At 40.1% G+C, this 138104-nt stretch overlaps 15 protein-coding genes across 24 annotated transcripts; 6 read left to right on the top strand and 9 right to left on the bottom strand.

Moving 5' to 3' along the window:
- Positions 1-509: 509 nt before the first annotated feature.
- LOC120796054 (inhibitor of nuclear factor kappa-B kinase subunit alpha-like) lies at positions 510-8582 on the top strand. 5 transcript variants are annotated; one of them, XM_040138377.1, is made up of 22 exons: positions 510-812; positions 1326-1470; positions 1569-1663; positions 1775-1892; positions 1981-2050; positions 2145-2233; positions 2343-2432; positions 2514-2638; positions 2821-2928; positions 3097-3232; positions 3373-3573; positions 4073-4175; positions 4402-4525; positions 4599-4750; positions 4850-4911; positions 5004-5113; positions 5207-5256; positions 5604-5712; positions 5881-6028; positions 6169-6218; positions 6536-6635; positions 7109-8582. In XM_040138377.1, the coding sequence occupies exons 2-22, from the start codon at positions 1366-1368 to the stop codon at positions 7166-7168; spliced, it is 2205 nt and encodes a 734-aa protein (XP_039994311.1). In that variant the 5' UTR covers positions 510-812; positions 1326-1365; the 3' UTR covers positions 7169-8582. The 5 variants fall into 5 exon arrangements, with proteins under 5 accessions (XP_039994311.1, XP_039994312.1, XP_039994314.1 ...); XM_040138378.1 differs by having other exon boundaries at positions 1315-1470; XM_040138380.1 differs by lacking the exon at positions 510-812 and adding an exon at positions 822-955.
- Positions 8583-11011: 2429 nt separating this feature from the next.
- erlin1 (ER lipid raft associated 1) lies at positions 11012-18663 on the top strand. 3 transcript variants are annotated; one of them, XM_040138429.1, is made up of 12 exons: positions 11012-11105; positions 12291-12419; positions 13026-13107; positions 14109-14155; positions 14243-14304; positions 14418-14543; positions 14669-14742; positions 15696-15754; positions 15886-15977; positions 16089-16178; positions 16284-16363; positions 16460-18663. In XM_040138429.1, the coding sequence occupies exons 2-12, from the start codon at positions 12307-12309 to the stop codon at positions 16631-16633; spliced, it is 999 nt and encodes a 332-aa protein (XP_039994363.1). In that variant the 5' UTR covers positions 11012-11105; positions 12291-12306; the 3' UTR covers positions 16634-18663. The 3 variants fall into 3 exon arrangements, with proteins under 3 accessions (XP_039994363.1, XP_039994362.1, XP_039994365.1); XM_040138428.1 differs by having other exon boundaries at positions 11086-11182; XM_040138431.1 differs by lacking the exon at positions 11012-11105 and adding an exon at positions 11115-11525.
- A 3082-nt stretch (positions 18664-21745) lies between these two features.
- Positions 21746-27677, bottom strand: spef1 (sperm flagellar 1). Of its 2 annotated transcripts, none has more exons than XM_040138443.1 (7): positions 27494-27677; positions 27198-27309; positions 26110-26257; positions 25889-25934; positions 24736-24820; positions 24531-24639; positions 21746-23194 (listed from the first exon to the last, which is right to left on the bottom strand). In XM_040138443.1, the coding sequence occupies exons 1-7, from the start codon at positions 27600-27602 to the stop codon at positions 23090-23092; spliced, it is 714 nt and encodes a 237-aa protein (XP_039994377.1). In that variant the 5' UTR covers positions 27603-27677; the 3' UTR covers positions 21746-23089. The 2 variants fall into 2 exon arrangements, with proteins under 2 accessions (XP_039994377.1, XP_039994378.1); XM_040138444.1 differs by having other exon boundaries at positions 24531-24636.
- A 118-nt stretch (positions 27678-27795) lies between these two features.
- On the bottom strand, positions 27796-37323 carry adam8a (ADAM metallopeptidase domain 8a). 2 transcript variants are annotated; one of them, XM_040138373.1, is made up of 24 exons: positions 37033-37211; positions 36847-36956; positions 36678-36751; positions 36483-36561; positions 35385-35461; positions 34758-34989; positions 34017-34094; positions 33762-33830; positions 32909-33078; positions 32735-32816; positions 32451-32593; positions 32160-32337; positions 31963-32052; positions 31597-31792; positions 31431-31494; positions 31155-31335; positions 30960-31046; positions 30793-30877; positions 30276-30387; positions 29947-30145; positions 29563-29610; positions 29230-29280; positions 29037-29111; positions 27796-28707 (listed from the first exon to the last, which is right to left on the bottom strand). In XM_040138373.1, exons 1-24 carry the CDS (start codon positions 37103-37105, stop codon positions 28663-28665), a joined length of 2598 nt encoding a protein of 865 aa, XP_039994307.1. In that variant the 5' UTR covers positions 37106-37211; the 3' UTR covers positions 27796-28662. The 2 variants fall into 2 exon arrangements, with proteins under 2 accessions (XP_039994307.1, XP_039994306.1); XM_040138372.1 differs by having other exon boundaries at positions 27796-29111; positions 37033-37323.
- A 1227-nt stretch (positions 37324-38550) lies between these two features.
- Positions 38551-41757, top strand: znf511 (zinc finger protein 511). The gene is made up of 6 exons (XM_040138437.1): positions 38551-38913; positions 39009-39082; positions 40094-40295; positions 40466-40590; positions 40955-41224; positions 41565-41757. The coding sequence occupies exons 1-6, from the start codon at positions 38791-38793 to the stop codon at positions 41635-41637; spliced, it is 867 nt and encodes a 288-aa protein (XP_039994371.1). The 5' UTR covers positions 38551-38790; the 3' UTR covers positions 41638-41757.
- A 1546-nt stretch (positions 41758-43303) lies between these two features.
- On the bottom strand, positions 43304-44495 carry msx3 (muscle segment homeobox 3). The gene is made up of 2 exons (XM_040138441.1): positions 44135-44495; positions 43304-43773 (listed from the first exon to the last, which is right to left on the bottom strand). Exons 1-2 carry the CDS (start codon positions 44493-44495, stop codon positions 43367-43369), a joined length of 768 nt encoding a protein of 255 aa, XP_039994375.1. The 3' UTR covers positions 43304-43366.
- A 16606-nt stretch (positions 44496-61101) lies between these two features.
- si:ch211-217g15.3 (uncharacterized protein LOC368914 homolog) lies at positions 61102-66397 on the top strand. 2 transcript variants are annotated; one of them, XM_040138439.1, is made up of 5 exons: positions 61102-61150; positions 64857-64932; positions 65117-65180; positions 65352-65389; positions 65483-66397. In XM_040138439.1, exons 2-5 carry the CDS (start codon positions 64925-64927, stop codon positions 66195-66197), a joined length of 825 nt encoding a protein of 274 aa, XP_039994373.1. In that variant the 5' UTR covers positions 61102-61150; positions 64857-64924; the 3' UTR covers positions 66198-66397. The 2 variants fall into 2 exon arrangements, with proteins under 2 accessions (XP_039994373.1, XP_039994372.1); XM_040138438.1 differs by lacking the exon at positions 61102-61150 and having other exon boundaries at positions 64800-64932.
- fuom (fucose mutarotase) lies at positions 66369-68219 on the bottom strand. The gene is made up of 6 exons (XM_040138452.1): positions 68068-68219; positions 67752-67820; positions 67565-67635; positions 67324-67422; positions 67143-67216; positions 66369-66741 (listed from the first exon to the last, which is right to left on the bottom strand). Exons 1-6 carry the CDS (start codon positions 68150-68152, stop codon positions 66675-66677), a joined length of 465 nt encoding a protein of 154 aa, XP_039994386.1. The 5' UTR covers positions 68153-68219; the 3' UTR covers positions 66369-66674.
- A 3198-nt stretch (positions 68220-71417) lies between these two features.
- Positions 71418-75967, bottom strand: echs1 (enoyl CoA hydratase, short chain, 1, mitochondrial). The gene is made up of 8 exons (XM_040138436.1): positions 75803-75967; positions 74062-74259; positions 73810-73937; positions 72606-72705; positions 72387-72491; positions 71766-71885; positions 71592-71659; positions 71418-71492 (listed from the first exon to the last, which is right to left on the bottom strand). Exons 1-8 carry the CDS (start codon positions 75891-75893, stop codon positions 71427-71429), a joined length of 876 nt encoding a protein of 291 aa, XP_039994370.1. The 5' UTR covers positions 75894-75967; the 3' UTR covers positions 71418-71426.
- Positions 75968-77657: 1690 nt separating this feature from the next.
- Positions 77658-78125, top strand: sprn (shadow of prion protein). Its single transcript, XM_040138450.1, has one exon. The coding sequence runs from the start codon at positions 77658-77660 to the stop codon at positions 78123-78125; it is 468 nt and encodes a 155-aa protein (XP_039994384.1).
- Positions 78126-79456: 1331 nt separating this feature from the next.
- mtg1 (mitochondrial ribosome-associated GTPase 1) lies at positions 79457-83722 on the bottom strand. The gene is made up of 11 exons (XM_040138432.1): positions 83470-83722; positions 83315-83379; positions 82451-82555; positions 82271-82357; positions 82085-82141; positions 81533-81623; positions 81388-81449; positions 81190-81286; positions 80933-81014; positions 80710-80822; positions 79457-79786 (listed from the first exon to the last, which is right to left on the bottom strand). Exons 1-11 carry the CDS (start codon positions 83570-83572, stop codon positions 79689-79691), a joined length of 960 nt encoding a protein of 319 aa, XP_039994366.1. The 5' UTR covers positions 83573-83722; the 3' UTR covers positions 79457-79688.
- A 108-nt stretch (positions 83723-83830) lies between these two features.
- si:dkey-275b16.2 (peroxisomal N(1)-acetyl-spermine/spermidine oxidase) lies at positions 83831-90046 on the bottom strand. Its single transcript, XM_040138399.1, has 10 exons — positions 89832-90046; positions 88572-88748; positions 87671-87801; positions 87326-87507; positions 86611-86792; positions 85870-86039; positions 85610-85695; positions 85362-85474; positions 85074-85228; positions 83831-84970 (listed from the first exon to the last, which is right to left on the bottom strand). Exons 1-10 carry the CDS (start codon positions 89977-89979, stop codon positions 84818-84820), a joined length of 1497 nt encoding a protein of 498 aa, XP_039994333.1. The 5' UTR covers positions 89980-90046; the 3' UTR covers positions 83831-84817.
- A 4060-nt stretch (positions 90047-94106) lies between these two features.
- On the bottom strand, positions 94107-115960 carry rassf4a (Ras association domain family member 4a). Its single transcript, XM_040138427.1, has 11 exons — positions 115880-115960; positions 109031-109099; positions 108803-108878; positions 100396-100502; positions 99424-99485; positions 97866-98035; positions 97368-97469; positions 97242-97293; positions 97001-97122; positions 95756-95853; positions 94107-94658 (listed from the first exon to the last, which is right to left on the bottom strand). Exons 1-11 carry the CDS (start codon positions 115957-115959, stop codon positions 94595-94597), a joined length of 1002 nt encoding a protein of 333 aa, XP_039994361.1. The 5' UTR covers position 115960; the 3' UTR covers positions 94107-94594.
- On the top strand, positions 110507-112310 carry LOC120796092 (C-X-C motif chemokine 11-like). Its single transcript, XM_040138453.1, has 4 exons — positions 110507-110589; positions 110767-110896; positions 110991-111074; positions 111735-112310. Exons 1-4 carry the CDS (start codon positions 110523-110525, stop codon positions 111880-111882), a joined length of 429 nt encoding a protein of 142 aa, XP_039994387.1. The 5' UTR covers positions 110507-110522; the 3' UTR covers positions 111883-112310.
- Positions 115961-118251: 2291 nt separating the features above from the next.
- Positions 118252-122859, bottom strand: tmem72 (transmembrane protein 72). Its single transcript, XM_040138440.1, has 5 exons — positions 122694-122859; positions 120663-120729; positions 119675-119746; positions 119199-119338; positions 118252-118872 (listed from the first exon to the last, which is right to left on the bottom strand). Exons 1-5 carry the CDS (start codon positions 122767-122769, stop codon positions 118433-118435), a joined length of 795 nt encoding a protein of 264 aa, XP_039994374.1. The 5' UTR covers positions 122770-122859; the 3' UTR covers positions 118252-118432.
- Positions 122860-138104: the final 15245 nt, after the last annotated feature.

Raw genomic sequence — 138104 nt, 5'->3', positions numbered from 1 at the left:
ATATGTACTTTTATTTTTTCTGTTTATGAGTGGTTTGATTATGATTTTTGTCTGTTGATTTGTGAACTCCTCTGATTCCTCTGTGCGTTTTCGTCGTTCATTTTCTTTGTATTTTTGCCTTATCGCGTTTTTTTTTTTTTTTTTTTACGGTTTTCTTGCATGGGACCTCTCGATCTCTCCTGTCACGTCTGTTTCATTCTGTTTTACGGTTCGAGGCTGCTACACCACATGCGCAAAACGTCTGCACCGTCCAGTCTGTGCACGGGACTGTACTGGCTTCAGGACCATGACGGAGGCTGTGCGTGTGGCGCCATCTAGTGAACAAATTAAGTCATTGTCAAAGTTTGTCGTATTCCCTCTTAGCTACTAACGATGGGCCCGGTTGCTTTTATGTTGAAAAAAACGCGCATGCTTGTTTAACACTGCTGTTGATATTAAAGCCCTTAGCGTTGACCCTTCAGCTGGTTTGGATGTGGGCTGGTGGGAAACCCCCCAATAGAGGGAGTAGTCCTGTCGGCTGCTGTGAAGCCGGACACGCATGCGCAGAAACAACGGCCGCCTGTCACTGGATACTTTTACTTTGCGCAGTTTTACTTTGCAACCGAAACAACAACAACAACAAAAAAAAACACAAAATAAAACTTTATCTCGAAGGCCGTGTTTATGGGATTGTAAAGGGTGACGGCATCATTTCGCCGGTCCAACCTTCTCGCTTGAACGGTGAACAAGAAAGCGAGCCGTAAACAACACGTTTAGCTAACTGTGAAGCAACAATGTGCTGACATCTAAAGCTAATTGCCATCTGCCGACAGGTGAGTCGCTAATGTTTGTAGAGTGAGATGTGTTTAGCGGACCGTTTGCTCACGTAGTCAAGGTGTCTTTGAGGGGTCTGACTTCACTGAACCCAACCCAGTAATATCCAGTTGGGGTTTAGATCAACTGTAGCAGCAAGAAGGTGTACTCAGCAAGTAAACATGACAAAAATCTGTGTGCACCACTGGAATATTGAAAAAGCTATTTAAAAAAATCCAATACTAAAAGCAGATATACAACAGAGGAGTGAGAATATATATTGGGCTTTAATATGTGGCTGATATTTTAGCATGTTAAGTAGACTGGGAAGTGGGTTACTAACATCTGTGTTATTCTCCCATGAGGAAAAAAAACAATATATCTAGTACATACCACTTAACTGTTGATTGTGTAAATGAATAAATAAAATCGCTTGAGGACCTACAGTGAAGTCCAAAAGTGTCTGGATAGCGTAACATTTTTGTTTCCGTTTGTTAAGTTTTGGCTCTTCTTGTCACTGAGGTACTTTGCAGACTACCTCTGTTGCCCAGCAGCTCCAGCAGACCTCTCACTATGGAGCGAGCAGCACTCAAACAGAGCCAGCTCTGTGGCTCCTGGGAGATGAAGGAGAGACTTGGGATGGGAGGCTTTGGGCACGTCTACCTGTATCAGCACCTTGTAAGTTCTGACATCCATCTATACACTAAGCACAACATATACTCCAGACCCAGATCTGTTTTTGGCTTATTTTTAATCCCTGTCTGTGTTTGGAGCAGGAGCTGGGAGAGAAGATTGCTGTGAAACTTTGCCGCCTGGAGCTGAACTCCAAGAACAAAGACCGCTGGAGCAGAGAGATCCAGATCATGAAGAAGTGAGTGTAAATCATCAGCTTGTGTTCACAAAGTAGCCCATTAACAAACTTCACTGTGCATTTCCTTCTTGTCAAACCATTGCTAATTGTTTGGCTCTTTTTCTTTTATAGGCTTAACCATGTGAATGTTGTTCAGGCCAGAGACGTACCAGAGGAGTTGAGCTCAATTGCTTTAAATGACCTACCTCTGTTGGCCATGGAGTACTGCTCAAGAGGAGACCTACGCAAGGTATCAAACTGGCAAATTATAAAGACCCTAAAAAAATTCTTGTCTTTTTTAAACAGTGCACTATTAACCTCTGTACCTCTTCATTTAGGTGTTGAATAAACCAGAAAACTGTTGTGGGCTAAAGGAGAGTGAAGTCCTCTCGCTGCTTAGTGACATAGGTAATGATTTGCTCTGCTTTTAAATTGATAAAAATCCACTGTTATAACATTTTAAGGCATAATGTGCATGGAATAATTTTTTTTATTTACACAGGTTCTGGTATCCAGTATCTCCATGAAAACAAGATCATTCACAGAGACCTAAAGCCAGAGAACATAGTTCTGCAGGAGAATGGTGGGAAGGTGAATTAATTTCTTTTCATACCTGCATGCAGCCTGTGTAAACTGCAATGTTATATATTATAGGGTTTTCTGTGCCTTGCTCTCATCATGAAACTATGTTTTCCCCCAGCTTGTCCATAAAATCATAGATCTTGGCTATGCCAAAGACCTAGATCAGGGCAGTCTCTGCACATCCTTTGTTGGAACTCTCCAGTATCTGGTAAGTGTTGCATCGGTGATGCTTTTTTTTCAATACAAGTCAACAATCAAGTCCTTATAAATCTATCTATATGTGTGCCAGGCTCCAGAGCTGTTCGAAAGTAAACCTTACACTGTAACTGTGGACTACTGGAGCTTTGGGACAGTGATCTTTGAATGTACTTGTGGCTTTCGCCCCTTTTTACACCACATGCAGCCAGTACAGTGGTGAGTCATCACCAACATTTTTATTGATCCGCAAAATATCTGTGTGTAAAAGGTGGAGACAAAGTAATGTTACTGAATATAGTTTTATATTTTTAATGTTTGGAACATTTTGTGGATCTAGTTTTGAATTTGTTGACTTTATTTTCAGTTCTTTCTGGTTATACACTTGCCTCCTTTTATAGGACAAGTAAAGTCAAGAACAAAGGTCCCAAGGATATCATGGCAGTAGAGGACATGAATGGAGAAGTCAGATTCTCCACACATCTCCCATATCCCAACAATCTCAGCAGGTAGTGAAAAAACATTTCTTCATACCTACCATCATTCTAAATTCCCTTTAACCTTTGTGTGTGTGTGTGTGTGTGTGTGTGTGTGTGTGTGTGTGTGTGTGTGTGTGTGTGTGTGTGTGTGTGTGTGTGTGTGTGTGTGTGTGTTTTTTTTTTTTTTTTTTTTAAAAGACCGCTGCTGGAGCCAGTTGAGTCTCTACTACAGATGTTGTTACTGTGGGACCCTGCAACACGCGGTGGAGGGCTAGATACTGACAGAAACAAGCCGTATTGTTACACCACTCTGCAGAATATTCTCAGCACGAAGGTCAATAATATGAACTTTTCCTGTATTAAGACTCACTAAGACCACATTATATTGTTTGCTTTTACGGTTTTATACATGCCACTAAATTAGAGGACAGTAAGCAAAAGCAAACTTCTCATTCAGCACGTTTATTTCTCAAGGTGATTCATGTGTTGGACATGACGTCAGCCCAGCTGCACTCCTTGGTTTTGGGAGCTGAGGAGAGTTTGCACTCTCTGCAGCTTCGTCTGGAGACACACACTCAGACACACATCTCCCCGCTGAGTCAGGAGCTGCTACTGGAGACGGGAATCTCCCTTGACCCACGCAGACCACCTGCACACTGTCTGCCAGATGGATTGGTAGGAGACAAACACGTAAACAAAAATATCTATTGTCAGTCAGGCTCAGCAACAAGTACATACGCATCAGTGGACAATGGGACCAGCTGTTTCTTCATCTCCATATTTTAAAAATATTGTTTTTATTTTGAAATTTTGGATTGTTTTGCATTATACTGTACTTGTTATTTCTGGTAATAGGAATAGGTAATAGAATTTTTGCTATTTTTTTGCCTTCATATTTCAATAGTGCAGTTAGTTTAACATTTAGTTTGCAGTGGGTATTTTGCAGAGTAAAAATAGATCAGGAAAATGAATCAGTTTGTAATAATTGACATATTGCATTCATACAATGATTGCGTTAACATTGTTTGCTTCCAGCCTTTCTGGCTCCTCTGGAGGAAAATGTATCGGCAAATCCAAACCTCAATTTCTACCGGAGGTTTTGTTTTACCAGATGAGCAAACCTCCACCAGTACACACAACAGTATGCACAATGATATTTGCTCTCTGCTTCTAGCGAGGCTGGGATAGCTCCATAGTCTTCCTGTTCGATAAGAGCCTGACAAAGTACTCTGGACCACTGACTGCCAGACCTCTGCCAGACAGTGTCAACTTTATAGGTGAGATATGTAACTATTACTGTATCTTCAGTCTTGTCTGCTGTTGATCTCTGGAGGGTTTCCTTTGGCCTGGAGAGTTATTGATAGAATAGAATAGAAGATTGAGAAAAGTAACAAAAAAGAAGCACAGTCTGTTGATGTTTTTAAGTTATAGCAAATGCTATGAATTTGGAGTCCAAGTTAATGGGGGAGGCATTCGTCCTTTGTGAACAATGTGTTATCTCAGTCAGGGAGACCAAGACACAGCTCCCGCTGTCTGCACTGAGAAAGGTGTGGGGGGAGGCAGTCAGCTACATCTGCGGACTGAAAGAGGACTACATTCGCCTGTACCAGGGACAGAAGGCTGCAATGTAAGTGCATAAACACACACAGACATACACTCTCACTCTGAAACATCCTTATCTTGTGTTTGTGTCTGTGCAGGCTGAGTCTGCTGCGTTACAACACCAACCTTACGCGGTACAAGAACCTTCTGTTCTCCCAGTCACAGCAGCTGCGAGCGAAACTTGCTTTCTTTAAGACCAGCATCCAACACGACCTCGAGCAATATACCAGGCAGAGGCACACCGGCATCTGTGAGTTGATGTTAACCTGCTCCTGCGATATGTACTGTCACTTAAAATCATCACTGAAGCCTCAAGTGAACTATCTGCTGTTGTTGTATTCATCTGAAGCTTCAGAAAAAATGTTGAAGACCTGGCAGGAAAATGAAGAGAAGGCTGATGGATTTACAAAGGTAGGACAGTTATTAATTTTCATTGTAATTCTACTCAAACTTTAGCAGTTATTTAAAAAGTAGTACGAGCTAAGGGGTGTTTTCTGCTGTAGATTGCAGACGTGGGATATCTGGATGAAGAGATAGTGGCTCTACATTCTGAGATTGTGGAGTTGCAGAGGAGTCCATTTGCGAGGAGACAAGGGGATGTAATGGAACAGCTGTCAGTATCTCTGTTATATTTACAGTATAAGAATGTCCTTAAAAATAACTGTGATATGCACGAGTTAACTCTCCCTTTGTCTTTTTTTTTCAGTGAGGAAAAGGCTATTGAACTCTACAAGCAACTGAAAGCTAAATGCAAAAGTTAGCACAAATTATTACACGTATAAAATAGTAGACATGGGTTATAGTGGCCCCTACCTTTATGTTAATTGTTAGGCTTTTTTTTTTCCAATTACAGTGCTGGGGAATCTGATAATGCTTGTTGCTATGAATGCAGTTCAACACTACCAGAAATAATGTGAAGAAGGTTTCATTGAACAAATGTGTCTCTCAGGGATTCCAATGGTTTAATTAATTTCTCCCCAGTGTTTGACACAGAAGTAGAGCATTGCTTTGACTGGGAGTAGCAGGCTAGCATTTAGTATGTGTTTACATGGCTGTTCCAAATGATAGTACGTGGATGGTCATAGGAGTGTGTATTTGTACAGGTCCAGATCCTCCACATGGCTACAGTGACAGCTCAGACATGGTGAAGACCATACTCCAAACAGTTCAGAACCAGGACAGAGTGCTGAAAGACTTGTACACTCACCTGAGGTAATTTATACACCAGTGTAGCCCAAACAGATATACACACACAAACACACACACACTCACACACACACACACACGCACATCTCTGCAAAGTTCAGCAAAACTGAGGTATCGTTTTACAGTTCCATGTGTGTCATTTGTGGTTTTCCCCATCTCTCTTGTTGTCTGTAGTACAATTCTGGTGTGTAAGCAGCGCATCGTTGATTTATTCCCTAAGTTGGAGAGGGCGGTAGAGAACATTAAAACTGCAGAGGCAGCAGTGATGCAGATGCAAATGAAGCGACAAAAAGAGTTCTGGTATCTCCTCAAGATTGCCTGTGTGAGTATACATGAAGAGGCACTACAGAGATAATTCTTAGCTATCAGTCATGTCTTAGGAGGTCGAAGCTCTGCTATACAGTATTAAATGTATAATTCAAATAATACTGTAGCTAATACAGTGTGTGGTTGTGTATTTAGGCACAGAGCAATTCTCCATCACAGCCGGTTATGCAACTGCCCACTTACAGGTAAGGCATTACAAGTCACATTTCCCTGCCTCAGGTTTCACATAGTTCAGTATATATTACAGTTATATTTGAATGACACTGTTAAAGGGAACAGTCTCACTGAAACATCATGTGGCTGTTTCTCCGTGATTAGCTTAGCTGCAGTTGAAAAGAGGTTTAAATCTACACTGTGCAGAACGTGTTGTATGATCTCTTACAACCAGTAGTTGGGTTTTGTAAAAATCAAAAAACTGCCACAAGAGGTCACCCTATTCACTTGAAAGCCTAATAACTTGTTGGAAAAGGATAATCAATTCAGAGTCTCTTGTTTCTTCCAGTGAAACTGTTCATCAATTACTAGATGACAATCAGCGTTATTTGAGTCAGCTAACGTCTCTGCTGCAAGATGCCACCCAGGAGATGGGGGACAGTGTCATGGTATGGTATTCAGGCGTGAAGGAATGTGTTCATGCATATAAGCAGATCCCTGAAGCAACAACTTCTATATAAACTCACCCATTCCCTATTGATGCTTGACTTGCAAAAAGACAAATGTTAATATATATACGTTATATATATGTTAATATAATATAATAATATTTATTATAATCTGTCTGATTACTGTAAATGTTTATAGTCACCACCATGCATGCTGTATGGTGTGTGTGTGTGTGTGTGTGTGTGTGTGTGTGTGTGTGCTTGTGTGTGTGTTTGTGTGTGTGTAGTTTATTGTGTATTGAATTTTGCCTTCTTAGAAACATATATTTGCATTTACTAAATCATGCTGGTTCATCTGTTTGAGTTTAAGGTTCAACTTTTAAGATGGTACATGGAGAATGGTATGTATTTAGTATAATAGTATAATGATCTGGTAGTGGTGAAATGGTTTCATCTGTTTATTCTCTTTCCAGGATCAGGACTGGACGTGGACCCAGTACAGAGCAGTGAAAGCCCAACCTCAGAAGCTGTAGAAACCGAAGACTCAGTGTTATGAGTCAAAAACATGTACTGTAAACAAGTGCCTTATCAGGGTTAGGTTATCTGAAAGCTTTGTGATAATGCAATGCTATGAGACAATAATGTGTGAAGCAGCAGGATGTGGTAGGTTATTCATGTTTTAGCTTAAATGTATATAATTGAATTTTAAAAACTATATCGAGCTGTCACCAAAACGTATTTATTGTACTAGTAATATTGGTTAGAGTAAAACATTGCTGCTAACAAACTATGCATGAAGGAATGTGAGTAAATTTTATAAATGTATGGCACATATACAATGTTTTGTGTTTGTTCAAGCAGTTTAAATGGATTTTCTTAGAATTGGTTTGACTTTCCTATGCAAATGTTACACTGTTGAAGATAATAAGTGTCTGGATATTTGCATGCACACAGTGGACCAGACAACCGTCTGCACACACACAGGAAATTACTTGTTTATATGACCCTGGGTTCAAAATTCTCTTGGGAGCTGCTGAAATCCAAACAGCAAGGATGCAGCACAGAGTAACATACATAAATTAATCTGACTAAAAACAAGTAACAAGAAGCTCAAAAACATTGTCTTAGAAAGAATGAGGGAGACTTGAAGACAGTTAAATGACAGGACATCTCGCTCGCTGTGTGATTTCAATAGTATTTTAACTTTATTCGAATTATTCAGTAAATGAGACCACTTTCCCACTGTGGTGTCAGACCTTTTGGACTGCACTGTATGATGAAGATTTCTTTGTAACTATGCAAAGTTAACATATTATGCATCCCTGCCTATTGTTTTACCCATGCAGTATACAGTATACTGACCTCCATTAACTCCACATTATTGATGGTTAAGATGTCTTTTCAGACTTAAACCATTGTCTGAGCAAACTGGGCAAACATTTCATATTTCAATCAATTTAATTGTAAGGAATGTATCAACCGTTAAATATATGAGGTTAATGTGAGACACTGGAATAATAATACACTACAGTACTTTTATTTCTAAGTGTCAATCAGCCGGAAAGTAAAAATGTACAGTATATTTATTTAATAGCCTACTGTATGTACTTGTTGTAAGCTGGTACTACTTTCCTTCAACTTCCCTAACTTAACACTTAGTCATTTTGATCAGTAACATTTTAGTGGAAAATATTGTTGATTTTACTTCCATATATATTTATCTTGTGGTTCAATCTACAAAATTTTCCTTTTTACTTTGTCACATAAATACGTCAGAAGTGTATTTATTTTTTTAGCAGTAGTTGTATTTGTACTAGTAGCAGCATATTTCAGTAGAATATGTTTGATAATAGATAAGGATATGCTTACTTAACATGTTCAGCTCTTTGTCGGCAGCTTGATATGCAGCTCTGCCATACTGTCTGCTATACACCTAATTTCAACATGTCATAAAATATTTCTGTAACATTGTATTGTATGTAGTTTTTTTTATTTGATTTTTCAATTAAATACAGCAATGTAGAAAATATAACATATACACAGAGACATTCACATACCTATTGCAATTAATACCTACATGATACACTAAAATATACAGTACATGAAAACAGTGTGCAGCTGCATGAAGCTATGAGCAAGACCCCTTCTAAAACTAGAAGGCAAGACAAGCCGGCATATCTCGCCTGTCACCGTGTGTATAATTAAAAACATTAATTTCTTTTAAATAGTACATAAAAGGATGGATAAAAATGGCCGACAATGACAATTGGTGTAAATTACAACGGACAGTCAGTGAGGACACTACATGTACTTTTGAGACGTATTTGCTAGGTAAAATGTAGTATGTAATGTTAAATGTATTGCTTTTCTTTTTGAAATATAACTTCAAATAAGATAAAGACTTAAAAATAGAGAAACACCTCAAGAGCGTGTTCGGTTGGTCATAGCCAATAGAGACATGGCTAATTAACGTATAGTCGCTAAGAAAACACGGGAAACTACTGACTACTCGCTTCAACGAAGATAGTTCGCCTGGTAGACAAAATTATTAGTGTCTTTCACCCTGGTCTAGACAATTCGCCATTCGACACCCTGATAGTGAAAGTTTGGTCTCTCCGCCGCTATATATGTGCCCCGCCCGCCGAATAATTTTCGGATGTGAGGGCGATCTGGCTGCGACATCTGTCACCCCATTGATCGCCAGGGTTGATTCGGCTGATCTGGCTGGCTAGGCGGGTGTCCCCTTCCTCCCTCACCGCTCCATGTGCGTCCCTCCCGAAGCTGCGCGCTCGGTCGAAGAGGACGAGGTCCCCCCGGCGGACGACCACTCATCGGTATACGAGTAGCTGCGCTCCCCTGCTAGAACCTCCAAACAAGCTCTCAAGGTCCATTTGTAGGAGAACGTAGGGTAGTCAAGCTCCAAGCTTCAGGCACATCCAAATGCGGCGCTGCACGTGGCAGTCTGCCTTACCTTTTGGTAAAGTGATTTGGACCATTATTTATTTATTATCTATTTATAATTTATATTGTTTAAAAAAACATTGTTGAAAAAAATATTTAAAATTTAAAATTTTGTTTAAAATGTACCACAAATGAAAAACCCTTTACTATCAATTAATGCCTTACTTTCCACAAACACACATCCAATATTTATATTTTTATTTTATTATATGTATATATTTCATTTGTGGTACACATATATATATATATATATATATATATATATATATATATATATATATATATATATATATATATATATATATATATAATAAAATAAGTATACAAAAAACTCCTTATGTAAAGAATCTAACAGCAAATGTATATTATGTCACTAGAAATTAATAAAGGCTATTAAAGTTAAAGGCTATTATCCATTCGATTATGGTCAGTACTTAATTAAAAAATCACTTTGCTTTTTTATTTTTGTCTATGTTTTTAAAAAATATACATAAAATACCAATTAGGAGTCATAGTAACTTTCGTTCACTGAGGTAAGAAGCACATGGCAGTATTCAGGCTATCGGGATATCATTGCTATCGATCAATTGACTGATTTATTGACTTTTTTCTTTTCTTTCTTCTCTTCTTTTTTTTATACCTTCTACACAGTAAAGGATTTTAATTGTTTTTTTGGCTGGACCGCATCCTCGGGGCGAATGTCTATCACTGGCTGGGTGAGTCATTAAGTTGCACCATTTGCCGTTGTCCTTTCAAAATGAATTGGAACGGCATTTGTTCCTAGATTTACCGACTTTTCACACCCTTTAAGCGGCTTTTCCTCACAAAAACACAACCAGCGACAAATCTACAGACTTTCTGGACAAAGGTTTAGCGACTTTTCGTAGAAGAGAGTCGCTTGCATTGCCCCGCGAGCGCCTTCCCTCCTCAGACACACCTCTCTATGCATCTCATTCAATTGACCACAGGGACCACAGACCACAGACGTGAATGAGCTTCAAACTTTCTCTCTGAGTGATGACTTTACAAGTAAATATGGCCGAACACACAGCACAGCCGTTGTCTTTAGCTTATGTGTATGGTGTTTTTTGTCAGATGTCGCTGTGGTTATAAAAATCAGGATTTTAGCAGTGCAGAGCAGCAGCCTGGAAATGGCTTGGAAGTGACTGTTGGTTAACCTGTCGTCTTAACGGGCCGCGTTTCAGTCAACTATTTCGTACTTGTTCCGTTGTCTGATAACAGAACAGTATATGTTATTACTGTATATGTGAGCACAGAGAGTAGGAGAGAAGCAAACCGACGACGGACGGTCCAGCCACATGCTAGGGATCGACCTAGGCTTGTTTTACTGAACAATAATTTGACTGAATAGTAACTTTAATATTTCCGTCTGCCCGTGAAGGTCGCATCATAGAGCAACCAAAAGCGAGAGAGAAAGCTGTTGGAGGCGGGGTGAGGGGGGTTGGGCCGTTGAGCGAAGCGCAAAAAGAGAGACTGTTCGACACAGTGGTAATTTCATTTATCATAAAACCAGCCACTCATTCTAACGCTCACATATCGATCATTATATTTCAGCGTAGCGCAAGGTGAGTTAACTCGTTGGCTTTAAGCCAGCAGCCTAGCAGGCTAACGTTAGCGTGGAGCTACGAGAAACTGACCCACCCGATAACGAGAGCTAGCTGGCTTGCTAGGGTAACGTTACCAAGCGAATGGTGTGTCAGGCTATGCAGTTGCTGATTTAAATAAATTCGGACCTTTGGTGTGATGGTTATACTGTAGCTGTGGTACAAACACGTTTGGTCGTCTGCTGACAGATGAGTTAGTCGCTAGTTGTCTCCTTACAAGGCATTCTGCAAGCTAATAGTACATGTTAGCGTTAGCTGTGTAATGTTCACACGGCTTGTGGAGTGCACTTTCTAATCGAGGCAGGTAAATATAATATATTATATACTATACATACTAACTGTAAAATCAGTATCATTAGGGTTCAAACAGTACATACAAACTTGCGGTAGACGCTCTTAAATGTTTAGCTTTCTTCTCTGAATGACCATGAGTTGCGTTGACCTGGGTAGACCTTTGTTAAAGTATAATGTATGTTTTCTTTGTAATTTACTTTGCTGTTGATTTAAAAGGGAAAGCAGGAGGAAAGAATTTCAGGGCATTTAATGAACCTTGCTTAACTAACGAAAACACAGGAAAGAGCTAAAAATGTTATGTCTTCCTCTGTAAGACCAAGGTTTTTGTGAAAATGTTTACCAGCAGTTGCATTCCTTGCAAATTGTGCCAAACAGTGTTCAGTGTAAATTCTTTTAAAAGACTTATATGATATTTTATCCATTCAATAAGAGTGTAAACTAAATATAAAAACAACTGTCAGTATGCATTGCAGTTAAGCAGCATCACAAAGTACAGCCTCCAGAACCATAAAGTTTCAATCATGAAGTTGAATCAACACCTCGTTAAAACAGTTTCTCAGCTGAACTCTTAAACCTTCATGAATGCAGGATTTATTGCAGCGCTCTTGCAATAGACCATTAGTTTTTGCTATGTGTACCTGATAAACTGGTAACTGACTTCGTGTGATGCTGCTGACAGTTACAGTGAAGGTCTGACCATAGGTGTAATGGTGCCCTGAGTATATTCTGTTGGATAAATATTTCAATATGTTTATGTTTCTTTCTGCGCCTGTAGGTGAGTCCTAGCAAGGATGACGATGCCGCATGTAGGCGCAGTATTTGCAGCAGTAACAGGAGTGATGGCCATCATGTTGCACTCCTCCATTCACAAAATAGAGGAAGGACACCTTGCTGTGTACTACAGGTATCGCAACACTGACCCTGGGCCAGTGAGAGGAACAACACATACCTTTTATATACTATGTGAATGTAGATGGCACATTATGATTGATGACTGATAATGATTATAAATATAAACTCGACCTGGTTATGGAAACATTATCTGGGGCACTCAGGTGTGGATGCTTCAAACCTGTTTGACCAAGGAGAAGACAGAGGGGTTATTACCACATACTTGTCAGTTCAGGATTTTCCATTCCAGATCTGAGCATGGATTTACAAGTGTCCACGTTTTTTTTTTTTTTTACAAATTAGTCAAATGTTACACTGACTGATCCACAACAGTGATGAAGATTGAACTTTACTGGCCCCTGTAAGGAAACTTAGATCTTGGGGAAATTAGATTGAATATAAGTTCACAGCTAGAATCCAAAATATATTAATAGGTCAATATTAAACATTAATTGTTGATAATGTTCATTAGATGGACTCAATAACAGTAACACCCAATACTATACACCTGAATAAACAGCTTTGTGTCCTTTTCTTTTTTCCATCCTCTTTAAATACAAATAGTAGATAATCTAATGTTAAGAAATCAGACCAAATAATTTGTTTATATTTATTTCAGGGGTGGGGCGTTGCTGATTTCTCCCAATGGTCCTGGATATCACACTATGCTTCCTTTCATTACCACTTACAGATCAGTGCAGGTAAACTTACCTTTCAGCCCTGAAACTTGGCCTCTCTAGCAGAGGCATGTGTTGTGTTGTTGTCATTCAACCATGGCTGCAGTGGCTTTATTTTACACCAAGCCTGTGCACCATTTGTTGTGCTACTAAATAAGCTTGGTAAAGAATCTTGAATGTGTCTTAAAAATATACTGTGTTCTCTGTTACAATAAATAATTACTAAAATTCAGTTTGTCTTAATAAAGACATAACATTCAGGTAGTAGTAATAATAATAATAATAAGTAGAGTGTGTAAAACTAAATACACCCTTTGTTTTATCAGGGCTTGTGCCAGTGACTATGATAATAGATCATTCTTTCATATTATATGAGCTTGTATCTCATATTCAGGTTGTAGTCTTTGTTTGTTTATTCTTTTAATGTGGAGGTCCCTTTAGCTGAGACAAACACAAATGCAACTGTTCTGTAAATAAAAACAACTGCAGAAATTTCACCATTGCAGGTATTGATCTTTAATTATTTTTCAAAATTATAGAAACCCTACCTTTTTTGGTAAACTAAAGCTGATTAAAGACCTTGGTTGCAACACAGTGTATTTTACACCAATTTTCTGAAATCATCTTTTGTTTCCACAAAAGGCAAAATTTCATAAATATGAAGGACAAATTTTGAAGTAGCCACAACCCGTATATGAGATTGAACATAAACGGTAAAATCTAATAAAATAATCTTAATTCAAGGTCCTCTGACTAGCATTTTCCTGAGCTTTCAGTTGCATGTCATTGTCGGGGCTCAGTTGTCATGGAGAAGGTTCAGTGTTCATCACGTAACCTTTAACATTGAAGTTAACTAAATATTTTTTTTTTTATCAAACTACTTCCAAAGTCAAGACTGAACTTTAACAATCAACATTAAATGTGAAGTTTGTGTGTGTGTCTCATACGTCACATGTGAATTCCAGATACATGTTCATGAGTGGATCCTCATAGTAGGAGAATAATCTTTTGAATTTTTCTTTTAGACTACTCTCCAAACTGATGAGATCAAGAATGTGCCTTGTGGAACAAGGTAAGACTGAGCTTAATGATGTAGCTTTAAAAAACTCAGTCCATTCATGAAAATTATGCATTGAACAGATACTTTTTTTCTTCACAGCGGTGGTGTGATGATCTATTTTGACAGAATAGAAGTGGTTAACATGCTGGTCCCTTCAGCAGGTACAAAATGTTTTTGTTTCGTTCATTGCGAAAGTTCCTCATTTGGTTGACTCATGAACCTTGGCAGCTGTTTGGCATTACAATAAGTGTTACTTGTGTTCATTTATGTCCAGTGGTGGACATAGTGCGGAACTACACTGCTGATTATGATAAAACTCTGATTTTCAACAAGATTCACCACGAACTCAACCAGTTTTGCAGTGTACACACACTACAGGAGGTCTACATTGAGCTGTTTGGTGAGTGCACTTTTGTGGTAAAACAGATAGTACTGTTTCATTTTTATTCATTACATTGAAAGCAAAACACTCAGTGATACAAAGGATGTTGTGTATTCAAACAGCTGCTGTTTTTTGTCTTGCAGACATTATAGATGAGAACCTGAAGACTGCGTTGCAGAAAGATCTTAATGTTATGGCACCTGGACTTACAATACAGGTATTTAACCACATACACACATAACTTGAGCAGTAGAGGGGGCATAGTGAGTAGAAGGACTGGGATTCATGTCGCAGTGAGAGCTAGAAAAATCTGGCTTGCTCATGGCTACAATACATTGGTTGCAAAATAAAATTTGGAGTGTTTACAAAGGCTGTTGAAGTCTTCAGCTGGATTTGTAGTTGTGCGTGAAGGGGTTATGGAGTATCCATGACCGCGCTGTAGCCGAGGGGCACCTCCTCAAAAATGTAACTACACTTTGGGGCCACGTCGGCTACGAGGATACCTTGTGGAAACTACAAGAACTGTGACTGGGCTACTCGTGTTTTCTCCTTCAAGTTTCCTGGTGGTAACACAAATCTAGCAAAAGCCATTTACACTGCAAACCTTCAACTCACTGTGATCACCGCTCTGCGTCACAGTAAATGAAAGAACATACGAACAGGAATTACACATTTGATATTTGTATTAGTCTCCTAGTGAGGTAGCAATATATAATTTACTTGAATATAACTTCAGTTATACACATACTCGTGTATCCCACCGTTGCTCTTACATCACAAAGTAAATGAAAGAATGTAACTGAACCTTACTGTGGGGAATATAGCTGAAGCACAGTTCAACTTGTTCATTTACGACACATCTGTCTATAATGGAAACATGTGGCCCAGAGGGCACACGTGAAAGACACAACCTTAACATCATCACATGACATTAGTTGACCAGTTGTAGGTGACAGACATGAATGAGGCTAACATGATCAAAAACATCCCATCTGATCAACCTTCCAAATTTTGAATGGATCCCTTTAGACCAGTTCTAACTAGAAACCCCTCACTAGCCTGATAACCAGTCATCCACTCTCTGTGGAATTTTTTGGCAGATTGATTGTAAGCAAAGGCCCGTTTTGTGTTTCTATCTTTCCTCTGCATTGTTTCAACATCGTAATGAAGGCAGTCCGTGTTACCAAGCCAAAGATCCCCGAGGCTATCAGGAGGAACTTTGAACTCATGTGAGTTTGTAAATCTGTACTCACTAGCACAGTCTTAATGCACGTTTCAAATTCCACTCACTTAGTTCATGTAAGACCACAAAGAAAGGAAAGTATTTACAAGAATCCCTTTTGTGTGTGTGTTTATGCAGGGAAGCAGAAAAGACTCGTCTGTTAATAACGGCTCAGACACAGAAGGTGGTAGAAAAGGAAGCAGAGACTGAAAGGAAAAAGGCCATTATTGGTAAATATGTTTTACTTTAATTTAGCTTTCTATGACAGTCATGTGTAACCCCACTACCAAACTTCACCTTCTGTACAGTTGTAAAAGATCACATGCTTCTCTGTCCTACAGAGGCTCAGAAAGTGGCTCAGGTAGCAGAGATCCAGTTCCAGCAGAAGGTGATGGAGAAAGAGACAGAGAAGAGGATCTCTGAAATAGAGGGTTGGCCCAACTGATATCAGTTTTCTCGTCAAATGGTTGTGTGTGTTACTGTATGCGGTGGCTTCTGGTGAGCTGGTTTGTCATGCGTCTGTCTCTCTGTTTCAGATGCCGCCTTCCTGGCCAGGGAGAAGGCTAAGGCTGATGCCGAGTATTACACTGCTGCCAAGTTTGCTGAAGCAAACACGGTAAAAAAATGGTGTTGACACAATTTCAGACATAAACACACAACCACAGAACATTTAAGCCTCACATACTCTTGTCTTTCTCCTCAATCTTTACAGTTGAAGTTAACCCCAGAGTACCTGGAGCTGATGAAGTATCAGGCCATAGCAGCTAATAGTAAGATCTACTTTGGCCAGGACATCCCTAACATGTTTGTAGAGGGAACCAACAGTCCGCCTAAGTCTTTGCACACTGAACCAGACTTGCTTAAAGAAAAGCTAGATGGGCAGTGAGTCCAAAGCCCTGCCTCTGCACAGGACAGGAGAACCTGATGAGGACTTGTCTTGCCTGTAGGGTGGAGAGCACTGAACTGAAGGTGAGGGGTGGGATAGCTTTGCAGCTAGTTTTGTGAACAACGCACTTCAGTCTTAAATCTAAATGGCGAAGAAAGGGTGGGGAAAATGTTAGGTGAAAGACAAGCGAAAACGAGAGGTAAGAATGGCAAGATAAAAGGGAAAGTATTTTCTTCAACTTCCACTCATCGGGAAAAGACAAGTTTTAGGAATGAGAATGATGCCATAGTCAAAAATCAAAAGCATAATAAATGCCTATGCCTGGGAAGGCGGCAGCAAGTCGCCCTAATTTACACGTGCTTGCAAAAAGTGCAGTGTTGAACTTTGCTTTTGGATCTGCATTAATTTTGTTTGTTGTATGCAAGAGGGGTGATTTGTGATGAATATGAGTTTAGAGAATAATTTCTGGTTTAGCTGAACTGGAATTTGACAGGTGACACTAATTAAAAGCAGGATGGTTTGTGTAAGTTAGTCATGTGGGTAGGTCATCTCTTACACCAATTCACTAGTTGGCTCTTCTCTCTCAACGTGAGTCAGTGTGAGGGCTGTTTAATCGCACCCCATATCCAATGTTGCTATGACTTTTAAATAGGTTTGACAAGTTACTACAGAAGTTCGATTATTATACATGTGGATTATGCAGCAGAGTCGCTCACTTCATGGAGCCCACCTAAATTTCCAGTTGACTGGAATCGCACAGATAAGAAAATTGACCTGTGAAAGGTTTTTTTTTTTTTTTTTTTTTTTTTAAATAATTGATAGCATTCTACGAACAAGTGGCCTGACTTTGTGATATTTTCACCTGAGCCTGCATAAATTAGATAGTATTCTACAGATAGGGCTGCCATCATGTGTTCTTACATATACAGTGGTGTCAGATTGGTTATAACGTAGTTTATTTTCTGTTAGTTTGGTGATAGTTTGCTTTTGCGGTTGAGAGCGCAGCCACCACAGAAAAACTTGAGAAGCTGCACTAAGATCTGCTTTGGCATTTACTGTGAAGCCAACTGAGAAAAAAATGTTCTAGTGCTGCTAAAATAAAAATCTGATTTTCTCTGATTAAAAAGTAATTCAAGATGATTAGTAGTTAAAAGTTAGTTAATATGGGAGCACAACAATAAAGCAGCTGAATACCAGTGGGTTGTTACACTGGTTTCCTTTTTTCCTCCATCTGGTTTTGATTATCAAGGCAATGCATGTGGAAATTTGTACTGGCCTTATTCAAATGATTAGTAGTGCCTGCGTTTGTCCGCTAGCTCTGTTCTTATACAGCCTATTGAGACATGGCTAAATGTAAATTCTCAGGAAATTGACTTTAATGAAACATCTGCTCAGTGTTGGACAGAGCTTACACTGTTCAAAAGTCAAATATGATAACTGCAAGAAAATTACAGAAAATCGGCTTATATGCTGTGAAATTGTGAAATAAGAGGATAACCAAAGTTGTGATTTGATGTCAAATTAAAGTCTGTCGTCTTATAAAAGAAATGTGCTAAAATCAAAATTTGTCTCCTGCAAATATTTAAGGTGACATTTTTATTGCACCGTCGACATTTTATTGCATCTATTTACAGTAGGCATCTGTGACATTGAATATTGTGAGCATGTTGGTCTGTCAAAGTAGAAATAATACAAACAACTGTCAGTGTTTACATTTTTCTATAATTAAAGAGTTGTTGGACTTTTTTTTTCCAAGTTTTTCAATCTTTGCTGAACAAGATCATTTCAAAGATTTTAATGGCAACACAAGCAACACACAGCTCTTAATTATAATAGTAGTTTCTGATTTGAATTTGAGATCATTTTTTTGTGTGACGACATGAAATCCAGTACTAAACAAAAACAAGCTTTGTTCTATTGAAAGATGAATGTCGATGATGCTTGGGCTTAAACCAGATACAAGTTGGTGCTAGATTTTTGTGTGTGTGTGTGTGTGTGTGTGTGTGTGTGTGTGTGCGTGCGTGCGTGCGTGCGTGCGTGCGTGCGTGCGTGTAAGCTTTTGGATTGTGTTCAGCTCTGCGTTTCAGAAACAGGGAAATACTTCCAAAATTCAGAAATCAAGCCTTAAATAGTAATGGGTTACCCCAGACTGGAAGATTAAGTAATTCTTATAAACTAAAAGGCTCCATTTGAACTTGCACCAGAGACCTCTTAAGAACTTTGATGTACATACTGTACAGCCTCATCATAGACTCTAGCGGAGAAAGACCCAACTAGCAGTGGACACAGTAAGGGTTTGGAGGATGTGGAGATGTTTACTTGACCTTCGGATTGCAGCTAAAGGCTGCATGCTGCATTTGCTTTTGGTGGTGGGTTCAAATAAAGATGCAAAAGAAGGGTATGAATCACTCATGAAATTAATTATTTTGTCAACATTTTGTACAATTTGTGAAATTGTCTAATTGTTTTAAAAGGTTTATATGCAAAACCATGTTTTCAAGTTTTGACAATGTTCTAAAATAAAACCTATTTTGATACCTGTCTTCTCCCCTTGCTCGTGTGTGGATATTGTGTAGTACACTTGGTTGCCAACAGGAGGAGAGCTAACACATAGTTAAATACTGAATACCCTGATTCAGCTGCTCAAGTACAGATTTTTGCCAAGTGGGGATTGAAAGACAAACAAGACTGAGCAAAGCAAAGAAAAATGGAAGAGTAAAGATCAAATTATGGGTTCAATTAAGGGACAATAAGATATTGAGCATGCAAAACGATGTTTAGAGAAATGTAAAGCTGTAAAAAAAACTGCATGAGAAAGACATTTGCTCATGATTGTGACTTGTACAAAAAGTTTGAGAATGTCAAAATAAAAGTTTGTGTGAGGTTAAACAAAGAGATCAAAAACGAAGCATGTTATCTGGGTGCATTTTCAAGACTTAACTTTGTGAAACTTGGATCTCAGAATTCCCATACTGTGTGTGACACTTGAAGTTCACATACTGAGGTTTAAAGCTGGGATCTTGGCCCCTGATGTTGACTGTAAAAAAATCCAATTCCAAAATTTCTTGATATCATTTGTGACATTTTCTACACATTCACAAACTTGTATTTCTTATAAGTAGAAGGTTTTCACAGGTTCACAAGCAGTAATATATTTAAAATTATTTCTTAATGTCCCTTCCCAAGCTCAAAATCGTCACTATTGTTTTGATCACACCAAATACATTTGTCACAAAAGTGAGAAGTCATACGATGTGCACGTGTTGGCTAGTTATTTATTTCAATGGCTGGGTGGGTGGGGCAACACAAGGATGACTCAGTGAATGCTTACTGAATATATATACACAGACCATCACACAATCCCTGTTGTTGCAACCCACATGTGTTGTGAACATGAAAAAAAAACAAAAACGTGTTTTACAAACGATTTTACAAACTCAACAGAGATGAGTTTGTAAAATGGTCATCCCAAGAGACTGACTGTAAACCTCAAGTCCTGCCCTCAGAGAGGCAAGTCAGCTGTACACAAAGGCTTTCCAGGAAGCATTCAAAGAGAGTGTGAGGGCGTGTGACAACTGCCTGAATGATAGCTTCCTCTTATGAACTCTCGGTCATCATGGGGAGGTCTCTGGCATCCTTTCACAGTAAAACTTTGAGTCTTTGCTTTCTGTGGAAGGGTGTTTAGTTGTGGTCTGACCCCAGATCTGGTTTTTCCTTATGTCAGTATTTGTGAGAAATTTGATCATAAAGCATGTTTGTGAGTGTATCTTGTTTTCAAACTGATGAGGGTTTTTTTTTTTGTGGATGTCTAGTGGTGTGTGCTTTGTGCTCATTTAAATGGGTGGTCTGATTTGGTATCTGAGGAACAAATTCAGTGATTTTAACAACCCCCCCAGGAAGTGAGGTCAAGGTCACGTTTGCTACTTCCTGGATGAGCCAGCACATCTCTTTCCTTCCTTTTGTCCCTGACTTCAAATCATCAGAGCCTGACTTGTCCCTGGGTCTGTCCCACCCTACACATACAAGGGTGTGGCCCCTCATCTCCGAGTATATGATAGTAAATCTAGTCCCCAAACAGTCGCGTGATTCTGAATGTGATTCTGAATGTGATTCTGAATATGATTCATCAGCGGCAGACAGCGCCTGCATCAATGGCTGCTCTGTTTTGTAGTTTTCTCTTGCATTCCTATCCCGTGTGTGTGTGTGTGTTTGTTGATGAGATACACAGGCTCGTGCAAAGAGTATTAACTTTCTGTCTGACCCCCTCTACATTTCTCCGGTGATCCTCGGGATGGATTTTGTATTCATCGCTCGAGTCAGCTGCACATTTCTGGCTCTAAATCTTATTCTGTGCTGCATATGTGTCGTTTATGCGTGCTTTGCTCAACCTATTTGTGCTTCGTTTATTCTCATGTCATAAAGGTAAACTGCGTTCAAGGGGCACTCCATCAACTTTACACATAAAGGTCAGTTCACCCATCATGGGGAGTGCTGCTCAGCCTGGACAGGGCAGAGACCTGCATACACCAGGCCATGTTCTACAAAAACCTACATTAAAAGCTGGTGGCATGGAGTTTTAAAGATGAGGGCATTTAACAGGCAGAGAAGGTTTAACTGAGTTGCATTATGCTGCCAACATAATGTCCTGCTTATCCCATGTGATGTTGTTAGCTAAGTTTTGCTGCACTAAAGCATATGTTTGTTAGTTTTAGACTTAAAATAAATATGCTTAATTCCACAGTTTGACCTCTTTAAGAGTGGATTGCCAAAATGAATATTTGGGTTTGGTTTTGGACTGTGGATGTTCAGCAGAACAGGATGGGGATGTTTAAAGGGTGGGTTATATATAATTATGTTTCATGCTCATTCAGTAAGAATATCGTGGCATATATTTGAAATGGAACCATTTATTATGTTAAGTGGGTTAGCAGCAGCTGGACGCTCAGTGATTCACTACACATGTTCAGGGAGATGGGATATGTTGCTTTATATGAAAAAAATACCCCAAAAATATAGAATGAAATTACAACACGTGGAAACAAAATGACATTTTATTGCAGGCGTTACAGACTTGTGCAGACTATAGCACTTGAAAAGTGCTATATCAGTCTAACCCATATTTACACTGCATACTGCATATAATACATGCATCACAGTGTCCTTTATTCCAGAATGTACAGTAAAACTAATTTGTGATAATCTATAAGAGTGTGACAAGAGCGTAAACGCGGTCTACGTGGAGTGACAAAAGATTCTTAGCTATCGATACTAAAAAATGTTAGATTTGTATCTGTTCTATTGCTTCAAGCTTGATAATAGTGATTGATGAGGTGATATGGAGGTGATCAATACAACAGAGCTCAGTCACAGCAGCAGGCAGCTGGTGAAGATCAGCTGCTCCAGAAAAAGCTCAGCAGGACGCCGGTCTCCTGTGGCTCTACAACCAACAGGGGGGGCAGGATCAAAGACAACACAGGGGCAGACTTACACCGACTGACACGCACCCCCGGGTCTTAATGGTAAAGTGACAATACAGAGCAACCCGCCTAACCCCATCTGACCGGCATGAGCTGATACTTCAGAGAGTGACGCAAACTTTACATATTAACAGACACAACCCAGGCTGTGATCCCAATCTTTGACAGAGGAACAAGCGTTTCATAGAAAATTACTTGGAAGGAAGTGAGAGTCATAGTGCAAGAACCTCACACTGCAAATTGCGCTGCAATTTGGTTTGCAGCAAGCTGATTAATTCCAAAGTTTCAGATCTCTGCTCTAATTATAGGCCACACTCTGCTCATATTTAAAAAGACATTTTGGAACGTTAGAGTGGTCAGTTGAGTAATTGAGCACTTGGCAGTCAGAAGTCATTGGCTGTGTGAAGGCACAGAAAGCAAAGAAGACACTAGACACGTTATGAAACTCTATGGAAAACACATTCTACACACTCTTCTCACAGAAGCAACTATTTATAAGATGTTCCATAAACAGGCTACAAATATCACTTATAGTAGAATCTCATTGACCTGAACATCCAATTAGTGAAAACAAGGACTGTGCAATAACTGCTGGTTCAATTCAAAAATATTTCTATTATAGAGAAAACAGTTGTTCCACTGCCCTTGTTAAATCATGCTGTATTATTACTTGTATTACTTGTATTTCTCAATGGTGAATAGAGCAACGGATGTTAAATGGAAGGAAATTACCAAACCCCTGCTGTTTCATCACAAAAACAAACCTTACTTAGAAAAAGAGAGTCAAATGACGCATCTCAACAGGTGTGATGCATTTTAGCAGGTAGGACAATGATCTCAGAAGTTTATAGGAACTGACTAAAATTTTTAACAAAGTAAGAGTTTACTGGAGTTGATGTTACAGGGTTATATCTCCGAACTACTATAACAAATTCTCTGTCTGAATGTGTGCTACATATTGTTGTTGTTCGTGTTTGTATCAGCCTTTGGCTTTGTATGTCTCCAGATGCCGCGTCAGGTCCTCAATACGCATGTCCTTCAAGTGAACCAGATGCTCTAACCTGTTCACTTTCATCTGCAGGATCTACACACACACACACACACACACACAAACACACACGCATGCACACACAAGAGGATGCAAAAGGAAGTGTTGAAGCCAGAGGTGGAAAGTAACTAAGTATATTTATTCAAGTACTGTACTCAAGTACAATTTTGAGGTAGTTGGTACTTTACTTGTGTACTTGCACTTTATGCTCCTTTATACTTCCACTCCACTACATTTTCTGAGGGAAATATTGTACTCTCTACCCCACTACATTTATCTTAAAGGTTTAGTTACTAGTTACTTTTCAAATGAAGATTTTACACAATGGATAATGTAACAAGCTTTTAAGATAGACACATTGTTGAAGACAAAACTAGTGGCTTCCAACCATTTGGCTTCTGACGTCTTACAAAAATCAGTGTGTAGTCGGGGTCACATTTCAGATGTCTGTGAGTTGTTAACAGCTCCACCAAATAGAGATTTTTCCCCCTAAACTTCTCAAATGGTTTCCTTTCCATAAATGTTCATGGATCCAATGTCTCACCAAAAAACAAAGATTAGAGAAAAGGACCAACAACTGAAAACAGATTTATCAGGACTTTTTTCTTCTTTCCTCTTCCATGAATCATCTCCCGACCCGTCACATTTATCTACTGTCCCTGTATATAAAACTGTATATAAAGTAGTTCAAACCAGCTGCACCTACAGCAGCTACAACAGTAACATGTTGCTACACACTGATGCTTCAGTATTAATCATCTAATAATATATCAGTCAGAGGGACCAAACCTCTGACTGTATGAAAGTACTTTAAACTTTAAAACTTTGACTACACTTCGTTGCTAATACTTTTGTGCTTTGACTTAAGTAGGATTTTCATGCAGGACTTTTACTTGTAATGGAGTACTTTTACATAGCTTTATTGTTACTTTTACTAAGGACTTATTATGGATCTGAATACTTCTTCCACCACTGTGTGACTTATCTCATTGATGAAAACTTCCTAAACCTTGAGGTGTTGCAAATTTGTGTCATTATTTGCATCTGTCTTAACACGCAGATGTGTCCAAAGATGGAGAAGCAAAAAAAAAGTTACATCCGCTGAGCAGATACTGACTCATTGACCACTGCTGACACAGCTTATGACGCACACACACACACACACACACACACCTAAAATTCTCTCACTTCCTCTCTCTCTCTCACACACACATCTGCAACAACATTAAAGGTGCTATGACTGTATGACAAAGCTCTTCCCATACATAATATTAAAACAGAAGACAATTTTGTTTGCAGATGTTGTACCAGTCAGCAGAGCGTTTCCTGCATTCAAGTGAGTGAATGTGTGTGTGTGTGTATGTGAGTATACCTCCACAGTCTCCTTCAAAGCCATGACAGCTTGCTCTTTTTCCTGCAGGATCATTCGGAGAGATGGGTCCATGTCTGTGTAAAACTGCACCGTGTGCTGTGGTTTACTCCTCAAAAAACACACAAACCAACAAAAGATGTTATTACTGTAATAAATACCACTATTGATTCTTTAAATCAAATTAAAAGCAACATGTTGGTCATACCCATTTCTTAGTCTGCTCTTTTCATCTTTTTTCATCTTTTCCCCTTCCAGCTGAGCCAGAAGTTTTGCTTCGGTCTGATGAATATCTGAAAACAACAAAACAAAAGTGTACCATTTCTCCACCTATAGTGTGACTGAAAACTCTGCTGTCATTGGAAACCTGCAGGAATTCATCTAATTAACCTTATCTGACACAACTAGGGTAAAGGGAGGAGGATAAGAGGCAGATATTTGATGACCACAAGCGAAGGAGAGGCACAGGGACGTAAGATTATAAGATGGGGGAAGAGAGTCCAGCAGGCCATCTGGTGATGTTGGGAGCTGATATGAGGACCTGAGCTATGTGTCTGATAGTGGATGAGGTGTAGATGGAACAAGAAAGAGCAGAGGGAGGAGGTGGTAGTCTGAGGTCAGCTTTCCATGGTAGTTTCAGGTGTGGGAAACGGAGGAGGAGCACATCCATGATTCACTCCCTAAAGGCCATGGCATTCTCTAATCAGTCCTCTCTGATTTTGTTAAATGTAGGCATGATTGTGTGTGTGTGTGTGGTCACTGATATCTCTGGGACAGATTAGCATTAACTGAGAGTTGTTAGCAGGGCACAAGCGCCGACCATATCAGGAGAGGTTAGAGAAGGCAGGAAGCACAGATGATCATTTCACAAGTAGAATCAGCCTTCACAGCAGTCACCATAATGCCTCTCAGACACAAAAAACACCTCAGTGGGTGTTGAATATGCTGATTTTGTGTTTGTCAGCTCACCAGCAGATCCAGCACCGTTAAAAACTGTGTAAAATTATACCTTCTAATTTTGGACTGTACAGCTTCAGTCAGGGTTATAGACTGACTGTATCAGCTACAGTAATACACTCCATAAATGGATATATCATTCACAAGACATAAGGCCAAAACGTCCAACGTCATCATAATCTTGTTAATTCAGCAGTTTCGGTTTATGTAATCCACTTGATTTTACTGATATCATTGCAGTTTTGTAACTTCTAATAACTTTCATAACAGTTGTCTAATGTGAATTAAGGTCAAATATGCCACCAGACAGAGGATAATATTTTTAAGATTACAAATTTTTGGATTTTGTTTTCGGTTAAAAGAAAAAAAAAAAAATTTTAGGGTTTGTGTAAATGCCACTCTACCTGCAAGAGGTTTCTCATGGTTCCTGGTCTCAAAGTATTCCAAATCCTGAGTTTAAAAAAAAAAAAAAAAAAAAAAAAATTGTTCTAAATGTGGTGATTTTTCTTTGCTCAAATCTGCTGAGGGCAGCTTTATGATTCACATGGATGAAAGCGGACCACAGTAATTAATATTTTGCGATGTAAGTCTCTAAGCATACGCATGCATAATATACAGCACACACCAGTGTATTGTCTGTGGCGTGTTCCAGTTTCTTGTTTATCTTCTCCCTTAGGGCGCTCAGTACGGGCTCTATCACTCCCGAAGCGCTCAGTACAATCCTCTTCACTGTCTCCTCGGGTACATGAAAGTTCAGCTTGGAAAGCACCTTTCTGTCCACAGGAAAAAACAAACAAACAAACAAACAAACAAAAACAAAAAACACAGATGTTTCTCATTTACAAAACTAGTTACATTAGGAAGTCCTGGTTGAATGGGATTTAACTGATGATGCACCTTGATGATTAACACCATAGGGGCCAATATTTTTACAGTGAAGTCCCATAAATCTATTGCTGGCTATGTGGCCAGCAAGATGAAGAGTGGGTGTGTGTTGGACGGGTTCTGACTGCCAGATGCAGATGCCAATGGTAGCACTCAACAAAAAGTGTTTACGGCAGCATTTTATCGAAAAGCAAAACCTTACGCAGTGTCTGTCATTTCTATTACGAAATATCATTTGGGATTATAAACTCTCTTTGAGCGTGTGTCTGTATTAAAATGTTCTGGGAAAAATGTGGACATATTAACAAAGTCAGATAGTGAACATTTCTAATTTTTCGAGCTGAGGGGTAGTGCTTGTGTGACCTACACACAACACCTCCTATCCTGGCAACACTTTTCTTTAAGTCCCACTATTTAGCTTTTATATACAAACAGTTAATAGTTTACACACTATAATGGAGCTGTAGGCACATTTGTAAGGGTTTATAAATGTACAGTAATTGTCAGCATTTGTAAATTCTCCAACAATGACATATTTTATATTATTACAGCTGTGGTCTATTAAATTGTCATCCATTATCTGTCCTTACATCAGCCTCCACTTATAGGTCGCTACAGGAGGAGTTGTAGTCTTTAACAAATACATTAATGAACACTTAGATCTGCTCACAACTACATCATTGTCTGTTATGAAGCTTTTTTTTTTTTTTTTTTTTACATCTTTATATACTGATAACAAATGATACATAGGAGGTCCACATCCACCCTCACCAGATCCATACATGCAGTTTGAGTAAACAAATAAATAAAAACAACAGGTTTTCTTGCCTGTTGAGGAGGTTCCAGTTACTGAGCTTCTGCGGTGTGGAGTTTGCAGGAATATAGTTGTGCAGGTCAACAAGCTTTGGGAGGAAATATTTTACAACCTCAGCAGCCATCACTGCAGAGGGTTCAGCAGAGGGGCAGTCAGTCCACAAGTAAATGCGCGAACAAACAGACATTTGAGCTGATTAACCACCTAAACTAGATGATTGTAGCTGGAGATAGTACAGGACAAAAATGCTGACGTTCTAGCTACCACCTCCCTGTGAACTGCTAGCAAAGCCATAGGCTAATTCAACTACCTCCGTCGCTGAAGTCTCGTGTGATGTGTCTTTTTGGCCGGGACAGAGGTATTTTGTCTATCCATGCGTACAAATCCTGCAGTTCCTCTTCGTTCAGTTCTCGATCCATTATTCTTAAAGCGACATCTGTTTCGGGAGAGTTTGTAAAGATCAAAACTGTTTTACCGAGCTAGCTTGCTAGCTTCTCTGGAGACAGTTTGTTTAAGGCGTTGCTAGGTGACCGCTGATTTACCTAGGCAACACAGATTATGGCGACAGAAAGAAAAAGAAAAATGACAGAAACGCTGACTGACTGCGGTGGTTCACTTTTATTGTAAGCTTTATTTTAACAGACAAAAAGTAGATCTCAATAAATAGAAACGTTCAAATAAGTTCAGTTCAAAGTTTGAAGAAAAAGAATCAATGCAGTATCCTCAGTGTATAGAAAGGCCTCAGTCATTGGCATTATGAGTGAAGCGGTTTGATCATGTCTGCTGCATAGAATATGCAATAAAAAATCCCTTCAACGATAACAATTAATATATATCAAGTCAACACACCAAACAAAACAGCTGCATGTAACAATTCAGTCCCATAAAGTCAAGCATACCTGGCTTAGTACAAAAAAAGTTCAAGAGAAAGATAGGATTTTTGTGGTTCATCCTTAATTTAAAAAACTGTAAAGTGCCAATGTTGGTGCCACATTTTAAAAACCCTTAACAACATTATTTACTAGAAAATCAGTACCAAAACCATGTGAGGGACAAGTAACAGTAAAACAGTTAAATTAAAACAATTGCCTCAAAAAGAGTTCACATATCCTAGGATCAAGGCAGTGACATTTCCCTAAAAAAATTAGAAAAAAAAAAAGTTCATCATGGCAGCATAGCCATTTGTCGTTTGTAAAGCACAGACTTGACGTTGAGCTTGCTAATCACAGCTTCAGGTTTTCATCAGCGTACTGAAGGCCTACATAAGCAAGTGACAGATGGCGGGAATCCTCAGGAGGACCATAAGTGACAGGAAAGCTCTCACATTTAAGGTTGCTGATCCTTCAGTGGATCGTGTTTCCACTTTAAACCAGACAAGCGTCTCCTGTGAGGATCTTCTAGGTCCTACTAGGTGGGACAAACACATTGTCCTCTGTCAGAGGATCTCATTGTTGACACCATTCTGAATTATTCCCTCTGTTATCTGGGCCTGCTGGGGGGAATCAGGGCAGCTCTCTCTGCAAGCTAGAAAAACAAATACTGTTAGCGCACATACTTTTGATGAGCTTCTCTTAGCAAAACTGCAATTTTCTTTCTCCGAACTCCATCTTAAGTGTAGATTATTATTCCACTGTGTCTGACTCTTAGCTATTCAGTGGTGGCCAAGAGAGTTTATGTGCTTATGAACTCAGTAACAGTGAGCCACTGCTTGTTCATTGCACTGCTATGTTAGGACAATGCCTAAAACCACAGACGTCTTTATAAATGTGAATGCCCTGAATAACATTAAGCATGTTTGAATGCCAAGGATTTAGGAAAGTCCGGCTGACTCTTGCTGCTGTCTGAATACATACCAGCTGAGTGTGTGGCAGCGGGACTGCAGAGGGCTTTGGCTTCACTGGAGGCATTGGAGGCTTTGGCTTCAAGATCTTAGAGAGCAGATGTTCACATTTCAAATAAGAGGCAATGGCAAGACCAGTTAAATGTATGAATGCAAATATATGAAAGTTGTGGGTAAAGTCACTTGTAATGGCCTGTAACTTTTACCGATTTTGCTGCGAGTGGTGGCAGAGGTCTGGATGGAGGTAGTGGCTTAGCCTGATGAAAAAATTATAATAACAATTAATACATCATTTAACAAGAGCAAACAGATAGTGTTCTGAAAATGAAAATATGAAATATTGCCAAATTCTTTATGCAGTTTTGCCTCAGTATAGATTGGCTTCCTTGAAACAGTTGGTGGCTGCACGAATGGCCTTACAACGTTAAGATATAGATTTATTTACTGGTTGAAACACAGTAGACACCTGAACAATAAGGACAATTCTACATATAAATTATTCTGCATTTAAATACAGACAAAACAGTAGATCAGATTACCTGTTGAGTCTTTGATGGCTGAGGTACAGCTGGCACTTTCTTGGGCGGCTGTAAAGAGAGATGAGTCATAGCAAAAGCTTGATTAGTTTTTAGCCATAACCCTTACTGGTTTTTGCAGTTTCAATACAATAATGATCTGTTTTTAATTAAGAATCAGACCCCTGTAGCTCATTGGTCATCAATTTGTGGCTCAGGGACATTTTCTGTGGCTACTCAAAACTAATCATCACAGTGACATGGATTCACATACCAACTGTGGTTGTCACAAATGGAAATATCACATCTAACATAGACTAAAAGATAAAAAGCTAACACATACAGTGTTAGTGCCAGTGTATAACTACTCTCTGGTGTGGAAGCTGTTGGATCAAAATGGAAGCTCACCTCTGGGGCTGCTCTGCTGGGTTTTGGTGCTCCAGTATGTGGTCTGGCAATAGCAGAAGACAGAGGTTCACAAGCTTGAGTGGCCGAAGACTCCACAAATGTAGGCTGGCTGATGTGTGTGGTCCCAAGACGAGGGTTGCCTCGTGTACTGCTCGGATGAAACAATGGGTTGGATTGTCCTGAGGTAGACTGAAGGTATCTGTAAAGAAATACACACAGAAGCTAAAATTAAATATGGAAAAGATATAAAGTTTTGTCTTTATATTTTCATGTACATACAGTAGTGATCTAACAGAGAGTGAAAAAAAAGGAATAACTTCTTTCTGTACCTCTTTGCAGGTCGACCTTTTCTGATGCAGCACATCAAACTCCCAATAACCAGGACGAACAGCAGAAGTAGGCCAACTACCAGTGACACAATGAACACCACCAGACTTGACTCTGCACACAAACACACACACACACACACACACACACATTGATTGTGACAATATTCTTTTTTTGCTCAAGGATGAGAATGTAACAGTTTTCATGACATGCTCATGCAACAAAAAAACGTATGTAAACGCATTAATGCATTTATAGAGACTAACAGGAGAATTTCATTAAATTGCTGTCTGTTTGTGTTCATCAGCACAGAGCACAATTGCTTGAGAGTCTATGAGAAATCTATTCCAAATATTAAATCTTGGTGAAAAACAGAGCATTAGAGGAACAGACACAAACAGTCATGCGTAAAGCATGGTCATTAAAAAGGTCAAGAATATAAAGAGGCAGATACACGGACGCTGATGATCAGTGCTTGCATGTTCATGTGAGGACACACAAGCATACTATGAACAATACCTTTAGACAGCTCTGACTGCAGCACGTCACAGAAAGGTGGGGCCCAGCCAGGGTCGCAGTGACACTTATTCTCGTGGTCACAAACCTGTCAGAAATCACACTCACTCAGTTATACTGTCATGGCTCTACAGTGCTCCAAAGTGTTGTGAGGTAAACGTATTTTTTACCCCGTGGTTGTTGCATTTGGCGGAGCAGGTATTTGTTCCGTACACTTTTATGTTTTCGATGTTTTGACACCGTTGATTGTAGCATACCTGAAAGACACAAAAGACACTGTGAGGACACTGACACCATTCACAGATCTGCTGTCCATGGAGGTTTTTGTTCATGATGTCAACAGAAACACGGTCAGTTTTCTTTACCATGTTGTTGCCACACTTGGTGCCGGTAGGTACCTTCCCCAGATCTGCAGGGTAGTTATCTTCAGGCTTTATAGTTGCTTCATTGCATATTCCTCCATTTCCTACATTGTGAATGGATTTACTGGATGTAACTGGAAACTCCCAGCCTCCAGAACAGAAAAGTGTCCCACAAGAGTGATCTCTGTAACCAAAAACCACAAACCAATAATCCTAAAAACCAACAATACCACACTAATATGCACTATTACAGTTCATTTTTGGCTTGTGACTACATACCTTGAACATCTCTGGCTAAACAGTGTTTTTCTGCAGAAGCAAGCATCTGCACCTACTTTAGCATCTGAAAAGAATTATAATGAAAAAGATGGTTGCAGATGTAAGAGTCTTCATGTATCCAAATCAAAGCAGATCTAAACCAAACTGTAATTCACTTGTGTTTTACCTGGTCCCCAGAGTCTCTTGCAGTGTTCTTGCTGTGAAGGACACTGTCCATTGTAGCAGTAGCCTTTTCCACGGTTGCAAGGCTGGCCATTTTGGGTGTAGGTGTCATTCGGACATGAGCCAGAGAGGCCAGTGCAGTATTCTGCCAGGTCACAATCTCCTGTCTTTAGGCGGCAGATGCTGCCTGTCGGTTTTATCTGCAGAGTGGAGAGAAACACGGTGATGGTGATGCAGTGACTACTGAAATATGTAAACTTTTACATAACCAGCCAGACGGCATAGTCACACAGTGTCTAGCTATATGGTAACACATTTAGTATCAGTGTGACTTCACTCATCTAGAGAGGACATTATGAGTATGACTTACTTGGCAGTTGTGGCAGCACTCTCCCTCTGCACACTGGGCTCCTGCATTAAGCTTGCAGGTAGTGGCATTGCAGCAGGGATTCTTGCATTCCTATGAGGCGGACAGAAGGGTGCAGAATATTACGATTCAGTCTCCTTTGTGTGCTTTGTTTGCGTGACTGTATCTAGGCACCCTGTGTGAGTGTAGCATGCACAAACCTCTACAGTGCCACAGTCACAGTCCTCTCCAGGCTCCAGGAAGGCATTCCCACACACTGGCCCTCCATAGATGCGATCAGTGGAGGGAGTATCCAGCAGACAGGGAGGGTTCACCTTCTCCAATAGCCTGCTGAGCTGCTGCTGACTGCAGCTGCTGAACAGCTGCGGATACACAAGGCTAGAAGAAGAGGTAGCAGGAACAAGAAAAAAGAAAGTAAATATTAGCTTTATTTTGGGTTTAAGAATAGTAGATTTGAGAGAGTTTATGTGCAGGTGTGAACCTGAGCTTACCCAACACTCTCAGCCATGATGCACCCTTGCTTCGATTCGACGGATTCACAGACACAGTTTTCAGTATCATGGGACAAGCCCAGGTTGTGACCCATCTCATGTGCAATAGTAGACGCCACTCCCACTGGGTTACTGTTATGGTCCTATGTGTATAGTAGACAAAAGTGGAGTAGAACTCAAATTATTATCACATGATCCCTTTTCATTTCCTTCTAATTTTTGTATTTTTTTTTATACAGAAATTTTACATTTACACATTTATTAAACAAAAAAAGTATACTTACTTCATTGACAGCTCCAGAGTTAGCGGTGCACATTGCATTGGTGTTTGCTAAGCCGACGGTGGAGCCAATAAAATCCACACCTCTGAAAAAAATTTTTAGACACCAGTTCTAACCGATTGACAGATTTTGGAATTGTTTTTTATTAGTGGGAAGCTGAAGGCAGCTGCATCTTACGTGATGAACTGTGCGTTGTCGTGTTTGATCCTCGGCAACAAGCTCTGCTTACGCCACGCGAGGAAGCGATCGAGGGTGAGCTCAGGGGAATTGCTGACCTCCATCTGATCTCTGTATGACCAGATATCCAGACCGACCAGCATAACACGAACACCCACGGGGCGATATAGCTGAAAAAGAGCAGCATGTTATCACAAAGTGGAAAGTGGAAATTCCTATAAAGCTGAATGAGTTATCAGGTAAATAGTTCAAAACAGCATATTTGAATGTGAAGGGGTCAGACGGGCGATGTTACAAATTACAGAGCCAATGGTCTTATCGATAATCCTGTCACAGGAAGACACTGTTTGGTCTAGTGCTGTCCTTCATGTTGGCCCTACTCTTTCAAAGATTGTGTGAAAATTTTCAGCTTAGGTGAGAAATTCACAGTTAAAGTTTCACAGTGAGAGAACTTTTCATTCCTTTTATTGGTTTAATTCCAGGCCTCAAAGAACAAATAGTATCAGGACAGATTTCTTGAATTCAATCCACAGTGAAAGTGAAGTGTAGTGGAGTGCTTGACAGGTGGCTGTGCTGCATTGTGAGAAAAAATTTTTTTTCTTTTCTGCAGTCAGTGAAAATAAACTAAATTACTAAATTACTGGTAAAAATAGGTTGAATGCTTATTATATCCAGAGGAGAAATTACATGAAATTACACAAAATTAGGCTTTTACACTCATGAGAAGTTCAGAGTGCTCTTGTTTTATAGTCTCGGCTAATTTTCTCCCAAGATCATAGGATTTTTTTTGCTGTGCAAAAATATAACAGTGTTGAACCATTTAACTGAAAGACTAACAGAGAAACAAACATACCTTGTCCACATGGTTTGCTATTTCAAGCATCCTGGTCTGTATTTTCTTCTCACTTTTAAACTTCTTATACTAAAAAGAAATTATTTTTTAAATTAGTAATAAAATCTCAGACAGACATTTCAACAGTGCCTCAGATATAAAACATAATCATTCCACTTCTTGAGGGAAAAGTGTATTACTGATAAATATCATCGATAGGCTATATCTACAATAACAGACAGACTCAGTCAGAGACAGGAAAATAGGGAATCAAACCTCCGAGTGGTCAACCACCAGAACCAGCTCCACTGTCCTGGGTGTTACTGTATGGTCTTTGGTCTGGGCCCTGCTTTTCTGAATAACACAAAAGGTGGAAAATATTATAATTCAATAACAATACAACCCAATAATCGACTGTGTTTTTGTGTAGAGTTTTAGTGTTTGATAGTCAACTGTACTGTAGCAACAAATAGAGTATTACAATGATCCTACAGAATTTATTTGATGCCAAAGTATGACATTATCTATTGAAATATGCAAAATGATGTTTCCATGTTGAAGTGAACTGTCACTTTCCAAATATGTTAAAATCAATCTATTATGTCTCTCTTCCTTGTGTTCCCCAGTTTTCATTCCCTTTGTTTTACCTTAATTTGTTTATTGAAATTAATCCCAATGTGAAGTGCAACAACAACTTTGGAATTTTTAAATGATTTTAACTAATTTTTTAGCTCTCATGTTGTTTGACTTTGAAAATATCAAGGGGAGAGTGTTTGTTTTTTTGTCATAAATTACTGAAATTTCTGTGATACAGAACTGTTTATCGTGATGAGTTACAGAGGTGTTTCAAATAGAAGTATTTTACTGCATGTAACTTTTCTTGTTTTTTGCATAAAATCGTCAAATGTAAGAATGCAGCACAAAATATTGGTTATCAGAAGTCTCAGTACAAAAATATCAGCTATAGATTTCAAACCCTGGTGTATATGAGTATATGTCCACGCTGTGTCTCTTTACCAGACTGCCAAACTGGAACAGTCTAGACGCACGAGCTCCATGATCATAGAAAGTGGTCGTGTTTCCATGGGAACAGGAGCTCCTCTTCCTCCTCAGGTGTTTGTAGTTGTAAACAGCATGAAGTCTCTTGTCACTGTGAGCTTCAGAGCTCTGGCTGTCGTCCTGCTGTCCCACCTCGGCACCGGGCAGAGGTTCAATAAGGTACATCTGGTCCTGGAGAAGCACAAACCCCCTGCAGTGCAAAACAGGAGCTTCAGAGTGGTAGGAGGCAGTTTAACTAATCATAAGACAGACTTTGTTTATTGTACTTTTACTTTCCACACCTTTTGACACTAACATGTCTTTTACATCAAACAGAAGGCAGCTTTAATTAAAGAAGTCTGCCTGATTGAGTTACAGGTTTTCAGCACTACATGCAGTCTTAATGGTCTGCATGAGGGAGGAAATGGGTGCTGAGGGAGTGATCGTTTCTTTGGATTAGGCCTGCTAGTTATGAGTCACAGCAGGAGACTTACTGTCCCAAGTGATCATGTGTTTCATTTGATTTGACACTCTATTTAGGGAAACAATCGCTTTTTTGTAATAAGAGATAAAGGATGAAATAGATTTACATCCAGCATTACTAACTTTATTCCAGAGCACAGTCCCACACTGGCCGATGAGTCCTCCACTCCCACAATGTGTCCATGGTAGTAGCAGTGAACCTGAGCAGACATCCATCATTTGTCAGAGAATCAGTGGGGTGATTTCACACTCACACGATGGTTTTCTTTAATCTGCCAAATATCTTAAGACCAGTGTAGAAATGTGGTCTCATCTGAAGAAGATATATTGTTGTGTGTGCATGTATGTATGTGTGTCGTGCTCAGAGGGAATGACAGTCTAGACCCTATATGTCAATTCCTCCTCCATGTAATTCTCAGAAATTTAGAGTGTGTGGTAAGACTTCTTGTAATGATGAGCTTTGTAGTTGAGGAAATTATAAAAAGTTTAAAGTTTATCATGATATCTGATATTATGAAATAAGCAGCGTAAAATGTCCGTAACGTGAAGAAGATGACGATGACTGGAATCCGTAGGAATTAATTGCGAAATATGAATTGAATTACTTTTGTATGTTTTCTTATTTGTGTTGCAGAGCCCTGAAAAAAGTTCCTGGCAAGGCTACTACGCTTGTTGTATTTTGGAAATACTGTAACCATAAGTACAGGCAAAATTTCAAGATCAAATTTCTCAGTGGAAGATATGAGTTTTACAAATCCAGTTTCTTATATTTAACAGATCAAAGCCGGGGCTTTTTTTTAGGCTGACAACAATAAAATCAGACCAGAAGTTAAGAAAAGTACCCAGCACAGGAAGGCAAATGCAAAAAAACCGACTGAAACTGCATAATAAGGTGATACAGGATATCCTGCATTTAATTCACTCAATATACTAGTCTGATTTTAGACCTCTGAATCATCCACATCAATGATTTATTCAGTGATTCAAATAGGATTTATGATGTGAAAATAAATGGCAATTCAGTCTGATTATTAGGCTGAGGATACTATATATACACACACACAAAAAAGCATACAATCAAAATTTTAATAATAGAGGCAACTGTTTCTGATAGACTCAACTAATACAAAGATATAGCCCATTATAATGCAGGCTGATCATGAATACAGGGATTATGTTACTTTTTGTGAAACTGTAGTGAAAGAATGCAAAGCTACATACCCCATGATCTGGAGTAGTTGTGACTTGGGTGCCCTGATCAGAATAGTGTGTCACAGAAAAGTTTTTCCCGATAAGATCTCTGAAAAGAACAGTTTAAAAAAAAAAAAAAAAAAAGTCATTAATACTGATAGATCAAGAAAGAAAGTACGGTATGTGTAGACCTACAAAGTAACAAAAAAAAAAAAAAAATCTTACTTGTTCCTTTCCAGATGCAGTGTGTAGTTTTGCCCTGCAATTGTCAAAGAGTACTGGAGCACATCAAGGTATGTCTACACATACAGAGCAGACGAGACTTTAATGCATTCCTCAAAAGATTAAGCATGATTTTTACATATAAAATTAAAATTATACAGTAGTGTGTTACCTGATTTGTAGCACCATCATTAATGAGAGATGAATCCTTCAGCCTCTGAGGTATCACTGTTTGATACTTCACCACATGAGGTAGAGTCCTTACACTGCCCGCAATTATCCCTGCAAGGAGGAACACTTCATGAGACAAGAAAGAAAGAACGAAATAACGAAATAACGAAAGAAAGAAAACTCGTACCCCATGAGAAGAAGAAAATCCCTAAGAAATATCCAGTATATAGCATGTTGCTCTGTCGGAAGGACTCTGTCATTGTGCGCCTCGCAGTGAGAGGTAAAGAGCGAGAGTCATCAGCTCCCCGCCCCTCTCTGCTGTGCAATATCCTGAAAAAGGCTGAGTCTCAGGAGCCACATGAGTCACTGTAGAAAAGTTAAACGTTGTCGTTCTAAAATAAAAACCAACTTTGTGAGTTGCTGAGTGAGCAAATGACCAAGTGACAGACGCGATTTTCAAGAGAAAATGTGACAACGCTGAGACTTTTTTCTCTGATTACACATAGGTTCTAACCTATTTTTACCCATTTGCCACTCATAGGCCACGCAGACATTTCCGTACCAACTGGCAACTAGGTTAACACTGACGTTCAGCTGCACGTAGACATATTTTATTGGGAAGGTCAAAAGCGATCGACTACAGGACACTCTTTATTTATTAACTATTAAATACCCAGTACACATGATCCAATAACTCTCCACTGCTGCGAACGGCTGACCCAGTAGAGCCTCAGTGGCCTTTGTTGCCACCTACTGTTCGAATGGCCGTTTAGTCAGAGCGTTTGTGTTTTCGTATATTTCCCTGTAAAACCGCATAGAAAAATTAGATTGAGTTGCAAAATGCAGCATGTTTTTTCACGTTCTGCTTGTGATCGGAAAAGTGATAAGCACCAAAGGTGTATAAAAATCACAGAAAATAGTGAGATGCCCTCCCTTCAACCATTGTGATAATTTGATTGCACATTAATATTCAGAGTGTGGGCAAACTAACCACTATATAATTATGAAGATTTTGACGCGGGGGCTTGTATACAAGACTGGTAAAAATGCAGCAGCTACATTAACCCTTACTTATCAGTGTATGTTCGGTAGTCATGCACAATAATATAAAATACATTTAATCAAATGAGCACAAACCAGTCTCAGTTGCTGGGGACCTGGGGCCAGGTTTCGGCCAGTTGTAAATAAGGACAAACGGATAAAAACGGAAAGATAGCTAATTTAGTTTGTTAGGACATGTGAAGGCAGAGCCGAAAACACAAGAAGCCTACCCCTGACTCCAAAGGGTTCACAGTAGGCACCAGATTCTGTTTCTTTTTTTTTTTGTGGCTGCCTGGATACAACTTTTTTTCATGTTGAGTCTGACCAGTTGGTGGCGGCAACGCACCATTTTGTTTTTACACGCATTCACTTCTCACCCGTCAGAGTAGGAAAACACGGTCACGTCAGGCAGTCGGAGGTATCGGGGAACTTCTGACAGCGACAATATCTCCCACTTGGAGAAAAGAACTACAGATATTTGAACTTTCTGCTGGAATACAGGTCGCAAATGCATAACCGCTGACAGTTATATGAAAATAAAATTAAATATTAACACTAATACAATTTTTAAGCTAATTTTATTGGAACTATACACGGTTTGTAACAAATACTATACACCACAAAAGTAGCTAATTAAGGATATTTATCTTTTGTGATATCACAGGGTTAGCACTGTTGGAATAAGGCGTGAGCACTCCTAAATTGGTACAACGGGTGTTTCTCCTGTTCTTCCCATTCTGCTGATGTTACCTGAATGCAGCGTTTGACAACCGCCAACCGCCGAAAAAAAATTAGTAGACGTCGTCATTCCGCGACAACTACAACCCAAACAGAAAACTCCTTCGCGGCGGTTGGACTTCTTTTTTTTTTTTCAACCTGAAAAAGGGGTTACTGTGAAGAGAGTATGAAAAGATCCGGAAACTGTCCGACAGGAGGCACGGGGGAGCAGGAGCTGAGGCAGAGGGAGTCCCCGTTTAGCTTCACCCCGCAGCTCGTGCACCTGCACAAGGACCACGAGCTGTTCGAGGTAACGTAGCAACAGCGAACTGAACCGACCGACCGACCGACCGTTACCGGCTAACCCACCCACTGTAACATGCTGCATGTGGACGCTGTTTACAGGATGGAGACATTCACAGACACATGTATCTGCAAGACCTCTACACCTCAGAGGCAGACGACAAGCCAACGCTCAGGTATGAAAAACATGTTTATCCCTGCCGAGTTTTAGCTTCGGTCAGTAGCTTGTTTGCCTGCTGCATTCAGTTTATAAGCAGCAAACAAAAACTCCATTTACATTTGAGCTGAAACAATTGATCTATAGTCCATTCTGATTATTTTTAAAACTAAGTCTTCTTTGACAGTAAATGACATATATTTGGGTGTTGGATTGATGGTCGGACAAATTACCTTGACCTGTGCGAAGTTTTTTGCTATTTGGTGACTTTATAGACCAAACAATTAAATTAACCAATTAATCGAGAATTATTAATCGATAACGAAAATAACCTTTCGTTTATATATCGCAGGGAAGGTATTATCCTTCACAGAAAAGTAGGGAACATTAAAAGTATACCGTACATACACATCCATGAAAGGTTTACTAACAAACAGCTAAAACAGATGCGGTTAAAACACAAATACACAAAACAGCAATTAAGATGTCTTAACTCAGTGAAACATTTTCAAAACCGTACCACAAACTCCTAGCTTATTTGGCTTCTGCGTTGTAATGAATTCATCTTGACCAAGTTGTCATGACACTGCCGCTATTTAAGTAACGAGTTAAAGAAATGTTATATTTGACTTTGCCAGTATGTCACACCTGAATCATTTTGGATATAACTAATTAGTGTCAGGCGTTTTGTACTATTTCACAGACTAAACTCAGTATTTGTTTTTCTAGAAATGAAAATGTGATAATCCCACTGCTCAAAACACATATCTTTTGACTATCTAATACTTTTTTTCATTGGAGGTACTGTTTGTTGACAAATTGATATTGCTACGTAAAAAATATGTTTATAAATATGATTGTGTAATGTAGTGGAAAATGGTTAGTCTAAAGACCCTGTTAGATAGTCTATTAGTTATCTCCAGTGATAGGAAAAATAAAGTACCAAACAACAAACCGGCCCCAGAAATGATATTTCCTTAGCAACAGCTGTGGTTTCAGTCACCTTCCTCCACCATTTGTCTCTTCTCAGTGTGTCAGAGTTTGCCTGTCACATCTCTGGCTGCAGTGCAGTCTTCACTGTGCTGGAGGAATATGAGCACCACTACAACTCCCTGCACAGACATGTTTGCTGCTCCTGCCGTCGCTCCTTGCCAAGTGCCCGGCTCCTAGACATTCACATTCAGGAGTGGCATGACTCTCTCTTCACTATCCTCGCCCAGAGGCAAGACATGGTAAGCCAAAGCCAAAAAAAATAAGAAAACTATCTCTCTTGTTTGATACTCACCCTCTTAACCTATGAGGGAGAGCTGTACAGAAAGTGAAATATTTTGAACATTCTTCGAAGACGAATACTAAGGCTTCAAAGATAAGTTTTCTCTAACGCTTCCTTCACAATGTTCAGTACCAGTGTTTGGTGGAGGGCTGCGGCCAGAAGTTCAGGACTAGTAAACACAGGAAGGAGCATCTAATAAGAATTCACAAGTATCCTCCAGACTTCAGATTTGACAAAACCAAAAAGGACAGAGGGTAAGACTGCACCTCCCACATTTAATCCACTAGATGGCATTAAAACATCAGTAGAAATATTACTCTGCAAAGTTTCAGTTTAGGAGAGCCCACGTTTCAATTCAGAGGATGTATGCATCTGAATTGAATGTTTTTGACTTATTTCACACATCTTTTTGACATAGATTCTCTTTCCTGCTTTATTGAAACAACTGTGTTACTTTTTCTTTAAAATCTCAGCTATTGTGTGAATTGTTTTAAAATGCATTTTTCTATTATTTTTCTGATCCAACAAAGTAAATTGGCTTGAATGAATTGTTAAATCATTTTATATTCCTTAAATACTATTGTATGTGTATATTTAACATCATATATTTGTTAATAGAACCCAAGAGATGAAAACACAGCAGCAGAAAGACACAGCCATGGAGGTAGCAGACGATGCGTGTGAGTCTGAGGGTGTGTGTGAGGTAATGTGTGATGTGCTGTCTGACCAACCTGAGCAAGGGGAATCCATGGAGACACATGTGCCTGAGGAAGAAGCTGCTTGCTTGGCAAAGCCTGCCGCCGCAGGGGAGCATGCCGGTCTTTCTCCTGCAGTTCATGGCAAGGAGTGTACAAGCGCCGAGGCACTAAAACCACAATACTCCTACAGGTTAGTCTTAAAATTTAAACAAGTCTGCTGGAAAGCCCTGTGCTGAAACAGACTAAGTCGGACATTTTTTACATGTTTTTAGGTTATCTCTGTGAAATTAGGGTAAGTTAGCCATTAGGTAAGATATCAGTGTTCTTAACGTAGAAAAATTGTGCAATTGTGTAGTTATGTCTGGGTTTAGCCAACTGTAGCAAGTGTTCTATCATATATACGCAATATTATATGATTAAAATATATGTGAGTTGATATCTTCATAATATTTACTACTAAGTTTTTGTTTTGTTTTTTAAACGATGAATAGTCTGAGATACAAAACAACAGCTGTGTTCTTTTCTCTCAGGGTCCCTAGAACCGTGTGCTTCGGTCACGGCTCTGTCCGTGGCTTCAGAGGACGGCGGGGAAGGAGGAAATGAAACACCAGAATTGCGCTTCCTGTTTGACGTCCTTTTAAAGATGTACAGTATAACACAGTATAACTCATTTGTTTTGGTAAGAATACTTTTTGTTGTTGTGTGTAGTAGTTTTTTTTTTTTGTTTTTGTTTTGTTTTTCTGCTAAAAGGCTCCCATCTCGCTTCTCTTCCTTGTGGTGACATCCAGCCTGTCAGCAGACAGAACCAACTGCACTGAGCGTTTGAGTTAATGCGTCAATGTTGTCTGTCTTTATGATGTACTTTATTTTTTGTATCAGTTTCCAAAAGAATGTACACTGCATGGAATACTGTTGACCTGTGTTTCACTGGTGGAAAGTTTTTCTAAAATCAAAATGCACGTGTTGTTTAAAAGAATTATGCAGTTTAAGCATCTTGCAGTGCAGTGCAAGGTGCTAAAATTACAATTGATAAGGATTTTTTGGAAGATTTTGTGCAGAGAAAAATGAGAGGAATGACAGAATTTACATAAGAGATTTTAATAATTGTACAAAATGCATTTTCACCCATCAAATATAAAATACACTGTACATTAATGACTGATGTGAATCCAACAGTCTTGTTGAGCATTTTAGAGTTTTTGAAAAAAATAGTTGATGACTTTTATTTACATTTTGTAATGAAACTGACTGTGGTCTTGGTCTATTAAGAGCTCTTTGAACATCTGTGCAAGAAAAAGTTCTCCTCTTGAGGTAACATAAAAAAAGAAATGACAATAAAGTACTTATATGGATATAATATAGGCCTAATAATATATAATAATATGGATGTATGTTTGAGCGAATTGAAGTGTGTGTGCCTTTTTGTTGATGACTTGGAAGCGTGAGATTGCCTCTTTATAGTTTCTGGTTATAATTTTAGGTACAATCTACAAGTCAGACTAACTTTTTCCTTCCACCTTTAGCTTGTAAAAAGAAAGTCTGACTATAGTTTGACTATATTATCAAATCTGAGTCTATGATTAAACAGTTAAATTCCTCAGATTATATGGAAATATGGACTGAATGTGGACATTGAGATGTTGATACTCTTCAGTGTTTTCTCTACTGCACATTTTAAAACTGCGTCGTTTTAAGGTGAGGAATTTTGAAAGGCCTATGATTTGGAAATAAAACATTCACACGGTCACTTTAGTGAGTTATTGATTTAAACCCAAAGCTACAGGCCTTTAAATAATCACGTCACCTTCTCTTGCCACGTTCAAATTACTTTGCCTAAAGTATTTACGGAATACCTATGTTGGAACAGAAAAGCTCACGATTCATATGAAATTTGAAAAATGTCATCCGAAAAATGAGCTCAGTGAGAGTCTTGTCATTTAGAAAGAGGACTTTACTGATTAAACTGTTGACCATGTTGAGAAATAATTTACCGCAAAGTAAATCATAAATACTTCATAGAAAATGAATGAAAAATTACGATTGAGTGAGAATATCTCACTTGTTTCTGTTCCTTGACTGAATCGACTAGTTTAAAAGTAAGACCGTTTGTTCTGCTAACATTTTTGTTGCGAAAAATATTCTTCTCACGCCATCAGATTTTTCACTGTAACGAAAAACATTTTACATAAGATTATAATATGAGGTTTCAGACAGCTTGACTCAGAAGATGGACATTTTTGCAGTGTTTGTTATTTGCTGTATGACGGTGTTTTTTTTTTTTTTCTTTTTAAAGGCAGCTTTTCCCAACGATGCAGTTCGGGGTTAATGAGGGTTAAGACAAGTAGTACATCCCATATGGTCCACTGAATAGTCCTGGGACAGGTAAGGCAGGCCGCGGTCCGTTCAGCGCCGCGTAGAGGGACGGCGCGCCCATGGGTGCGCTGAGGGGGAAGGGAAACGCGAAGGCCGGCAGCAGCGGCTTCGCGGCCAGCTTGAGCTTCTCCAGCTCGGCCTCCTGCAGTCTCTTGGCCTTGGCCCTGCGGTTCTGAAACCAGATCTTGACCTGGGTCTCTGTGAGGCTGAGGGAGCTGGAGAACTCCGCTCTCTCCGCGATGGAGAGGTACTGTTTCTGACGGAACTTCCTCTCCAGAGAAAGCAGCTGAGAGGTTGTAAAGGGAGTTCTGGGTTTCCGGTTGTTCTTGTGTTTCCGTAGATTGCAGGGATTCGGGCTGGGAAGTCCTGGAAGTACATGTGGAAAGTCACATCACATCAGTGGAACAGAAATGATCTCTAATAGGAAACGTAGGCTATAGGAGCAGTTTGTCCACAGCGAGATTTTAAAATTCCCTCCACATCATCTCTAGATTTTCTAAGGGATGCGATCATTAAGGGACCGAGGCTTTCTACACAGAATTCCCTCATTATCGATTTCTTTAAAAAGAAACAAAAAAACTGGGGTGTGAGATATTTTGTACATTTACTGTACTTCGTTCGAGGGTTTTTAAGAGATTTTCAGAAGGGTTTTACACTGCTGGAAGTTGACAAATAGCATATGTTTCTCAGTATTAAGACAGAAAGAGAGTAGCTATCCTGCACTCACTTGGAGGGGATGAGTAAGGAGCCTGAAACCAGGGGCTCGTTTCCTTGTCACTGGGGTCCACCACCTCTGGTTTGGACCGGTAGGGTCCCCTCGGTGAGGCACACTCAGTCTCCTCCGCCCAGGCGCAGCCTGAACCAGGCTCGGGGGAGCGGAGGCTCCTGCCGGGCGTCCTGTCTGAAATGAGGGATTCCACACTGAAAGGCAGATCTAGACTTCCGCTTTTACATCTTCTGACGGGTGACAGGTCCAGCTCGTCCGGTCCCGTGCCACCGGCGGCTCGGTCCTCTGGTGAGGTCTCGCCCGGGGCAGTCGAGGGCGGTGATCCCTGCGCAGGATTCATCACGCACGACTGAGGTGCCATAAAACCCAATTTCTCGGCCGCTCGCTCCTCGTCGCCGTTGTGTGTTTTCGTGTTTTTCGCCTTGAGGAAACCGGTGACACCGCCGCGGTTTTGCACAGCCGCCCGGTAAACTTCAGATTTGACTCACGGACTTGCCTCTACCCCGGTGAAGTGCCGTAGGTTCGCCTCTCATCTTGCCGCCAGCCAATCAGCCTGTGGACGTGTCCACGTGACCCGACCAAGCCAGTTTCTGATTGGCCGGGCTTGTCGTGACAGTGCAGTGCTCCATGTCAACGCGCCGTGGTTCCTGACAGATGTGAAGCTCCGATCAGTGGCAGACCTCGGACTTCTGAGTCCCCAAAGTAGAGTAACTGGGTCAATCACACCCACTGTATTATTGTTCTATATCAATATACTGCCTGGCACATTTGATATATTATTTAATATTGATAATGTTTTAAAATTGACACCTGTTACCTTATTTTTCTCAGATTTCAGGGAATGGAAATTTAGCTAATGTGGTTAAATATGGACCATATCTCACCATAATCTTCTCAAAACCTCTTTACTTAAATACCTTAAAAAGTTTAAAGCTGCACTAATCAGTAATTTTATATTAATAGGGGATCAAATGACTAATTGTAAGGTGGAAGGTGCTGCTTGTAGTGAAGAACTATCATCCAGTGTTGCAGTTTTCCTTCAGCGCTACGGAGCATTTTAGCATCTTTCAACACGATGTTTCGGTATTACGGCCCACAGCGATATTGTTTTGACTCCCTTTCACTGCTCTCATCAGCCTTGTTCCCAGCAGCAACAGGCAGCTGAGCTGATGCTCTTAAAAGCTGCTGTACACTACCCGCCCAGAGAACAAAAACAGAGCTAAAGGAGACTAAATATTGGACTTAAATCCATCAGGTAGACACAAACATGACTCCAAAAGAATACGAATGTTGATCCGTGTCTTATAGATGCATAAATAGGCAACTGTTTGCTTGCATGTTTATCATGTTACCTTTATAATCTGATAATATGTCAATGTTGTGTTTACAGCTTGTTATGCTGCCCCCAAGTGGCCACAAAAATAATTAATGCAGGTTTTAAAAAAAATTGACCCAAAAAGTTATAGTTGTCAGAGAAAATTTAGTTTACAAAAGTTTACTGGTATAAAATGTTTTCGTTATGTTGCAAAAATTATAGTGCTGTTGTGCTTGGGAATCTGTTGACAATAGTTTATCGCTGTGTTTCATTAAAGGAGTAAGGCAATCCAAGCTTAAAGTACTTTTTATAATCAAGAGTTATTATCACTGTAAATTTCTATCTTGTGGCCTGTAATCAAATTATCTATGGCTGTTTATTGGCTATATTTCATCCTATTGTGTTCATTGTGAGTAATCCCTTTGAGAGACAGTAAAACCCCAACTAATGCTGCAGAAGCCCATTGAGGAGGCCCGTCCGCATTGGCCTTGTTTTGCAGCTCTTCACATCAAGTCAAATCATTTTCAGTGAAACCCAATATGTGAGAGTTTTTCTCTCTTATGGGAACTATTGCTGGGCTTGCAGAAGCACACTGTCTGACTGTCCGTCTGTAGGACAATTGGTTAAATGAAGTTAACTGTTTCTCTCCCCGAGGTACATTTCGGCTTTGATCCTGCTGCGCCTGGCGCCTGTCTGCTCTCTCTCCCTCTCTCCCTCTGTGTGCGACAGTGATAGATTGCTGGGTAACCATACAAGCTTTCAATGACTGTAATTTAGTGCCCAACAACATTACATTCTCCTCTACTTACTGTGAATATTACCACTCTCACTCTCCCCTTGTTTGAAAAGGGATGTAGGGCTGTCTGTCATGTTTTGTTTCTCTTCCATTGTTTCATAATGAATGAGTAAATGATATTTCCTGCCTCTCTCTGAGTAGCACACACATGCCAGAAAAGTCAACAGTGAGTACAGTATTTTGGTTTGAGAAATGAAGATCCATCTGTTGTGCAGTAGCTGCACTACAGTTTTTGTATAACAAAGTATCTTTGTAGTTTCTGTCCATGTATTACTTTTTTAATACATTTGGATAAACAGTGAAAATCGGATCTATTCTTGGTCATCTTTGGTTATTTTGAGAAGGATTTTTCGTACAGCCACCAACAAGCATAAATGTGGGGTATGGGTGCATCTAGCTGCGTTCATTTCTGAAACACAGAAAGGTGTCTTGGATTTTTGGGGGCCTTTCCTCACTCCTACTTCTCGGTAGTGATAAATTTATCTTTTATTTAAAAAGGGGACAGCCCAAACCCTATCTTTATTGTACTGTTTAATTGTTAACATGCTAATATTTGCTAATTAGCTCCAAAAACAAAGTAAAGCTGAGGCTTATGGGAATGTATTTTGCAAGTATTTGGTAATCTTTATGTCTGTCTTTCTCTGTTTCTTTCTTTCTTTTGTCTGTCTTTTATACACACACACACACACACACACACACACACACACACACACACACACACACACACACACACACACACACACACACACACACACACACACACACATAAATCTACACACACTTTCCCGATCCTGGTTGGCTTGCTAAAGTAGAGAATTGTTTAAGGAGGTAATTGTGGTTTCCAAAAGAGTTTTTCCTTCAAACAAACATGTTGAAGCAAGCTTTATTTATGCTTAATTTTTTAAATCATTCTCTTTCATGAGAGTTTACAGGGATTCCAGCTCTCCTAAGCAAACTTTGGGGAGGGGGCTGGAGTCATGTGGGATAAACATTTATGAAACACACAGTGGGGAACTTTGCGGTGAAAGTGTATCGTCTTTAAAAGAGACGAGAGGCCTGCCCGGTGAAGCATAACAGAATATCATCCTGTGTCTTAGTGGACCTGCCAACATTGGTATGTCAAAATCTGGATGGATGTGAGATCACAAACTTTCCTTTCCATGCTGACATTTACAATAGATCCCATTCTATATGAAATCTCCTTATCTATACGTGTTGTTTAAGTGTTGTGTGACTTTCAAACAAGTACCATATTTATGATTTGGTCAATTTCATGCAGCCCGCAGCCAGTTTTGCTGTTGTTCTTAAATTGGTCTTTTGTCTGGAAATGTCTTGTATCTAAATGTAAATAGTATCATTAGTGTCACAGCTCAAGTCTCAGTCGTAAATATTCCAGAGTTCACTACCGCTTTAATGTCTGAAATAAAACATATCCTGACATTTTAATGGCATATTACGTTTTGAAAAGAATCAAAGCTACTCTCTCATCCTTTTTTTTTTTTATACACAATCCAAGTAAAATCTCTGTACAACTGGGATTTCAGCCAGACTGGAGTTCAGGTCATGTGACTTGTGTCCACAACTCTAAATTTACAGCCCCAGAACCTCATCTTGTTTGTGCATCATTACACCAACACTGAAGAAATTTAACTCTGCAACTTTTACTATGACTAGTTCATTTCCTGCCATCGCATGATAGTTGTGTCACATGGCAGAGTCAAGGGGACACAGTGAGGACTTTAATATGAGCAAAGCTAAAGCTAATTCTACCTTAACAGCTTCCATGAGTTAAATTGGGATCATTGATTTTCAGGACTATTTATTTTGTTAAACCTGCTTATTAAGCACCGGTTATAATTGGGTGGATATGAGTGTTACATTAATTACCGAAATAATCAAGCATGCAGGCTCACTTGGCTCCAGCTCAGTTTCACGCCCAGTCATGCCAGTCATGCCGAAGAGGATGTGGAAGGCCTGAGGTCTTCTCAGTGATATTTCTCCTTATCTGATATGAGCTTGAAGGGAACTGCAACAACACGTTTGCTTTGATTAGATGTCTCATCTTTCCCACCACCAGCACATTGTGTCATTTGAGCTGCTACTTTCTCTGCGGCCACTCAAGCTCAGGTCTAACCTGTCGACCTAAACTGTGAAAAAGGTTACCGCTGATATTACCTGCCGACCGTTAGAAGATCCTAAAATCCTCTCCGCCTCAGATATCAGCTGACCACATCTATTAAGGTTTCAGAGAGTAAAACATTACAGGAGGTTTTATAAAGAGTGACTACAGGCTACTCAGGGCATCAGTATGCTATGGATGGTCGAACAGTGTGTCTGGCAATCACACCAACTTAACGTAGTGTTTGGCTAGGTGTGTGAAGGCAGTGTTTGAACTTCTCTCTCAAGCTCTGTGTTTTTTTTAATTCTTCACAACCCCAATTTTTTGTATGTACAAACAAGTGCGATAGTATGACTGTCCAAAAGTATGCGCTGTTATCCCTATTTGAATAATCATCGTGGTTATTCCCCCCAAAATCCAAAGATGCCCAAAAAGTAATCTTTAAACAAAAAAAAAAAAAAAAAAAGGTACCATATCTGAAGTCATAAATGTTGTAAAGTGTGATCCCAGAATTCAGGCAATTGAAACTCAAAATACAGAAGTGCTACAGCCATTAACTTGAACATACATTTTTACACATGCATAAGCTGAGGTTGTCTGTTTTAAGCATTGGCTGTGAGGATTGTATTTTAGTCATTTCCTTCTTGAGGAGGACATGCTGGTGACTCAAATGGCAGATGATGCTTGAAACCTTTGTAATTACCTGATGGGTTGTCGATTGGTTAAGTGCTCTTCATTTATCCTCTATATGTTGGCATGACTCGGCTGCCAGTGGGGAAGTGTTGACAGGCAAGCAGCGAGCGAGTTATTATGCCTCTGTGTGTTTTGTGTGTAGGATATTGGGTTTGGTGACAGGAAGGCGCGTTCCACATGGCGTCTGACAGAGATGTGCAGAGTGCTTGGCTGTCGGGGGCTCGGCAGTCAGTCTTACACGCAGTGCCAGGTGCTAACAGGTGAACACAGAGATATTGTTGCTCTGTTGTTGCGGTTTTGGAGGAACGGAGGGGGACAAAGGGAACCGGACACCCTCTCTGGACCTGGAGCGAGCCAGGGCTTAGGGTGAGCTCAGTGACGGCGCTGACAGCAGAGGGGCAACTCAGATGGTAGGGTGCACTCAGTGATGATGATGATGATGAGGATGAGGACGATGGTGTTAGAGAATGACCCACTAACAGAGCAAAGGGATGTCAAATCATCATAGGGCCTTTATTGCCTGGTCATGATAACAGATGAAGGCGTTGTTGGTATGAGGCTGATGGCAGAAAAGGAGCAGAAGACATCACAGGACTAATGGAAGCAGGAGAAACCTGACACACAATTACAAACACACACACACACACACACACACACACACACACACACACACACACACACACACACACACACACACACACAGAGAGGTACAGCTGTCCCCATGCAGTGTCTGAGTCTTGAAATATAGAAAAGCTAAACTATAAACTACTGAAAAAGTGTTGCGAAAACATGTAATACTGTATGTTCTTCTCTCTCTTTCTGTTTCTTATCTGCTTCAGTTCCCCTGTTTACCCCCACAGTTTATAGCTTTACAGGGAATTAATCCTCACAAATGTCTGTGTCCCAGCATCAATTTCCCATTTTCCCTTTGGCGAATTGCAGAGCGAGGTCAGACCACAACACACTGGGATCAAAGTTTGGTGTAGGCCCACTGGAAGCTGAAAACGGCGCACTGATTTGTGTCTTTTGCAAATGAGGGTAAGCATTTTCCAACACCTACATTTGAGCTCCCCGGAACCACTCAAGTGATGGCACCTGCACTGCAGCACCCATTGGGAGATGACTGGCCCACTGAGATACTCAGTGGAAAATACCGTCTTTTAATGTTTGATAAATTTTTTTCCCTGTTTTGTAAATCTCAATATGACCCTAACCTTAACAAAAAACCCTAGGGAATGAGTCATCCTCTAGTTTAAATAACTAAACGTTGCTATACAAGATACTATATGTATTTGACATTGGCCTATCTATTTTTTCCAGAGGAGCAAAACTGTGCACCAAAAACTGCACTTTATTTGACATTTAACAGAGCTTGTTGTATGTTTTAAGTCATATTTAAGGTATAAATACTCCTGTATAAGTAAATGGCTGTGCAGTGCCAATGGAAATGATTTCAGAAAATGATTTATTATTGACAGTGACTTGCTTTGACCTATCTATAGCAGTATTGCTCTCCGTTTCAGGGGGGATGTGTCCATACATATTTCCTCGTAGCTTGTGACTCACATTGACTTCAGAAAATGTTCTAGGCGAGTCGGCTATGTCAATAAATTATGGTGCCATAATCTACCCAAGGCTCTGATAATGTTTGCCACAGAGGAGCCGAAACTGGAACAAAGTGGAGTTACATGCCTTGCTTTCACACTAGCTCTTTATAGTGGGAATAGCACTTTGCATTCGCTTCCCCTCATGCAGACTTTTCAGGCCATCAGAAGAGTTGAGTCAGTGTGATGTTCTGGTCACACACCTATCTCTGTAACTTAAGGCCAATGCTGTTCTTCACCTTCCCTGTTCATCTCATATGTGAATGCAAATTCTGTATATAAAAAAAAGAGTAGTTTAATTAAAAGATATTTAGAGCGGTAACCTGTGTTTGTGTCAGAATGTGAGTGCATGCCTGTGATCTCAGCACAGTGACAACCTGAACAAATATGCTGAGTTGATTCTTCTGAGATTACAATAGATTCCACGTCGTCTCATGAGGCTCTGAAAGAGATGGGAGGGCACAGCAGAGGCCCCTGAATAAACAACCATTAAATTCTCCCTACGTCTGCATGAGGGGAGCCTTCAGACTTGGGGCTGCGCTTTAAACAAACCAAAACACAGAAATAGACAGAAACAGAATTTAATGTAGGGAGAAGAAAATTAGGATAAGGAAGCCCATTCTACCCAGTCTACTTTATCTTTTTAGACCAAATGCTTGGAAGACGCAGATTAGTGGACAGCGGGATAAAGCGGGGAAGATGGGTGGAGGGAGAGAAGAGGCGGATGAAGTGGATGAAGGAGAAGATGAAAGCTTTGTTGTGCTGATGTTTAATGAGCTGGAAAACACAATTGAACTTCTCTGACTGTGGAAATTGCTGTGAGGGCATCGTAAATTAGCGCCAGTGTGGGAGCTAGCCTGCTGACAAAAAAGGGGGCTTTGTGTGGTAAAGGCTTCTTCACAGGCCTGCAGTCACCGAGATCCTCACGGTGGTATCGTAGCTCGATCTGTCGCACGACAAGGAGTATGTCGGTTACTCTTAAACATTTTTGTTGTGACTGTGATTCTTGTTCTCCAATCCACTATCCCACCTGTTGATCTGTGTTTTCCGAAAAAAAACTTTTACCTTGTATACCTCTACCCTCCTGACCTAAGGCTCTTAATAGTTTGTGGTCCAATCCTTCTCTGTCTCCTGCTACCTGTGGATTATTACTCCATAAACAGGGAGGCCAGACAAAGAACAGACAGACAAAGATATGACATAGCGGATAAGGAAGAAAGGGAGCGAAGAGGAGATGGGTCTAACTCTTCTTTGATATTTAGTGAGCTCCAAAGGGTGACTCTTCATTTTGGCTTTGCAGGCTTGGCACATGCCTTCTGTTACTAAGTGGCTTCATATTGAAAGGCTCTGCGGACACTATTCTCTCTCCCACTGGGTGCCAGCCTCTCTGCCCTGGCAGCTGCTGGGCTTTAGAATAGACCCATAGTTTCCCCTCTGCAGGTGAGCTGCACAGCCAAAACAGGGCCCCTCAAAGGCCCTTTCAGAGCCTCAATAGGAAACTGACTTGGGGAGAGAGGAACGGGCACACAATGGCTGCCTTCTCTGGACACAGAGAAGATGGAGATGAGCTATTGGGGTGCTGCTTTAGTGTTGCTTATAGCCATGTCGAGGAGAGGTGATGAGAGAAGAGAGGAGAGGATGATTTTCCCCTGTTTAGTTTTTGAAGGCGTGGTTCTTTTCCCTCAGTGTTTTTTTTTTAGCTCTGCCACTGCCGTGCAGGGATGTCCTGTCATCCTGCGTCTCTGATGTAATTGGTGTGCCTTTGAAACCTGATGAAACAAAATGGTTTTTCCATGTCCTGGGGCAACAGGGGTGACACTCAGCTCCTATCCACACCTCCCCTCTTTTCCACCCCCTAACCTCCACTGGAACTCCCTTTCGCCCCAGCAAAACTCTTCCCATGCCGGGAGGAAAGAATGCACCTCCCTCGGCTCCCTCTCACCTCCTTTTCATAGTTTGCTTTTTAACTTTCATTAGCAACAGCTTTCACTGACACATGAAGAGTTGGCAATGGAGAGACAGGGTGAGGGAGGGGATGAGAGATGGAGAGAGAGTTTAAAAGTGTGGGGATAGAGAGGAGTGATGAAGGAAAGAGGGGTATCCTGTCTCTTTTTTGGTAATTGCAGCATGTCCAAATCCTGTCAAACCAGAACGAAAAACAGAAATACAACCAGAGAACCTGGATCTCTGAATCTCTGCCTTTTAATTATGACTGTTCCAGGATTTACTATTATGGTTTATTGTCTCACTAATCATATTGTTGGTAAATTATTCAATCAATATATCATGGGTTCTTATGGTTGTTTAGCCCATTTGAGACCTTGGAAGTCCATACATTACTAGGAAATTTGGTCACATGCTGCTTCCTACACAAAACTCAAGGGATAAATCAAAACATTACCTTTTTTACCTGTTATCCAGCACTGAATTGTGTCTTCAACGCTGTTTTCTTCCACCCAGTGGTGATGAGAAAATGTTTGCTTGGGGCAAAACCAATGTTAAAAGACATTTCCACAGACTGCTGTGCTCTACTTACTGTGAAATATTGAATTTAAATGAAGGTTTTGCCCCTGACAAACATGATTTTGAGACAGAAGGGAGACATTTTTCAGATTACAAAAATACCATCAAAGATTCATGTTGCTGCTATATAACAGGTGAAATACAAGATTTTGACTTTTCCCTCTAAGGTTTGCTTAGGAGATGCTATGTAACCAAATCACAGAGTAATGCATGGAGCGCTGACATCACGGATGCACAAAAAAAATTTGAGCTATTATCTTGTCGCTTTTTATTCAAATTTTGAATTTTGAATGTGCGGGGAAAAAAACTGAACGGATTTTGCCTGCCGAAATGCACTCGCATGCTGAGGTTAGAAGCAGCTAGCGTGGCTGTTGGGCTAGCATTCCAGCATTCCACAAGTTGAAAATTATACAGCTTCTCACCATACACTTTTTTTCATTAATCTCTTTCAATGTCCCTGCAGGGAATATGTCCCGACCCCGTTCCATACAGAAATGAATTATATTTTATTATATTATATCTATTGAATGATTTTTCAGGGCAGGCTACATGGGTTGCATTAATTAGAACAATTGTGTAATTGTTTGAATTTGTGCGAATTAGATTTTTTTTTTTAAATAAGTGACAGCCCTATCGCAGCATGAAATCTTAATACTCAAACATACATATTTCTTTTAAAACTTGTAAAACAGTAGAACCCCTGTGACTTCATTGCGTGAGGGTGAGGTTAAATTTTTACCACGTGGTTATAAATCCTTTCGTAAAAGTTGCATCAAAATGAGTGATGGTGATTATCAATTTAATTTTGCCCATATTACCGGCCGCTGCTCTGACATACAGAAATATTTCTGCTGTATATTCTTTTGGTATTGTTGACATTTCACATGGGATTTGAAACACACAGTCGTCTGAGAGATTACGGAGCCTTTAGCTGTCTAATATAATTAAGTTGGGTAAGGAGATGCTATCTGTCCCTGTCTCATTTTTCCCCTTTTTTCTCTCCCTCTCCCTCCTTTCCTCCTCTCCTCTAATCAATTCCACTCTGTTATTGCTGGCCCAGGGCTGTTTACCTCTTTTGCTAAACTGCTTTCACAAGCATGAGACCAAAGCCTGCTCAAATGTCTATTAGAGCCGGTAAATACCCGCTCAGACGCACAGTCACTGTGTGACTGACCACTACAGCGGTTGTTGCCATCATTATGGAATCAGTGCTCGCTGATCTGGCGTTCCTCACACCTTCTTAAGCCAGGAATTGTTTTTCCCTCTGAAGTTAGTTGACCACTTTTGAAAGGTTAAGTGGTGAATAGGGGCTCTCATGGCAGCGCAGAGGGCTGAGCAGACTGACAGAGACAGACTGTGACCGCAGCCCTGGAGGACATTAAACGCTATGAAATCTGGGACAGACAGTTCGACATAAATTCTGAGGACAGACATGCTCATGAATGCACCACACTTCATGTACTATTTGCTCTGAGGTTTTGAGAAGAAAGAAGCATTTCCTGCAGTCAGGCCATCTGGGAGTGATTCAGTGACATTAGTTAAATCCCATCCTGGCAAGCGTCTTTCCTCGGGGCATAAGTTTGTAAGGCTATGCAAACCCATACCGTAGAAGTTACCTTCCTAAGTGAGATTCATCTTGTGCTGGCTTATTTGGAGGACACAGTGGTTATCATTATTGTGTTAGTTTAATTTGCAAAGAGCTTTTTGACTTTTGAGTTTTCCTCTGCTGGTCTAATATTTAGCTCTCATTATTGACATGTGTGAATACTTGCGAAAACACATACAGTACATACTGTCGGCAGTACAGTGCCTTCCACAGCCGAGCCGCCTCTACTTCACAAACTGCTTAACTGAGGAGAATTAATGTTCTGTGTGATAAAAAATACTGTGACTGCATGGGCGTGCTGTTTATTACTGAACAGAATTTACAGTTGTAACTTTTGTTCACATGAACTGCGGCATTTCACCTTTCACCACCTTTTTTTGAGCACTTGATCAATTATTTCTATGCATCACCACATCTTATTACTCTCGATAAAGAGACCAAACAAAATTCTCTCCTACCAAACCTGCTGCCACATGAAATTTGGTCGATGATTTACTTTTTCATGTTGTGCTTTGTTGTCTCATTGTACTAAATTAGAGCTTGTAAATAGCTGCCTAAACAGTGATTACAGCACTGAGTCATTGTTTACGTCACCAAAAGGCAAAGTGAGCTCAGTGAGAAATTTCAAACCGTGCCATGACATGCAGAAATTACAGATATAATTTTCAACACGTGTGATTTTCATCTAGCAGTACCTCAATACTATGAGGAGCTTAAGAAATGGAAACCTGCCCCATTTTGAAAATGTACCAGTTAATTCTCAAGCTTAGTTTTACCTTCCACAATCTTATTCTCATATTGAGAAATATCTATATCACAACGAAGAACTGTATAAACATCACCGCATATTTCTCCTGAAACGGCATCTGCTTTTCCTCCTACTTCTGCCCCTTTTCCGTGTCTGACTCTGTTTGACTGCACACTATTTGTAGCTTTTTTTATCCACAGTATCTAGACGTGTCCACCACCAATAATCTTATCACTGGAGAGATACTGCATGTAACAGGGTGACACTGGTGCTTATTTTATATGCTGAGCTGGGGGGATTCAGAGGAACTGAGGAGCGAATCAACATTACTGTTGTTTTAGTTTAGTTTGGCAAAACGCCACTGAGCGGTGAATTTAAAAGACTTATTTACAACACTTCCCTTTAACGTAAATTAGATACAGCAGTATCTACGTGGCAACGTGTCATGACGTACCACTGATGGCGACCCTAGCCGTTTCTCTTTCATGCTGTGCCTCTTTTTACTCTGCTGTTGTCTGTGTTCTGCAGGTATGCAATTATGGTTTGAAAAGGTTGGAGCCAGACGTTCCACAGGGAGCAGCGTGGGAACAGAGCAGGGTCTGGGAGGCGAGGTCAGGGAGCACAGTGGCTGCATGGTGGCTACGAACTACAGAGATAGACATCTTAGGGACACTCATCGTCCTCAAATGAGAGCCTGCTAGTGGAGTTGATTCGGAGGTCTGACTCACATCCTCTGATTGTGCCGAGGATAGTTTATGTGGCATTGAATGGTTTGGAATGAGCAAATTTGCAACCTGGCATGAATGGAGGTTGTTATTGTAGCTATGGCTTATGAACAAAGAATTACATGTAACAGGATTCCTCGAATCCGATGCAATTTGTCATTGTGACGCACTGCAGTGACTGAACATGATAAACAAAAAAAAAATGTGTCTGAATTATACAGAGGGGGCAAATGGACACTGTGTGTAGTTATTAAATATCAGAAATAACACTGCTTGGTAAAAATAGCCATTTTATAAGACAAAACATTACTAAATTGCAAGTCTTTTTAGGTGTTTATTGTTTATGGAGATTTATGGATTACAATAGGAACAAAACATGGATCTTGGCCAGAAAATATAAAACAAATCTTTACAGAAAAACATTTACGACAACATTTAGAGTAAAATCTATAAGTATCTCACAGAGGCCACATCCTGTCCACATCCGGACATTAGGATGGCATCACGATAGTCTGTTTTGAGTTTTAAACTTAAAAGAGACCATTGTTTTTTTTTCATGATTGTCTTTACTTTATGTGTGGTGGTCTCTCACATAACATGAAGATTAGTAGGTTAAGAAAAGTTTGGGACGGTATGTTGATGCTGAGAAGTTTGTTTCTTGGATTATACTCCAGATTTTCGATTGTAAGATGCTGGAAAATGAATATTACATACTTTTTGGGGAAGTAACGATTTTTGTACCAACTGGTCTTTCTATGTTGGGAAACGGCATGGCTGTGATGCCAAGCCTGCGAATGAGAGCAGCCATATAAGCTTTGCTCCAATTATTTGTGGATAAATAATGAGGACCAAAGATTGAATAATCATCTTAATTGAATCGGCTGGGTTTGACATTCTTTGTCACCAGGGAGTCTGTAATCATTCTTTGACTGTGTAACAAAGAAACCACCGGTATTTGAAGACTGAGGATGCACAAAAAAGAGGCATAAATCACTTTCAATGAGATACAAATAACAGTCATTAATCTTTACATACTCTCACAAGATAAGCTTTTTATTTCTTATGATAAAGGAGTGTATGAACTTAAAAAAGGTGGAAGTTCTGTCAACCGATCATATCTGTGTAATATCCTTATCTGTACTGGGGAAAAAACTAAAAGCAGAGAGCATAAAAAGTTTCATCTGCTGACATAACTGCACAGAGCGGGCACATGTTTCTTTAATAAGGATGAAAGCGCGGCACTCTTGTAACCGGATCTCTCTGTAGCAGGCAGCTTTCCATCAAGGAACAGCAGGATCCTCTCTTTAACTGAGGACCATCAGTACAGATGGGACCCTGACACGCAAACTCAGACATACACAACACACAAGTTCAGAGCGTTACAGAATCTTTGACGATTTTTGTGATCTTATGGATGCAGTTGTGTTGTGAGTATCCAGGGTGGGGGCAGCAGTGCAGGCGGTGTAAAGAACATCTGCAACACCTGTCCTCACTATTAACACCTGTAGTCACTGTCGGTCCTCTCTGTTGTCAGAAGAGTGTTTCACAGGATGTGCTCCCCGCTGATTGCATTGAGCGGACGGCTCTGTAATGAATTCTGTGGTGCTGGGGGTCAGAGGTCAGAGGTTAGGGCTACTCCAGCTGGCAGCCAGGGCTGCAGTGGACTCCAGTGAGGAGGCATTCAGTGGCTGGAGCAGGAGGAGGGAGAGGGAGAGGCAGAGGGGGTTAGGAGGCCGAGCTTGTTTCTCCCTGTGTCGTGTTTGAAGCACTCCACCCTCAAGGCCTTTTTCTTTTCTGGCATCAATCATCACAGCTCTCAGATTTTAATAAAAGCTGAAAAAAGCAGATATCTTTATATGACACTATATACGCCTTTATCTCTAATAGTTAAAGCAACTATAATCAACATTTTTATATTAACAGTGGATGGAGTGAAGATTGTAAATACATTCATCAGGTGGATACTAGGGATAAATGCTAACATTGCTAGGGTTAACATTGTGTAAATAGGCTAATGTTTGCAAAGAAGTCAGTGTTGTGTTTACAATTTTTTTCTGCAATCACTTGTTGTGGGGTTAGAATTTTGGGAAGAAAAACTAACAACAGATAAAGTCATATATGTAAAACTTCTGTGCGTGCAGTAGTGTCAGTAGTCTGACACTGTAAGTTTTCTGCAGTTCCCTGGTTTATCCCGTAGAGGGCAGAACGCTCAATTAATGAGCCACGTGTGCCAAGCATTGGCATGATGTGTGATTCATTTAACAGAGTTTTCCAAAACATTAGTTCTCCTCGAGTGGAAAATGTGTTTAATGAGAAGCGTACAAAACACAGTAAATAGCCATTAAACTTACTTTAACAGCTCCCACATGTTTACTGAGTTTATGAGGAGTGTGATTTAGGGAGGATAAGGGTGTCTGTTTATGTGTGTGTGAGAGGGACCACCTGAGCTTTCCCTCTCATTATTGTGTCTATAATGTAATATTTCCATAGTTGATACACACTGTCAAAGCACGACTCTCTGTCAGCTCAAGCCGCCGGCGTCAATAATGGCCAACTTTCAGCATTTCAGAATGGATGCCCCGGACAAAAAGGTTCAACCATATTCCTCTGAAACAGACAAAGAGCTTCCCAGTCTTCTGTCATCAGTTACATAACAGTTGCACTTTCTGTCTGTCTCCTGTGTAGCTGCGCAGCTCCTGGTCCACCTCCCCTCATCTGCCTCAGCTGTCATCAACGCTATCATCGCTGGAAAAGCGTCTCAGACATTACCTGTGGAGCCAGGTAGTCAGGTGGCCCCGGGGCCCCAGACTCACTGGTTCATCACTCCCATCATTTTACCCCCTTAAAATCCCACCTGTTCATGGAGGAGCCATTTTATTGAGCGTTTAGCATTAAAACATGTTAAAGGCAGTGTCAACAGCTGAAGTGCCTGCATGAGACTGCTGAGCAGATGGCTCACTAATTCTTTCTGCGGCAGCTTCATGAGTCTGACAGCTCCCCCATTTACCAGACAACATTTCATGTTCGCCTCCTCTCTTCCATGGAGGTCCTTCTCCCAGCCCTGTAATTTTTGCGGTTAAACTCCAGCGTGAGATGTCTAATGTGTGTTTAATGGGTGTTGGTGAGGCATCAATTAAGTTAATTGTAGATCATTGAGTTAATTTTAGTTATTTAGAAAACCCCAGCTTTCCTAAATGTTGTGAGTGTGGGGGATATGACGGAAGAGTGCGAGCGAAGACAGAAGGGTGGTTAGCCTCAAATACAGCCCTACGCTCCAGGATGACCTTTAGGGGATTTACTGTTAGTAATGACGGTGATGATGAGGTTTTGGTGCTGATGATTGTTTTACTGTGGAGGAGTGACTTTTCTGTTTTCATACAATTAAGTAATATTCATTATCATATTTCAAACAGCGATACATTTTGTGTTGAGGTTTAGCGTGGAGTCTGATGTCTCCAACTGATTGTTGCCTGTTCAATGTTCTGTCTTCTATGTTTCTTTACCAGTTATTGAGAAATCTTGATAAAGATGCAACTTTAAGTCAAGTAGACACATGACGTCTGCATTCCTCACAGTTGTAGCAGTGATAATCTATTGTTGGTTTTGGGGCAGAGCCAGGACAAAAGATCCTGCACTTAAGTTACAATTTGAAGAAAGTGCTGTCAACAGTGGCAATGACATATTATTCTACTGTATCTGACTACACATTGTGCATGCGTGCAAGTAAGCGATACTACAAACTGTGCACACATGCATTCAAGCTAATACACACACTCATAAACCCCATGAAACAACTGTGTAACAGAAACACGGAAGCAAAATGAAGCCAAGATCATTAATTTTAAACTGGGAATTTGGTAAAATATTCATTTTGGTGGTTTCCCCCATAAATTGCTGCAAGCTGCAACATTTGGAGCATGTTTTTTAACCCAGAATTACAGGCATAAATCATGACTTAATGCTGCATTTAAATAGTTACAGACAGGCAATTTATTCTTGGCTCCTTTTTTACATTTTATGCAATAACATGGTATGATTTCGTGTGTGTTCTTGTGTGTGTGTTTCACAGGTTGTTGGGAGCGATCATTCCTTGCTGACAACTCCCAATTTTTTATTGTTGCTCTTACATTTTCTAAAAGGCTTGCCATTCACATGATATGTGCACATTCACGCATTGCACAAGCACACATAACTAACCAACAGCAGGATACCGGCGGGAGTATACAGTGTGACGGCAAGAGGAAAACATATTTGCACCTCATGAACCTGGCAGACCAAACCAAGCCTCTTCTAGAGATGTCAAGGCACAATCTGTACACACCAGATATATACATTCAATCGCCCTCTCATGACTTGCAGGCCATCTGAAAGAAGAGAGGCTCGCTGAGAAACATACCACCACCACCATCTCTCATGCTTGTTTTGCTTGATAATTAGGCTACATAAACTTCTTCACCACCAAAGATAAGTGAATACAAGCTCATAGTGACATATGGCCCACAATTCATCCTAACGAGATGCAGTTACATAAAAATGTATGTTTTTTTAATGTATGAGCATATCAGAGTGATAACTTTCATGGTGAAAATTGAAAAAAAAAATTGTATTTGTTTATTTGTTTTATTTATTGAAGATTATGTTTTTATATAAAGTATAATCATTGTTTTCTTTGACCCTAGAGAGAAATGTGTGTGGCAACAAAATAAAACAAAGGTTCGGTATTTTGGAAGTTGCACTGTCTCGCTTTCCTGCTGAGAGTTACATGAGAATATCAATACATCTCTCATATCTTTATGGGCAAAATTATGCTACACCAGCAGCCAGTTAGCTTAGCTAAGCATGAAGACTGGGAACCAGGGGAAAAGGCTAGCCTGACTCTGTCCAAAGGTAAAAAATACATTTACCAGCACCTCTTAAGGTCACTAATTAGCACGTTATGTCTTGTTTGTTTTAATGCCGAAGTGTAAAAACGACAATTCGCTGATTAACAGGGGTTACTGTACTTGTATGAGCTAATTACTGTTGGCTGTTACTCCTTTAAAACGTTTCAATATTAAAATATTGAAACGTTTCAATACATTCGTATTCATTTATACTGCTCCTTACCTGTGTTGCTCTGAAAAATAACCTCTCCTAACTTCTCCACTGCTTTTAAACTTTCTGACACCTGAGTGGGGTGACAGCCAGAGGCTAAACCACGGAGGAGCATGTTTTCCTGTAAGCCTGTGGGAGCATCAGTAGTTCACGGAGCAGAGAGTCGTGTGGTTAATCTGTGCTGGTAGATGCTGGGCCTCTGGGCTTCACATGAAAGCTGTTTCACTGATGTGTGTAGGACACAGAGGGTGGATTGGTAGAAGCTCCAGCGCACTTTATCCATCAAACCTCACTTTCACGGCCTGGAGCTTACTGCACTTACTGTGCATTTCTGTAACGGCTCACCAGCCAGTTTGTCACCAGAATGAACCTGGCAGCGATGTTTTTATGATCATCTTCAACTAGACAATCTTACTTAAAGGAACAGATTGACATTTTGGGAAATTTGATTATTAGCTTTCTTGCTGAAAGTTAGATGAGAAGAACAATACCACTCTCAAATCCGTATGCTTAATATGAAGCTACAGCCAGCATCTGGTTAGCTTAGCTTAGCATAAAGACTAGAAATGGGACAACATGTAGCCTTGCTCCCTCCAAAGGTGACGAAACCAGTATTTTATGGTTTTACAGGGGGAAACTTTGGATAGAGCCAGGCTTGCTGTTCCCTGCTGCTTTTAGTCTTTATGCTATGCTAAGCTTACCAGCTGCTGCCTCACTTTTAGCAAACAAACATGAGAATGGTATCGGTTTTCTCATCTAATTCTCAGCAAGTGTATTCCGCAACATGTCTAAATATTCCTTTAGATGTGTAGTCTGAATACAGCAGTAAAGCTGAACCAAATAGTTATCGTTTGCTTGTCAATATTTTAACAGACCTTAAAGTCTGTTTGGCATTTGTTTGCTTATGGAGGGCTTTTTCGGGGTGGAAGACAGTAGACAACTCAGTGAACTAGGAGTGGGGCTAGTCGAGGGGCAACATTGGGCTTGCACATATGGATCTGATAGAAAGGGCAGATAACCAGCAGACGCAGTGGAGCCATCCCTTGAACAGGGCAGGAAGTGTGTGGTGCGTCTGTCTGCTCCTGTTCTACTGTACAGTGTGTGTCTGTGTGTGCTGAATTCTGTCGTCGTGAGACATTATTAACCCATATGTCAACTTAATTACTCTCCCACTGTTGTATGAACAGTGAAAGAGGTGTCGTGAATAGTTCTCACAATGCCGCAACAGTATTTTGATGGAGAGACCGGCAGACGCTGAAACAGTGACCTGAAATGAAATTATATTCCTGAGGGGGGAATACGTTATGTTAGATTAGTTGACTTAGTTAATGGCAGTGTATTTCTAATAGCATGTGTTTAACATAGTCTCAGAGTTAAAGGTTTTCTGTCTTGGCTGCGTATCAGAAAAACTGATTCATAAAGTGAGCTGTAATTTAAACAACTTATGTATATCGAACATGAAGCTGTTTTATTCTGAAACAGTGAGATTTACAGAGTGATTGGATCTTGGCATGGACTTAGAATAGAGCTGACACACTGAACAGTTGCTTCACTTAGTGTGGTGCCTGGCACTAAGATCACAGATGGATCTGCCTCCAATCTGTCATCCTACAGTGGAGGAGTAATGTGAAGGGTAATTAGTTGTTTTAAATGGTTGGAGCCGTACGCAGGAGGAAGTCTATCCGTGTCTGAGAAAGTTCCTGTGAAAGTAAGCCAAGCATGAAAAACATGCATCGTTGCTTCATGGCAATATTATATTTTGATTATTTATACAACTCTAAATAATGTACATTTTTATGAACACCATTCCTTTTTTCTGAATATTTGAGCATTGACAGCATATGAATTAGTCAAAAATCATTCTATTTAACTAACAGTAAAGCAGACGCTGTATGATGCTGTTGAGTTTGTCTGCAAAAAATCATCCACACTGAACCAATAGTCAGTTCACATCTCCTGCAATAACAGAGAACAGGAAGTCAAAAGGTTATTGCTATATTATTGTAACCTTTATTTAATCAGGTAAGTCCCGTTGAGCTTGAGATCTCCTTTTCAAGGGGGACTAGGAGTCAACAACCATACTAGCAGCTCTTTGAGGCTGTACTTAGGCACAGTGATGGTTTGAGCTAAATGCTAACACCAATGCTTACAGTAACAATGTTAATATGCTAAGCAGGTATACAGTATTCTTTACCACCATTTTAGTTTAGCATGTTAGCATGATAAAATTTAGCAATACTAAATATTTTGACCTGGTGATGGCGCAACATGAAAAGTGGGGATCACCAAAGTTATTACAATTCATCCTGTGGGGGACATGAATGTCTTTACCAGGTTTCATGGCAATCCATCCAACAGCTGTCCAGACATCCCACTTAAAACCACAAATTGAAATCTCATGGTAGAGCTAAAGGAACTACCAGGGGATTCCCAAAGTCATTGGCCTTCATCATCTGGAGACCATAACTGTATGTACAAAATTTTACGACAATACATCCAATAGTTGTGATATTTAAGTGTGGACCAAAGTGGTGGAACGACAGACTGACACTGTCATCCCTTGAATGGCTAGAAAATGATAAAAGATTCTGAAGGACAATAATATACATTGAAATATAGTAAAACATGATATGGAGCACAACATTAAATAAACAAACTATAAAAATATGTACCAGTAGACATCACTCAGTTAAAGCAAGTACATTTAAAAAATCAAATTAAAAAACGGATTAAAAACAATGGTTCAATATTATGGATTGAATTGAATCTGAATAAAACTGAATCTGTTTCAGAGTGGTGTCAGCTGCATTTTGATGTCCAGTACACAAACAAAAGCTGATGGAATGGTGGAAAACAATTTTTATTTATTAAATATGTATGTAATACATAATAATATACTTTATTTTTATTGCACTGTAGTTACAGTGAGCCAAGGAAGTAGAGACAGCCCTCTTAAGGAGATTGGAGAAACTATTATTGCATAATAAAGTTTGTCTCATGATAACATATCTCAACCTCAGCTTTAAGGCCCTAGGGTGTTATAACCTTGTGATCAATGACTGCTGATAAAGAACATTTATCACACAAAATGTGGTTATAATACTGGTTATTGAACTAGAACAGTATAGAATTCTGTATTTTTAACTGTCTCTGCATGCAACGAAATCAGACACAAGAATTACCTTTTAATCACAACACAGTACAATAACAAACAATAACTAAATTCACTTTATATACAGTACATTCACTCTTATTAGACTTGATGAAAGAATGAGGAATTTAACTGTAATCAATCACTGGCACCTAGACGCCGTTATGCTGACAAAATGTTGCTAAAGGCGGTTTAATTTTTTTCAGATGATGAGCCACTTTGTTATGCACAGCAGAGACGAGATAAGGAAAGATGAATTACTAACAGCTGGCATTCCCGTATTCAGAGGTTACAAAGGTCAAGAAAATCTAACTGGTTTATAGGGTGAACTTTGGTCCTTTGCTTCAGGTGAACCGAAGTCAGTATTTCCTTTCGTTTGGATCTGAAACGTCTAGCTGACCGCAAAAAGAGACACCATGTTCAAGTAAGGAAACTATACACCTCTTCAAAGGGTGTCTGACTCTGATCGCAGTGACTGGTTTAAATGGTTAATTAGTGTATGGATTGTAGGGTTTGTTTATATGGCTGGACAAGGATCTGTTGTGCGATGTCTCTGACACGCAGTGATTTGAAATCTGGACATTAATCCTCTGTCTCTTCACTTGTAGGGTTTCTCTTATAGTCTGTGTTTCTCTGATATTTGGCATCACAGCAAAGCCATATAAACCCTGGGTATGTATAGATTGCTCCTGGCTGTTCACAATATTAAGACTGTAAACTCTACTTCTTCAGATCATACGATAAATGTGATTATTCCTGATGAGTTTAAAATGACGAACATGTTTGTGTGGTCGCTAACTTGAAGTTCGTCAGCAGCCCTGTAATATTGTGCTCTTTTCTCAGAATAAACTTAAAGATGAAGCATTCCACGATACTGTTATGTAAGTCGTAATTTCCTTTAAATAACGTGAAAGTGAATAATCTTCCCATGGACTGAGGAAATACAGACTGAGGTTGCACGATATTTATTTCAGGTCCCTAGATGACAAAGGAAAGATGTCCTGGGGAGTGGAAGTGAAGCCTCCAAAGGACGTGGGTGGGACTCACAATGACATCGACCCTAGGATGGTGATTTGGAAGAGTATGACAGGAAGGGAACAGGAAAAACAGCCCCCAAAGGCCGAAGAAGACTTGGATGACCTGTACCATCCTTCAGTGGCTGATCTCCTCAAAGTTCGAATCCAAAACCTGGACGTCCTCTCTGCCGCCGACATCCAGGCAGAGCCCGCGCAGGAATACGCCAACATGAAGTACGAGAAGGAACCAGATGACCACCCTGTTTTCAGTAAGTTGGCCTCAGAGGAACCTGAGCAGGACTGGGATGAAGTCTACCACAAAGCGAGGGAGGAGCTGTATGGATATCTAGTCCCACTAATGGCCGATTACAAAGCTGGTACAGAGGTCCGTGTCGCACACTCTGAACCAGAGAAGGACGAGGACGACCTGTATCATCGTGACGACCACGGCTCACCTGTGCAGATGGAGCTGCTGAGACGTGCGGTCTGGGGTGAAAGCGAGGGCAGAGTTCACCTTCAACCAGAGGAGGACATGGACGACCTGTACCACCAAGACCCCCTCCAGTCAATCCCTTATCAAGATAACGCTCAAGCAGCCGCTCCTGTTGATTTGCCGTCTCAGAGGAAGCACAGTGAACCAGAGGAAGATCTGGATGATCTCTACCACCAGTGAACCTTCAACAACCACACAACCTGTGTAGATCCTTATCATTTAAAATCAGCATAAATAAGTCGTAAGTTTCTTTCTACTCCATGAAACTGTCTCAATACCTAAATAAGAATAAACACATCTAAATATAATAATATGTATCTTGATGATAAAGACACTTCGACAAACTCATCAAAGACTTTCCGTGTTTCATTTATTGAAATGCATGTACAACACGGGAAAGTACAAAATTCATGAGTACAAATATAAAATCATTTCTTCTCCTTGTAAACTGGAAATTAATCAGATCATATTTAAAGTAATAGTTAAACATTAACAAGAATAAATGCTGTCTTGAATTCACAGCTTCTGCTGGAATCTTAACAAAACTGAAAATTAGTTTTGTGCAAAAATATTCACCCGCTCTTGATTTTCACTTGAAAGGATTACAGTTGTGACTTAAATGTCATTAGACCATCATTACTTTAAAATGCGTGTGCATCAGTCTAGCAGCTCCGCAGGAATGACCCCCTTCTTCAGTATCAAGTTACCATAAAGAGCTGTTTCCCTGTGTAGACAGAGCAGAGGAAAACAAGGAGGAGGAAATTGTTTAAATTTAACAGCCGCATATTTAAAGACATGTCTGAAAAATCTGCCCTGCTCCACACCTCTGAATGAGCACCCGGCTCTCAGAAATTCATTGAGCGAATCAAGTGCTTCAAAATGGCAGTTCAAGCTAATTATCAGGGTAGTTTCCTGGATAGCAGGTACCCATTTTGTGGCTTAGAGTTTGCCGATATCTGAAAAAGACAACGGACAAATTAAGTCTTGAGAAAGACTTCTGTAGTAGACAGTGTCAGCCGTTTTCCTGAACTTTTACAAAGTGACGCATGCTTTTGTACTCATTTTGCAGACACAGACTGAAACATTGGGCTACAATATTCAAACGAAGGCAGAGAAAATACACACCCTGTTGCTACAACAGCATAGGCTTTCTTGGCTCGTTCATAGAAGACAAACCTTTCCACCTTCTCAAGAGGAGCCTGTACATAAACAGGAATCAGGACACAAAGAGTCAAAAATCAAACGGACATACGGTTATGTTGTGTTACCTATTTTTTTTAATCATTGGATGGACAGGCTGCTTTACCTGAGACCCAGCATGACTCAGGAGCTGTGTGTAGGTGTGCCACACAGGTACAGCTAAACCTCTCTGTTTGTCACTGTCTACCAGGTCCATGACTGCAGCCTATGGAAACATATTTGCAAAGATTCAACAAATAAAATTTAAAAAGAGAGCTAAATTAGCCTGTAGAAAATACTGCCATATTTTGGCCATCAACAAGACATCACATCAGCTGGTTTTAGCTTTAGATTTATAGGTCCTGTACCGGAGAGGGGACATAGGTGTCCAGTGGCAACAGCTTCAAAATGGCCTCCAAAAGCTTTGGGATTCCCAAACCTACATTGAGATCAGACACAGTTGGGGGGGAAAAAAAAAAAAAAAAAAAAAAAAATCACTCCTATACACAAACAACTTTTTTTTTTTTTTTTAAACAGACGTGTGTATTCACATACCATCAGCTCTTATCTCCTTTGGGCCACAAGCGCAGATGGAAGATGCTGGGAAGTTTGCATCAGCAAGAACTGAAAAAAGGAAAAAAAAAAACAAAGACACTGAGTCAGCGAACGGCTGAATGGACGACAACAGGTTAAAACTGCGGCCTTTGCCAGTGAAGCTACAGGTTAAAGGTCCGTCCCGCTCTGCCGCCCTTTGCACTGGTGTTGACTTGAACTTGGACTGGCCTACTGCCTTACAGTGACTTCGCGAACCGTATAGGCTTTCACTGCCCACGAGAAAGGCGACCTATGCCTGTGTAATTAAATGTCATACCCAGCTCGTCCCCGTGGCCCATTTTAGCGAGCGCATACAGCAGCTCAGGTGATAACACGGAGGGCACTCCTCTCAGCACGACCATCCTGGCAGCCACGGAGCAGAGACAACCGGGAAGTGTTGAAGCGAGGTGACAGAGCAGTCGCTCCAGCGTACTTCCGTTTTCGTCTAGCTCCGCCAGAATGCTAGCCGATAACAATGTCCTGTAACTAAAAAAAACAAACAAAACAAAAAAAAACAAAAACAAAAAAACAAGTAAAAACAACAGCCGTTTATCGGGTAGTTAGTCTGGCATGTGTATTATGGTGGTGTCTCCTGTTGGTCGTGGTGGTGCCTCCGTCCTGTTGGCGGACGGAGGTTTGTGTCGGCTGTCTACTATCTTGTTTTAACTTCATCGTCTTTGTAAACTCGTCATGAGACCGTGGACAGGGGTCGCCACATCGGGTCCCTTTCACAAACTTGAAATTGAAATGGTATAGCCTTAAACCGTGGCTTAAACACATTCAATTGTCAGCCTGTAACCCGAGTTTCTAACATAAATTAAACTGAATTATTATTATTATCTTTTAATTTTGTTCACATCGTGTAAATAGCATTCTGGGGTTTGGGCTATAGTGAAAAAAAGCAGGCGATGTGTACACCAAAAGTGTTACATGCTATGTATAATATGAAATAAAATAATTTAAAAAAAAGTTTTATGTTCAATAAAAATGTGCAGTCACTTTTGCAAATACACTAAGCAAAAGTTATCTGATGATATGGCGGTAGCCTCTGAAGCCATAAAACAGGCTAATGTCATTGGGACGACAGGCTCCATGGCCGGTTAATCATCGGTCTGCGTTATTTCTGACACCCTTGGGTGGGCATAATTCAAAGCAGACACCGGTGAACGTCCCTGGTGCCAAGAATGTGAGATAATGAAAATATTTGTCGGACGAAAACCACTCCACCCGGCCCAGAGAAACGCTCAGCTGGATGGCAGGAAAAATGCTGAGGAATCCTTTCCATGACCGCAGATCCTGGTTGTGTTAAAAAAAAAAAAAGAAAAAAGAGAAAAAAAAAAAGAAAAGCAGGACATCTGCATATAAAAAGGCTTTTATGAAAGTCAAGTCGCAGTTTTGCGGGCTTGTGGGTCTACATACTGAATTTACAGTCCTTATTCAGCTGCTGGTAATAATATGCTGGTACTTCATTGCAAATATTGGCTGTGCATGGTCGTAAGATTGTTGCATTCCAGACCTACAATGTATTTTGCTTTATACCTGTAATATTCACCTCTAGCACGTATGATGGTCTGTGTGTGATGCCATCTAAAAAATATGGTGTTTTCTGCTGATTGTGCAGGCAGAAATCACCCACATCACCTTACAAAAATAAACTACAAGTTTATTGTTAACTTTACAGTAATTTATGTGGTTCCCCGTGGAAAATAACTGGCGTTTGTGTAGCAGCTTCTTTTTTTTCTCTAAATGAATTGGATGTAAAAAGCATAGATAAAGAGGCTCAGAGGCAGTGTAGTTTAGCAACATGAGGGTGATTTTTGGAGAGGGATGGGAGGCTGCTGGGCAGGAGAGAAAGGCCCTTGCAGGAGCCCAGGCCTGTCTGCCGGACTGAAAGCCCCTTTCTCCCTCTCTGGACCCATGCTGCTCTCCCTTTATCTCGGCTTCTTTAAATGAGTTTATCACGCTATGAGGGTCTGCGCTGCCAAAATGTAACGTTTTGCCCCCTTTGTCTGTGCGGAGAACCTCAATTGAGTCTACATTTATTATTTTGACCTTTCGGTAGCCTCAAAAAGGAGCTTCTTTTCGGAGCCTCTCTGCAGACCTTTGTGCTTCCCCGCGGACTGAGGAGATGAGTTTTTTTTTCTCCCCCTTTTTAAAGTTTTGTTCCAGGGGGCTGACAAGAAAGCGAGCTCCAGGGGAATATTGAATGAAAATAAAAATCAATTAGGCCATGGCCTTGTGAAGATATGGGCCGCCGCCGTGTGAAGATCACAGAGAAAAAAGGTGCCTAGCGATGATTGGAGCAGCGAAAGAAAGCGCACACTAACCAAATTTGTTCTGGTGTTTCCTTTGAAACCAAAATTATGGTTTTATGTGTTGTGTGTTTTGTGTGTTAAGCCAATAGGTGATGAGCAAGACTTAACGCACAGATCAACCTGTAAGCCCACTCTTTTTATATATCTACAGTGAAACATCCTTTTTTTGTTACAGAAATAGTCAGCTTCATTGACATTTAGTCACAATCGAGTATAAATCTGCATTGAGGCAAAATGTGGCCCTGTTATTATTTTGAGGAAAGAAATCAAGACTCAATTTCCTTTGGTAGACTGAGTAGATATTTTAATATAACTTCTAAACGTAATTCTGACAACTAAACTGTGTCTGATGTTTTTTTTTTTTTTAAAAACATTATTTTACCTACTTGACATTATAACTGTCAATTTACACCGAGTTGCACCAATTCAATTTTTAAAAAAAAAACAAAACATTATTTTACGTACTTGACATTATAACTGTCACTTTACACTGAGTTGCACCAAATCAAGCGCCCATCCTCACACAACCCGGTGCATTTCCACACAACAGGCCCATTGAATTTAGAGTCTATATCCAGTTTCGGTGCATTTGTTTAACAACACGAGAGCCCCATCTAGTGGTGTGAAGTACACACTGGTTGAATGCTGGCTGAATTGATTTGAGTTTCAAGTTTGGGATTTTGTAGTTTACGCTATTTACTGAATTTCTGGCATGTTTCAAAGATACTGTTAGAAATCGGCATCTGAAACCTGACTATTTTGGAGTTAAAATGAAGCAAATGTGAAATTGTGAAAGGAACACCCAAATATCTGTAACAGTGTGCTAACAAATACAGCAGACATACAGTATCTTCTCATTCCTGTCCATGTCTCAGTTGCAGTACTGAAAACCAATCTAGAGCTTTATTTGTAAAATGTACACGGGAAAAAAAAAAAAGTTGCCTTCAAAATGCAGACAAACATTTGACACTGAAAATGAAAAGGCAAAGTCAGTACAAGTCTTCAAGACTGATTCCTCCTATTACACACTGACTATAACAGTTATCAAATGGTATTCACACGCAAGCCCACTGCACCCCTGCACCCTGTATACATCTGATTTTGATACGAGCTTCAGCAGGCAGGGTTTCACTGTGATAAGAGACACTCCTGTGCACTCAATCACTCAGTGCCAAATCCTAATATAAACAGCCTCCATGTTCCACTACCATCAGGAGACTTGCATCATTAAACTTACTGCAGATAAAGAAATGGCCCACTGATATCAGGAACTTTGTGTTCTTGGCTGAGCTCGTGATCTGCTTTTTTTTTTAAATTTTTTTTACTTGTCCTGGAAACTGGCCTTTCTCTTCTCCACAAATGCTGTCATGCCTTCTTTACGATCATCCTGCAGGGACAACAAACACACACACACCATGATTGTCAGAGTCCAAAATGAGAGTCCACGCCCCCCCCCACTCGCTGTCAGATGGGCCGCTCTACTCACCGTAGCAAAGGTAGCGTGGAATAAGCGCTTTTCCAAACGATTCCCCTCAGCCAAAGTCAGTTCAAAAGCTGCAATCACACAGAGGCACAAGTCAGACAAAATTGAAACTTATTCAATTCAGTATTTTTTAATTTATCAAATTTTTTAAAATTAGTTGAAACAAACTCTACACACCTGCATTAACAGCCTCTTTAGCCATAGCAGAGACCAGTTTGGAGTTGGCAGCGATTTTTTCCCCACACTTAACAGCTTCAGACACCAGCTGGTCCACAGGATAAATCTTACTCACCAAACCTGGGAAACAAGAACAGCAGAACCTAATGTAATGAGCTAATATCCCATCTTTAGTCAAGTGCATTTCTATGCCGATCTTTTATTTAAGTAAAAGTACCATTAAAACAATCTAAAAATACTCCATTACAAGTAAAAGTCCTTTATTCAAAATCCTAAAAGTACAGAACTATTATCAAGAAAAAGGACTAATTCTACAGGAAAATGTCCTCTGTGACTGACTTATTATTACATTATGATTAGTTTTCCATATAATCTTGGTGGGTGAAGACGGTGATCTTGTTTTAACCACTGATGATTGGGCGGGGTTAAAATCCTAATCTGCAAAGTAACTAGTAATTACATTTGTCTAATAAATGTAGTGGGGTAAATAGTACAATATTTGCCTCTGAACTATTGGTATAAAGTAGTGTATAATGGAAATACCCAAGTGAAGTACAAGTGCCTCAAAATTGTACTTAAGTGCAGTAAGTGTACTTAGTTACTTTCCAACACTGCTGTTACCTGATTGCTTGGCTTCTTGAGCATTAATCCTGTCTCCTGTTAGTACCATTTCCATAGCCAGGGACTTGCCTACCGCACGAGTCAGGCGCTGGGTACCACCCGCACCTGCAGGCAGACGGACGTCATGAACAGCTGCTCCAAAAGCAAGAACCTGGTAACCTTAGTACAAGGAAGTGAAGTCTGAACGAGGAAGGAAAGCAGATACAAATGAGTCTTTACCAGGAATGGTCCCCAACAGGATCTCTGGTTGGCCGAACTGCGCCTTCTCTCCGGCGTAGATGATGTCGCACATCATGGCCAGCTCACAGCCTCCACCCAGCTGAAACCGCAGAACGCACAGTGTGTAACACAGAAACAGCATGAGGAAGTGAATGAGATTTCTACTCATTGTTTCACATTTTGTGAATCTTAAACTGATCAAATGCTGAATATACACTGTTAAAAGCTACGCTATGTAGCTAAAAGCAGGTGGACGCCGCTGTCTTTTAGGCCCGTTGCTGTTTTCGTGGTTTGGACAATGATATTTCAGATAATGCGCTCCCAACTTCGTGGCAACAGTTTGGGGAAGGTCATTTCCTGTTGTAACATGTTAATGCCCCTGTGCGAAAAGTGAGACCCATTAGAGAATGAGAACGATGACTGCTAACCAGGCCTCATTGCCCAGCATCCCTCATGCTCTTGTAGAAAGCCTTCCCTAAAGACTGGAGGCCATTACAGCAGCGCATTCATGTGTCAAATGTTCGAGTGTCCACATACTTTTGACCAAGCAGGATATATGCAGGTGCAACCAAGACAGAATACACAACCAATACTTTTATACCCTTGAAGGATATAACACTTCTTACATTTTACATCTAAGGGAAAGTGTAGGGATTAGATTTAAGTGCATTGGATTTTAGTCAGGGTAACAAAAGTACATTGATGTGGAAAGTGGTAAAATCATATATGGACATTATATGGGTAAATTATGCTTTAAATGCCAAGTATAAATAGAGTCCCCGACTTGAAATGAGGCATTGAGCTTAGTTTAAGGATTAAGCCAATGGAGGGAAGGAATAGGAAGAAAAAGATTGGCAGATAAGACAGGGAGGAAAATTCATGGGACAGAGGATGAAAAGTTTCAAGCAAAAAAAAAGACAAGCGTGATGTGGAGTCATGATAGGAGTAAGACAACTTGCTGCTTGGAGCAGAATAATTTCTCTTTTCTTTTTATTGTTTTGATTTGTTTCTGGAACAAGTGGTTTTTTTTCCCCTTAATCATTTCCATACATATATTTTCTTGCTTTGAAAAAGTTTTTATTGTCATTTAAATGTAGTGTTTTTATATTGTTTTCTTTTATCTGTCATAAATGAAATTACCTCCCCTCAATTAAGACAATAATATATAAATCAAATCAAATCAAATCAAATCAAAGACACTCACAGCAAATCCATTGACAGCTGCGATGACTGGCTTCTTGACTGTTGAGACCCTGTTCCAATGAGCCAGGAAGTTTCCACCATAACACTCCTGGAAGGTTCGATTCTGCATCTCTTTAATGTCAGCTCCGGCTGAAAAGCACAGAAGTCAAGCTAGCTGCTGACATGTCACTGTAAACAGCTAAAAGTACGTTCTCTGAGCTCCCGGGAGGTCAAATGTAAACACAAGCACAGCAAACACACTCGGTTCCCTCACCAGCAAAGGCTCTGTCACTGCCGGTGATAACGATAGCTCCGACGTCGCTGTCAGCTTCAAAGGCATCCAGGGCCTGTCCCACCTCCTTCATCAGCCCATCACACAGAGCGTTGAGAGCCTTAGGCCGGTTTAGCTGGATGAAACCCACATTGTTCTTCTCGCCTCGCTTTTCCACCAAAATATACCCATACTGACTGCCTGCATGAGGATGAAACGAACACTGATGACAGTATGAGACTTTGGCACACTTAGTGTCAAGGGTTTCTGCAGGGTTCACCAAGTTAAATTTCAGACTTTTCAGACCTTTTTAATACCACAGAGAACGCAATTTAATAACTGTTTATCTGTCATACTGGACAAAGTATTAAAATACAGTTTTTTAAAATTAAAAAACAGTAGGAACAATGTGGAATAAAATTATCTATTATAGAATGAACCAACCTGGACCTGGATAAGAGGCATAAAATAAATGACTGGATTATCCCATAAAAAAATACTGATTCACTTTAGTTAGATTCACTTTAGTTAAGCTAAACCTCCTAGCTACTGTAGCTGGCAGTAGTGAAAGTTCTTGCTTCATGTCAGCTGGTGCTGACTAAAACTCCACAAAAAAAAAAAAAAAAGGACTGAACGGCCTTCTGCAGCTCAATGCACTGTCACCACGATGCCACTTTTAGTTAGCTGATGTTCAATTTCCCCTGACTCTCTGCAATCAGATAAAATAACATTTTACATCTAACATTACTGCCCATGGCAAGAGAGAGAAAATATTTAAGACTTATTTAAATTCATTTCAATACCTTTTAATTCTCTTTAAAGTCTATTTTGAGTCAACTAAATTCAGTGCTTTTTCAGACCGTTAAAGACCGTAATACACTCTGTGCGGTGCTTGCTGCAGTTCTGTCAACCCCTTAACTGGGGTCTGTGTAGCCTTTCAACCAGGTGATGGGTCACCAAAGTGGTCCGAGTTGAACAGACTTCTTATCCTCATGACAGAAACACTGATATCACAAGGCAAGGTGAAGCCCGGGTTAATCATTCAAGAAAAGGTGAAGGATCAACACTAACAGCCTTGTGTCAAGGATCATGCCTTCTTTTCCAGGTTTTTGAGATGAAGATAGCAAACTTAAAAGATCCATTTCAATTTTTGATCACGACAATGACATTTTGACTTCAGTCATCAAAATGACCTTGCTGCTCTTAGGTGGTTTGTTGTGGCGGATTCTTATTGAATTTGTGTTAGTGTCATTTTGGATTTCATGATTTTATTGTTTAGTTTTATGTTGCACATATTTTTCTTTTGTCTTTTGCAAATAAATTTTTTCACTTTAACATGTTACCACTTCGATCTTTTTTATGTCTGCAATGCATAAATAAATCATACAATATCACGCTCAAATTCACACATAATATCTGGGCTTTACAATGTCATAGAGATGACCCTTTTAAATTCCATTTTAGGGTGGAATTTCCCTTTACACGGTACTGGTCCTCACGCCAACAACATGCTAAGAAACGATCTCCCATTAAAGTGCAGCCCTTAGACGTTTTGTGTTGCTACTAAGACTGCACACAGACGACTAAAATGTTCGGACAACTTGAAGTAGGTGAGCAGTCTGCCTGCCGCACATGCGTCGCCACTTTCGGCAGCGCAGCTCTCTTGACATTGTGGCAGGTCCAGCCACAACAACCTGAGCCCGGACTGGGTTTTAAAACACACACACACCCACACACCCCACACCTGAGCTGTAGAGGCGGGCGGCGGACAGGGCGGCCGGCGAGACTCCGGAGCGCTTCAGGAGCAAAGCGGCACGTCTGCACACGAAAGCCATGACAGCGACGACGGCGGTCTGTTGTCAGTTGAACTTGCTCCGGGATGTCTGGGTGATCCTTCCTCCTGCGTCTTCTTCTTTGTTGGTGTTTTTCATGAGGCGGTGTGTTGTCGCCACCTGGTGTCTGGGACGGGTAGAGCAGGGGGGAATTACATTCTCCAATAGTTATTGACCAATTTGAATCAAATTCAATAAAATCAGCTCTGTTCACATTTTCATATTGAGACTGCGTTACTATAGTAAACTGTCATTTTTATTGTTTTTTTAATCTTTTATCTTTTTATTGTTAACTCCGGCGACACTATTAAGAAATTACATATACTGTAAATCAGTAACGATTATCAGATATTATTTATTATACCATTTTCTTTTAAGATACCATACAATATTATTCGAATTTGATTTTTTTTAAACTATATACATCCTGGTAAAATCGACAAAATTTGTATATTATTATGAGATTATGTTTATAGTGTTTAGTTTATTTAAAAAACCCAGAAATAAATGCAGTTTCCTTTTATTTTTTATTTTTTGGAAATAGGCATAAACCACAAAATCCCAACGTGAGAATTTTCACTGAAGGATTTTTATGTGGAGTTTTTGATTATGTTGATCAACAGGAGGGAGAAACCAAACATAACCTAACCAACATTTTATCGCCATCAACTTAACCTGATTACCTTACACATAACGGCATAAACAAATGAATAAATCAGTCAGTACATTTCCACAAAACTAATATTTAAAAAAAAAAAACTTTATCCAAGACTTTCCATCCAAAACTCGTGCCAGTCTGACAGTATCACAGTATCTGACGCTCATGTAAGAGACTCGCCCGCCGTGAGCGCGCTGCGCGTTCTCGCAGTCGTCTGCGTGGACGCGCCCGCATCCTTCTGTGACAATCCCCTCTCATCTCTCCTCCGAGTGCCAAAGCGTAAGCGAGGATAAGAACGCACGGGAACACGGTAAGCACCAACCATTAAGATATACTGGTTAAAATGGGCGTGGGTGTATGTGCGAGCGAGGCATTTCTTTTTTAAACGGTGGGATTCCTTCAGGCTACAACACAGCAGCGCACAGGCAAATTTTAGGCAGTCAGATGGAAATCATGCAGTTGCATTGTCCATGTATTTGTAAAGCATTTTATTGATAACCTATCGTACATGGAATAATGAAAATATTTTGTACATTTCTAGTTAATGGCCTAGTTACCTGCCAGACCTCAATGATGGCATTTCTAGTGATGGCCCTATTACCCCTAACACACAGTCCATCTTTTGCCTTTTATTCATATTCATCCGTACACGGGATGTTATTTCATGTATATGAAGGCTGAAAGCCAACAGCACTTTTCTCTGGTGAGCATATTTATTTTTAAACTGACCTACTTGAATGGAGAGGGGAAATTTGCAACACAGAAATGTTTCTTTATGAAGATCACATTCAGCAACAGTAAACACTAGAAGGACATCTCACATTTGTTGAACAGTAGTATAATCTGGGTGCCTCGGTGCTGTTGAGGGCATATTATGTCACACGAGTTGAGGGTCTGGATTTTAGACAGAGCTGATCAGTGAATAGGAAACATTGGCCTCAGCTGTTTACTGAAATGTTCCCAAAATCAAATGAGAATTATTCTTACAACTACTCACTGAATACAGATGGATCATTTCTCCGTTTCACACACTTAGGTGCAGCGTAAGCACCACAGGTGGGCCTAAAACGTGCTTCTTTGCTCCATTTTATCCCCATGTATCTGCACAGATGTCAGGAATGAACCAGGTGGTTGCAACATGCTGGACTTGCCTCCTGCTGTCTGCTTTCCTCTGCGAGCCCGTGCTGTCCAAGGGCGGTCGTGGAGGGTCCCGGGGCTCCTCTCGGGGCTCCCCCTCCCGCAGCTCCACGGGGGGGAGTTACCGGGGAGGAGGCGCCTACGGTGGGACCCGCTCTCGCTTCAGGGCGGCAGGGCGAGGCTCCCCGGTGCGGGTGGCAGGTGCGGCAGCAGCAGGGGCAGCAGTGGCGTTAACGGCGGACAAGTGGTACGCCTCCGCTTATCGTCGCAGCAACACAGACAGCTCTGAGGAAGAGCTGGATTACTACAATAGGACCAATTACTTCGATCCACAAATGTCAGGCTCTACTCAAAATGGATCTTCTCTCTCTCAGTTGGTTTCTATCATTATTGCAACATTTACCCCAAAATATGGACTCTTAATGGACAGTATCCTGTAGACGTTCAGGTTATTTTTTTTAGGATAAATTCCTGATTCGGTTTCGTACTGAGCTTCTGCCCTGGATCTGACTATAATGTGCAGGACTGGCTGGATCCTGCACTGGGAAGACCAGTTAGAGGCGCAACACAGTGGTGGAAGGACACCAAGATCACAAAAAAAACCCCATCAATGTACTGTATGTTTTTACACATGTAATCCTCTATACCAACGGACAAATGTACATTACCAGCACTGTATTCAATGTGACATTTCACCTGTCAAAGAGTGCACCTTTGTCAAATCTACTTCAGTCTGTGTGACAGACTGGGGTTGAGCTCGAGAATCTTCACAGTTAGTTTCCTTCCCTAAATCTCGGTTCCTGTATCTAATTAAAGAAAGTGTTTGTCTGAAAAATCTCAGCAGCCCTCATAAAAAGCGTATCCAAACTGCTGGCTGCCAGTTTTAATTATACTGCCGAACTCAACTGTATCCTAAAAGTCTTTATTTTCATAAAATGCACAAAAAATACGAAGTGAGTGACCACTATCACTGCTGTGTACAGCTGAGGTATATTATTTGTATATATTAGCAGACTTGGGTCTAAATGTAGAGCCTGGACTTACAGCAGCTTATGTTAAACACTGAAGTGCAGGTGACCAGTCATTCCATACAGTTTTCTCTTATTAACAGAGTAAAAGCACCAAGTTGGCACCAGCATTATTCTGAAATTGAAACTGCTATGTGTAATTTTTTTTTATTACTCAAATGGATAATTAGCATATTTTTCAATATGTGACCTCGACCAACGCCCAAAGTTTTATTTATTTTTAAATTTCTCTCTGCAAAACTTTCAAATCTTGCTCAGTGATCTACAATGATTTATGGTGTCAGTCACCAGTGAGGCCAAGGAGACGATTCTCTGCAATGAGACAAGGCATGTGAGAGTACTGTGTACGGGGAAAGCTAAACTGCATTTTCCACAATCATCTCAAATGACCCTTTTATAACACCTGAAGTGTTGCTAATTCCTGTCTCAGCCCTGCGTACGAACCACGTCATGGCTGGGAGGGACACTAGAGAACAAACTGCTGCTCTCACTGTAATTCATGTCCCTGAAAGTTTTCACGCTATTCATCATCCCAGAAGAGCTTTTTACGTGCAGTAGACACTCAGGAGCAACAGACTGTTCCATATCTATAAGTGCATTCTATTATATGCTACTACACTTATGTACATAATAAATAAAGAGTTTATCACTGTCTTTATGCTAATAAATATCCTGTTTACACCATGTCAGATATCTGCCTCATGTATTCTAAAAGCAAAGCTGAGAAAAAACGTCTCATCTGATCAAGTAGAATTCTTTTATTTACAAAGGATAAGGTGCTTGGGTGACTTTTTACATCATTCCTAAACAAAACAGACTGCATCATGTCCCCCAAAATGTCTAAGACTTGAGGACAGAAACAGACTATATTTCCTTGATGACACCTCTGTGGTTAAATATAAATCCTTCCAGGTTGAAGACAAACTGGCAAAATCCAGCAACAGTCTATAGTTATCTTCACTAAAATGGCCCAGGTCAGTCCAGCATAACTCGTCCCAGCTCTCCTTTCCTGAACGCTCTTATGAAATCATAAGCTGCTGCTGTATAGTTTGGGACAGTGATGGTAACGTTCCCTGAGGGAGATGAGGAACAAACATTATCATTATAGGACTGTTCTTTAAGATCTTGATATGATGCCGATCACACCGTAAAAACTGAAGAGAAAGTGCACATATTTCTTAAGAATTCAGTAAGATTAAATATTTTGTAGAAGCCCTAAAAACTGCTTGTCAGGGTGTTTGCTGCCTACCATTTTAGAATTTCCATTCCTATGCTGTAAAAGCCGGTCTGGTTGCTACATTAGTATTAGTTGTATATGTAAATACAGTGGTTAATCTGGTTTAAATGGCATTCACCTTTAAAGGAGTAGTTTGACATTTTTGGAAACATGCCTATTCGCTTTCTTGCCCAGAGTTAAATGAGAAGATTGATACCACTTTCATATGTACGGTAAATATGAAACTACCCCCAGCAGTCTGTTAGCTTAGCTTAGCACGAAGATTGGAAACAGAGGGGAAACAGGCAGCCTGGCCCTGTCCAGAAGTAACATAATCTACCTAACAGCACCACTAAAGTTCACTTATTAACATGTACATTAACAATAGACTCCACATGCAGTAATAACTTATGACCGACAAAACCAAATGTCCATTCAGTTCAATTTCAGTTTATTACAACTAGGCTTAAACTTTTTCTTGTTAAATTATCCCAATTAATTAGTGAGCTTTATAGATGCTGGTAGGTGGACAGAACCAGAATAGCTGTTTCCCTGTGTTTACAGTCTTTATACTAAGCTAAGCTAACTGGGTGCTGGCTGTAGGTTCATATTCACTGTGCAGAGAATGATACTGTTCTTCTCATCTAACTCTCAACAAGAAAGCAAACAAGCGTATTTCCCAAAATGTCCAACTATTCCTTTAAATCAATTAAACCGGGAGAAAACCTGTCAATAATACTATATGTAGCAGGAGTATCTGTAGGATTAGTACTTTCTTACCCACTCCAGTAATGGCTTTAACCCGTTGGGTCTTTCCAAGTTTTACAGCAATGCGTTTGAGGACATGCTGGATGTCATCACTGGGCTCCTGGAGGTCATATTTCTCCACATAACTGCACATAAAGACACACATACATCAAACAATCACAGTAATGTGAAGGCAAAGGAATATTCTGACCATATAAAAGTTCACTCAACGATAAATTAGGGAGAAAATTCACACCTGAACTTCCCCAGCCTGTTCAGAGAATACAGTAAGTAGTCAGCAATAACATCTTCACCAACTAAATGGTCCAGTATAGTTCCTGGAGGAGGAGATGAAAAAAAAAGCTAAATATCCGTTGAGGCCATTGGGAAAACCTCTCATGCAAACAAATATGAATACGGTACAACTAAGTTATCGCATGCTGTTTCCTGAAAGTCAGTAACTGTTACGTTGGGAGGGGGGGGTAAATAAAAAAAAAATCACATTCCGCTCACCACATAAAGCCAGCTTCATGCCTGTTTCAACGCTCTCAATCTTAGGAGGCAAGACGCCTGGTGTGTCCAACAGGTGCATTATCGGTCGCTCACACACCTGAGGACAAACACAGCTACAAATACTGTACAGATGCGCACACACAATCAACCCATGAACACAAACTCACATATAAAGAGAGAAACGTCCACTACACCCACCTGAATTTTAGTCAGGACCGCTTTAGTTATACCTGGCTCCCCACCTACTCGAGATGCACGGCCTGAAATTGGTAAGGAGCTCTGTATTTATAAGTATCATACTGAACAAATGTCCAACAACTATCAATTATTTTATTATACGTACCTTTTTTCAAGTTTGTTCTTCTTAATGAGTTAATAAGAGATGATTTCCCCACATTGGGCACTCCAATCACCATCAGGCAATAATTTGTATCCTGAAAGTTTTCAATGACAAAGTTAGAGAATGGACAATATATTGACAATTACCCTCCATTGCCTTCAAAATCTTAATAGAGAGAAATATATAATAAATATATAAGCGGAAATAAATGATTGTATTTGTTATTTATTTAAACAAATGAGATATCTGTTAAGATGAGAAAGGTAGTATTATTTGATAAGCATTGTTCATAGCTCTGTGAGGATGATTATGATTTGTTGTTACTTTTTTATGAACCTTTTTGTAGCTTATTGCGGATATGTTGGTGGTGTATATGTTGCGCAATAAAAAACAAGAAATTATGTTTGAGTGGTTGTTTTGGTTTTTTAGAAACAGCGACAACACGGTCTCTCCGTACTGACCGATGTAAATGTTTATTGGGCCATCATTTTTGACTATTCCTTTCTCAAATTTGAAATTAACGATATATTATTAAATTGCCTGAAGAAAACACACCTCATCTCTGTTAAAACGTTGTCTGCTCCCAATAATTTCCATTACCATGGGCACCAACTACAGAGAAAAACAGGTTTTATTTACACATTAATGATCACAATTTTTATTAATTTTTTTTTAAAATCAGCTGAGGAAAAACCTCTGCAAACAGTCAAATGTTTAGTATACAGTGAAGATGACCTTTACCTTTTTGATGTTTTCATCTCTCTGCTTTAAACAGTCTGTGAAAAGAACATTCCTCACCCCATCGTTTTCTAGCTTCTTCAGGATTCCCTGCAGGGTAAGTGTAAAGACGTCATGTTGTGTTAGTGATTTTGAAATGCTAGTGACAGGAGTCGCTGCTAAAACAGCAGCAAGACTTTTTACCTGCTTGCTGGAAACATCGGCAAGGTCCATCTTGTTGAGAATGAGCACATGTGGTCTGACATCTAGAGTCTCCTGAAACACAGGGTTTCGTCCAGAGAAGGGGATATGCTTAATGTTAAAGAGAAATCAAAGAGTTCTCATTGTACTTCTGCAGTAAACGGCAGCACGGTCGGTCTAACCTACCAATGCTCCCAAGTCCCTCCTAGACTCTGTGCAAAGTGTACGCCTTTTGTATACTATAATACTATTTTGCGACAGATTTGCAGTGTGGTAATTTGCTTTAACACATTCATTTTGGAATATGCAACATATAAACACAAGACTGAAATAATAAGAGACCTGAAACTAGAGTTTGGAGTACTCTCGATAGCACCGGAGTTGCCTGCAGAGCCCCGCTGGGCATCAAGCCTTGAACTACACTTAAAATAAACTGTCACTATCACACGTTCTAAGTCACCACTGTAGAAATCTTGGTGTCATCTTGGACTGCACACCTCAATGACATTTGTTAACGAGTGGCACTACAATGTATATTTTACACCACACAGTAAGACAAAGGTTGCTATCACCATTTTCCCCAAACGCCTGTTTACCAGTACTGCAGCCAGTAAGTAACCAGTATTTACAGAAATAGTAGGTATAATTTATTTCTAATTTCCTCTAAAATGTGAGATTGTTATTGTTGTCCATACAATAGTCTTGTTTTCCTCCGATGTCCCTACATTCAAGCAACAGTGGGAAGTATTTTATTGGTACCTGATTCACACAAGGAAAAATATCTGCAATTAAAAATACGATGGCACTTTGTTCTGCTATACGCTAACGTAAATGCCGTAAAAAAAAAACCGGGGGAAAAAAGGATATTCTGGCATCGTGGATCTCGACGATGCAGTCCACACTCCTGAGGCTGGCTCTCATCTGCTTCAGTCCTGCAAATAGTAAGGTGGAACTATTCACTTCTATATCCCTAATACGTACATCTGACATATTCTTGAGATAACTATAAGCAAAGCTGTCACCTTTAGCCATGTGTCCGGGGAACCAATGAGCCACATCCCGTCCACCGAAGTCGAAAACGGTCCTGAACTTGTCGACATTACGGAGTGCATGGTACAGTTTCATGGCTACTAAATATGAATATGCCTGGTTTCATGTGTGTTCATGACTTAATTTGACCTACTAGCTACAAAACCTCTTGCTGACATGCTGAGGTGCCACACTGTTTACATGCCGACCCGAATCTGCCGTCAAAACACTTTGTTCCGTTCCTAAGACTTCTTCTTCTGGTGTTTTTTCCCCCTTCGGTTTATACGCCAGTGGACGCATTTCCGCCCTCCTCAGGATAAAAAAATGAATCACTCTGATCACTTATCTCCAGACTATTGGCCAAAGAGAGATTTATTACAAAAATTGAACCCAGATATCTGACAAATAATTTTTTTCCCTTATATTCAACTCCCGCGTTCATACAAACGAAAAGAAAGAGGTCAGCTTCAGTATCATAAAAAAAATTAGCAACAGAAAAGATACACATTCAAACCCAAAACACAACAAAGAGACAGATAGAAATCCCAGGTCTTCAAGCTTCCCCAGCCCAAGATTAAATAAAACTTTTAGACAAATTTCTTCTATTCCATACTTCCTGAGTTTCCCTTTAATGTTTCTCTTCCTGCAGAATACTTCTGGCATACTTACTGTATATTACATGGGAAGTTTCTGTCAGGGAGTTTCTCACTTGACAGCTCTGGCCTGTAATTTTCGATAATATATTAACTCTAACAAAAATTCCTTCGAGCTCCCCAGTCCAACATTTTTCTATGACCATGTATGTCTGTATGTCTCACCATATCACTCAAAGTTAATCATAATGTGAGAACCAAGTTTGCGCAATTGCAAAGGGTAAGGCAACATATTGTGAGTTACAAACAATAAAATAATGAGTAAATCAAACTTTTAAGTGACAGAAATAGAATTTTATAAAATGTTTGGCAAATAAATGTGAAAATTAATTCAGTTATTGACTTAAAAAGGAACTGTTAAAATGTTTTATAACTGCAGTGTTATTAGGCTGATTTGTAAACAAGATTTCTTGGTGTGCCTTTCTTTAGTTAATATTTAAAGCTGTATCCTAAATGGATTAAATGAAAAAATAATTACTGTATCGAGCACTTGTGTAGATTGCCTTCGCGAGTTGACAGTACTGACCGAGTCATTTGTATTTTAATGCAGTGAAATCCACAGCATAAGGTCAGCAGTATCACACCTCACTGTCTGGCAGTTTTTAAGCTACTGATTTAACTATACAGCAGCACCCACACAATCATCGAAATCAACTGATGAATCTCTTTTCGTCAAAGCGGCATTCTTTTAAAGCTTTGACTTTGCCGGCTCAGGTGGACCGATGGAGGAGTAATGAGAGATGAGCCGATCAGCTTCTTTCCAGCCACTGAGAACAGCTCCATGTACGGTGGAGTAGTAGTAGGGATGAGTGGCCTCGCCAGCGAACAACACCTGCAGGGGCTGGAAAACACCAAATATTTGGGATTAGGATCCTTAAACAATGGATAATTATGTGCGAGCGGGTGTGTACACATTTGTGTTTGATTTTTGAACACGTAAGTACTTGTGCCTGTGATCCCTCTGCAGGCAGAGGCTCCATCATGTTCTCCAGGTCCTGTGCTGAACAGCCTATTCCAGAGTAACTGTAGGACCCGCACGTCCAGGGGTCATGAAACCACTGGGAGCGCAGAACTCTCCTCGGGGTGATGGTAGGGTTCCCTAAACACACACAGTTGGTCTATGGATGCTGACAGATCATTTGAAAATGACCAAGGCTCAGAAACATTTTTTTAAGGTATAAAGAGGATGTAATGCGCTCAGAGGAGGAGTACTGTGACTCACTTAGACTCACCTGTAAACCTACGAATAAGTTGTGTGATGGCATGCATGACCTCCTGTTCAGGCAGTGTCTCCATATACTCGGACTCATGCCCAGCAATCCAGCCACACAGAACATGGCCATACCTGAAAGTTAATCCAAGAACAGGACTGCATTCTTAATAAATGAATTTCAATGAATTTGCCTGTTAATATGCACCAAATACAACATAAGCAAGCTAGGCAAGAAACAGCATTTGTGTGCCTAATGGGGTTGTTGACCTTTCAGTGGGTTTGAGCACAGTGAAGCCAAACAACTTTTTTATCCAGGATCTCTGTACATCTGGCACCTGGTCCAGCATGGCACCCTGAATCAAACATGTTTGAGTCAGATGTACAGCAGGTGTAATCCTGCTAAATCAAAAATATTTAAACATAGGTGCAGCACAAAGTGTTTTGATTCAAGTGTGTGGATGAGCCCAGTGTGTTTGCACGTTCTGTGCAGTAAATGTACAACGTTATTCACTGACTAAACATCTCACCTCATCTTCCCACACAAAGTAGATGACCTCACAGTCAGCATCCCACCAAGGTGAATCAAACTCCACAAATATTTTATTGTTTGTTCCAAAACCGAGTCTTTGGATGGAGTGCAGCTTGTGCAGAGGGAGAGGAGGATGGAACAGAGTTGAATGGTGCTTCTTTAGGTATCCTGACAAAAACACAGCAAACCAGAAAAAGTTGGGTTATGCTTAATACTGAATAGCTTGAATTTGTGTTCCTACAGAATCAAACAAAACAGTAGGAATTAAAATATTTACATTGGAAATAGAAAATACTATGTATATTCTTATGATTTGGTGACACATGTAATGTGCTCTTGGCAACAGTAACTGGTTGAAAATGTTAAAAGGTCCTATACACCCATTGTCCACCCACACAGATGTTCCCACTTATTTTGCCTGATTAAACCTCGTATAAGGTCCATGTGGGTTTTTACAGCCTGTGCCTAATTGACACCTGACTGAACCTCTTATTAGTTTTATATTGCGTCGGAGAGGCTACACCTTTATAATTCTCATTGGGTCATACAGTTTGGTGACCTCGTGTAACCCGCAGCATAGCCCCACCCAACTTCAACCCGAGCACAAGTCTCATTAGCCAGAATAAGTGAAAAAAAAACCTGTGAGTGAGTGCAGAATCTTTAAGAGCAAGAGTGCTATTCACAAACTTTAGGATTAAATTGTAATTGATTGTCTGTGTAGGTACGCATATGATTCTACCTAGAGATACTGTGACAATAACATGGTCAGCAGCGATCTTCTTCCCATCATCGCACTCGACCGTCACAGGGTTTTCTCTCTTCTCCGAGTTGTTCCAGTGGACACAGCGCACAGGCGAATTGTAGGTCACTAAACCACTGGGGAGCTCCGACATCAAGTTTTCGATTAGACCTTCATAGCCGCTGCATGAAAAAGAAAATAATGTTTAGGTCAGTCTGACACACACTGTTCACACAGCGATCAAACGTGTGCTGAAACAATCAGTTAACTGACAGACGGAATAACGTGCTTAGGTACTGTATCATTGCTTAATATTGCGATTTTATTTCTACACAGGGCTGTTTGGTGTGTTATTCTGGGCAGGGCTCCCCCTGAAGTGACATTTAAGCTTCTATATCTGTCTGTAACAGACAGAAATACTGAACAAACTGACTGCTCATATTCTTCATCTATTGTTATGTTACTCCCTTCTCCCCTGGACCAACTTGGGGTTTGTAACAAACACAAAGATTTGCTTTTTTTGTCTTTATTACATGTCACTATAAAATAAATACTTGGTAGATCTTTTGGTTGGGCCCGACAAACCATTGCAAGACACCACTTTTACTTATTAAATTTTTAATATGTAGATGTAGGAAATAATGATTTAATGAAGTTGATTAGTAGAATAATTGTTAGTTTCTGCACTATGTGTGTGCAATGTTGGAGTACGAACCCTGGGAATGTACAGTCCAGTCCGGGTAGAGTCTTGTAAAGGCCCCCCAGGCCCACCTCGTCCAAGCTGTGAGTCCCATTAACACAGCACTCCACTTTCAACATGCTGCTGATTGCACACAGTTGCAGAGATCTGGTGTTTGCATCAATATCTTTCCACTTCTCTGCTGCTCGTAGTTGCACCTGCACCAGGAAACAAGTAACAAAACAAAGTCTTTTTTTTTTTTTTTTTTTTCACAAGATGCAGGTTATTATCCAGAACATGTGAGAAATTCCAGCCAATCCCTGCTGGCAGCTGACAAACACATTGCCAGTATTACTACTTTAGTCACTGAAAGAAACGTACCTCTGACCGTAAGAAATCTCCCATACTAGCCCAGGGTTCTCCTCCTTGACTCGGAAATCTTGAGCTTTCATTCAGCAGCTCATTAAACATCTCCAGAGCAGGAGATATGTCCTCAGCATTCAGCTTCCGACCTGCACACGTCACCACGTAACCCACAGAATACGGGTTAGAAAAATATGATTAGGTAATCAATAACCACACACAGGCTACATGTGTCATTAAATACAATAATGCAAACACTTGCAAGCATAGCTGTAATTCATTCTAGCTGGGTCTGTTCTGCTTAAATGCTGGTTTCATACTGTTGATACTTGCACCTTGCCATTCAATTTTCAGCAAGAGAGCGTCTGCATTAGTGCCAGAGGATACTACAAAGTACACAACCTAAAATATCCCTTATGGACTCAAGCTCAAGGAGAACCTTTAATATTTAACTACTGTTCTCTTTGACTTGTTAGTGACTTGTGTAGCAGGTTGCTGTAAAACCAGTGTAATGTCCTGCCTGAAATCAACAAAGCACTCCCTCTACAGGGGGGGAGACACTGCAGTTCAGCATGATACGTCGCTGCAGCCTGCTGGGAAGCCACCAGGGTGGCATAAGATGGCAAATAACATCTGCTTCTCCGCTGTATTATATTATTGCCTTTCAGTTCTTGTTAGATGCTTTTTACAGTTGACTGCTACAGACACCAGAGTATGAAATGCCAGGACATTTCACCGTACTAACCCTTCAGCCCCCAATATGTAGTAACTGTCGTTGAATGGAACAAATTTGTGAATAATTAGCATGTCAGAAAGGTTGATTCAACTCTATAGTACACTTTCATATTGTTCATATAATTTTGATCTAACTGGGAGGTCAGTCTTAAAGTAGGCTATTATTTTTAAAACACTGGGTGACCTGAACTGCTGAAGACATTGGGAACCCAGGGGAGAAGTCCTCCAATGTCCATGGCCTGGTTCTCCAGGGTGAGTGCCTCTGGATCCAGGAGCCCGTACTGACGGGCCATACGAAACACTGGGTTCTGCTCGGACGGTCCATGGATCCAGTTTGCCCCAATCTCAACGATATTTTGACCTAGACGTGAAATATATAGTGAGGTTTCTTGAAAGAAAATCATGGGGTTTTTTCTCTTTTACTGTTTTTCTCCTTTACCAACTGAAGTACACAAAGATTTTAAACCAGGACTTGTTATCAGCGTATGTGGGGAAAGCCTTTATGAGCACAAGCAAATCCCCACAAAAGCAGATGTACAAGGTGGAAGAAGGCGGCTTCCCCATGTGTGGCACTTGCCATATGTATATATACATTACCTCTCTATCAATGGATAAAAAGCTTGCCTGAAATTTGATGTTGAAGGGTGGGAGATGGGCACAAAATAAGGGACAAAGTCCCAAAATCAAAACATGCAGTACACCACTTTAAACTTAATCAGTCTACATTTCTGATTGAACGTCGTCTGAAAACAGGTAAATACGTGATCCATTTTTGTCAGAAATACCAACAGAACCAACACTAAGTATTCAAGTCTAGTTGCACTTGTAATTTTCACAACTCAGATTGAGTTATTGATGACATCTTACAATGTAATCCTGCTGCATGAAACCGCAGTGGAATTGGTCTTGCAATTCATCGTGGATCTTTGCCTTTTGGCCTGTTGCCACAAGTGAATAAATTATTAACAGATGACTCAGTTGCATACATATATAATTGTTTTGAGTCAATTTTTTAAAAAAAATATGTCAAAAGTCTCTGGTTTTAGCTTCTCACGTCAAAATATTCTTTGTTTCCTTAGTCTTCTATAATGGTAAAATCCAGATGTTTAGGTTATGGACTGTTTATCAGACGAAACAAAGGCATTTGAAGACAACACCATGGGCTCTGGTAAACTGGGGTGGACGTTTTTGTCACATTTTACTGGCCACACGACTCATCATATCACCGACAGATAAATCGATAACAAAAGTAATTAGCCAGTTGCTGTTGCTACGGATAGGACAGTTGCTACGGATTGATCGTTTCGGGCTGCTCGTTACTCGGTAACACTGTTTCACTTCTCAAAGATGAACTGATGCAAACGGACGTTTTCAATGTAATAAAGACGATGATGGTCTGATACTGCGATTGTGTTTCTGGCGTCTTGGTCTTTCCAGTACTTACCCAATCTTCCTGTTTTTATTCTGCCTCCGCTTCTGGCAGTCGCTTCGAGTATCCGCACATGCTGAAATCCAGCGTTAACCAGCTTGCGCGCCGCTTCGATACCTGATATCCCGCATCCTATTATAACTATTTTAGTATTCGCACTCATCGCCGCCGCTGCCACTTCTTCCTCCGGTTATTACGGTTAAATGGTCTTCCGGTTTAGATTTTCAAAATAAAATGCGTCAATAGGAAGCAGGAAGCAAATGGTCGACATCACATGTTGGTGAATGTGGAAGGACTATCTAGAACCTCACCTCTGGTGGCCTTACCTTAAAAAAAAACACACACACACTTATGAAACGGTAAATGTGAAGCTTCTTTATCCCAGAATCCTCGTAGACTCTTTTAACCACTTGAACCCCAAAATAACTGATAATATTTTTGCTCTTGGCTCATAAAGAGAGCGCAAGGAGACAGATGGAAACGGTATGCAATTCAGTTCATTCCCTAATTTTTCTTTATTAAAAATGTACAAGTCACAGTGGTTTACATGGTTTTCAGCAGTATTACAACATTAAAAAGTAGAAATAAGGCAGTAAAATTAAACAGAAAAATGAAAATAAAATGAAATAAAACCAAATAAAATTGTGTAAAATACCCCAAATACAAAAATAAAAAATAATACCAGAAAAAATAATGAAGATTCTACAAGTGTCAGATCTTCAGGCAGGGAGTTGTAGAGCTGAGGGGCCCTGACTGCAGAAGCCCATCTCCTATAGTCTTCAGCCCTGCCCGAGAATCTGAGGCAGCGCTCCGGCTTGTAGGGGAGCAATACCTCAGCAATATATCTGGGAGCTAAGCCCTGAAGTGCTTTGAAAGTAATGAGTGAAATCTCAAAATAGTTTTTTTTGTTAAAAGCCAAGCAGCTGCATTTTGCACAAGAAGAAGGTGTGAGATCGTTTTTTGGGTCAACCCTGAATACAATGAATTACACTAATCTAACTGATATATAAAAGCATGCTGGACATTCTCATGATTAGCTCAAGAGAGGAAAGACCTGATCTTTGAGACGCTTCTCAATTCAAAAAACTTTGCAGGGTTTGGTTGGTGGCTAGTTATATTTCTTAGTTCAGTAAGGTCTGTTGGGGGAAATCGAGACTCATGGCTTCGGTATTACTACAATTTTAACGTTTGTAATGTTAATGTTACTAATGTTCATTTCCTTTGGTACACAGAACAATCAAGAAAAGCATGAAAAATATATTACCAAACAACTGTATGAATTGTTATAACTTTGTATCCCATTGTTTTTATGCATTATCAGATAGATAATAGATAATTGTGGATAGATAGCATAAATTTAAAAAAAAAGTACAATACAGCAATACAGAAATTTACACACACATAAGAATAGATTATTTACTTGTTAGAAGTGAGTGTTTGAGTGAAAAAATGGTTAATATGGAAAATCTAAATCAAAAGGGGTTATCCTGTGCCAAGTTACCAATTGCAGACATCTCAGACTCGGCTTGCCAGGCTGAGCTCTGTGTTAGCAGACTCAGACTGTCTTGATGACAATATGTGTGTTTTCTCAAAGTGTTCCGATTGACCTAATTTGCGTGGATGATTTACCCAGTAGCTACAGTACGTGCAGTGGGGTCCGAAAGTCATGGACTCAGACTTTAAGACTCCATTGTATATACTGTAAACCAATCAGTCACAGCACTGCGATCACCCGATCACTGCGGCTGTATTTAATCTTGAGGTAATTAATCTTAATAATGGGTCAGGGAGGTGAGCTGCAATCTGCTCAAGAGTCTATTCATGACACCTCATCACATAACGTCAAGGTTAATCTCAAACGCACACAAGTTGGTCACAATCAATAGCTCTCAGTCTGGACACAACACTTATACTGACCATTATGCTCTGTTTACAGTACCACAGATTATTGCAGATCATTAGAGTGTGAAGATACGGTGTTAAATTAAATTTTCCACCATGGCAGCGAATTTTCCTTCTTGGACAGGGGATTTTCTCCGAAATACATCAAGCCCTCCTTCTGCACAGTTTGGTTTAACTGCTCCTCATCCTCTTCATCACTGGTGCTTGAGTCTCATGATGATCCCAGCATGCTGTTGAGGAACAGCATGTGTTACTGGGTTGTCTTGTGCTGTGCCGGAGGCTCCATTTCCACTTTGGTTTGGCTTCCTTGCTTCCTTTTTGGCAGCAAGTGCCATGGTTTGTTATGTGCTTGACCTCAGAGGGCAAAAACTTAAGTTTTCTAAACCTTAGATCCAGAGCCGCAGCAATTAGGACTGTTTGGAGATTCAAGTTGAAGCACAGATAGCCCTTGGCATCTTGGCGTGATCTGTTCTGCCACGAGCATGGTATGACCTTATTGGTACAGTCTCAAAAGCTGAACTTTCTATGGACTTCTTCAGGCTTTGCAGTAGCTGTGGAAATGCATATTGTTGCCCACTCAGAAACTCCATAGCTCCCACAAATGGCTCAAGGGCCTGACTCAGCACCTCAGTCTGTTTCTACTGTTCAGGCTTGAGCTCAGGGCAGTGGTGTTTCCTCTCTTAGTCACTGCTGGGTCACAGCAGCAGTGCAGCAGTCACTGGCCATCTTTGTTCCAGCAGCCTGGTTAAATCAGATAAGTGCCGCCCCAGCGAGTCCTGACGTCTTGCACCAGCATGTGTCGCGCTGTGCCCACTTGCTATTGTTTATCCTTTAGCTTGGTGCATGCCAGCTCACTCTTCTTAAAATGTTTGAAAAGGCACCTTGCGGCAACCACACACTAGGAGATAGCTTGGTGGAACTTCAGAGCACTTTGCACAACCAAGTTCAGGGTGTGACCTGCACATCACACTGATGCCCATCCATGCTTTTCTACCACAATCTTCACCTCCGCTACATCATTAGCACCACTGTCGTGGACAAAAGCTTTGATTTTTTCTGGTGGAATGTCAAATTTGGCAATAACATCCTCAAGCCACTCTGCAATATTAGTAGCCATGTGTCTTTCTTCAAGGGGCACCGTTGAAAACGAGCTACTTTTTTAAAAGAAATAATCAGTCATTACCAAAGTTTGCATGTTATCATAAAGATAGTATGAGCAACACTGCAAATTATCAGGAACACTGTCTTAAAGCGAATAGCTTAATATCATTAAGATATGTTCAAATTGCTTGGAGCCTTGAAAGTTCAACAGTTTGAATGGGTGAATTCAGCAGGTAAGCTCAGGGATGCTCCGTGGAGCTGGGGGTTAGCCCCACTTCAACATGGGGTGGAGGTCCCCTGTTCAAATCCCGATATAGGCTCCGTCTTCTGAACAACTGGTGAAAGGTAATCCCCACTGCTGCATCAATGAGATTACCACAGCCAACTTTTGTTATTTTAGAAAAGAGTATTATATTTTCAAATATTGGCAATTACCCACATTTTTACTCCTTATCCCATTTGACTCCAATGACTGGAATGACCAGGGACTTCCAAATCTAAATCACCGGTTTGCAGTGCCAAATCTCCAATCTCTAATTTTTATCAACTTGCACAAAAAGTACACATTTATCCCAAGTGTAAAATGAAAAGCACCTTATTATAATCCTGGGCCTTGAGTTTTTTTGTGTGTCCAAACATGATATGGAACATGCCTTCTCAAGTATCTCAGTGGTATGCTGTTTGTCTTTCATTCATTTGGTTGAGGGTTCAAACCTTGCCTCTGCTTTACTTCACCTGGTCTTAATGGGAAATCTTCAAGTACTTGGGTTGACTGTGTCTCATTATTTCCGCTTGTATTCATGAAAACCACAATTCATTAACAATTAAATCAGGAACAAGTATCCATATGTGTATGTCTGTTTAGACCCTGATAGTTGCCGCTTCTAGCTATATCTATTATTAGTATTATTATTATTATTATTATCTGATGAATCAAATAACAAAAATGGTCAACCGACTGTAGGTCAAGGTTGGTCCACAAAATATTAGAACAGTCTTGCTGTTTATGAAACTGTGGGAAAAGGGAACAGCCCTCCTCTCTCAGGATACCCCCATTGTGTAATGTTGATAAGTTCACACACACACACACACACACACACACACACACACACACACACACACACACACACACACACACACACACACACACACACACACACACACACACACACACACACACAACTCATGGGAACTAGCTGGCAAAGAGGGTCACTCAGAAGAACAATGCTAATCTATGCTCCAGTCACTGTGGAAGTACAGGAAATAATAAAGATGGCTGTTTTCTTTGTGGGAAGTCTGAGCTGGGTATTATGTTTGGTGTCAGCAGAGATCCAGCAGCATTTATAAAGGCCACACTAAAACTGATTTATTACAAAAAAAGGTCCAAGTCAGAGGAAACGTTACCAAAACAGCTCGTATAAATATCCATATTTGAAGTAAGAATTTTCATACAAAATGCAAATACATTAATAGGAGAGTTATCAAAACAGTGATACACTCAATAGTAATAACATTAACAAAACAGATCATACAAACTGTTTAGATATGTAATTCTAAAAGTAGAAGCACATTGGTGTATGATAAGATTCGACTGCAGCCTTTACTTTGACCCTTTTACCTTTACCTCTACATTCACTACAGTATCTGGAAATGTTCCCATAGTAAATCAACAGTCACTAGTCTTGGACCTACCCCTTCCCCTCTCACACACATACATACACACACACACACACACACACACACGCGCGCGCGCACACACGGGTGACATCTGTACTCTATACTCTGTCACTGGTGTGGCCTTCAAGTTGATGCAGAATCATAGACCTCAGAGCACTGTACCTGCAGAGGTGAGAAAACACACATGATTAAAGACTCAAAGACACATTCAAACAAAAAAGAACATATTAACAAAAGAACATACAAAAGAATATACATATACAAATAAACATATAAAGTGATATATAAACTGTGATCTGTAAACTACTTAGTCTCATTCTTGACCCTGTCTGTGGCTCCCTGAACACCTGTTTTTTTATTTTATTTTATTTTTTTTTTTTTGTTTTAAAGATTTACATCTCAAGTTACTACTTAAGATGTAAAACTTTTAAAACTGGTTAAAAATATATTTTTAATAAAAAAAACATAAGTATTTTTTTAAAACAGATGAGCACTGCAGTTTATAGCAAACGTTACTCAAACAAAAGTAAATAGAGAATTTGCTGGGTACGACTTTCAGCTGGCGTTGAATACACATTAGCTAGTTTTTATGGCAGCTTGAAGGTGTATGTGGAGGACAAATAAAAATAAGTCCCACAGTCCCATGTTTATAGGTAACAAGAAAATGCCCCCCGGTGCCATGTTGTGGCTTACTGATGCATTTTTAATAGTTTTTGACAGTTGACAGTGGAGGTCAGAGGAGTAAACTAACACAAGCAATACTTGTTAGTGAGATTAAGTCATAGTTTTTGGCCTTTTCATGGAATTTCTTGATAACAGGAGCAATATAAAATAAATCACCAGGCTTAGTCTTTAAAGCTGGAAGTTACAATGAGTGTGTGCATGGCCAATTGTAAAATATGCGTGTGTAAAAAAAAAAAGAATCTTATGTTTGAGCCCACATGCCGCAAGTGAGTGGTCATCATAACATGCACACACACACACACACACACACACACACACACACACACACACACACACACACACACACACACACACACACACACATACATAAACAAAAACACAATGTCAGGGTTACTGGGGCTGGAATCTCAGTCATATGAGTTAAATGATTACACAACCTTGCAAACAGTGACTGATGGATGTTTTACACAAACACTCTCCTCATTGAAAAGCATCAGCCTTGTATTGTTTATGTACTGCCAGTAGGAGACATAGATATTGTGATGTTGTGCAACTCAAAGAGACTCATGACTTACTTTTTGGTCAGTTTGTTTATCTCACGTTCCTCCTCCTCTTTCAGTTTCTCTACAAAGCTGTCTAAAACAGGGATCTCAAACTTAATGTACTGGGCAACCTGGGGGGGGAAAAAAATTTAAACAGATCAGCTCGAGTGAGAACTACAATGGCACTCAGCAGTGCGCATACATCCGCCAAGGCCAGTGTCAAACAACATACACCAGACTTGAAAGGAAAAAATTCAAATTTATAGTAAATGATCTGGATCTGCCACAAAATTGAACGGGTTTTTCCCTGGCCCATGTCCCATGCCTCTACCAATGTTGGTGCAAATTGGTTTAGGAGTTTTTGCATAGTCATGATGACAAATAAACAAACAAACCGACAAAAAGAAATGGGTGAAAACATACGTCTGGTTGATAAAAATTAAAAATAAAATACTAAAAGAGGGACTAAGTTGACTGCAACACAAGATGACCTTTTCCAATAGAGGGTAAAACACAGTAGAATAGCTCTACTACTATCTTAAAGGGGAATTCACCACAATTACAACAAATAAACAAACAAAGAATAAACACATTTTTTAAAGTTAAAAAAATAAATAAACAAACTTCTATTTCCAGAAACAGCTTCCCTGTTATTCTGGATAACCCACAGAACACACTATATTATGTATATAACAGTCTTTGTAAGGACTATATTTTCATGGCAAAGTAGCTCCAATAAAAACTGAACAAACCTTGCTTGAGCTGTGGTTTTATTTGTGGAAATAAATATAACTGTTGAATATTTTAAATGTAATCTGTTAATTCTCAAAGCAACACAAATGGAATTTTAGTCACCTCTGTTGTGTTGGAGTCGAGGCAGAAATAATAGGTGGATATTTCAAAAACAAATAAAACCAAAACTCTAGTAGAGTTTTTTTGTTTTGTTATTTTGATGGATCTGACCCTTTAACTTGTGTTATTGAGTTGATATATATGAGAGTGATTGCAATCATAGACAACCCAGAAAACCTCTCCAGGAACAATCTGGTTTTATTTATATTACTCAGTGCAGTCACAACATGCAGTTGGTCATCTTTGCCTACTGTTATATCGGTCCCAAAACAGGATATCTTTCTTCAGCTTGCTATATTTAACCCAACTGTCTATCACTGGTCCATTGTATTCTTGTGTGTCTATGTTGAGGACTAAACAAAAAAAGAAAAAGGGTCACTTATCGTGAACGAGATGAGAGAACAGAGAGAGGAGGCCCAGACTCACATCATACGTGACTTCCTCCCCCAGGTCGGCCTCCTTGATGAAGATCTTGGAGATTTTCTCACAGGGTCCATAAAGCACACGAGCCACCAGTGGATATTCACCATCCCTCAGGCGGGTCCTCTCTACAAGGTCACAGACAAAGAAAGCAACTGACCGAAAAAACAAACACACACACACACACACAAATACACACGAACGCAACATTTCCAGTGACAAAACCACAATGAAATGTATGACTTACCGCCAGACTCGTGAACCATATAGAGGACAAACTCTTCAGAATTATTCTCCACCTAAACAGACACAAATACAGATTATTTCTAGTTTTTAAGTTTTACTGAAACACCACCAGTGTCTCACTGCTTACCCTAAACTTGTGTAGCAGCAGGTTGAGGACTTGTCCTGTCGTCATGGAGCTGTTTACTCGTACGTTAGTGACCGAACCATAGGCTGGAGTAAATACAGATGTCTGAAGGTAAGAGAAACAAACGTGCAGAAATCTATAACTGAGAGGACACAAAGTGTTTGGAACTTTGCTTCATCAAAATTCCTGACTCCTCGATTTGAGCAGGGATTCCTGGACATTTTGAACACCTTGAGCATTTTGAAACGGAAATCTAAAAGAGAAAGGAAATCCCTCAGTCTCGAGCTGGAATCTGTTCAATAATAACACACAGACACGGTGTATTCAGGAGAAACTGATGACAGAACTCACTGTAACCTTGTATTCTATGGCACATTAATGAAACTAGGCACAAGTGCAGGCACACCCGCACAGGAAACCATTGCCCCTCTGCACCCGGAGATGTGTCCACAACGGGATACATTAATGTGTGTGCTTGTATATGTGTTCTGTTTATTGTACCTTGTGGTTGTAGAAGTGTCCGTTGATTGAGAACCTGTGTGTGCGCAAGCGCTGCAAGTCTCTGGCAGTGTGGGTCTTTGTCCTCCTCTGAACCCGCATGAAGGAAGCATCACTCCTGGTCCTCAGCAGCTGAGGAGAATCCTCTTCCTCCTGACCAACCATGTCACCACCTCATGATGCACGTGAACAAAAACACACCCGCCTTAACGCATGGTCTACATCGGACGTTTGCAGATAGTTTTAGGAAAAGATGGAACAACACGTGGTGTTTCACCTGCTACGTATTCCCAGTTTTTTTCTTTAGCTCTCACCGTCTGGCTTGAACTTTTGACCCATAATTTTGATGGCAAAATATGTTTGGAGGGAAACCTGTCAGTGTAGCAAGATGAAACTAACGGAATCAAAAAATAACTAGATCCAATTAGTCAAACTAATTTGAAGTAACTGTATCAATTAGTTCAGATTAGTTTGTTTTGAACTAATGAACAAACTGGATTTATTTGGCTACTTAAAAAACTGATCATTTTCTTCTAAAAGCCCTTCTGTACTCTCTAAGCCAAAGCAGTGTTGGCTCTCCTTATTTATTTCATTTCATATATATAGAATTTGACCAATATTTTAGACTAATTTTATAGCCAGTAGGCAATATTTCATGCTCATAGTCATTAGTTTCAAATATTTTTGGAGGAATCGTTTTACTGTGAAGCATATGAACGCATCTGTATCCAACAAAAATACTTGTTGTTCTCCCTCACATATCTTTTGACATAATATAAGTGTCAGAAAGTGGCAAACTCCATATGAACAAATAAATAAAAAGTTGCCAACTTTTCACCCATCATTTTTTCCAATCCCATACAATGTGCCATTTTTTTGACCCAGACACTAATGTAAGGCCTATAAGTTTGTTTAAGTTCAGAGCTAAAAGTAACTTTGCTATAATATACACACATTAATAAATGTATCCTGTTTGGCTTTCGAATTAAGATCTGGAGTGTGTAAGTTAAATTTCAACTAGCTGTAAGGGTTCAGTGTTTCCATCAGAATTTTAAATCCTCTAAAACCGCATTAAGATCATCACGTGACAAAACTTAATAGTCAAACCCGGAACAATGATCTGGATTTGCAGGGGAAGCACATAAAATCTGTGCAAAAAAAAAGAAAAAAAAAAGCAAATTTCCTCAGTTGTCAATCTGTGGTCAAGAAGGACCCCTGTGGGATGTCAGCCGTTGACAAAACTGCTTAAAAAGGCAAATGTCAGACCTGTGACTAAGTAGTCTAACCCTGCTTATTTATATTGTTGGTGATCTGATCTGGACGGCATCTCATGATAATCTGTGTTCGGCACCTGAGTCAACCTTCTCCCCTGGGAATGCTGAATGAAGCACTTGTGGAGCTCTAATCTGTTTCAGTATGTGCTTAATCTACATTAATCTAGCAGTTGTGTGTGTGTGTGTGTGTGTGTGTGTGTGTGTGTGTGTGTGTGTGTGTGTGTGTGTGTGTGTGTGTGTGTGTGTGTGTGAGTTTGAGACAATGACTGCACGTGTAGATTACTCACTAGTTGGACCAGTCTCTCCGCCCAGTGAATTATTGTTAGACTCCGCTGATGCCAGAGCAGATCTACGGAAGAAAAATATGCTCACTGTTTATTGACTTTCATAACATTCTTTAAAGAATACATTACTTTAAGTGTATCCAGGCTTTCTCCACTTACTATCTTTTTTCTCCATAACTTTCAATTGTTTTCATGTGAGACACTAGATATGAGGTGAGGAGGACAACTTAAATCTCTTCCTCTATACCCCTTCTTACTCTTTTTCCTTAAGCCTATTTACTTCCATTACACTACTGCCTACATTTTTCACTAGGAGTGTAACTCATGATCATTTTCTTGATTAATATATTAATTATTTTGGCTATAAAATATAAAAAAAATGTGAAAAATGATATAATCTCCACAATCCAATGTTTTTTTGTTTTTTTTACTTGGCTGAGAATCCTAAACCCAAATATATTCAATTTATTATTGCATAAGACAAAGAAAAGCATCAAATCCTGGTATTTGAGAAGTTACAACCAGTGATGTTTTGGACATTTAAAATGTGTTGCCAATGCAAACAAAAAAATACTGTATGTAACTTTTGGATGACATTCCTTAACGTCTTGTGCTGTTTTTATTTTATTCAGATTTCCTTCGCTACCTCTTTAGAATATATAAACTACCTCTTTCCCCTTCGGAGATTAAAAAAGTCCTCTCTTCTTTTATTGGATCTTAATTCCAAAGATATTGGCTAAAAAACAAAAATTCACCAAATCTGTAGCATCAGTAACATCCTGCACTACTCAGGTGGAGGCTACAAAGGAGTTTCTCCAGTTTCCTCAATTAAATAATACAGGGTGGGGTTAGAGTTTTTAGAGTGTGACTTTCTCTGCAATTGTGTGAGAGGTCCCTGTTAACATTGCTGGCCACACATCTGTTTGTTCAGCACATGAAGGCATCTATGTGTCAGTCAGGATAAGGTTGTTATACCGGTTGAGACGGAATCTTTCATTGTCATCGTACATCTGAAGTCTGATCGGTCGGCGTAGACCCCAGTAGATGTTCAGCAACCCCTCGAGGATGAGCTCTCCATCCTCCTACACACACATACGCACAGAAACGCACACATATAACAACAATTATCAGCAGTCATGGTTAGAGGGGATATCCTGCTGGCCGGCAGCCACAGTGGCTCAATATCAGGTGTACGTGCTGGAACAGTCGCTCGCAGCTACAGGGTGAACCCTCTCATCTTGGAGAATACTCGTAAGGGCTGACCCACCCTTTCTTTACACAGTACGAGGGTTAAGTCACGTCCGAGGAGGTAGCAATAATGAGAAAAGAGCCATGGCTGCTTTGGGTCACGTACACGCTGGGGGAGGTGTTTTGATTTCACAAAACTGAAACTCTAAAATTAGAAGAAATGGTCAAACTGCTGTATGTGTTCTGAGAAAAGAGAAAAGAAAAAAAAAACAGTGTTCCCCCCCTTTTAGGTTGTTGTAAGTGTAACACATGAGGTTGACAAACAATCCTGATAACCAATCAATTTTTTTGTGCATTTATTATAATGAACCAGTAATAAATCAGATAATACACCACAACTGTAACTGTTGTCCTCACCGATTGTCATACTATCAGTATATGCATTGTCAGTTCATTTATCTAAATAGCTTGTTAGATCATCACTATAGCTAATTTAAACTTTTAACCCGGATTCTGCTGAACGAAAAGTCTATGAATCAATTTGTCACAGACATTTCAATACCATAGTAATACAGAGTAATAACAAGAGTTAGAGGAAGAAAATATCAGGACAGTAATTCTCAGAAGTCAGTCTGATAAGCTGGTACACTGCCAGAGTTGTAGTTAAAGTAATTTAATGGTTTGTTGTAATTTAATTGTAAACACATGAATACGTGGAAAACATACATAAGGGGAAAGTATTATAAGTGTTATAAAAGTGTAAATGACGATCATTTCAATTAGGCTCCTGTAGTATATAATATACTTTATACAGGATATATAAGGGTGTTCAAAGATGTATATATAACTACTGTACAATGTACAGGATTTGATGATTTTGCACCACCAAAAGCCATTAGGATCACAGATTGCTCAAAGAGGCACATGATTTGTTTGTGTTTATACATAAACAGCTCATGGAGTTAAACAAATTCTTCATGCTGCCTTGGCCCCTAAATGTATGGCTTTCAGTTTACAGACTGTTAATGGTTTCATTTTAATGGCTAACTCGTGTCTAACATATTTTTTTATGTCATAGTTGTACACGGTGGGATCAAAAGGAGGCTTTGCGGTGAGAAATGTGCAAATTGCTGAAAGAATAATTCTACTGGAGATGAACACAGTCAGTTTTTAGCACCCTTTGGATAACAATCATTTTAATGTGTCAGTAAACGTATGTAGACGTTAGAGGAAAGGACAGAAGAAGCAGAAAGTGGGTTTTTGGAGGTGTGTCAGATTGCTCCCAGGGCTTCATTGTTTCTGGAACATAAACATTCAAAGCAGCTGCACCACTGAACCTCCCTAACCCTGCCACTCCTGAGTTTCCTGAACAGGCATGCACACACCCTCTCTCTCTCTCTCTCTCTCTCTCTCTCTCTCTCTCTCTCACACACACACACGCACATAAATTCACACAGATGCAAGTAAGGTCAGCAGGACTATTTTTGGAAGTAGCGGTTAATCACTCTGCTGCAGTGTGCCTCTATAAAGCCTGGATTTGCGCTCCGGTCCAGTCATATTCAACTGAGCGGACTAGACATCACTCTGTTTCACTCTGTGTGTCAGACGTATAGCCTCAAAGGTGAGAATGCCTCTTCTTTTTTTCAGTATCAGATTTTTCTATTATTGATTTCAGCTGAATTGTAGCAACTTTACATATTTTCTCATTGCGAAACAAAAAATTTAAAGGCAAAAGGCTAAAAGACAGCAGGCAAAATAGAAAATGCAGACACACAACCACTGTGGCAGATTTCTAAGCAGCTGAAAGACCCTGATTAAACACAGAAAATTAAAATCACTATCTATCTAGCTTTGTTTTTTAATAAATAACAAAATAATAACACACAATAATCTAACAATTTTATTTTTCTTCTCCCACTGCAGCATGAAACGTGGGCGGTTGTTGCTTTCCCTGCCTCTCCTACCCACCATTACTGAGACGCTTGAGGACTTGCCTGTCCATCCCTCATCCTCCCAGTCTACCCAGAGCTCCCAGTCGCTAGAGGACTACATGACCAGTATCCAGGCCCTCGCCCGCCCTGTCGAAGCCCCGAGCTGCGGCCCCGTCAGACTCCAGAGGTCCCCCAGGCTGCGACAGTTCTCAAAGGCTCAGATGAAGCTTTCCGTCTCAGCCTCACTTCCTCGCGGGTCTCCCCGCACATTAAGGACTTCCAGACCTTCTAGTCTGAATCCAAACAGCACAGAGGATTTTTCTCTCAAGATGGGCAGAGAACGAGACTGCCGGGGCAAAGACCCTGTAGACTGGCTGTTTGGACAGATAAGGACTTGAGGAGAGACGTAGTTGTTGTGGGAAGTCCCGTAGGCACTTTGCTGGAGTATCGCATCATCGAACAAGGCTGGAAGAACCTGCTCTGATTATGAAGACTTAAACGTAGCAATGTATGATGGGACTTCTTTTGATGGCTGAACAAGGACAAGCATATGGCTCTTGAGAAAAGTGAAGATCTATTTATTTCTTTGCACTGAGGACTCAACTCCACATGTTTACATCGTTTAATATTTTGTAAATATGTAAAGGATATAGTTTGTAATAAAATACAAAGAAATCATGAAAATGTTTATTGTTTGCTGTTTCTAAAGTTACTTTACAAAAGAGCTGAAGATCATTTCATCTACAACATTTTCTGGTTCTAGCTTTAAAAAAGTGAGAATTTTCCGCTCTTTTTCTTTTCTCTACTGTAAACTCAATCTCTTTTTTGAGGACATTACCTTGGGCTCTGGGAACTTGTCAAAGGTATTTTTACAATTTTCTGACATTTCAGAGACTTAATGATTCATTGAAAAAATAATCAATAGATTAACTGATAATAAATGTAATCGTTAGTTGTACCCGTGGTTTAAACGCTTCTGCCAGGGTTGCATCCATGGATGTATTAAAACACCATGAGAGGGTTGTGTCTACAGGCCGGTTGCGCTATGTAAGTACGTATTTACTGAAATACTGTACTCAAGTACAGTTTTGGGGTACTTTAGTATTTCCATTCTATGCTACGATGTATATACTTCAACTCTACTACAATTTAGAGAGAAAAATGTAAGTGTTTACTTGACTACATTTTTATTATAACTTAGATAGATAAGACAGATTAGACTTTATTGATCTTTGGTGTATGTGTGTGTGTGTGTGTGTGTGTGTGTGTGTGTGTGTGTGTGTGTGTGTGTGTGTGTGTGCATGTAGGGGGGGGGATCACAAACCAACCAGCAGTATATATAATATTAAAATTAGCCCCATCTTTACCAGTTACAACTTTAAAGCGATGTACACACAAGTGCATCAATAATTATAATGCAACAATAAACATTATTCCGAAATGGTCAGTCTGCATAATGAATACTTTTACTGTCGGTGCTATATTTTGACGCTACATTGTGTAAAGATTAACAAAACCAGCAACAACAAAAACAGCATATAAAGTAGTTAAAATGACCTCCTTTGATACTAAAAAATGCCACAATAAAATGCTAGTTACATATTAAAGCATCAGTGACAATAATCCAATAATATATTTTAATTAGTACTTTGATCATACAAGTTCAAATTGCTGATAATACTTCCATACTTTTACTTAAGTAAAAGTATGGAAGTCTTTTGGTGCTGCTCTGCTACTTCTGCACAAGTAAAGAATCTGAATATTTCTTCCACCACTGCCACGGACAAACCCCAGCATGGCACTGACATCTAGTGGTAATAGATGGTGCTGCATTGGTGGCTTTTTTAAACTGAAAAGTGCTTGATACAGCCACTAGAGTGAGATGCACACACATAGACTGATATTTGGTTATTCCGGCAGGCAGGCCTAGGTAAATACATGCAGCCACTCCTGTGTTTGCCCAGTGTTTAATCAGATCAGACTGAAATCTTTTGACTATACAAAATTATAATATGAACACATTATGTAGTAGCAGGCAGGTGTAGAGGTTAAAATGACATTCCTCTAATCAGAAGACCTTTTAGCACATATCCGCCATGCTGAAGTGCTCTTAAGCAAGTCCGGGATTCCATTCTGGCTCCAGCAAAGGTGTTGCTCGGCTGTCTCAGTAATGAAAGCATCGGCATCATCTACATTATTACAGATAATCCAGTTGTACTCTCAGTACACGTTAGAGCTTTTTTTTCTCCTCAAAATGTTACTGTTAATGTTATTTTACTGTGGACGGTGCTGAACCTTGAAGTCAAACCACCTGACATGTCCTCAGACAACATGACTAACACACATCACCTGACTATACCCGCAGGAGATGATAATGATGTAATCTGAAAAACAACCCTTACGAATTCTCATACAATGTCCAACCGCCTTTCCCCACTTTTGTTCCCACACAGAACCTCTTTGTTCAGTCTAGACGATTGCCCAATAATAAAAACAAATACTCGGATGTGTCGGATATACTGTGGCATGAAAAAGTTTGGGCACCCCTGATCAAAATCTCTGTTACTGTGAATAGGTAAGTGAGTCAAAGATAACCTGATTCCCAAAAGGGCAGAGTTAAAGATGACACATTTTTTTAAAAAAAATATTTTGAGCAACATTACTTATTTTATTTTCATCTTTTACAGTTTCAAAATAACAAAAAAGGAAAAGGGCACCCTCCATGGTCAGCGCATAGTAACACCCACTTTGGCAAGTATCACAGCTTGTAAACACTTTTTGTAGCAGCTAAGAGTCTTTCAGTTCTTTTTCCGGGGATTTTCGTCCATTCTTCCTTGCAAAAGGCAAGAGATTCTGGGAGATTCCTGTCACTGGCTGCAGCAAAAGCCCAAAGCATGATTGATCCACCCCCGTGCTTAACAGTTGGAGAGGTGTTCTTTTCATGAAATTCTGCACCATTTGTTCTCCAAACATACCTTTGCTGACTGTGGCCAAAAAGTTCAATTTTAACTTTATCAGTCCACAGGACTCATTTCCAAAATGCATCAGGCTTGTTTAGATGTTCCTTGCGAACTTCTGACGCTGAATTTTGTGGTGAGGACGCAGGAAAGGTTGTCTTCTGATGACTCTTACATGAAGGTCAAATTTGTGCAGGTGTCGCTGCACAGTAGACCAGTGCACCACCACTCCATAGTCGGCAAAATCTTCCTGAAGGTCTTTTGCATTCAAACAGAGGTTTTGCTTTGCCTTTCTAGCAATCATAGGAGCAGTTCTCTTGGAAAGTTTTCCTAGTCTTCCAGACCTCAACTTGACCTCCACCGTTCCTGTCAACTGCCATTTCGTAATTTCATCATGAACCGAGGAAACAGCTGCCTGAAAACACTTTGCTATCTTCTCATAGCCTTCTCCTGCTTTGTTGGCATCAGTTATTTTAATTTTCAGAGTGCTGGGCAGCTGCTTAGAGAAGCCAATGGCTGCTGATTGTTGGGACAAGGTTCGAGGAGTCAGAGTATTTATAAGCTTTGAAATTTGCATCACTTGGCCTTTCCTAAGGATGACTGTAAACAAGCCATAGCCCTAACAAGCTCATCAAGGTCTGAGACCTTGGTAAACGTTATCTGATAGCTAAAATCTCTTGAGGTGCCCAAACTTCTGTATGGGCTTCCTTTCCTTTTTTTCACTCTGAACTTGTCCAAAAAAACAAAAACGCTAATCTTGCCTAAAATGTTGAAAAGAATGTTTCCCCTTTAAGTTTATGCCTTTTGAGGATCAGTTCATCTTCTACTCACTTAACTATGCCCAGTAACAAAAATGTTGACCAGGGGTGCCCAAACTTTTTCATGCTAACGTATATAATCACAGTAAAACTGTATCTGGAAATGATGGCGCAAGTCTACATCTGGTTTTCATCTGAGCTCATTCACAAAGTCACTGAATTTCTAGGAATTCACACTGATGAGTTTCACGATTTTGGTCTTGGGCTAGCTTCCAACCCCTAGAATGCCACTGCTGAGTAATGTTTTGTCTCTCATATCCACAAAATATCTAATGAGCCAGTCTTGACTGACCATTGGCCTCACTCCATGTGGTTCATGAGGCTATACAGCTGTAACAATGTAACTACATCATCCAATGTATAAATTATTGGAGTAAATGAATAGAGAATTTTACATTAAGTATACATACACCATTATGGTTGCCTACCTACTATTACGATGTAGTTTGCAAGAGGGTTTTTTCATCACCACCAATCCTACCCTAACAATACGGTAACAAGAAGTTCCCATTTTTCTGAGCACTTTACAGACACCTCATCCATGTTAATTTAAAAGTTGAGATTGAAAGTTCACTCTTGACACTGGAAAAGGCAGTTGACAGACCATTTCTCACCACAAAGTCCATTTAGTAGCTGTTGTGGAGCTTCTGAGTCTATCACATGATCTTAAAATTTAATTTTCAACATCTTTGACCGAGAGCTCCAGAACAGCTGCTGAATGAACTTTGTGGAGACTTTTTTTTTTTGTCAGCTGCTGTTTCCAAGGTCAGGAAAAAACTCAATCTCAAAAAAGTTTTAGTTGCTTCAAATTGTGATCGTAGCTTTCATATTCTCATGTCTTAGTGTGACATAAAGTGGTTCTTTAAAGCCACTACCAGCAGAATTTATTGATACATTTAGTGCCAGTATTCCTTGCAGACCACAAACCAGTAGACAAGTCATTTGTTGTTTTGCATGTTTTTTTACAATGAGTAATCTTTCGTAGTAAAATCTGAACAGTGGAACAAGAACTTTTTTTCCTCCTACAACTGAATGTTTATTCATCAGGATCCAATTTTACATCACTCAGATGATTGTGTTGGTATAGCTTTGCAGCAGCAAGCAGTAAAGATGCTTATTTTTGCCTGTAAATGCAGCATTCCAGTCTCACTAGACTGGTTTAGCAACGCTGTCTTTTGCTCAGTATTTCTCAGTATTTCATTTTTTTAAAACAATATTTTAGTGATATCTATACCGAACAGTTTTTATGTAATTCACTGTATATGGCTAAAATACTGCTATGACACTGTTACACAGCTAATATTTGATTACCAATAAATCAATAATACTGTTTTTGACAAAATACAGGAAACTGTGAATGCAGAAAGAGCAGATGCTAGACAGCATATAAAGTTAGTTTATATGAGTGAGTTTTGTCCTGTTCGGACTGAGACCCGTAACTCCATGTTTTGTCTGTTTTATACATTACTCATCAAACTAAGCAATAGCCTAAGCAATAACATAGAAAGAAATATATACTGTACAATCATCAGTTTTCACCGCAGTAGTCTCTTTTTATAACTATCACACTTAATAAATGTACTGTATATTTAGGTTATTGTAGTCTGGACTGAATCTGTTAATCTAGTAGTGAAGCAACATGTTTTGGTTGAATTACAGACTGACTTGCATTTTCAACACGGTTAAAAAATGACACTTTCAAAATCCCACATTAAAGTTTCATATGACCTACTATAAAGTTACAGCACTGTAATTTAATGTCTTGAGTCATTCTTTAAGCAATAAAATGTTATATATTATATATTATGATATCCATGGTCCCTCTATTATACATCTGTATATTGTATGTACCCTCATCAGGTCTGTGACTGTGGGGGATTTTCCCAGAATGACACAACTTTGTGAGTTGGGCTGAGGGGACAAAAAAGAGGGCTTAGATCCTGACCACCCTGCCATGCCCTGCCCACACACAGCAACACACAATGGCCCTTCCTTAAAAACCTGAACACAAGGGGGAACTCCCGACCATAACATCAGAATAGTTATCAAGCAACTAACGGAACTCTTAGGAGCAGTTTTACAGACAACCCACAACAGCAAGTGTTTACCGTGAAAAAGCTTTGCTAAGCAGTGAGTGCATATGAATGAAATGTGCGACTCAATCCCTCCTTCCATTTTCATTTTCTTTTTGATGGAAAGGGGGGCTTTTTTGTGGTTTTCCAGCCACTTGGTATGTCGGAGAAAAAAAAGCCAGGAATTGCAGATATGATCTGAACGAAGACCTGTCACCACATTGGAAACTTATTTCAGCTCAGTTTTTTAATCATCATCGTTTGCCTGAGAATCAAACTGGTTCTCGTTCTGGCATGTGTGCAACTCACCCACAAACACTCCCGAGCTTTTATCAACAACTCTCTCTGTTTACCTTTCTATTTCCCCGAGCACTGTCTCCTGTCAGGTGACATGTCTGCGGCTGAGTTTTTCTTACCTCACGAGTCCTCAGCTGGAAGTTTTTCCCTTCATGATAACAGTTGTAGGTCCTCAGTAGTGACAAGATGTCAGACCTGAATGTGAACACAAGACCGCAAAGGAAAGATTATCTCTCACAGCTCTGACACAATACAAGCAAAGATGATGATTAATATAGGCAGCCACCATTGTAATTTTACTCTATAGTGCGTAATCACTGTACAGTGAGGGAACTAAAGGGACTTACTTTGCTATGAGTTTCTCTTCACTGAGCTTCACGTAGGTCTGACTCTCACCCATTCTGTCTAGAGCGCAGCTGTGGCAGACAAATATGAGAAACAAACATCAGAAATTACTTAAAGATTGTATTATCTCAATAACACTGCATATATACTCTCAACTAATAACTGAGACTATATAAATGATGATGCGCATGTACAAATAACCTGTTATTCCCAAAGAGAAAACTCCTGCGACCATGTGCTTTTAAAAGATTATGGAAAACCACAGAGAAACATATGACAATTGAAATGATAAAATATGCATATTAATTTAATGTGCTGTGGTGTGTAATTTTTTAAGTGAAACACTGTTAAACTAATGGCTCCTGTGTTAAAAGCAGGGACAGAAAATTAGGAGCAATCACATGGTGTCGTTGACACTGAGCCAACAGACCGATAGATATGATTGTTGTGGCAAAGCTTAACAAAGCCTGGAAACGAAGACTGTGTCTTCATGTCTCATTCAAGGATAACTGCTGCCTCTGTCGGCAGTTTTTTTTATAAACAATTAGCATACACTTTATTAATGATAAGAAACACCTTAGTCATCTGTTTGGCAAAGTTTTTACAGAAAGCAACCAGTCTTCAACACTGCTGTCTTTTTTGGCTGACCTCAACTGCGGGGGCCAGCCCTATAAACATGTATGTCCATGACTGGCTAAGTGAGCGACAAAGTTACACCACTGGTCAGCCAAATGCTGCCTGACCGAGTGCTGAATTTCCCTATTGGTCGTTGCTCTTTCAAATTAAACTGGTGCAAACAGTTTCTATTACGTCATCCTGAGGCGTTTACAGGCAGTTTTACCAACTTAGCGCATTGTTCCTAGATTTACCGACTTTTCACATCCTTTAAGCGACTTTTCCTCACAAAAACACCTACTGACAAATCTAGAGACTTTTTCGACAAAACTTAGCTACTTTCCGTAGAAGAGAGTCGCCGGTATAACATATCGTCTCAATGGGCCACGTTTCAGTCACTACGTTATACTTTTTCCGTTGTCTGACAACAGAAACAGAAGAACAGAGTTCGGCTGTATTATATTACTGTATATGTGAGCACAGAAAGCAGGAGAGAAGCAAACAGATAAAGAAAGTCTAGCCATATACTACGTTTTGACCTAGTCTTGTTGTCTAGTTAATTCAGTGCATGGTAAAAAAAAACAAAAACAAACAAACAAAAAGACCCCCCCCCCAACACACACACACACACACACACACACACATCATGTGAATTAAGCTCATTAATCACTGTGTCCTTCAGGGTCTTAAGTATTTTCTGACAAAAGCTGAAAGAATGGTGTCCCTGATCCCTGCATCCTGATATTTTAGAAGGAAAGTGCCATTGGGGAATTTCCTGGTTTGGAAAGCCCAGCTCTGAGTTAGTGTGGGAGGAGCCTCAGTATAAAACAGCAACATGTGGCTCAGAGGCTCAGTGTCAACGCTCAGCTCGTGTCCAATATGAAGCTTTACCCGCAGTCGGTCTGTCAGCTTGCCTTCCTGAGCTTCTTCTGTTTACTGATCACAGGTAACAATCTATGGATTGATCTATGCTTATATCTGTGTATTTTTCTTAGATAAAATCTGCATACAGTAAAAGCCTGGATTGCTGTTTTTTTAAAACTGTGAACTTGCAGTAACTTAATCCCTGCTCATGTTGCACTGTATCGACTTAACCTGTAATCCTGTTACTGTGTCTGTGCAGTGAGAGAGTCAGAGAGCACATTTGTCCCGGGAAGATGTTTGTGTCCAGAGATGCAATCGGATGTCAGAGGGCAACTGAAGGAGCTCACAGTCCACCAAAAAAGCCCCAGCTGCGACAAAGTCACAGTCATGTGAGTACCATAGTCCTGCAAACACACACATTCGTGCACACACAAACATCCAGATGAGTATAACTAAATGTGTGGATTTACATGTGTTTTTCAGAGTGACACTGAAGAAAAACAATGAGCTAGTGTGTCTGAATCCAGAGGCACCGCTGGGCAAACAGCTGATTCACTGCTGGAATAGGTGAGAGCCTTGATCAGTGAAACTCGACTAATAGTAAACTAATAGACACATATTTATTAACGGCATGCATAGTAAATGTGTCCTGAAAACCTTGTCTTTGTAAGGTCTTTGTAAGCCTAAGGGATACTAAAGCTTCGTCCACCGCCAGAGGATCATGCAATCCTTCAGTTTAGGTTAAAAAATGAAATTTAGCAATGATCTTTGCACGCAACAATAGTGATATGCAATATCCTTATTACACAACAAATCACAGAATATTTAAGGTCCTATTAGGTTATAAAAGGGTTCCACCCATCTTCATATTTCTTTAATCATCCGTAAATTATCTTATTTGTTGCCAAGCCAGTTCTTGTAATGACAAAGCAGCTACTTATGCAGTTTCCAGATCTTTCCTGCACATTTTGCCTCTAAAATATCGGTAATCCTTGACTTTTGTATTAGAGCCCAAATTTGCATTTTCTATGCTTTTCTTTCTTAGTGTTTATGATAGGTTCTCCTATATAAGCTATCAATGCCACTGCACACACAAAGTCATGTTTTAATCACATTTTACAAGCTAAGAGGTTCGGTTTTAGTCCACACACTGTCTGATACTACGGGAGTATTTATTTCCAGCTCTACCTCCACGCTAAAGTTTGAACTTCTGCGTATGTTTTCTAGAGCTCATAAGTCCGGTCATGATGCAAAACTGTGCCTGAAGAGGAGGAGGAGGAGAGGGAGAGGGAGAAGGAGAAGTCTTCATCACCAGGGGTCTCAACAGATGAGCCGGGGCCAAAACACACAAACCTCATCCTCAAACTCCCAATAGGAAAACCAGCCTGACAAATGAAACAAAGCTATTGCATGGAGAGAAGTGTGTACACACTGATTCTTGCTGAACTGTGGACTCTTAAATCCAGGCCACCAGCAGCCATTAAGGAAACAGCACAGAACCACATTTTTTCTATAAATTTCACACAGCTCGGACATCAAGCTCCCTTAAATTTCTGTCTGGGCTGCATAAAAAATTAGTTTTCTTGGTCAGCGGCAGAGGGCTTTATGTTTTTGTGCAAATGACTGATATGATGTCGAAAACTAAGCCCTGGAGGCTTGTCATAAATGTTACTAGTCAATCAAATTGTCAATATATGGTTTATGTGTAGTTCTGTGTGTGCAGCTGGAAAAAAAAAACTGAAAACTTTGTTGGTTATTTATTTTTGTATGAATATGAACATTTATCAGACTTTTTTTTTAAATATAAATATATCTGAACAATAGTGTGGCCTTGTGTGCTATTTATGGTTAAGGCTCCTGACTGCTTTAGAACTGAAGGATGGGAAAGATGATTACTTCCTTGGGAGGATATGAGATGTCACCTTGACCCACAGTCTCAGCTGTGGTTAATAAACTACAGGATGTGAGTTAGCAACAGGCTCAAAGCAAACATAATCTCACTCAAAACATCTGCACAAATATCTCAAAGCTATGACAGGAGCTAGCTGTGTGTTGTATCATGTCCAAATATCTCTAACCGCAAAATCTACAGAAGTGACCAGTAAATGCAGGAGCGTTCGTTGGAGGTGTTTTGGAAAATACACCATTATTTGTGCATAACACAGGTTGTAATGTTTTATAGTTTTAAAGACTATTGTCTGGTGTTGCACAGTTGTCACTGGGACATCAAAGTGATCAGGGTGTGGACCATCAAAAGTGAGTGTTTATGGTGAATGATATCCATGCTTCCCGACAGCTCTGTGATTTCTTGTAAATCATGTGACAGGATAGAGCCCAACTGTGCCACAAGAGAGAAAACACACACACACACACACACACACACACAAGCGCACACACAAGCGCACGCACACACACGCATACATAATACTTCAGCAGGCATGTGCCAACAAGTGTCCTGTTCCACCTGCTTGAATTGATGTGGACTGCTGCAGCACTGCAATGTGATGACTCAACGCTTGACAGCACATAGTGGAAAATGGAAAGTGAAAGTATACTGCCCAACAGGATCACCCTTGTCACAGACCGGGGGAATTTTTCCATATTTAGTGTGTTATCGATTAATTCAGTGAAAGCATTTGGTTGCCTTTTAAGTCAAATATTACTCATTACTGACAGGATACTAACTGACCTGATGTGTCAACAGCTGTCAAGATAACGGCCATGTTAATGGATGGTATGCAACCAACAGGACCCAACTTAGAATCCAGTGTATCTAAGCACACTTACTCCAGTACTTTAGAAGTTACAGAGACATTGTACTTTTTACACCACTACATTTACTTGACAGCTATAATTATTGGCTGCATTTTTCAATAACGAACTGCCCAGCAGAATGTCAATAGTTAAAAATTAGCTTCATCTCAGCCAAATACAACCTTAAAATGCAGTTTAATGTATCAGTAATAATAATACCAAATACAGCCATACAAATATTAATATTCACTAGACACTGAGAGGGGGGCTATTATGCTGCCATTACGAATAGCTTTACTTCTGATATTTTCAGTATATTTTGCTAATAATACCTCTGTACTTTTATTTCAGTATAATTTGGCATGCAGGACTTGTAACTGAGTATTTTCACACCATGGTATTGCTACTTTTATTTAAGTAAAGGACTACTTAAGTACTACTATTGCTGCTATGTACAAAACATCCCAAACCTCATTATTAACTACCAGCTAAGAAATATTCTTTTACCAAACTTACTGACTCTTGAACACAAATGTCAGAGTTGCTTGAAACCCTCTGCACATCTACCCATAATGCAAAGGTAACCCCATTCTTCAAAACACACTGATGGCGTGTGTTAATGAATGCGGTGGAATGGTATTATATTCACTAGTAATGGATGGTATTTGTTTTATCTGAAGTAAACTTTTAATGTTATGTTAATGTTAATGTAAAGTTATGTAATTTTGAGTCTTACATCATAGGGCTGAGATTAGGATTTTTTTTTTATAATAGTCTTATTTTTTACAGTATAAATCAGATTTTTTCTATAGGAATTTTATTAAGATTACATAAGATTATAGGAATAAGAAAAAAAGAAATGTCTTGTTAAAATGCAACAACATCCTCTCTTTAATGTATTTCAACTATAACATACTGTAGTTTATACTTTGAACAATCAATGGGTGTTATATTTGAACACTTGCCTCTAAAAGACCAATCACTTTAGCCACATTGCCATGGCGTTGTTGTCACAATGGTGCCACCTGGTGTCTAAATTGAGACGTACACTGAACTTCATTGAGATCCTCATCATCATGTGCCAGAATTGGCCCCTTGCTACTCACTGATGGCCCATTAAGCAGCTCAGAGAGAGTGTTTTATTTGTTTCAAATCTACAGGGACTGCGGTCTCTCTTCGCACTGACAACACCTGCGGGGACAGGGCCTGCAGGATACTGGACAGGTTTAGTGTACTCTTTACTCCAAAGTGCTAATAGCTGAGCTCTTGGTTGGGACTCTCAGTACTTTCTGAGATGATCCAAAGAGTTGCAGTGTATCATTTTGTCACATGATAAAGGAGGTGACTGTATTTCTTGCAGCTGAAAGAAGTTTGTCAGGAAAAAAAAAAAAAAAACAGAAGAAGAAAATGCTTGCATGAGCAGTGGTAGTCACCACAAAAAACAGGAAGCAAGACTGCTCAGTACTGACCACGCAACTGTCCGACTGGGTAGTGATCTCTGGGTAGTGAGGGCGCAAGTTCAGCTCGATATTGAACACTCAGCACGAAAAATGGAGACAAGAGCCATTTGGATCTCTGCTCGTTATTGTTATTCTCACACAGTTGAAGATTAAAATCCAAATCCAACCTCCAATGGACCTCTTTGTCATCTGCATTCAAATCAAACAATATTGATGTTAATTACTGAGGCACAAGCGAAATCTATCGCCCCTCCTCCCTTCCCTTTAATGACCTCTGCCCACCTCCACTTTCATCCAAGGAAACCGCTGACAAAGTAGGCGCATAATGGGACGGTCAGCCTATCCCTCATACATATTTATAGATAAAAATGGTTGTATAAATATTCCATAACTTAAAGGATTCCAGTCTTTCACCACTATTATGAATAATTCAGCCACTGCAAGTGGCTGCACAGGAGATGGACCACAGGCTTTGGAGCATGTGCGAAGGAAATAGGGGGTCACTTCATTGGGTGATGCTGAGATTTGGTTGAATTTACATAACCTGTCTCCTCTCTTCCCGTGTGACTGAATCACGCGCCTGCCTCTGTGTGTAGGCGCCCTCGGTGGACAAAGAACCTTCATTGCAGGAATCTGCCAATGGGTTTGATCAGCGCCAGATCCGTACCCAACCATCGCACCTACGCTGGCAGCTGCGCCCGGGGACAACCCATTCCCACGCGTGAGGTTTCCCGGAGAGCCCCGAACAACGCACATGATGACGCCGCTTCTGGCAAAAGCTTTACCCCCCCCCCAAAAAAAATCTACATTTTGAGACAAACGCCAACTGGAAGAGACATTCATCAGCAACGGCTTGGTGAAGAACGACCTGCCATCGCTATAATGAACATCTAATTTTAGTAAAGGAGTAAAACAGATTAAAGCTGACCAAAAAGGAAAGTTATTATACCAGTCACCACAGTATTCATTTTCCTGAATGCAAAACAAACCAACAAACCAACAAACCAACAAAAAACCTGCATCCAACTTCAGGACACCTCCTGTCATCAGAGCACTTTGTTGCTTTCGGGGTTCAACCGCTTGGCTGTGTAGGTGAAGTTTCCTCCCTCCCGATCTTTCCATATAAATTTGAGTAAATAGGATCAGTTTGGGTCTCACCATAGCAGAGTGCGCCCCTCCGTCCTCTTCCGTATTGCATCTACCAGCGACGTGTCCCGCTTATCGTTTGTTATCTTCATGCCTCCCTGGCCGTGCGGCATTCGGAGCCGGAGGACAAGACTGACGGCAGGGTGGTCCAATAGACGGCGCGCACCGACGCGCCTCAGCCAATCGGCATTGGGGGTGGGCTGACGGAGTCTGGGTTGCACACCCCAAGGTGCCTCTGGGTGCTTTGCTTCAGTCTCATCATTCAAACCCAGTGTCTTAAATTCTGGTCTTTGATGACAAAAACCGGCTCAAAGGACCATTAGACAACATTTATTTTTACTAATTTAGTTATTTTGACCTATAATCTACTTTTATTTTCCTGCTTTTTAAAAAAAAATTTTTTTTTTTTAACATTATGCACCCATAGGTGTGATTTATTTAAGTTCTCACTTTTAGTGTTTGCATATAGTATCATGCTTAACTTTTATGAACATCACCTTTTATGTTACACACTTTTTTATGGTTTGTTGTGTCTTAATTTTTCCCCCTTTTTTGTTTTGTGAATATTTTGTTTAGTGTTTTATATATATGTTGTTATAGGTTGACAGACTCAAATCACAACACACAATACAAAGACCCAGTTCTGTATGTGGATATTCCTATCACATATACATTGAAAAGAAAATCCAATTCTTCTGGCACATCCACCACTAAAGCATCGGCCCTGTTTGTTTCAGTAAAGGAAGAAGTCCCTGTGACCAGTTAAGATTTATTTCTCCCATCCTGTTTTTGAGACTGGACCTGCCATCGAGGAAATTGTAGGGTGGAAACACAAACTGTAGGAAGTCTCTCTCCCTCTCTCTCTGTCCGTCTGAATAGGATTTATGATTTAACATGCACAGAGGAAGTAAGTTGTTCCAGCAGCTGAATAACTTCCCTCACAGAGAACAGCTCATTCTAAAGGATATGGGAATGAAAAAGGTGGTGGAACATTCATGGAAGTGGACTGGAAATAATGACGTTCTTTTCCTCTCTTCTGTTTTTTATTGGTTCACTCAGCTGCTACTTGACCAGATATCATTGTGAGGAGGACAATGCAGCCCGGATTATGGCCCAATGAGCGGCCGCAGCAAACACCGGACAAAGACTCTCTGTTCTCCCCATAAAACACCAGAATATCGCTTCCCTCCTGACTGGACTCACATGTCATGGCCTTGATATAGGTATATTGTGCAATGACACCATGTCGCTGCTGAGGATGTAGTTTGTGTCTAATATGGAGAATAACCCAGTTGTTTCCCCCACAGGCTATTTACGTGTGTTTTCACAAGTCTGCTGTCTGGCCTCAGTTCTCAGTGAAGTGCTTTCTGATGAATGAGACTCTCAGCTTTTATTGATTCTCTCCTTAGCTTTGATGCTGTGGAGAGATTGCCTCTTAAGGCTACATACAGTTATATACCTACGGTTCAGTGAACAAAGGACTGAGGAATACAGTGTGCGTACAGTGTGTGTGCCTGTGTTTTGACAGAGCAATACTGTATTGATTTATGACCTGAACAAAAGAGGGATGTTTGTATGGAGAATTTATCCCGTGTAGCGTGATAAAAACAAAGAAAACAAAAGAAACGTTAATACAGGTTTTTCATACTCGCCTTTGTATGACAATTATTCTGATTTCAAAGTGATTTATAGAGCTTGGGTGTTATTCACACACCCTATTAATATCATCAATGCACAGCATATGACATATTATTAATGCATGAATAATATTTGTACTTATGTTTGGTCGGTGTTGGCACATTAGATGTGTTTTGGTGAAATGTAGGCCTACGATGGCGCTCGGGTGGGTGATCTGATGAGTCTTTCATCACCATAATAACACCGGCGCTCCTCCCAGAGCTCCGTCTCCATGGTCACCACTCATACATGACAAACACACAATGAGGAGACTTGAATGTGGCGAACACATGCACCTGCACAAGCTCTAATGCCTGCTGCTCTCAGTCAGACTCGCACATATATTCTCTGACGCTGAATGAATGAAACAGTTGATCTAATTTATTGCCTAATGAATAATGTATGCTGCAGTAACTGGATTGAATTGCTCAACACTGATGTCTGCTACCCACCCACCTGCCACCCACGTGCACGTGTAGGTGCAAATGGTTTAATTTCTCTGGATTTATTCATTTGAAGCTTTTGTTAAAAATACTTAATAATAGATTTCACAAAATCAAATTGTCATTTTGCACAAAGAGATCTTTTTGAAGTAAAAAATATATATCAGTAATATCAGTAAAACATTTTGTAAAAAAATCTAATAATCTCCATATTTTAGTTGTGTAATTACATGCAATACACAAAGCCCTATTTATGAACACTAAAAAATGCTCAAATGTCTTATTGTGGCTGGTCAGACATGTTACATGGTATTTTCTGCTAAATAAAGAAAATACCAGCCACCATGTAGCACCAGCTAGTTGCACCCAGTCAGTCTGACTACATTACACCTGCGTTCCATCATGTGATATCAGTAAGGAGCTCAGTCCGAGCCCAGATGGATGTTCAGTCAGTAATCATAGGTGCAGTGTCTGAGGTGGTGTCTGGCTCTGGCTCACAGTAGCCATCCATCTCCTCCATCTCTCTCTCCACAGGCTCCTCCCTACCTCTGAAGCTTATCAGCCTCCTCTCTTTCCACCTCCTCCTCTCCCTGTCTGTGTCTTTGGGTGCTGCTGTCTGCTCGAGCTCCAGCATGGCCTGGACGCTCTCTCCTCTCTCTCCCAGGCCGAGGCAGCGGTCTCTGGTTGCGGGAGCCAGTTCCCCCCCTCTCCTTCCCGTCACCATGTGGAAGAATGAGATAGTGCTGTCCGAGCCTGCTCTCTCGGTCACACAGGCAGTGGTCGGGCCTTGGTCACTGTAGGTCTCCTGTGGCCTTTTGGGAGACTTGGTCTTTGTTTTCTTGCTGAGTATGAAGTTGAAAAAGGCTGTCACCAGAAGCATTGCCCCTGGAATCAGAAAAATATATTTCTATTTCTATAGGCTTTTTTTTCATGGAAAACATTTTCACATGTCACAGTAGGAAAGCCACAGGTGTAAATAATAAAACAAATGATGGCAGAAATCCATTTAGCTGCTTCAGTTTCAGGGTCCTGGAATCCTGCATGCTGGCTCACTGTCACACTGTCATGGCTTACCTGCACGCTTGAACAGAACGATAACACCTATGCTCTTTCAACTGAATGACAAGTTAAAATGCCTGCTATTGAGAATGCCTAATATGACACTAGCGGCACAGTGAACAGTACTGTAATTATTAGTTTAACTTTTGTACCTGGGATAACTGCATGCCACACCAACACAGGGTGCAAGAAGCAGACCACTGACATGATGGAGTAATAGAGGAACTTGTGGAAGCCTCCAATGCGAGCCATCTTCCCCCACAACACAAACAGCTGCCAGTCCGGAGGACAGCTATAGAGATAAAGGGGAAGAAGAGGAGGCAGGAGACAGGTTTTCTATCATTCACACGGCCAGGCACCGCCAATATCTTCATGTCAGGACTGAAATTCTTACAGTTTTAAAGTCTTTTTACTGTAAAAACAGCTAAATATGTGGATGCTCAAATGGCAGAACTTCATGACTAACAAAATCCATGCTCACATTTGGGTTTTTGTACCTGTTTTGCACTGACAAACTACATATTAGGTTCAAAAGGACCTCAGAGAAATATACTATATGTGCTTTACCCTCTGTGTGTTTATGCTACATTATCCATGCAAATGTTGTAGTGGAGTGTTGTGTACTCACGGCAGACACATAAACAGGAGAGCATCCAGGAAATAGGCCAGCTCGAACATCATGATGGCAACAGATGCCACTCTGGGAGGAGAAATAAGTTTGGAGCCAGATGAAACCAATAGAGTCTCACTGATAAAATCCGTGAACTGTTTCTAAACTATGTAAACTATATCTAAATATATCTCTTTCTTTGTATTTTATCTGGGACTGTGGTTGTAGACCGCATTGCTAATTTTTTTTGACCAGGGGGCAAACTGTGGGTAATAAGGGGCAGCTTCAAGTTAAGTGCCCTATGACAAACACAAAGAGATATCGCCTTGATATGGTGCAGAAGAGTTGATGTTTAGGAGTTGTGTCCTTTTTTTTCTTCACAAAAATACTGTATATGCCCCTTTCTCTGTTTTATGTTTACATAATCTGATAACCATCTAATGCAGTAAACCAGAAAAATGGCCCCACACTAACCATCATCGTACACTGCCCTCTCTCTGAAGACCTTTCGCTGAGTTGTGTGTTTCTATGTGTGTGTGTGTGTGTGTGTGTGTGTGTGTGTGTTTAATGCAGCGTTCATCTGCATTTCTGAGTACTGATAAAATAAACAGTCATGCATTTCTGGTCTCCTCTGGGAGATGTTTTCCTGTGGCTCTGTGGGACTTTGGCTGTGGTCCACAGAGATAATAAGAAGTAACACTGAAGGACTGGTGTCCTCTCTGCCCTTTGCACCGTGCTTCATCCCTCTGACTCCCTCCCAGCGTCTGCTTGTAAGTGTGTGTTTATACTGTGGCAGCGATTATGAAGGCAGGTACAGTGATGTAACTATTTTCTAAAAGCCCTGGATTTTAATATGGCATTCTTTGCCATATTAAAATCCAGATGGCCTGCTCATAACTCAAGAATGCCACCAGTTTAGTCTCAAGTAGGCCAGAGTCAGGGGTGCTTTGGTAGGATTTAACTTGTACATTATATTATGAGGTGACAACAAAAATCAAGCACTTACATTAGGTAGATGCCGAGGCTGTTGAATTCTCCCTGTTGTATGGTCTCCACTCCCACAGCACACAACACTGAAAAAGAAACAGGTAGATCATTTCCTTTTTTCCCCCCTCTGAGAGTTACTGGTGAGCAGATTCTGTCCACCAGATGTCAGACTTAGTTTGTGATTCTGTCCGTAGTGGCAGGCAGCGTTGCAGCAGTCTCAAACTCACATGAATACTGTTAATATTTCCCCTGTAATGCAACTTTGTGTTGCGCTCCTTTTACTGTTCTTTGGCATATTTGTTTTATTTATCTTTGTCATATTGCTCTCAAGTTAGTCTTTGTTGTATTCTTGCAACCATATTGTAGCTGTGATGTGTGAGGAATTTGTGAGTAACTAATTTTAGCCCAGGCTGAAAACCATTTTCCCCTCATCACCAATAAAGACTGACTTGAGCCGACCTAAATTGACCTAACTTGAAGTCCTACTTTACATTCCAGGGCATAGTATTAAACTGATGATTTACATTATATAAAGATAAAAAAACTTTATTTTGGTAATAGCTGCACTTGTTTCCATTATGGACACAACATTTTTGCTAACAGGTTATTTATGCCTGCAATCACTTCCATCACTTCCAGCAGGCTGCTTAATTTTATTTGAGTGGGCACTTAACGCATCACAGATTTTCTGCCAGATACAGGCTAACTTTTTCCCTCTGTTTCCAGTCTTTATGCTAAGCTAAGATAACCAGTTGTGGGCTGTGTATTTCACAGAAAGATATAAGGGTGCCATCAGTCCTCTCACGGAACCAGCAGGAAACCAAAAATGTCAAACTAGTCCTTTATTGGGATATCTGAGTGCTGACAGTGACACACCTTTGAACACACATGGAATGATATGAAATGAGACGAAAACAAAGTCTTGAAGACTGTAAAGAAACGCCTGTTTTATTAACCAATCTTTTCCCTGTGATGTATAAAAGAGGTAAACATGGTTAAGTGGTGATCATATGGAAGCAGTTTCCCTGGTCTGCTCCCAAGAAATTCACAGATAAAATCTGCACCAGAGGGAAATCAAGGGTATGTGGCTAAATGGTTTCTGGTAGTTCATAGAGTGTGAGAGGAATTAACGCTGCATATACACCAGCTGGATATTAACATATACGTGTTCCCTGCATGAATGTCTGTCTATGGAACACACACAGAGGCAGACAAAGCGGCACAGACATGTAGACATGTGAACACACAGGCAGACAGACATGGGCCCACGCAGACATACCATAAACACGCACACACTTACACAGAATAATGCACAGAAAGCCCATGTAGGTGCGAATGTATTAACAGCTTGTGATCGTGTAAGCCCAGTAACCCAGCTTGATACGGAGACTCGGTTTTGTTGCAATGTGAGGCACATGTCTCTCAGTAAATGTTCAGTGTCTGCAGCTGTTTGAATTTAAGTGGAGGGGGGTCCCATAATTTTTTTGAAGGAGGCAGCAACCAGAGAGCTATCTCCCCCATGAGGATTTAATGTGGCTAAGAGAGCTGCATGCAATCTCTCCCAGTGTTTCTGAGGAAAACAGAGGAGGAGGGACAATAATAGAAAAGTCATGCATTATCAAGTGTGTTTGCATGCTCCATATAGCGTTCTTGGAGGTTAAGAATACAGTTTGCCAACATCACCATCTGACCCTCTAACATTTCAGGTTTATGAAATCCTTAAAACCCCAGCAGGATAACCCTGCCCTGCAGGAGATCTTAAAAATGTTCCTGAGAAAGATGACGTTTTGGAGATTGAAGAGATTTGGAGATTGAGGGGGACAAAAGCAATTGCAGCGCAGAGAGTCGTATATCAGTCCTTATTTATATTTTTACAACAGTAGGCTATGTAAGCTCTGTCTGACCAGCCTATCGCAGAGAGGAGCTGAAGTCTATGGTGCTAGTGTATGCAAAGAACTAAATGATGCCCATACTGAAACAATAAGTGATACACACAACTCTAGATTTGATCTTGTTATATTTCTTTTGTTTGTTTTTATTTATATCTTACCTGTTGCTGTAGAAATGCCAAGGATCCTGCAGGTGCATTCCACTACAATCCACCATACGCTCTCTGAGTTTCCCATGACCTCAAATACTTTGCCTCGTCAGTGTTTAAAAATGTAACACTTCACACTTTTCTGAAACAGTTGGGGACCAAGTAGCTACTAACGTAGCAGTCTAGAAACATAGTTGACTCTCAGCTAGATGGATGGTCGTTGGTAGAAAAGTTAAAGTTGGTTAATCATTGAGTGCCATGATGTGAAGCCTCTTAAACTGGACGAGTTTACCTCAGAAAGGTTTGTGACTCAATGCCCCCGTTGCTCCAATAACTGCTAATCGGCCTCAGACACACACACACACACACACACACACACACACACACACACACACACACACACACACACACACACACACACACACACACACACACACACACACACACACAATACACCACTTTCAGCTGCTTGAGCATTCCACCGTGTATATCAAGGTGAACCTGCTCAGCTCAGGGTCAGTTTTATACTGTATCACATTTGTCTTTAGAGCTGGTTAAAAATTATCTGTGAAGAATTAACTAAAATTAACTCATACACACATATTACACGTCTACATGCATGTATATACACACACACACACACATGCATATTTAGAATAAGTACTAATTTGTATGGACCCTTGAACTATAGAAATGCAGAACTGTAGAACTGAGATGAGTCCCCTTTTCTTGTCCCCTACCTAAAATTTGCTCTTGTTTCCCTCTGTGTAGTTTCAACTTGATGTGTGGTTTTTGGTGATTCGGTGTAATCAAACCAACAGAAACACTTTATTTTTTCAAGGTCACAGTCATACATGCAGCCTCCAGTTAGGCATCCATTTACTGGAAAACTGTTTCAGCTAGAGTGAGCGCTGAGGAAACAGGTCGCAGCTTGTGTCAGTGAACAAAAAGTAATGTTTACTCTTAGAAATATTATAAACGAGCTCCGAATAGTGTGGATTTTAATTTAATGCAACACTGACTCTCTGTATGTTGTGAATAGTGTAACAATGCAAAGGGTCTGCGATAAAATGCCACAAGAACAGACAAAGACTCTTTGATACACTTATACGTTTGTAAATGCAAGCCCACATAATCGGTTGACGCAGGTTTGGCTGAGGTGTAATCTTGTTCAGGCACAGCAGAGACCTAGTGGAATGAGTAGTCAGAGTCAAAGCACGAGCGCGCAAAACCACACACACACACACACACACACACACACACACACACACACACACACACACACACACACACACCCTGACTCCTGGTATGGGCCAAAGTAAGCTACATAAATCTCCTTAACTTTCTAACAAAGACACTTTTGTGTTTTTATAGTGGTTCCGCTTGTTTCCGGCTTAACATCCATGTTATTTGTTGCGTTTATGGTATAGAGTGTAAGTGAATGTGTATGAGCAGTGCAGCAAAAACTAGTGATACCACATGTGTAATGACAAATAACATTGTAATTGATACTACTTTTCTAGGGATGGCACAGAGCTGCATTTTTACGCACTTGTAGTCTTGTTAATAAGGTATTCTTTATTAAGCATCTTTAAGCTGTAACTATTGGCTTAACTTATTAAAAATGTTATTAATGCACAATCCTCTACAGTCCTTTGTTTTTTCATCTAACTCTTCCATTCATCGAGAAGTCCCCTCCAAAGAACTATTTGACCGCTTTCCAGCACAGTGTGCCTCTTATTCACCCATGCATACACACTGATACACCAATGGGAGCCGAGGCACCATGCAAGGCACTGGCCTAATCATCAGAGGCAAATGGGATTCAGTGTCTTGCAAGAGGACACTTGGACATATGAACTGGAGGAGTCAGGGATTGAACCACTAACTATGCAGTCAATGGACAACTCTCTGTACCTCCTGCGCCCCTGTTGCATGTGCACATACAGTCACTGTAACACGCTGTAAAAAATGCAAGGAACAAAGACAACTATATCACCAACCACTTATGTGATTTGATTGTTACAAGAGAAAAGAATGCTGAAGGAATCTTAATTAAATCCTACGCATGTTTAGACTGCAGTACATTACTGCACGTAATCCAGACATACAGTAGATGAGCTAGGAATGTGTACTGTGCATGTTAACTGTGCCTTACCACAGCAGGCTGTGTGTTCATGTTTATTTGACATGCTAGACCCTAATGATGAAATGAAAAACAGCCTTATACAAAAATAATTTATGGTAATAAGCCACTGTGTGTTTTGAGAGGATCATTGCTGACATTTACTTTACGTTGTGAGTTTTATGGCTATTGTCAGGGTAGGTGCCGGAGGGTGAAGTAGTTTAAGTAATTGTGACTGATTGCCATCTCGTGAGATTGTAAATCTAATGTTACAGTATAAATACAGTCTCATGTTTTCATTTGGTCTCTGCAGCGATACAGACATGTCCACATATCCTCTCAACGCGCAGCTTCACCCAGCCTCACCACTTGACCCCTATTCCACCTCCCAAACTTTCACTTGCCTGCTCACATGTTGTCTGACCTTGTAATCATCCCTGCTTTACACCTCCTCACCTTTATCACGGCTTCACGCCATTCATACACCCCCCTCCTTTCACTCCACTGTGCCAATGGGCATGGGACTAAAAATTAACCATGCCCCTCTCTCTCTCACTCAACCGTCTCCTTCCCTTCCTCCCCATCTAACCTCTCTAAGTCTGGCGTGGGTGTCTGGTGCATGTCAGAACCAGTGAAAAAAGCTCTAATCGTAATTACACCAGCAGCTTTATTACCCTGCTCCGTTGTTTTGAGCAGACAGTCTCTCCATAATCACCTCCTACAAGCTGTTTTATCTAAAGGCCAATGGAAGGCTGTGAAAGATCTCTGAAAGGCTTGACTAATTTCAACAGAATACATTACTACTTCTTAAAATATGAGGATAAAAGCCTTACTGGACACATTGTAGCTGTTACACCTCATGTGCAATCTTTACCACTAAGTCCCCTGACATGTTGGAGCTTAATTATTAAATGTATAAATGCAGGGAGCCACCTAGAGGTTGAGAGGTGTTGGTACATTGTAGCCCTAAAATGACTTTATGGTCATAATCTACCTGATATATGAACCAAATTATATATTTACATGCTGATACTGATCAGTAAAAAAGTGTCTCTTTTTCCTTTTTTCTTTCTTTCCTTTCTTTTTTTTTCTTGCTCTGATTCCATTTATAACAATAAAAAAAGGCCATGAGCTTCAACCAGAGAGATGAATCACAGACATGGGAAAGAGAAAGGAAAAATATGTGGTTGTGAAATAGATATGAATCATGGGGGAGGCTTTGGGAAGACAGAGGATTTGTAACATCTGCAGGTTTAGTGTCTAACAGTCAATGCAGATTATATACATCACCATGAGGTGGTGATGTGTTCAGACTCCCCAACAGTTTTACAGTACAATTATAGAGTTAGTAGGGCAGTCTATAAATCAGATCGGGTTAACATAATCAGATCCCATTTCTGCTAAGCAGCAACTTTTGAACACTCAATTTGAACATAATTTGAAATTGCAATGACAGTTTTTAGCCACTTGGGGGCATCAGAAAAAAGCAGTAAACACAACAGTCCCCTTCTGAGTTGATATCACAATCTAATTAGCAAAAGGCTGCCTGTTTACACATCCAGCAGACATGGAGCAACAATATAATGTATTTGGAGTCATGTTTGAATCCTCCTGGTCAATAAGAGTCTAATATCCAGGCTCCTTTTAGCTCTTTTTTGGTCTCCACCATCGCCCAAGAAAAACATTTGTCTCTTTAGCTGAAAAATTTTCCACTATGTTCACTAGGTAGCTGTTAACTTTGCCTGTCTGCAGTTTGTTGCTGAGCAGGTAGTTTACAGTGAACTTATCAAAACCTTTTCACTGAAAACACCACTGATGAAAGCAGTAAGACTGACCCAAAAACAGTGAAGTTGCCGGTCAGGAAACCGAAACAGTGAGCTGAAAGACACTAAAACACTCTGTGGAGCTGAGGCATCTATAGAGTCATCTGATAATTTACCTTTGGTTCATCACTACAAGCAAACCCTTTCACTTACACATAGTCATATGATCCATTGTTAATATATTATTAAAATATTGACTTATATATTTAAACAAGTTAATGTTTTGGGTGTTCCTCAGACTGCGATTAGTGAAGAGAAGGTGAACAGCATATGTGGTAAGGTTTTACCACGTGCTCACATGTGCTAAATTTTGACCAGCAGATCGTAACTTGGCTGATAGGTGTGCCAAGTCTTGATTCCTGTTCACACAGGATGCAAATGAGCTGGCTGAGGACATAATGGAAATGTCCGGTTTGTGTCCATCAAACCAGAGTCTCACATACCAGTATATACTATGTGTGAATGTACTACTGTGAGTGTTAATCTTTGGCCTCTGATGCCAGTTTCACTAATGCGTAGTCAAATAAATAATTCCCCCTTCCTGAGTCAGGAAGTTTACATCCTCTCCAATAAAAGAATATGACTTTGATCTGCTGTGTGTATTCAGCACATTACACTGAGGTCCTCGACTGTTTTAATGCTGATTGTCTTAGCAGATCACTCTCTTTCATTTCACTTTGAATGACAGTGTATTATGCTGAGCCAAGACAATGTTTTCTCATTTTCCCATCATTCTGTGGATCGTAACCTGTCTCCTCCTTTATGTAAAGCTTTATAGTCTGCTGTCTTTCATCTGTCCTCCTTGTCTTCTCACCAGCTCACAGACAGGTCTCAATTAACAGAAACAATTTAACTCCTTTGACTCTGACAAATACCATCAGATGAGATGTCCAGATGAGGAGGCAAAAGGCGTCCTGTCAGAGTAGTCTGATGTTTTTGTGCGCGGCCATTATCTTGAGCATAAACAGGGCCGCATTGTCCTTACATGTTGTCTAGCAGAGGCAAGGTTAAGGAATGCAGTATGAAGTGAGACGGCAATGCATCTCAAGTGTTAGCATAAACGCACACGTGCACATACAATTAGATTCACAAACTGATAGTGAACAGAGAAAAGAACTGTAAGCAATCAGAGTTTGGCCTTGGTACTGAGGAGTTCTGATATTTTTCCTCAGTTTCTGTATGAAACAACATTTCAGTCCCATGAGTAGTTATTCTGTGGTTAGAGTGGAAAGTCCTTAAAGATGGAGTATTTGCCCTATAACTAAGAGGCTTGCAGCACAAACCCTAGCCCCAATGCTCCCTCTGAAGTGATGGCAGCCTCCCATAAGGCCCGGTTGGCCCATTTTGGCTTTGATACACATGCCTTCTTCAGCAATTTAACAGAAAGAAGTGGATCTAAATATTTTTATAAATATGAATAAAAGATTTAACAAAACCCACAGTATTCTTCCTTCAAAACATATAGCTGTGTAGCATCACCTCCCCCATGATAATATCTGAGACGGTGCAGCGTTTCATTGTGAACAGAAAAAATGTTTCATAACATAGTTCAGCATTCGTTTAATGACATCCAAACCTAAGTCACAAAAATCTGCTCTTCATTTCTTTTTTGTTCCGGCTCAGGAGTGGAAGAAAAACTTTTGCAGGAATCTGGCCTGGTTGTAAAGATTTTCTGACGAGGTCCTCAGAGACAGAAGACTTACTTGGAGGAACATAGAGGTTTCAGAAGAGAAAGGTAGAAGCTGAGAGGTTTTTCCCTCTTGAGGAAATGGTGTTGTGTGTATATTGTAGTGTAGTGTGTGTGAGTAGCGTGGAAAATATTTTATTCACTTGCTTGTTTGTTGTTAAAAACGTCCTGTATGTTATTTAAAGGTTATACTTTTTTTTTTTATTCTTTAAAATATCATGTGGAATCAGTTATAATGGTATCTAAATCTGAGAAGTGATTGCTCATATAGTCATGTATGTTAAACACGTAATCATATATTTTCATTTTAGATATGTGAGGTTTGTGACACCATTACAATTCTGAGGATGAATTATGAATCATGAATAAGGGATAAATAAATAATGGTGTATAAGAAAGGACAATTTGAAGGTAAAGGAGTGGTCAAAATTAAAGCTCTACATTAGGAAGAATTATGATTCTACATGAAAGTGTGTGCTTTTGGAAGTTTCTTCAGTTGCTCCCGGGACCATCTCAGTTTACTGTACTCTGTTTGGAACAAATAAGTCTAAATATAATAAGTCTATTATACATCAGCTCAGGAGACTTGTTGAGTTTCATTTCTACTGAAGTGTATCAAAGTGTGGAGGGGAACCCTGGTTAACCCGGCCAAGGCTGGGGATACTCATCCACAGTAAGGTGAAGGACAGAGCTACCTGGCAGGTTTTAGGTGACCTCCCATAACAGAGCGCACTGAGGGTCTGTTTGGAATTAAGTGGAACATGCTGTTACTGTATTGTACATTTTGGAGCTGTAAAACACAGTAATAGGTCACAGATATCATTACCAGATAAGATAAATTTAGTGAAATACTACAGGTAGATGTAACACAAACACACTATAAAAAGGGTCTGAAATATCTAATATGTAACTGGTTGTATATGCATGTTTTTTTTACCTACCTTGCTGTGTGCACTATTCTTTGCTGCCAGACCAGTTTTTGAGATAGTGAAATAACATTTTGATGTTACTTACATCTTGGAGGCAAATCACAGACCACAGCTTAAGCTCACACACACACACACACACACACACACACACACACACACACACACACACACACACACACACACACACACACACACACACACACACACACACACACACACATACATTACGCCTGTTTGCGAGTGTGTAACATACAAATATGAGGAACATCAACTTGATTGAGGCCCTTGCCCCTCTATTCTCTTTTGTTTTAAGGTCTATTTAGAGTTCAGACTTGGGTTTAGGGTTAAGGGTGGATGTGAAAAAGTGATTTTTGGGGTGTAGGGGTTGAATGTTGGTACTGCAGCCCCCCACAGACAAAGTAACCTAATCACAGTAACAAATACTACTACTACTGAATTTGGTCGTCATCAGGTTGCAATTAACAACATTTCTCAGGTATAACATCTTTTCAGTGCAACATAGGGACACTACCCCAGGTCTACGTTGTAGTTGCATTGATCAAAAAATAAGATAACATAAAATAAAAAGCTAACAAACAAAGAACATATCTAACCTGTCAAATGAGTCTTTAAAATCGTGGGAACAAAATGCAAAATAAGGACAAACTGCCTTTGCAAGGAAAGAATTTAACAGCCTCAGAGGCCCAAACAGATAGCGATCAGTTTTGTGTTTCTATGTTTCTGGGCCACTGTAAACCAGACCAGAGAAAGTGCAGCTCCTGTTTGACTGGTCATCATGGATTCGGATGGAGCCATGTTTGGGAAAGTAAGGGATTCCAGAAGATAAAATGACTGATTGGTAGAAGCTGAAGTCTGTGTAGTTGTGTTCTTTGTCTTTCAGGCAGTTAAAAACACACCATGTGTACAATCTCTTTCAAAAACACAATCTCCAGTCCTGTGGTGGACTTTTACAATTGCCAGCTCTGTCTAAAGACAGCTAATAAATTGGATGATTACATTCAAGAACCAGGTTAAGAGAGTGGAACCATGTCTTATTATATGCCACATTATAAACATCATGTCATTAGCCATGCCTTCTTCCCTCATACTAAATATCAAAAGAGAAGTCATCATCCCTGCAATCCTTTACATATGGGTGTGTTTTATGAGTGTGTGTGTGGTGGTCAGGGTGAGGGCCATCCTTCAGCCTGGTTAAACGTTTCCATGCAGCCGATCTTGCTAACCGCAGCTGTTTACCCAATTGTACCAAATATGAGGAGGCCTCGATCAAGGACAGCGTGCCAAGAAGATTGCTCCGGCTGATTTGCAAGTTTGGATGCACATGCTTCATGCGTACGTGAGAATGGACGCATTTATGCACAGATGGGTACATTTTGGGGAAATAGATTGAGTTTTTGAAGAATGTAATTAACGTCCAGGGAGCAAAAAAAAAACCCCTTTTTATTCTGTTTGTGAGGCAGGGAGAGCTGTGTCAAAATAACTTAATATTACTTAACTTAATGTTAGACCAGTAAAAAAAAACGAAAAAGAAAAAGAAAACTGAATATACATCTTGCGGCCAATGGGCTGTAATCAACTAAATGCTCTGAGGGTGCACTGAATGTTTGCCAACATTTTAATTCCCAAAACATGAACTCATGTCATTCCATGTTTCAACATGAACTTCAAATTACTTCATATGAAAAGTAATGCTCTACAGTGTTATGAGAATAGACAGATTTGATGACAGAAATTCAGAAATAGTTTTTTCTGGCATCCGCAAACTCATTGGTCTAATGATTGTAGAGCAAAGGTTTTCTTTGGTAAGAATACGACATTGACTTTATGGTAATAACGGCTGCAGCACATCCTGAGTGTGTGTATATTTGTGGGAACACCTGTCACATACATAAATCACATTATGAGACTCATGAGAGGACACACAGGGAGAATGCTCTCTATTTACTCTGTTTCCATAGCTGGATGTCTCATGTGTCTTGATGCACCCATAGAACTGAAACACCGTGAAGGAAGGGGTAAAGGAGAGCGCGACCACTGTCAGAATGACGTGTTTTGCTCTGGCTTTGGCTTGTGATGCCTGTATGTTGGTCTCCTGTCACTCCTGCCTAACCTTCCGCTGCTCCGCTGTGAACCAGTGACCCTGACTGACCACACAGAAGCGCTCCATCAGCAGGGTCATGGCCGCACTTTAACCCCCTCTGCCGCTCCGGCTTCAGAGTTGTAACACATACGTTTAAGTGCAAGGACGTCCTTAACACTCAAAAGTCCCCTCAAGACCCTGACATCATGGGTCATCCTTGTTACTATGGAAGCAAGAGTTCATGGTAGGGGGCGATGATTTAAGCAGTCAGATGATTCGAATATTGGAAAAAAAGGCGAGGAAGTGGGGGGACACGATGTGAACTGAAAAATTAAAGACAGAAAAGTGGAAGAGGAGAGGATCAATTTCAGTGATTGGTGGGTGGTTAACAGCAAGGTCAACAGGATTTCATAAAGCCAAGTGCTTGCACAGTGTGAAAAGGCAAAGCTCTCATTTCTAGGTTTTAGGGGAAGTAGTGACTCTGAGGTGCGAGATCCCAAGGGTCCCTTTTCAGCCAGGGTAGTTTGTCTAAATGGAGAAACCCAGCACAGTGATAAGCCATGCATTAAATGTGTGTTTCTACTTTAAAAAAACAAAGACACAAAACACAGGAGTTTAACATGTCCTCCATACAAACGGTTATATAAACATGAAGGAACATGATTCTGTTACAGTAACAACATCAGTAGTAATGACTATAATTGTTTCAACTTATCCCTCGGAATTGAAACTTTGTAGGTGTTATTCATTGGGGGGAGATAACATTACGTGAAAGCAAAAGTGGTTTCAGTTGGAGAAAAAGGTTTAAAAAAACCCCTATCCCTAACCCCAATCCCCAGTATCTTCAGTTCTGAAATGACAGTTTCTGATTAGATCAGCTCTGGTTTTCATCCAGACAAGGAGTTATGATTTTCCTTGTAAAGCACCACTGTAATAGCAAATTTCATCACCTCTGCAATTCACCTGTACTGAAAGAAAGAGAAGCCTGTTCATTCCCAGAAACCAAAAGGCAGTTTTATAGAGTCACCAGCATGAACTGGTGACTCTATAGTTTGTCCTCCCTTCCCAGCCTGCTCTTCCCATGGTGAGGGTCACAAGGTGGTGTGAGACTCAGCAGAGCTGTTAACCCTTGCATCTGCTCCAGTACACTTCAACCTGACTAAAAGCCATGAGCAATAAACACGCCTAGGGGCCAAGAAGAATATAAAGCCTGAAAATCTGCTTACAGCCCATTTTTCAGCCGGCTGTACAGTGAGATGTGACCAGAGGCCCCACCAGTGTGTTTGACAAAATGAAACATGGATTGGTTAAATCCTCTAGGACTTCAATATCTCATCATTCACTGCAGCAGCGAAAAAATGTAGTTAAAAATTAGATCCATCTTGACCAAAAAACATTAGACAACACTGAAGTACTATGTAGATATTTATACCGTACATGAGTAATAACGATGCAATAACATACGATAATAATATATTACTGACAGGTTGTTCTGCATAATGAGTAGTTTTATTTTTAATACTTAAAGTACATTTTGTTTCTAATACTTCCATACTGTTTGTTAAGAAAAATTTTGAATGCAGGACTTTTACTTGTGATGGAGTATTTTTAGAGTGTTTATTGCTACTTTTACTTAAGCAAATGATTTGAATGCTTTCTCCACCACTGCATCCAGCTGCTTCTGAGGAAATGACAAAAAGTGAGCTGGAATTTAATTCTGAAGATTGCATAAACATAATCAAATCACACTCTGGGTTTGTGGCATAAATATAACTCAACTCAAAAATTTCCTTGCCATGCTTAGGAGAATATTTCCCCATGACATCAGGGGAGTCCAGCACACTTCATTTAATCTCCACGTACGATACTCTGAGAAAAATTTGTCTTTTAGCTGGCCAGTGATGCCTGACACTGCACCTTGTCCAAATTTCACGGTCACTGTATTTGATGGAGGTCGCACTATAATATATCCTTACAGTCCTGACCTTTAACACTGTGGCCTCTGGCAACCACACATAATGTTTGAATGAGCAATCCAAACACGATGGGGGGGATTACAACAGGAGGTTTGCTGCTGCCAGTCATAAACCTTCAGATCTTGACTCGCTTGTAAAAACACATGTGCTCATTCGTATATGGACCGTACCATTTGTCAAATGTGAGAAAAGAAGGGAAATGATTATGAATGAGGGTTTTTTACAGTTAATGTTTCGGACCTAACCTGTCGGGTTATCTGCACAACAAAAACAAATGATGCAAGCTTGATAGAAAACAACTGAACAAGCTCACTGTTTTACGTCGGTGGTTGGCTTTGTTAATGCTACTGTATGAGTGTTTACCTTTTCTGCTGAACAAATTTTAAAAATGGTACATAATTGTTGTAATGGGCTTTTGGCAAAATGGATGTTTATTTTGTCATAAATATACAACATAGTTCATGTAGTAAGTGCAGCTGGCATGAGGGTAACTGTTCATTTGGAACTTTTTGGAACTTTTGACTGATAACTCAAAGACAAGTCATTAGCTTGTGAACTGCATGAGTGTTTATTAAAAACACCTATTTAATTTCAGTCTCGGTTGATTCATATGCTGAGCAACTGTTTGCACTCACAACCTCTTTACAAACTCGCACGCTTGATGTAGACCATCACCCGCGCTTGACAAAGACCAAATACACAGAGACGCAAGCAATTTTTTTTTTAGGTGAAAAAGTGCAGATTTGCTTCACAGATTGAATCTGTGTTTGAGATTTTTCCTTGAGGACCCCATGAAACAAGCCTGACCACAGTCTAAACAAATGCCAGACAGATAAAACCGCAGTGAACATCTCGTACTGACACAAAGACAGACACACAAACGCAGACACACTGTACACATACAGTATATCTGAACAGAGAAATATAAGGAATATGTACATATAGCCAACTTAGAAAGACGTAGAAATACATTTTATGTTTTATGTTTCTATTATTTCACTATTATGCAAGTTTTGTTTTTCTTTTCTTTTGTTCAGTAACCTTAGACATTTTATTAAAATATTTTGATTATATAAGATTGGTTAATTTGCATTTACTTCTGAAGTAAGTAAATTCTGTACATAAAAATTCAGAAATGCCAATAATTTCAACCAGGACTTTACAAGCAAATAACACAACTAAAAAAAACAAAACAATATTGTTAATCAGCTATTAGCTTTTTAATTTATAATATATGAATTAAAACAGACCAAATGTTTTATAATAGAGGAATCATGACTGTTAGTGTAAAGGAAAGAGACAGTAAATCCTCCTTTTGTTCATGAATCAAGGCTCAATTTTGACTTCATCTATCAAACCATATTGTATTTGTATTTACAATGTTGGATTTGTTTTAAATCTCAACGGAACATTTTAATTCTAAAGAGTGTATCAGTGGATGCAAATGAATCATATTTATGATTATGAATAAATAAATAAAACTGAATACAACAGTATCATAACATGAGATTTTCAGTCATTTTAGAAAAAAAATTGCTATCTATACAAACAATTTAGAATTGTTTATCTGCATTTTTAGACCATTTGGATAATTATATTGTACCAGATTTCCTGGTTTCATTTCCAGAAATGCTGCACCCGAAGGATCAGGGTGACATGAACGTTTGTTGTAAGCTAATACTGGCGGTACGGTTACATGAGGAGACTCCTATGTTTCTTTCAGGAAGCTCATCATAAATCATACATCAGGGTACCAAGCTTCAGTCCTGCTGGAAAGCCCGTTTAACCATCATCCAGGCTTAAACTGTGGTCGTGAGGCGGGTGTGTGATCCCAGAAGCCCAAAACAAATGCACGTGTGTGAAAGCTGCATCTGATGGTGTTTGTCCTAAAGGACAAATTGGATTATAGCTTTATAAAGTTGCCTCCGGCTGTCTTTTCAAGTGATAGCTGTTTGAGTGGAGTGCTTACCACTGCATGTGTTGGGGGGTCAGGAAGACAGCCTAATCCATCTGGATCAGTCCATTAAACCCCAGACAGATTCAATTAAAGGAAAAAATAATTACCTCTGCCAAACTAACATAACACAGCATGCAAGTGTCTCTAGGACACTTAACCACACACAGCTCGACGTGTGGGCAAATATTTAAACATGGAAGAACAAACTTGAGTTCAATAACTGTTTTTCATTTCACATTTCTTGGACCCTACGGCCATGCTGTAGGGTCCAGCATGGTGATTGCGATTTCACAGATGAAAATGTAAGGCGAGTCTCCTCAACAGAAAACAAATGCTGCTCTCTGTGCTTGTTAAGTGTTGAAAATATCTTCCTCAACCTGAACCAAAGTAGAATGTTAATAGGTTTCAAATCAACATTGTTTAGTTGTCCAAATACTTCTAAGTCCTTCCACGTAGCCATGACCAGCTGCGCAAATATGAATGATTTACCCACAGGGAGTATAACTTTCATTTCATACAAGAGCCATGTGACAGACAAGCCAGAGCAGATAGAGTTCCAACCTTAGAAATAAAATATGTTGAGGGGACACCTAATATATCAGGATAATAGAAAGCGCTAAGTAGAGCCTCAACCACAGATAAGAAACTAGTGAAGGGAAGCTTTCTAATATCTTTCAGAGGTATAAGAATACATTTTTTTGGTTATTTTGGAGTGAGATGAGTGATATGTAGATATGGTGTTGAAGCTTTTATTTCTTCAAGATTTTGAACGGAATGATAGTTGCATTTCCTCAGTGAAAGTCACGAAGACTGGATAATAGCCACTTTTTTGATGCTTAATTGAAAAGCCTTCAAAGAATAACTCTACATTTTGCAAACACGCTTATTCCAGAGACTTACATAAGAAGATTGATACCATTCCCATTTTTGTCTTTGAAAAATAATGCTACAGCGGCAGTTGATTAGCTTAGCTTAATATAAAGACCAGAAACAGTCATAGTCTGGCACATACTGTAGAACTTCATAAAGTGGCAAATTGTCATTTTCACACTTAGTTTTTTGTATCGGTTAAACAAATGAGATATAACATATTGAGATATATAATATTTATTAAAGCTTTAGAGGCGCTAGAAGGCAGATTTTGTTACCCTTGGACAGAGCTTCATGTTTAGCATACAGGTATGAGGGTGGTATCACTCTTCTCATCTAACTCTTTATAAGAATGATATTAAGGACATCTCTAACATATACACTTTCAGTTTATAACTTTTACCCCTGAAAGGGATGTAATTCACATCTGGTTAAGATGCATAATCTTCACTGACTTTAGCAAACAGCAGAGATCCCTGTTCTGTTGGTTGCTCTGTTTTAAAAAGCCACAGCAGATAGTATAGCAAACAAACCCTTCAGCCATGCAGCCATGGTTTCTCTTTGTCCTGTCACACAGAAGGTCACAGAGTCAGCCCTGCTCCACGATAGAAAATCAATTCCTTTTATCTCCTTTTAACCCTTTTATAGCTACTATATGTGTTAAAATGTGAGAGAATGAAAGCTGTTCCTGCCCCCGCTTCCTCTGCCCTTTCCCTCGCGTTATCAGGCTTTATAAGATTCGAGATAGTGCATTAAAGCTCAGGCGCTTCCCCGAAGCCCCCTGCAGGTCCCATGGTCTGGTCGGGCAGATTGACAGCAGGCAACCAATAGAAGGTCACCTGGCACTGCCCTATCGAGGCCTGGGAACAAGATGCCTCTTATCAAAATCAGAGCGCGACGCAGACCTGCTAACCAGCCTCACCTGATAACAGTGATACAGAATGAGCAGAGGAAGAGAAAGGGGTATAAAAGGCAGTTGCAAGGAACAGTAAAATATGGAAAGGAAGAGATGCATCAAAGAGGGAGATTAACACACAGGATTTTATCTGGGTACTAAATTCTAACCCACAATCTCATAAATTAAAAGGTGTTAATGAAGTACAGACTTTCAACTGGATCCTATGTCACCACAGTTTGTCCAGTGAAACAAACCAAATGCTGCTCTTATTCCTCAACCAGGTTAAATAGGACGTATGGAGGCCTGCTGTGATTGTTGGGGAGGTCCGGCAGGCAGACGCTTTTAATGATTGTATCTTCACTGCAGGGTTCCTTGTAGTAAACTCTCAACATCATCACTGAACCCCACTATTAACAGCCCAGTTAAGATTTACACAAAAACCTCATTAGAATGACATCCACGTAGCTCTGCGCCTCATATCCTGTACCTGAGTGTGTGTGAGTCATGTGTAAATCCAGAAAATATGCTGCTCTCCAGTTCTCTACCACTCTCACATAATAAATGTAGAAATGGCTGTTGCCTGTTTGACTGTTATTGAGTGTTATGACCAAAAAACAAAGAGATTGAGCTTTCTGAAAGAGGGAGAATTGCAGGGAAAGCAGAGGTTTACCACACTGATTGGTCTCTCTATTTTATTCTTCCTACCCTCTTTAATGGGATACAAGTGAAAGCCACAGTAGCTGAATAGCTGCCACACAGACCCACAGACAAACATACAGTTCCAGTCAAATCCAGCTCAGATTTCAACGGCCAGCCAGCATCTGAACAGCAGATTATCACAGCTTCTTGACCATTATATACCTTTTGAATGGTCTTGATTCCCTGTTAATGGCATCCATACGTTTGTAAAGCGAGGAAGTGAAAGACATGGTTGCAATAGAAGAAAAGAGAGAACCTTATTTCACATTCACCTCCCGAAACCTTTTCACTGCACATACAGCTCTCAGACACAAAGCTGCTTTGTATGGGGAGTCTGGGGTTAACAGAGCCCTGTTAG

This window comes from Xiphias gladius, chromosome 11, assembly GCF_016859285.1.
Source record: "Xiphias gladius isolate SHS-SW01 ecotype Sanya breed wild chromosome 11, ASM1685928v1, whole genome shotgun sequence".
In the NCBI taxonomy this organism is placed as follows: Eukaryota; Metazoa; Chordata; class Actinopteri; order Istiophoriformes; family Xiphiidae; genus Xiphias; species Xiphias gladius.
The sequence above is the reverse complement of the archived record's forward strand: the minus strand, read 5'-3'. Positions and strand labels throughout refer to the sequence as shown.

What these genes read in the sequence shown, in the direction of transcription:
- LOC120796054 (XM_040138377.1), top strand. Translation starts at nt 1,366, where the DNA reads ATGGAGCGAGCAGCACTCAAACAGAGCCAGCTCTGTGGCTCCTGGGAG. An exon ending in TATCCCAACAATCTCAGCAG is followed by an intron (nt 2,929 to 3,096) that starts GTAGTGAAAAAA and finishes TTTTTTTAAAAG; the next exon opens with ACCGCTGCTGGAGCCAGTTG. An exon ending in GCAGAGGCACACCGGCATCT is followed by an intron (nt 4,751 to 4,849) that starts GTGAGTTGATGT and finishes ATTCATCTGAAG; the next exon opens with CTTCAGAAAAAATGTTGAAG.
- erlin1 (XM_040138429.1), top strand. Translation starts at nt 12,307, where the DNA reads ATGACGATGCCGCATGTAGGCGCAGTATTTGCAGCAGTAACAGGAGTG. An exon ending in AAGGAAAAAGGCCATTATTG is followed by an intron (nt 15,978 to 16,088) that starts GTAAATATGTTT and finishes TCTGTCCTACAG; the next exon opens with AGGCTCAGAAAGTGGCTCAG. An exon ending in GAGGATCTCTGAAATAGAGG is followed by an intron (nt 16,179 to 16,283) that starts GTTGGCCCAACT and finishes TCTCTGTTTCAG; the next exon opens with ATGCCGCCTTCCTGGCCAGG.
- spef1 (XM_040138443.1), bottom strand. Translation starts at nt 27,602, where the DNA reads ATGGATCGAGAACTGAACGAAGAGGAACTGCAGGATTTGTACGCATGG. An exon ending in CCATGAGAAACCTCTTGCAG is followed by an intron (nt 24,821 to 25,888) that starts GTAGAGTGGCAT and finishes TGTTGTTTTCAG; the next exon opens with ATATTCATCAGACCGAAGCA. An exon ending in AAGAGCAGACTAAGAAATGG is followed by an intron (nt 24,640 to 24,735) that starts GTATGACCAACA and finishes GTGTTTTTTGAG; the next exon opens with GAGTAAACCACAGCACACGG.
- adam8a (XM_040138372.1), bottom strand. Translation starts at nt 37,105, where the DNA reads ATGACAGAGTCCTTCCGACAGAGCAACATGCTATATACTGGATATTTC. An exon ending in GATTTTCTTCTTCTCATGGG is followed by an intron (nt 36,957 to 37,032) that starts GTACGAGTTTTC and finishes TCCTCCTTGCAG; the next exon opens with GGATAATTGCGGGCAGTGTA. An exon ending in CAACTACTCCAGATCATGGG is followed by an intron (nt 35,462 to 36,482) that starts GTATGTAGCTTT and finishes ATGTCTGCTCAG; the next exon opens with GTTCACTGCTACTACCATGG.
- znf511 (XM_040138437.1), top strand. Translation starts at nt 38,791, where the DNA reads ATGAAAAGATCCGGAAACTGTCCGACAGGAGGCACGGGGGAGCAGGAG. An exon ending in AGGACCACGAGCTGTTCGAG is followed by an intron (nt 38,914 to 39,008) that starts GTAACGTAGCAA and finishes CGCTGTTTACAG; the next exon opens with GATGGAGACATTCACAGACA. An exon ending in TCGCCCAGAGGCAAGACATG is followed by an intron (nt 40,296 to 40,465) that starts GTAAGCCAAAGC and finishes CACAATGTTCAG; the next exon opens with TACCAGTGTTTGGTGGAGGG.
- msx3 (XM_040138441.1), bottom strand. Translation starts at nt 44,495, where the DNA reads ATGGCACCTCAGTCGTGCGTGATGAATCCTGCGCAGGGATCACCGCCC. An exon ending in TCCTTACTCATCCCCTCCAA is followed by an intron (nt 43,774 to 44,134) that starts GTGAGTGCAGGA and finishes ATGTACTTCCAG; the next exon opens with GACTTCCCAGCCCGAATCCC.
- si:ch211-217g15.3 (XM_040138439.1), top strand. An exon ending in CAAAGCCATATAAACCCTGG is followed by an intron (nt 65,181 to 65,351) that starts GTATGTATAGAT and finishes CTCTTTTCTCAG; the next exon opens with AATAAACTTAAAGATGAAGC. An exon ending in GCATTCCACGATACTGTTAT is followed by an intron (nt 65,390 to 65,482) that starts GTAAGTCGTAAT and finishes TATTTATTTCAG; the next exon opens with GTCCCTAGATGACAAAGGAA.
- fuom (XM_040138452.1), bottom strand. Translation starts at nt 68,152, where the DNA reads ATGGTCGTGCTGAGAGGAGTGCCCTCCGTGTTATCACCTGAGCTGCTG. An exon ending in AAAGGAGATAAGAGCTGATG is followed by an intron (nt 67,636 to 67,751) that starts GTATGTGAATAC and finishes ATCTCAATGTAG; the next exon opens with GTTTGGGAATCCCAAAGCTT. An exon ending in ACACCTATGTCCCCTCTCCG is followed by an intron (nt 67,423 to 67,564) that starts GTACAGGACCTA and finishes ATGTTTCCATAG; the next exon opens with GCTGCAGTCATGGACCTGGT.
- echs1 (XM_040138436.1), bottom strand. Translation starts at nt 75,893, where the DNA reads ATGGCTTTCGTGTGCAGACGTGCCGCTTTGCTCCTGAAGCGCTCCGGA. An exon ending in TAAAGAGGCTGTTAATGCAG is followed by an intron (nt 71,660 to 71,765) that starts GTGTGTAGAGTT and finishes GTGTGATTGCAG; the next exon opens with CTTTTGAACTGACTTTGGCT. An exon ending in TCCACGCTACCTTTGCTACG is followed by an intron (nt 71,493 to 71,591) that starts GTGAGTAGAGCG and finishes TTGTCCCTGCAG; the next exon opens with GATGATCGTAAAGAAGGCAT.
- sprn (XM_040138450.1), top strand. Translation starts at nt 77,658, where the DNA reads ATGTCAGGAATGAACCAGGTGGTTGCAACATGCTGGACTTGCCTCCTG.
- mtg1 (XM_040138432.1), bottom strand. Translation starts at nt 83,572, where the DNA reads ATGAAACTGTACCATGCACTCCGTAATGTCGACAAGTTCAGGACCGTT. An exon ending in GAGATGAAAACATCAAAAAG is followed by an intron (nt 82,142 to 82,270) that starts GTAAAGGTCATC and finishes TTTTCTCTGTAG; the next exon opens with TTGGTGCCCATGGTAATGGA. An exon ending in TAAAGCCATTACTGGAGTGG is followed by an intron (nt 79,787 to 80,709) that starts GTAAGAAAGTAC and finishes CATCTCCCTCAG; the next exon opens with GGAACGTTACCATCACTGTC.
- si:dkey-275b16.2 (XM_040138399.1), bottom strand. Translation starts at nt 89,979, where the DNA reads ATGAGTGCGAATACTAAAATAGTTATAATAGGATGCGGGATATCAGGT. An exon ending in CAATGTCTTCAGCAGTTCAG is followed by an intron (nt 87,802 to 88,571) that starts GTCACCCAGTGT and finishes TGACGTGTGCAG; the next exon opens with GTCGGAAGCTGAATGCTGAG. An exon ending in GTGCTCAAACCCACTGAAAG is followed by an intron (nt 85,475 to 85,609) that starts GTCAACAACCCC and finishes ATTAACTTTCAG; the next exon opens with GTATGGCCATGTTCTGTGTG.
- LOC120796092 (XM_040138453.1), top strand. Translation starts at nt 110,523, where the DNA reads ATGAAGCTTTACCCGCAGTCGGTCTGTCAGCTTGCCTTCCTGAGCTTC. An exon ending in TGCGACAAAGTCACAGTCAT is followed by an intron (nt 110,897 to 110,990) that starts GTGAGTACCATA and finishes TGTGTTTTTCAG; the next exon opens with AGTGACACTGAAGAAAAACA. An exon ending in CTGATTCACTGCTGGAATAG is followed by an intron (nt 111,075 to 111,734) that starts GTGAGAGCCTTG and finishes TATGTTTTCTAG; the next exon opens with AGCTCATAAGTCCGGTCATG.
- rassf4a (XM_040138427.1), bottom strand. Translation starts at nt 115,959, where the DNA reads ATGAAGATAACAAACGATAAGCGGGACACGTCGCTGGTAGATGCAATA. An exon ending in GAGGGGCGCACTCTGCTATG is followed by an intron (nt 109,100 to 115,879) that starts GTGAGACCCAAA and finishes TGTCTGCCACAG; the next exon opens with CTGCGCTCTAGACAGAATGG. An exon ending in CGGAGAGACTGGTCCAACTA is followed by an intron (nt 98,036 to 99,423) that starts GTGAGTAATCTA and finishes GTGCATCATGAG; the next exon opens with GTGGTGACATGGTTGGTCAG.
- tmem72 (XM_040138440.1), bottom strand. Translation starts at nt 122,769, where the DNA reads ATGGGAAACTCAGAGAGCGTATGGTGGATTGTAGTGGAATGCACCTGC. An exon ending in TGGCATTTCTACAGCAACAG is followed by an intron (nt 120,730 to 122,693) that starts GTAAGATATAAA and finishes TTTCTTTTTCAG; the next exon opens with TGTTGTGTGCTGTGGGAGTG. An exon ending in AGCCTCGGCATCTACCTAAT is followed by an intron (nt 119,747 to 120,662) that starts GTAAGTGCTTGA and finishes TTCTCCTCCCAG; the next exon opens with AGTGGCATCTGTTGCCATCA.